The sequence below is a fragment of the Haliotis rufescens genome, unplaced genomic scaffold (assembly GCF_023055435.1).
Source record: "Haliotis rufescens isolate VD_foot unplaced genomic scaffold, xgHalRufe1.0.p SCAF_93, whole genome shotgun sequence".
Taxonomy (NCBI): Eukaryota; Metazoa; Mollusca; class Gastropoda; order Lepetellida; family Haliotidae; genus Haliotis; species Haliotis rufescens.
Genome location: NW_025964387.1, coordinates 1107612 through 1230850, shown reverse-complemented (window position 1 = coordinate 1230850; position 123239 = coordinate 1107612). Strand labels below are relative to the sequence as shown.

Sequence of the window (123239 nt, the reverse complement as noted above, 5' to 3'; positions counted from 1 at the left end):
CATACCATGTATGAATATCGTGACATAAATCCCAAATGCGTGAGTGAGTGAGTTGGGTTTAACGCCGCTTTTAACAGTATTCCAGTTATAACACGGCGTGTCAGCTTAATATTGGAAGAAAGCCCGAAGTGATGCCGGTCTCAGACGTTTACCACTTCGATGAAACCCACGAGTACGGGTATGGTGCTGACAAACCTAGAAACATAATCGGGGCGAACCGGGATTCGAACCCACAATCAGAGGTTTCTTGCGTGCCCAAGGGACGCAACTCTGCACAGCGAATCGCGGCGCCTTAGATGACTGGGCCACCCGTGCCCCCCAAATCCCATATGACGTGCAAAGTTATCTTTCAGGGCGAATGTGGAATTCGAACCCACCACCATCTCGGATTCTGGCACGCGTAAGGGATGCGACTCTTAACATTGCTCCTTCAATGTTTCAAGCGACAAACATAACAATCTTATACATTCTTAAATTCTCTTAATACATACCAACGGACATTCTGAAGGGTGACAACAGTTACAAGATAAATGTTTTAACCATATTGACCGATGTGAGATCTAAACTAATGTCCAAAAGAAACGATACCACACATTTTTCTAAATATTTTTTTATGAAGAGTTAATTTTCGTCTGAAAAGGTACTTTTGCGTATCCTACGTTCCAAACCAAACGTATTCGGTCGATAAAACCGGGAACATTTGATCAATTGAGGAAAAAGCGTGCAATTTGCCCAAATGACGTTCCGCCCCGTAACACGAAATGCACGTGCATATCTTCTGTATAAAACTGCTGACCCGACACGTTGGGATCACAGCAACAAAAAGCACACAAAAGAAATGCCACGTTTGACAGCGATTGAGAGAGAGAGAGCCGTAGGAATGCCCCAACAGGGAGCTACGCACCGCGACGTCGCCAGAAGGTTAGGATGCGCGCGCATAACCGTCACCAGGTTAATGCAGCGGTTGCGTCAAACAGGTCGGACAGCAGACAGGCCGAGACAGGCGGGAGACCCTGGGTGACCACGCCTATTGAAGACCGCCACATCCGGGTACTTCACCTTCGGAACCGCTTCGTAACGGCGACGTTTACGGCACGGACGGCAGTGGGACACGTGATAAGTCGACAAACCGTGTACAGGAGACTGCGGGCACATTGTATCCGAGCACGTCGCCCCTGCCGCGGAGCGTTCCTGAAACCTCAACACCGACTCAACAGACGGATATGGGCCAGGCGACTTCGACGGTGCCAACGGTGGAACTGGGCACGTGTCATGTTTTCTGACGAAAGCAGATTTTGCAGGAACGACGGCCGGCAGTGTGTGTACCGAAGAGTAGGTGAACGTTTGGCACCGAACTGCATCCATCAAGTCAGGCCATATGGAGGCGGAGGTTTAATGGTTTGGGGTGGAATCTGCGGTGACGTCAAAACGAGACACGTCGTGATGACATCTTACAACCAGTTATGGTGCCATTCATCCAACAACAGCCTAATGGTATCATGTCCCAGAACGATAATGCGAGGCCCCACATGGCAAGGCTGACCCAGAACTTCCTAGCAAACGCCAACATTCACGTTTTACCAATGGCCGGCATGTTCACCGGACATGAACCCAATCGAACACTTGTGGGGCATTCTCGGCCGCAAAGTCAGGAATCGCCCTGTGCCTCCAGTTAACCTCCAGGAATTGGAACATCCCCCCCGCATCAGCCCGTCGACGTGTACTAGCGTGTATTGACGCTCACGGTGGACATACCCGGTACTGACGTGACTTTGAGACGTGTGTTGTGACATTTTTCACACTTGACTCATCAACTGTGTTCAAATGAAATTCTCATTTTGGACCCCCCGCGTGTTTACATGTCTGTCCTCATGATTGTAAAGGATTGATTACAATGAATTTCTGTACACATACTGTGAAAACATTACTCACAAGTCATATACCAATTTGAAATGTCTGTATCGTTTAGTTTTTTTGTAATGTCCTTTCAAACACGTGGTATCGTTTCTTTTGGACATTAGTTTACAATCGCCTCCACGCTAAGTATATATGTGGAACATGCTTCCTGTTACAGAGTACATTGGATGCTATGCAAATGACGTCGACATCCGAATAATACCACCCGACGGGTATAAGTTTGATAACTACATGACCCTTGATAAGAGCTTCAGTTCGTGCAGGTCGCTCAGCTACAAATATGCTGGACTAGAGGTAAAGAAACGTGCGGTTGGTTGGTTGGTTGGTTTGTTGTCTAACGCCGCACTCAGCAATATTCCAGCAATATGACGTCGGTCTGTAAATAATCGAGTCTGGACCACAAACTCCAGTGATTGATATCATGAGCATCGACCCACGCAATTGGGATCGATGACATGCATCTACCAAGTCAGCGAGCCTGACCACCCGATCCCTTTAGTCGCCTCTTACGACAAGCATAGTCGTCTATAACGGCAAGTATGGGTTGCTGAAGACCTATTCTATCCCGGATCTTCCCGGGTCACAAGCATGGGTTGCTGAAGACCTATTCTACCCCGGATCTTCACGGGTCAGAGATAGTGAGGGATATAATGATGATTGAAACAATCTGTTAATATTGTGGTCAATCAATGAGACCTGCAATGAATTGCTTCCGCTTGAATGTACCAAAACCTTACGGACTAGTGGCACTGGTTGCCCAGGTTTTGTCACAAATCTCAATACGAAATGATGGGAACCAAAATATTTTGTCAAAGGCTGTTTACGTATTGTATCTTGTTTATCTAACTTAGGTGTCATATGTATTATCTCACTTGTATGTAACATAGACATATTGTATCGTATGCATAACTTTATGTATTGTATTGTTTCCACATAGCCATAGAGGTTTTGTTTTATCTTGTTAGTATCTAACTATGCAGGCGATAAATTGTCGTGTGTGTCTAACTCTGACAATTAATGTTTTGTTTTATCTTGTTAGTATCTAAGTATGCAGTCGATGAATTGTCTTGTGTGTCCAACTTTGACAGTTAATGTTTTGTGTTGTGTGTTTCTCACAGTTGATATATTGTCTTGTGTGTATCCCACATAGACAGTTGATGTTTTGTCTTGTGTGTATCCCACATAGACAGTTGATGTATTGTCTTGTGTGTATCCCACATAGACAGTTGATGTATTGTCTTGTGTGTATCCCACATAGACAGTTGATGTATTGTCTTGTGTGTATCCCACATAGACAGTTGATGTATTGTCTTGTGTGTATCCCACATAGACAGTTGATGTATTGTCTTGTGTGTATCCCACATAGACAGTTGATGTATTGTCTTGTGTGTATCCCACATAGACAGTTGATGTATTGTCTTGTGTGTATCCCACATAGACAGTTGATGTATTGTCTTGTGTGTATCCCACATAGACAGTTGATGTATTGTCTTGTGTGTATCCCACATAGACAGTTGATGTATTGTCTTGTGTGTATCCCACATAGACAGTTGATGTATTGTCTTGTGTGTATCCCACATAGACAGTTGATGTATTGTCTTGTGTGTATCCCACATAGACAGTTGATGTATTGTCTTGTGTGTATCCCACATAGACAGTTGATATATTGCCTTGTGTGTATCTCACATAGACAGTTGACGCATTGTCTTTGGTATATCCCACATAGACAGTTGATGTATTGTCTTGTGTGTATCTCACATAGACAGTTGATATATTGCCTTGTGTGTATCTCACATAGACAGTTGACGCATTGTCTTTGGTATATCCCACATAGACAGTTGATGTATTGTCTTGGGTGTATCTCACATTGACAGTTGACGCATTGTCTTTGGTATATCCCACATAGACAGTTTATGTATTGTCTTGTGTGTATCTCACATAGGCAGTTGACGCATTGTCTTGTTTGTATCTCACATAGACAGTTGACGCATTGTCTTGTGTGTATCTCACATAGGCAGTTGATGTATTGTCTTGTGTGTGTCACACATAGACAGTTGATGCATTGTCTTGTGTGTATCTCACATAGGCAGTTGATGTATTGTCTTGTGTGTCACACATAGACAGTTGATGTATTGTCTTGTGTGTATCTCACATAGGCAGTTGATGTATTGTCTTGTGTGTATCCCACATAGACAGTTGACGCATTGTCTTGGGGGTATCTCACATAGACAGTTGATGTATTGTCTTGTGTGTATCCCACATAGACAGTTGATGTATTGTCTTGTTTGTATCCCACATAGACAGTTGATGTATTGTCTTGTGTGTATCCCACATAGACCGTTGATGTATTGTCTTGTGTGTATCCCACATAGACAGTTGATGTATTGTCTTGTGTGTATCCCACATAGACAGTTGATGTATTGTCTTGTGTGTATCCCACATAGACAGTTGATGTTTTGTCTTGTGTGTATCCCACATAGACAGTTGATGTATTGTCTTGTGTGTATCCCACATAGACAGTTGATGTATTGTCTTGTGTGTATCCCACATAGACAGTTGATGTATTGTCTTGTGTGTATCCCACATAGACAGTTGATGTATTGTCTTGTGTGTATCCCACATAGACAGTTGATGTATTGTCTTGTGTGTATCCCACATAGACAGTTGATGTATTGTCTTGTGTGTATCCCACATAGACAGTTGATGTATTGTCTTGTGTGTATCCCACATAGACAGTTGATGTATTGTCTTGTGTGTATCCCACATAGACAGTTGATATATTGCCTTGTGCGTATCTCACATAGACAGTTGACGCATTGTCTTTGGTATATCCCACATAGACAGTTGATGTATTGTCTTGGGTGTATCTCACATAGACAGTTGACGCATTGTCTTTGGTATATCCCACATAGACAGTTGATGTATTGTCTTGTGTGTATCTCACATAGACAGTTGACGCATTGTCTTGTTTGTATCTCACATAGACAGTTGACGCATTGTCTTGTGTGTATCTCACATAGGCAGTTGATGTATTGTCTTGTGTGTGTCACACATAGACAGTTGATGTATTGTCTTGTGTGTCACACATAGACAGTTGATGTATTGTCTTGTGTGTATCTCACATAGGCAGTTCAAGTATTGTCTTGTGTGTATCCCACATAGACAGTTAACGCATTGTCTTGGGGGTATCTCACATAGACAGTTGATGTATTGTCTTGTGTGTATCCCACATAGAAAGTTGATGTATTGTCTTGTTTGTATCCCACATAGACAGTTGATGTATTGTCTTGTGTGTATCCCACATAGACAGTTGATGTATTGTCTTGTGTGTATCTCACAATGACAGTTGATGTATTGTCTTGTGTGTATCTCACATAGACAGTTGATGTATTGTCTTGTGTGTATCCCACATAGACAGTTGATGTATTGTCTTGTGTGTATCCCACATAGACAGTTGATGTATTATCTTGTGTGTATCCCACATAGACAGTTGATGTATTGTCTTGTGTGTATCCCACATAGACAGTTGATATATTGTCTTGTGTGTATCCCACATAGACAGTTGATGTTTTGTCTTGTTTGTATCCCACATAGACAGTTGATGTATTGTCTTGTGTGTATCCCACATAGACAGTTGATGTTTTGTCTTGTGTGTATCCAACATAGACAGTTGATGTATTGTCTTGTGTGTATCCCACATAGACAGTTGATGTATTGTCTTGTGTGTATCCCACATAGACAGTTGATGTATTGTCTTGTGTGTATCCCACATAGACAGTTGATGTATTGTCTTGTGTGTATCTCACATAGACAGTTGACGCATTGTCTTGTTTGTATCTCACATAGACAGTTGATGTATTGTCTTGTTTGTATCCGACATAGACAGTTGATGTATTGTCTTGTGTGTATCTCACATAGACAGTTGATATATTGTCTTGTGTTTATCCCACATAGACAGTTGATGTATTGTCTTGTGTGTATCCCACATAGACAGTTGACGCATTGTCTTGTGTGTATCTCACATAGACAGTTGATGTTTTGTCTTGTGTGTATCCCACATAGACAGTTGATATATTGTCTTGTGTGTATCCCACATAGACAGTTGACGCATTGTCTTGGGTGTATCAAACATAGACAGTTGATGTTTTGTCTTGTGTGTATCCCACATAGACAGTTGATGTATTGTCTTGTGTGTATCGAACATAGACAGTTGACGCATTGTCTTGGGTGTATCGAACATAGACAGTTGATGTTTTGTCTTGTGTGTATCCCACATAGACAGTTGATGTATTGTCTTGTGTGTATCCCACATAGACAGTTGATGTATTGTCTTGTGTGTATCCCACATAGACAGTTGACGCATTGTCTTGGGTGTATCCCACATAGACAGTTGATGTTTTGTCTTGTGTGTATCCCACATAGACAGTTGATGTATTGTCTTGTGTGTATCTCACATAGACAGTTGACGCATTGTCTTGGGTGTATCCCACATAGACAGTTGATGTTTTGTCTTGTGTGTATCCCACATAGACAGTTGATGTTATGTCTTGTTTGTATCCCACATAGACAGTTGATGTTTTGTCTTGTTTGTATCCCACATAGACAGTTGATGTTTTGTCTTGTGTGTATCCCACATAGACAGTTGATGTATTGTCTTGTGTGTATCTCACATAGACAGTTGACGTATTGTCTTGTGTGTATCCCACATAGACAGTTGATGTATTGTCTTGTGTCTATCCCACATAGACAGTTGACGCATTGTCTTGGGTGTTTCGAACATAGACAGTTGATGCATTGTCTTGTGTGTATCTCACATAGACAGTTGACTTATTGTCTTGGGTGTATCGAACATAGACAGTTGATGTATTGTCTTGTGTGTATCCCACATAGACAGTTGATGTATTGTCTTGTGTGTATCCCACATAGACAGTTGATGTATTGTCTTGTGTGTATCCCACATAGACAGTTGACGCATTGTCTTGGGGGTATCTCACATAGACAGTTGATGTATTGTCTTGTGTGTATCCCACATATATAGTTGATGTATTGTCTTGTGTGTATCCCACATAGACAGTTGATATTTTGTCTTGTGTGTATCCCACATAGACAGTTGATGTATTGTCTTGTGTGTATCCCACATAGACAGTTGATATATTGCCTTGTGTGTATCTCACATAGACAGTTGACGCATTGTCTTTGGTATATCCCACATAGACAGTTGATGTAATGTCTTGGGTGTATCTCACATTGACAGTTGACGCATTGTCTTTGGTATATCCCACATAGACAGTTTATGTATTGTCTTGTGTGTATCTCACATAGGCAGTTGACGCATTGTCTTGTTTGTATCTCACATAGACAGTTGACGCATTGTCTTGTGTGTATCTCACATAGGCAGTTGATGTATTGTCTTGTGTGTGTCACACATAGACAGTTGATGCATTGTCTTGTGTGTATCCCACATAGACAGTTGATATATTGTCTTGTGTGTATCCCACATAGACAGTTGATGTATTGTCTTGTGTGTATCCCACATAGACAGTTGACGCATTGTCTTGGGTGTATCCCACATAGACAGTTGATGTATTGTCTTGTGTGTATCCCACATAGACAGTTGATGTATTGTCTTGTGTGTATCCCACATAGACAGTTGATGTTTTGTCTTGTGTGTATCCCACATAGACAGTTGATGTATTGTCTTGTGTGTATCCCACATAGACAGTTGATGTATTGTCTTGTGTGTATCCAACATAGACAGTTGACGCATTGTCTTGGGGGTATCTCACATAGACAGTTGATGTATTGTCTTGTGTATCACACATAGACAGTTAATGTATTGTCTTGTGTGTATCTCACATAGACAGTTGATGTTATGTCTTGTTTGTATCCCACATAGACAGTTGATGTTTCGTCTTGTATGTATCCCACATAGACAGTTGATGTATTGTCTTGTGTGTATTCCACATAGACAGTTGATGTATTGTCTTGTGTGTATCCCACATAGACAGTTGATGTATTGTCTTGTGTGTATCCCACATAGACAGTTGATGTATTGTCTTGTGTGTATCCCACATAGACAGTTGATGTATTGTCTTGTGTGTATCCCACATAGACAGTTGATGTATTGTCTTGTGTGTATCCCACATAGACAGTTGATATATTGTCTTGTGTGTATCCCACATAGACAGTTGATCTATTGTCTTGTGTGTATCCCACATAGACAGTTGATGTATTGTCTTGTGTGTATCTCACATAGACAGTTGATATATTGTCTTGTGTGTATCCCACATAGACAGTTGATATATTGTCTTGTGTGTATCTCACATAGACAGTTGATGTATTGTCTTGTGTGTATCCCACATAGACAGTTGATGTATTGTCTTGTGTGTATCCCACATAGACAGTTGACGTATTGTCTTGTGTGTATCCCACATAGACAGTTGATGTATTGTCTTGTGTCTATCCCACATAGACAGTTGACGCATTGTCTTGGGTGTTTCGAACATAGACAGTTGATGCATTGTCTTGTGTGTATCTCACATAGACAGTTGACGCATTGTCCTGGGTGTATCGAACATAGACAGTTGATGTATTGTCTTGTGTGTATCCCACATAGACAGTTGATGTATTGTCTTGTGTGTATCCCACATAGACAGTTGATGTATTGTCTTGTGTGTATCCCACATAGACAGTTGACGCATTGTCTTGGGGGTATCTCACATAGACAGTTGATGTATTGTCTTGTGTGTATCCCACATATATAGTTGATGTATTGTCTTGTGTGTATCCCACATAGACAGTTGATATTTTGTCTTGTGTGTATCCCACATAGACAGTTGATGTATTGTCTTGTGTGTATCCCACATAGACAGTTGATATATTGCCTTGTGTGTATCTCACATAGACAGTTGACGCATTGTCTTTGGTATATCCCACATAGACAGTTGATGTAATGTCTTGGGTGTATCTCACATTGACAGTTGACGCATTGTCTTTGGTATATCACACATAGACAGTTGATGTATTGTCTTGTGTGTATCTCACATAGGCAGTTGACGCATTGTCTTGTTTGTATCTCACATAGACAGTTGACGCATTGTCTTGTGTGTATCTCACATAGGCAGTTGATGTATTGTCTTGTGTGTGTCACACATAGACAGTTGATGCATTGTCTTGTGTGTATCTCACATAGGCAGTTGATGTATTGTCTTGTGTGTCACACATAGACAGTTGATGTATTGTCTTGTGTGTATCTCACATAGGCAGTTGATGTATTGTCCTGTGTGTATCCCACATAGACAGTTGACGCATTGTCTTGGGTGTTTCGAACATAGACAGTTGATGTATTGTCTTGTGTGTATCCCACATAGACAGTTGATGTATTGTCTTGTGTGTATCCCACATAGACAGTTGACGCATTGTCTTGTGTGTATCTCACATAGACAGTTGATGTATTGTCTTGTGTGTATCCCACATAGACAGTTGATGTTTTGTCTTGTGTGTATCCCACATAGACAGTTGATGTATTGTCTTGTGTGTATCCCACATAGACAGTTGATATATTGTCTTGTGTGTATCCCACATAGACAGTTGATGTATTGTCTTGTGTGTATCCCACATAGACAGTTGACGCATTGTCTTGGGTGTATCGAACATAGAAAGTTGATGTATTGTCTTGTGTGTATCTCACATAGACAGTTGACGCATTGTCTTGGGTGTATCGAACATAGAAAGTTGATGTATTGTCTTGTGTGTATCCCACATAGACAGTTGATGTTTTGTCTTGTGTGTATCCCACATAGACAGTTGATGTATTGTCTTGTGTGTATCCCACATAGACAGTTGATATATTGTCTTGTGTGTATCCCACATAGACAGTTGATGTATTGTCTTGTGTGTATCCCACATAGACAGTTGACGCATTGTTTTGGGTGTATCCCACATAGACAGTTGATGTATTGTCTTGTGTGTATCCCACATAGACAGTTGATGTATTGTCTTGTGTGTATCCCACATAGACAGTTGATGTTTTGTCTTGTGTGTATCCCACATAGACAGTTGATGTATTGTCTTGTGTGTATCCCACATATACAGTTGATGTATTGTCTTGTGTGTATCCAACATAGACAGTTGACGCATTGTCTTGGGGGTATCTCACATAGACAGTTGATGTATTGTCTTGTGTATCACACATAGACAGTTAATGTATTGTCTTGTGTGTATCTCACATAGACAGTTGATGTTATGTCTTGTTTGTATCCCACATAGACAGTTGATGTTTCGTCTTGTATGTATCCCACATAGACAGTTGATGTATTGTCTTGTGTGTATTCCACATAGACAGTTGATGTATTGTCTTGTGTGTATCCCACATAGACAGTTGATGTATTGTCTTGTGTGTATCCCACATAGACAGTTGATGTATTGTCTTGTGTGTATCCCACATAGACAGTTGATGTATTGTCTTGTGTGTATCCCACATAGACAGTTGATGTATTGTCTTGTGTGTATCTCACATAGACAGTTGATATATTGTCTTGTGTGTATCCCACATAGACAGTTGATCTATTGTCTTGTGTGTATCCCACATAGACAGTTGATGTATTGTCTTGTGTGTATCTCACATAGACAGTTGATATATTGTCTTGTGTGTATCCCACATAGACAGTTGATATATTGTCTTGTGTGTATCTCACATAGACAGTTGATGTATTGTCTTGTGTGTATCCCACATAGACAGTTGATGTATTGTCTTGTGTGTATCCCACATAGACAGTTGATGTATTGTCTTGTGTGTATCCCACATAGTCAGTTGATGTATTGTCTTGGGTGTATCTCACATAGACAGTTGATGTATTGTCTTGTGTATCACACATAGACAGTTAATGTATTGTCTTGTGTGTATCTCACATAGACAGTTGATGTTATGTCTTGTTTGTATCCCACATAGACAGTTGATGTTTTGTCTTGTATGTATCCCACATAGACAGTTGATGTATTGTCTTGTGTGTATTCCACATAGACAGTTGATGTATTGTCTTGTGTGTATCCCACATAGACAGTTGATGTATTGTCTTGTGTGTATCCCACATAGACAGTTGATGTATTGTCTTGTGTGTATCCCACATAGACAGTTGATGTATTGTCTTGTGTGTATCCCACATAGACAGTTGATGTATTGTCTTGTGTGTATCTCACATAGACAGTTGATATATTGTCTTGTGTGTATCCCACATAGACAGTTGATCTATTGTCTTGTGTGTATCCCACATAGACAGTTGATGTATTGTCTTGTGTGTATCTCACATAGACAGTTGATATATTGTCTTGTGTGTATCCCACATAGACAGTTGATATATTGTCTTGTGTGTATCTCACATAGACAGTTGATGTATTGTCTTGTGTGTATCCCACATATACAGTTGATGTATTGTCTTGTGTGTATCCCACATAGACAGTTGATGTATTGTCTTGTGTGTATCCCACATACACAGTTGATGTATTGTCTTGTGTGTATTCCACATAGACAGTTAATATATTGTCTTGTGTGTATCCCACATAGACAGTTGATGTATTGTCTTGTGTGTATCCCACATAGACAGTTGATGTATTGTCTTGTGTGTATCCCACATAGACAGTTGATGTATTGTCTTGTGTGTATCTCACATAGACAGTTGATGTATTGTCTTGTGTGTATCCCACATAGACAGTTGATCTATTGTCTTGTGTGTATCCCACATAGACAGTTGATGTATTGTCTTGTGTGTATCTCACATAGACAGTTGATATATTGTCTTGTGTGTATCCCACATAGACAGTTGATGTATTGTCTTGTGTGTATCCCACATAGACAGTTGATGTATTGTCTTGTGTGTATCCCACATAGACAGTTGATGTATTGTCTTGTGTGTATCCCACATAGACAGTTGATGTATTGTCTTGTGTGTATCCCACATAGACAGTTGATGTATTGTCTTGTGTGTATCCCACATAGACAGTTGACGCATTGTCTTGTGTGTATCCCACATAGACAGTTGATGTATTGTCTTGTGTGTATCCCACATAGACAGTTGATGTATTGTCTTGGGTGTATCTCACATAGGCAGTTGATGTATTGTCTTGTGTGTATCCCACATAGACAGTTCACGTATTGTCTTGTGTGTATCCCACATAGACAGTTGATATATTGTCTTGTGTGTATCCCACATAGACAGTTGATGTATTGTCTTGTGTGTATCCCACATAGACAGTTGATGTATTGTCTTGTGTGCATCCCACATAGACAGTTGATGTATTGTCTTGTGTGTATCCCACATAGACAGTTGATGTATTGTCTTGTGTGTATCCCACATAGGCAGTTGACGCATTGTCTTGTGTGTATCCCACATAGACAGTTGATGTATTGTCTTGTGTGTATCCCACATAGACAGTTGATGTATTGTCTTGTGTGCATCCCACATAGACAGTTGATGTATTGTCTTGTGTGTATCCCACATAGACAGTTGATGTATTGTCTTGTGTGTATCTCACATAGGCAGTTGATGTATTGTCTTGTGTGTATCCCACATAGACAGTTGATGTATTGTCTTGTGTGTATCCCACATAGACAGTTGATGTATTGTCTTGTGTGCATCCCACATAGACAGTTGATGTATTGTCTTGTGTGTATCCCACATAGACAGTTGATGTATTGTCTTGTGTGTATCCCACATTGACAGTTGACGCATTGTCTTGTGTGTATCCCACATAGACAGTTGATGTATTGTCTTGTGTGTATCTCACATAGACAGTTGATGTATTGTCTTGTGTGCATCCCACATAGACAGTTGATGTATTGTCTTGTGTGTATCTCACATAGACAGTTGATGTATTGTCTTGTGTGTATCCCACATAGACAGTTGATGTAATGTCTTGTGTGTGTCCCACATAGACAGTTGATGTATTGTCTTGTGTGTATCCCACATAGACAGTTGATGTATTGTCTTGTGTGTATCCCACATAGACAGTTGACGCATTGTCTTATGTGTATCTCACATAGACAGTTGATGTATTGTCTTGTGTGTATCCCACATAGACAGTTGATGTAATGTCTTGTGTGTATCCCACATAGACAGTTGATGTATTGTCTTGTGTGTATCCCACATAGACAGTTGATGTATTGTCTTGTGTGTATCCCACATAGACAGTTGACGCATTGTCTTGTGTGTATCTCACATAGGCAGTTGATGTATTGTCTTGTGTGTATCCCACATAGACAGTTGATGTATTGTCATGTGTGTATCCTACATAGACCGTTGATGTATTGTCTTGTGTGTATCTCACATAGACAGTTGATGTATTGTCTTGTGTGTATCCCACATAGACAGCTGATGTATTGTCTTGTTTGTATCCCACATAGACAGTTGACGCATTGTCTTGTGTGTATCTCACATAGGCAGTTGATGTATTGTCTTGTGTGTATCTCACATAGGCAGTTGATGTATTGTCTTGTGTGTATCCCACAAAGACAGTTGATGTATTGTCTTGTGTGTATCCCACATAGACCGTTGATGTATTGTCTTGTGTGTATCTCACATAGGCAGTTGATGTATTGTCTTGTGTGTATCCCACATAGACAGTTGATGTATTGTCTTGTGTGTATTCCACATAGACAGTTGATGTATTGTCTTGTGTGTATCCCACATAGACAGTTGATGTATTGTCTTGTGTGTATCCCACATAGACAGTTGATGTATTGTCTTGTGTGTATCCCACATAGACAGTTGATGTATTGTCTTGTGTGTATCCCACATAGACAGTTGATATATTGTCTTGTGTGCATCCCACATAGACAGTTGATGTATTGTCTTGTGTGTATCCCACATAGACAGTTGATATATTGTCTTGTGTGTATCCCACATAGACAGTTGATGTATTGTCTTGTGTGTATCCCACATAGACAGTTGATGTATTGTCTTGTGTGTATCTCACATAGACAGTTGATGTATTGTCTTGTGTGCATCCCACATAGACAGTTGATGTATTGTCTTGTGTGTATCTCACATAGACAGTTGATGTATTGTCTTGTGTGTATCCCACATAGACAGTTGATGTAATGTCTTGTGTGTGTCCCACATAGACAGTTGATGTATTGTCTTGTGTGTATCCCACATAGACAGTTGATGTATTGTCTTGTGTGTATCCCACATAGACAGTTGACGCATTGTCTTATGTGTATCTCACATAGGCAGTTGATGTATTGTCTTGTGTGTATCCCACATAGACAGTTGATGTATTATCATGTGTGTATCCTACATAGACCGTTGATGTATTGTCTTGTGTGTATCTCACATAGACCGTTGATGTATTGTCTTGTGTGTATCCCACATAGACAGCTGATGTATTGTCTTGTGTGTATCCCACATAGACAGTTGACGCATTGTCTTGTGTGTATCTCACATAGGCAGTTGATGTATTGTCTTGTGTGTATCTCACATAGGCAGTTGATGTATTGTCTTGTGTGTATCCCACAAAGACAGTTGATGTATTGTCTTGTGTGTATCCCACATAGGCAGTTGATGTATTGTCTTGTGTGTATCCCACATAGACAGTTGATGTATTGTCTTGTGTGTATCCCACATAGACAGTTGATGTATTGTCTTGTGTGTATCCCACATAGACAGTTGATGTATTGTCTTGTGTGTATCCCACATAGACAGTTGATGTATTGTCTTGTGTGCATCCCACATAGACAGTTGATGTATTGTCTTGTGTGTATCCCACATAGACAGTTGATATATTGTCTTGTGTGTATCCCACATAGACAGTTGATGTATTGTCTTGTGTGTATCCCACATAGACAGTTGATGTATTGTCTTGTGTGAATCCCACATAGACAGTTGATGTATTGTCTTGTGTGTATCCCACATAGACAGTTGATGTATTTTTTTGTGTGTATCCCACATAGACAGTTGATGTATTGTCTTGTGTGTATCCCACATAGACAGTTGATGTATTGTCTTGTGTGTATCCCACATAGACAGTTGATGTATTGTCTTGTGTGTATCCCACATAGACAGTTGATGTATTGTCTTGTGTGTATCCCACATAGACAGTTGATGTATTGTCTTGTGTGTATCCCACATAGACAGTTGATGTATTGTCTTGTGTGTATCCCACATAGACAGTTGATGTATTGTCTTGTGTGTATCCCACATAGACAGTTGATGTATTGTCTTGTGTGTATCCCACATAGACAGTTGATGTATTGTCTTGTGTGTATCCCACATAGACAGTTGATGTCTTGTCTTGTGTGTATCCCACATATACAGTTGATGTATTGTCTTGTGTGTATCCCACATAGACAGTTGATGTATTGTCTTGTGTGTATCCCACATAGACAGTTGATATATTGTCTTGTGTGTATCCCACATAGACAGTTGATGTATTGTCTTGTGTGTATCCCACATAGACAGTTGATGTATTGTCTTGTGTGTATCCCACATAGACAGTTGATATATTGCCTTGTGTTTATCTCACATAGACAGTTGACGCATTGTCTTTGGTATATCCCACATAGACAGTTGATGTATTGTCTTGGGTGTATCTCACAGAGACAGTTGACGCATTGTCTTGGGTGTATCTCAAAGACAGTTGATGTATTGTCTTGGGTGTATCTCACATAGACGGTTGACGCATTGTCTTTGGTGTATCTCAAAGACAGTTGATATATTGTCTTGTGTGTATCTCACATAGACAGTTGACGTATTGTCTTGTTTGTATCTCACATAGACAGTTGACGCATTGTCTTGTGTGTATCTCACATAGGCAGTTGATGCATTGTCTTGGGTGTATCGAACATAGACAGTTGACGCATTGTCTTGGGGGTATCTCACATAGACAGTTGATGTATTGTATTGTGTGTATCTCACATAGACAGTTGATGTATTGTCTTGTGTGTATCTCATAGACAGTTGATGTATTGTCTTGTGTGTATCTCACATAGACAGTTGATGTATTGTCTTGTTTGTATCTCACATAGACAGTTAATGTATTGTTTTGTTTGTATCTCACATAGACAGTTGATGTATTGTCTTGTTTGTATCTCACATAGACAGTTAATGTATTGTTTTGTTTGTATCTCACATAGACAGTTGATGTATTGTCTTGTGTGTATCTCATATAGACAGTTGACACATTGTCTTTTGTGTAACTCACATAGACAGTTGATATATTGCCTTGTGTGTATCTCACATAGACAGTTGACGCATTGTCTTTGGTATATCCCACATAGACAGTTGATGTATTGTCTTGGGTGTATCTCACATAGACAGTTGACGCATTGTCTTGTTTGTATCTCACATAGACAGTTGACTTATTGTCTTGTGTGTATCCCACATAGACAGTTGATGTTTTGTCTTGTGTGTATCTCACATAGACAGTTGACGCATTGTCTTGTGTGTAACTCACATAGACAGTTGATGTATTGTCTTGTGAGTATCTCATAGACAATTGATGTATTGTTGTTTGTGTGTATCTCATAGACAGTTGATGTATTGTTGTTTGTGTGTATTTCATAGACAGTTGATGTATTTTTGTTTGTGTGTCCCACATAGAAAGTTGATGTATTGTTGTTTGTGTGTATCTCATAGACAGTTAACGTATTGTCTTGTTTGTATCTCACATAGACAGTTGATGTATTGTCTTGTGTGTATTTCATAGACAGTTAATGTATTGTCTTGTGTGTATCTCACATAGACAGTTGATGTATTGTCTTGTTTGTATCTCACATAGACAGTTGATGTATTGTCTTGTTTGTATCTCACATAGACAGTTGATGTATTGTCTTGTGTGTATCCCACATAGACAGTTGATGTATTGTCTTGTGTGTATCCCACATAGACAGTTGATGTATTGTCTTGTGTGTATCCCACATAGACTCTTGATGTATTGTCTTGTTTGTATCTCACATAGACAGTTGATGTATTGTCTTGTTTGTATCTCACATAGACAGTTGATGTATTGTCTTGTTTGTATCTCACATAGACAGTTGATGTATTGTCTTGTTTGTATCTCACATAGACAGTTGATGTATTGTCTTGTTTGTATCTCACATAGACAGTTGATGTATTGTCTTGTTTGTATCTCACATAGACAGTTGATGTATTGTCTTGTGTGTATCTCACATAGACAGTTGATGTATTGTCTTGTTTGTATCCCACATAGACAGTTGATGTATTGTCTTGTTTGTATCCCACATAGACAGTTGATGTTTTGTCTTGTGTGTATCTCACATAGACAGTTGACGCATTGTCTTGTGTGTAACTCTCATAGACAGTTGATGTATTGTCTCGTGTGTATCTCATAAACAGTTGTATTGTTGTTTGTGTGTATCTCATAGACAGTTGATGTATTGTTGTTTGTGTGTATCTCATAGACAGTTGATGTATTTTTGTTTCTGTGTCCCACATAGACAGTTGATGTATTGTTGTTTGTGTGTATCTCATAGACAGTTGATGTATTGCTGTTTGTGTGTATCTCATAGACAGTTAATGTATTGTCTTGTTTGTATCTCACATAGACAGTTGATGTATTGTCTTGTGTGTATCTCACATAGACAGTTGATGTATTGTCTTGTGTGTATCTCACATAGACAGTTGACGCATTGTCTTGTGTGTATCTCACATAGACAGTTGACGCATTGTCTTGTGTGTATCTCACATAGACAGTTGATGTATTGTCTTGGGTGTATCTCACATAGACAGTTGACGCATTGTCTTGTGTGTATCTCACATAGACAGTTGACGCATTGTCTTGTGTGTATCTCACATAGACAGATGACGCATTGTCTTGTGTGTATCTCACATAGACAGTTGATATATTGTCTTGTGTGTATCTCAAAGACTGTTGATGTATTGTTGTTTGTGTGTCCCACATAGACATTTGATATATTGTCTGTGAAATCTCAACTGTTACATAGACAGTTGATGTTATGTCGTGTCTGCATTTCACAAAGGCAGTAGATGAATTGTCTTCTATTTACCTCACATAGACAGTTGATTATTGTCTTGTGTGTATGTCACATAGACAGTTGATGTATTGTCTTGTGTGTATCTCACATAGACAGTTGATGCATTGTATTGTGTGCATTTCACATAGACAGTTGATTATTGTATTGATTACTTTTCACATAGACAGTTGACTTATTGTCTTGTGTGTATCTCACATGGACAGTTGATGTATTGTCTTGTGTGTTTCTCACTTAGACTGTTCACATATTGTCCTGTGTGTTTCGTACATAGACAATTGATTAATTGCATTGTGTGTATCTCACATAGATAGTTGATGTACTGTATTGTGTTTATGTCGCACAGACAGTTGATGTATTCTCTCGTGTGTACCTTACTTAGACCGTTTAGTATATTGTCTTGTGTTCCTCGAACTGTCCAGTTGGTGTATGTTTCGTGTCAGTTTGACTTAGAGAGTTGATGTATTTTCAGTTAATTTATTGTTTGGGTATTGTCTTGTTTGTTTTCAGGCTCGTTCTCACAATATCTGTCTTAACACAATTAACGTCGGAACCAACCCGTTAGTGGCAGAAGAGGAATGTAACACACACTGTGGTGGAAATGTGACCCAAGTATGTGGTGGACACTATAGGCTAAGTTTATACATCATGCATTATTGTCCGTAAATACGCTAAAAGTTCATGACTGAAATCCTGTGGCATGTTTGGCGTAACACTCGTTCAGAAGAAAAGGTGGACCGGAACCCCATCTACAATCGACAACAGACGGTTGCTAGCCAATTTACAATAAACATTTCAAAACATAATAAACATGTATAGTCACTAAATGGGGATACCCTTCAGGTATACGCACGGAGAAACATCATCGATGTACAAGGATGATCATTTTGTACAAAAAGTTATAACGTTTCAGATATTTTTCTGTGCCAAGGGGAAACACTTTATATGCTTCTATGTGTGTCAGCACCATACTCGAGCTCGTAGGTTTCACCAAAGTAGTAAAAATCAAGCTGACGCACGGTGATAGAGCTGGAATACACATCATAGTGTCGTTAAACCCAACTCACTCACTCATTGCAATAAACATTAGTTCATTTCTGGTTTCTTGAGCTTACATACAACGGTAATTGCCTCTTGTCTTTGTAATTATAATGGAACAATTCATGTGCTCTTTTCCTAACTCAAGCCACATACTACTTTTTGAGTATTGCTGACGTCTGAATTTGCACTGCTGATGGGCCGATTTACATTCATTCATGAGTGTGTGAATGAGTATGGTTTTACGTCGCCTTTAGCAATATCCCAGCAATATCACGGCGGGGGACACCAGAAATGGGCTTCACACATTGTACCCATGTCGAGAATCGAACCCGGGTCTTTGGCGTGACGAGTGAACGCTTTAACCACTAGGCTACCGGACCGCCCCCTAACATTCATGAGTCTCACAGTGCAGACTACACCGTCGAGAACGATGGTTGGTGCCTTCCCCGGACAAAGGTTCAGGAATACTAAAAACCTGTGTGAGTGCTTTCCAATATCATTGCATGCAATGCGTCCAGTTCCGCTGATTCTGTAGCTAAAGGTACGTCTTTCTGTTGTTGGACGTCTTGTAGTGTAGGGTTTCAAAATTGTAGTGTCGTGTAAGGTTTCAGGGAAACTAAATCCTTAGCAGCTGTGTACCAAATGGCATAGTTTGATGTTTCTGGTAATGGCGATATGTTTTGATTTATTTCAATCTTCTTACAAGTCTCTTCCCGAGAGTGAAATCTAAAACCCCACTAGGACATTTTCTGTAATACTCGCTTGGTCAAACCTGCCTTTGTATGAGGATGGCCAGAAAGATAATATGTCAAGATTATTTTTGCTCACAGTGTAAGTGAGTATGGTTTTAAGCCACTTTTAGCAATATCCCAGCAATATTACGGCAGGGGACACCAGAAATTGGCTTCACACATTGTACCCTTGTTAAGAATTGAACTCGGGTCTTCGGCGTGAGGAGCGAACGCTTTAACCACTAGGCTACCCAACCGCCCCCTTGTTCATAGAGTTTAAATGGACACTTTAGTGTGATTGAATGGATGTTGTCTATAGCCGCGTTATTCCTTATTCCAGCTATATAGTCGAGTGTGGACAAAGCAAATCAGTCCTTCAAACATCTTTAAAACGATTTGAGACCCGTGAAGATCTGGGTTAGAATAGGTCTTAAGCAACCCATGATTGCCGTAAAAGGCGAATATGCTTGTCGTGAGAAGCGACTAACGGGATCGGGTGGTCAGGCACGCTGACTTGATTGATGCATGTCATCGATCCCAATTGGTCGATGCTCATGATATCAATCACTGGATTGTGTGGTTCAGACTCGATAATTTACAGACCGCCGTCATATACTGGAATATTGCTGAGTGCGGCCTAAAACAACAAACTAACACTAATTACTTTGTTTACATCCATATTTGTGTACGAATGTGGTTCCAATATTGTATGGTGACCATGGTGAGTGACACATGCCCCACTGATCAGGGAATGAAGTGTTTCGTTTGTCGTGTGGGATAAGGGTTGTACAAAGTTTTAACAGAATTGAACTTGTCTTTTTTCTGAGATTGAAAAACAATCAACACATGTTATTGTCAACTTGTCTGAAAAACTTTGTGTGGATATAAAAAATGCCTTTCTTGATTGTGTTAAATACAGTGTTATGTGGTTAATCTTTGTGACAATGATTAGGTGGTACATTTGCTGGACCCAGTAAGTTAAGATTATTTTTAAAACAAATATGTTTTAAGAAAACTATGAATATGTTTATAGTAAGTATAGTATGTATTGTAGTTGATGTTTTTGCTAAATAAGTAAATTTTGTTTGTAGTATTAATTACATGTTTGATAGTTATCTGACTGTTTTACTGTTGATAAATATATAGTAAATATGTGAATAGAATATATACATATTATATTGAAGTTAATATGTTTATCTAAATATGTGTTTGTTTGTGCTAAACTGCCGGTCAAAAGAAAGTATACATTGACTTGGACTGCTTATGAATAGAAAACAAGAAAATTTGAAATGTATGTTGAAGTTCAATAATTGAAGTTCAATTATTGAAGTTCAATAATTTATGATAAAGCTAAATGACTAAGTCATGGCTTCCATAGCTTGACATAGGCTTACGACAGTGTTAGCGCTGAGATTGCTTTGTGTAAAGGGGCCCTGGACACTTTTATTGCACTTGGAAAATGACATCAATATATTGTGTGACCTTGGGCGTCCAGACAGGGATGGCCAGGCACCACATCGATGACGCAAAACTCCTGGTGACGTCCTTGCGTCCCACCACTAAAATAGACCGTTGTCTTATAATTATCTATCGCGCGAAATGAATTCAGAGATGTTCAATGGTGAGGGTCTGGTGAGCGTGACGGCCAGGCCAACACAGGTACGTTATTGATGTTGATAGCGTAATGGAATACTTTGGCAGTGCAGCCTTGCATGGTCGTGCTGGAACAGTATTCCTTGTGGCTGTCGTCAGGAGTTCTGAGACCTGAAGGACAGAATGCCATCCTTGTAACGTTGGACGTTCAAATTTCAAGGGATGAGGACAAGACGTGTCCTCATTTCACCACAAATCCCGCCCCTTAATCACGCTATCGCATCCAAAAGGGTTAACTATTCTTCACCTGTCGATATTTCCACATCCGACGGTCAGGATGTACATGTTGAACCAGCTCTCGTCGCCTTTTGTGCATTTTCATCCCGTGCTATCATCACAAAACCTGTTATATACTAATACAGTATTTCTGAAAAAGGCATCGACTTCAAACAGTCAGATGATCTGGGATGTGTTAGGGCAATCGTTTTCAACCTGAATTTAGTTTCCTTTAACCAAGGTATTAAAAACTATTCACAATCTAACAATGTATGCTTTCTTATGATCGGCAGTTTATATAAGAAGGCCTCGGGCGAAAACAGCGGCAACCCACAAATCAATACTATTTTAGATATTTATATTTTGTGGGTTGTCAGATACTGAAGTATGATCCTAAAGTTTGTTGTCTCCCCCACCTCTCGTACTTATTGCATTGCAATATCCGTATGGTTCTGATGAGCCACAGTCTTTGGTACCATTTCAGAAAGGTGCTAACACACAACAAGATGGCCGCTGACATGTTTACAGATAACTTCTTTGATAGGCATTTAGAAGTTGGAGTAGTAAGTAAGGATAAGAATTTATGAATGAACAACTTCTTTATTACAATTATGAGCGACGTTTCGGCGTAGGTTCTAACACTTGCTTGATAACGGTGTTAGAACCTACATCGAAACGTCGCTCTTTATTGTAATAAAGAAGTTGTTCATCCATAAATTCCTATCCTTACTTATGTTTACAGATGAAAACTATTTGTGGGAAATATCTTCACAAATTGATGATGATGACAGGACCCGACATGCGAAGATTTTCAAGAAGAATCAGAAGTTGATACTTCTGAGAATTGCGTTTAATAAAAATACCATTATTCAAAGCTAGTTAGTTTTCGTGGGTCATCATGTTATATCCCAACCCCATATTTCAGTGGTTGTGACGTCCCTCTGTCGCTATTACTGGCAGAATATCTTGCTTTACTGATTTTAATAACATATTTTTTAAAAACATAATTTGTAATGCAAAGTTGTCAAGACAAGAGCTTATCATGTCGTTGTTTTTTCTGCAAGCAAACTTGGAATGTATGTGGGATGTCATTAAAGGTCACGTTTCAAACTTCTCTTTATAGATTCAACTGTTACATCTACCAGAAGAATTATTAGTGACAATACTGAGATTTGTGACATTACAGGGATAGCTGCAAATCACAGTTCTTGTGTACCTTTTGTATTTACAGACCTGAATGGTGACGGTTTCTAGTAACTCTGTTGAATGTTATAATTTGAAATTAACCCAGACTGTTGTTGACAGTATTAACTGTTTTATTTCTGCAAATGAGATTTGTCATCATCTTGAGGTTGAAAAACGGTGGCAACCACATTTTAGGAAGACTGCGACAACCCATTTTGTTTTCTAATGCTGTCTGTTTGTAAACGTCTCAAATACATGATTTTTATAAACTTTATAAGAGTAAGAGAAAACACATGAAGTGACATGTAAACCATCTTCATTCTTTTCCAAACTAATTTCAATCTTTTTCAGGCAATCCCAAATTATCAAATGCGATTATCTAACAATCAGCCTTTTGTTAGTTGTGACTATCTACCACCGAGGCCTTCAATTTTAATTTATTATTAAGATCTTTGGTATTTGCCTTACATGTGTCGTGATAATAAGTAGTAAATGTGTGCATATAATATATTGTAATTGAAATGTTTTGTCTTATGTTACTTTTGTCTATTGATATTCACCTTACATTTGTACTAACACCGGTGGATTCTTAATGCTTGATATTTTATTCAGAAGAAATACAGACTATTTTCATTAACGTTGCTAAATATTTGTACAGTTTTACTTTGTAATTGAAATGTTTTGTCTTTTGTTACTTTTTTCTATTGATATTCACCTTACATTTGTTCTAACACAGTTGAATTCTTAATGCTTAATGTTTTATTCAGATGAAATACAGCCTATTAACTTTAACGTTGCTAAATATCATCTTATTTGTACAGTTTTACTCATCATTATGATCCACACAGACAACATAGGCGTTTCTGATTGTATTGCTGAAGAGATTCTTAGATTATGCAATTGGTCATGTGCATAATCATTTCTTTATGGAGGTAACAAATTTCGTTTCTTATGCTTGTTGAAATCAAACTCACTGAAATATTGAAACAGTTTCTGCATACAGAACATAACGTTTATTGCAATCAGACCGTATCACATGTCACATGACTTACAAAATGTATGTATACACAATAGTCAATAGATGCAATGGCAAACATAATATAGTGGCGATATGATATATATATCGGCGTAATTTTAAGGTCCTCCAAACAAGAGAAATCTAGGGGAGGGGTGCAGCGCTGAAACAATGATTGTTCCAGAATGTCCTTTTTTTAACTCAGGTTTGACAAGAAAATGAACTTGTTTGCTCGTCATTTCATGGTAAATGATAATAATGTGAAATTAATCCCCAATACATTTAGACTGACAAAAAGTACATTTACTTTCTATTAATGGAGTATTGTTCCATCGCTCGACTTCTATAGGAAGACAGTGCCTTGCAGTTCCATACTGTGTAAATTTGGACCCTTGTATAGGGAGCTGAGTAAGGTACTGTTCATAAGTGAATACTGTTTTATAGATTCTATAATTTTTAACTTTTGAGGAAAAAAAGAAACTCGATTGTCATTGTTTTAGAAATTGATCTTCAAGTATATTCTTTAGGCTATTTAACATAATTAACGTTTAGAATTGTCAATGAATGCCACGTGTATATTAGCCAACATTCTGTAAGATATTTGTTTAACATGATTTAACTATTTATTGAATTTGCCTAGTTCATAATGTCCATGAAGCAAAGGTTTGTATGTTTGATGTGATAATTTTGAAGTTTTACCAGTCATCATTTTCGCCCAAAACTTTAACAGCCGGAATTACATTTTAATGCATGGCGGCTGGCTGCCCAACTTATAGTGAACCTATATTTTTCATTGCCAACAGAGACACCTGTTTTTAAATTCTTTTAAAGGCGTATTTAGAGTCTTCTAAACAAGAGCAATGTGTGGCAAGAAATTTTGGCTGTTCAACGGGAGGGGTGAAGTTTGAAAAATATGTTTTCATGAAAATCCGTTTGAAAATGATTTTTGTTAATTTGACACGAAAATGAATTTGTTCCATTGGTATGCTATTACATTTTTTCAATTATTATATATACAACTTTGCATTGTAATTATTGTCAATAAAATTTTGGAATTAAGTTTCAAATGGTACTGCCATATTGTAAGCTAAATCTGATAAATATGTACCTTTTTCTAGATGCAAAATCTAAATGGCTACCAATAATAAACATTTACGTTGAACACGTTCAAGACATTTTTTAAATAAAGAAATAGGTTAACAATAACAACTTCACATGTTGTTTACTTAGTTATTAACACCAAAAACTTTAGACAGGAATACAAACTCGGCGACCCCATTCAGTGCAATAATGTGTGAGATGGATGGAAAACCCCTTTAACGCCCGTAGGCAGTCTGGGTCGTATACTCCCCAGGGGGTTGAGAATGATAACTGGCATACATGTGGATCCACTGTTCTGGGAACACAGAAACCGCATTTGAGCAAAGTGCGGTTTATAAAAATAGAAATACTAGACCTAAGTGAATTAAATATTGTTCTATTTTCATGTTCATAATTCCATGCCGTAGTCATCCGAATAATCACGACTGTAAGATAACATTTCTGTCAGTGAAAATGAGCTTCAGTCTTTACTCTGTAAATTCGTATCTATATTCTCATCAATCGCTTTCAACGCAGTTTCGCTACCTCATTGACATCTCTAGTCAAATATTTAGCAAAAATTAATTCTACCATGACATTAAAGAGTGATCTGACAGGATTGCTTTATTTGAAGTGGTTAATTAGGAGATACACACACGTAATGTTTTTCAATGCAGAGCTTTTGGTTACCTGTAGATTTAACCTGTGCAATATATATCCGCGTAAGACATTAAATCTCCCGGTAAAATTTTATCTTGATCTTACCGTACATACTCTTACACAATCATATCATGCTGATTATCATTGTTATTGTTGTTATCTGTCATGATTATCTAGAAGTGATGCGTTTAGAATGTAACGTTTATTGTTTATTGTTTATTGATGGCACTGGCGTGAATAATTATTGTTGTTATCTGTCATGAATATCTAGAAGAGATGCGTTTGGAATGTAATGTTTATTGTTTATTGTTTATTGATGGCACTGGTGTGAATAATTATTGTTGTTATCTGTCATGAATATCTAGAAGTGATGCGTTTGGAATGTAATGTTTATTGTTTATTGTTTATTGATGGCACTGGCGTGAATAATTATTGTTGTTATCTGTCATGAATATCTAGAAGAGATGCGTTTGGAATGTAATGTTTATTGTTTATTGTTTATTGATGGCACTGGCGTGAATAATTATTGTTGTTATCTGTCATGATTATCTAGAAGTGATGCGTTTGGAATGTAATGTTTATTGTTTATTGTTTATTGATGGCACTGGCGTGAATAATTATTGTTGTTATCTGTCATGAATATCTAGAAGAGATGCGTTTGGAATGTAATGTTTATTGTTTATTGTTTATTGATGGCACTGGCGTGAATAATTATTGTTGTTATCTGTCATGAATATCTAGAAGAGATGCGTTTGGAATGTAATGTTTATTGTTTATTGTTTATTGATGGCACTGGCGTGAATAATTATTGTTGTTATCTGTCATGAATATCTAGAAGAGATGCGTTTGGAATATAATGTTTATTGTTTATTGTTTATTGATGGCACTGGCGTGAATAATTATTGTTGTCATCTGTCATGAATATCTAGAAGAGATGCGTTTGGAATATAATGTTTATTGTTGATTTTTTATTGATGGAACTGGCGTGAATAAACCCACATAACCTATAGTTCCTTCCTTCCTTCCTTGTTCCAAAACTAGCCCTATGCAGCTTATCCCAAATATCGGGGCCTTACATTATAGATAAACCAGTGATTGATACACTGATCGACGATCCAAGCAGTGGGGAACGACGACGCGCTTTATTTGTTTTGTTTGTTGTTAAACGCCGCACTCAGCAATATTCCAGCTTTATGACCGCGGTCAGTAAACAATCATGTCTTGACCAGAAAATCAAGTAATTGATATCATGAACATCGAACCACGCAATTCGGATACGACACGCAATTAGCCAAGTCAATGAACCCGACCCACTGAGTCAAATCCGGTTTGGATCATCAGCTCAGGGCCTTTGCCCCTCTTCACGCAGGCCAGACAGCGGATGAAACGTCCAGGAAGCGCTGCCTAGTCGAACCCACCCAGAACATTTCGGAGAATGTGAAGACTCCCCAACAGCCTTCTGGATTACCCAGATTCTCAGAAGGGCTATATTCCTGGCAGCAAACCCGGTTACTCTTCCAATGTCACACAACAGTTTGGGAGATACCAAACCTGAGGCACTGAGAACAATGGGGAGTCGGACAACTTGGTACTTGGGATGCAAGCGTGACATTTGAAAAGCGAGGTCCGCATATTTGCTGTTTAAACACCGGATCGTGATCAAGTGAATATGGAATAGGAACTCCGCACAGCGAACTGCGGAACCTGTGTGTCACGGCGTATGGAGCTACAGAAGAACGCAAACTGTAATACATAAACAATACAATAGCTTTATTACAATCATAAAAAACATAAACTTTACAAACTTCCGAGTAACGTCCACCCTGACGGAGGACAACAATTGTAGGAATACAGTTCACTCCACCCCTATTTTTAGTGTAATAAAGCATAGTTCTGCCCTGAACAATAAAAAGTTAAAGCACGAGAACGATGACATGCATCAACCAAGTCAGCGAGCCAGACCACCCGATCCCGTTAGTCGCCTCTTACGACAAGCGTAGTGGCCTTTTACGGCAAGCATGGGTTGCTGAAGACCTATTCTACTGTGGTGTGAGTGAATAAATGTTGTTTTAAGACGCATCCGCTGATCTTCAGGTCTGCCATCACGTCCTCACAGTTTCAATCTATCAACATAAATTTTTTTTCTTGGATTCGTGATAAACGACTACACACACTCCCATACCATATATATGTATAAATACATGATCAATCATTAACCTCGAAATAACGTTACCGACTTCGAACGCAATACTTCTAAATGTTCCTCTTCATAATGATACATTTCCAAGTATCATTGTGCTTAAATGAATAGAGGTGACTCACTGGCAAAACGTCTACACATAAGTACGATGGATAGTGCCTTTTGGCTCTAATTGCTTTGAAAATGCATGCAACATATACATAAAAATATTTATCATACATCCATGTCAGAATGATGAGATCTGATTGGTCCACGTGATCTTGATAAAATACTGTGTAATCTCCTATACCCCGCCACGAGCAATGCAGGCTGCACGTGGATATCTGAGAGGCAGAATAAATACCTTTCACCCCGCTTCAATGTAAAAAGCCGCACGCTTTTCCCGAGGCAATAGAAGTCACGTGACATAGCACAAGTTAACCTCAGCTCAATCGAATAGCTGTTTTCTATCATTTTTAATTTAAGGAAGAGAATTTATTGATGTGAGCTTCTTTATTATGAGGAACACAACGTTTCGGAGTACATTTGTACATGCTAACTCCTTGAAATCCATAAATTCTCTTTCTTATGTGCATCACTTCTAATGCCTTTGAATTGGTGTTAATTCTTTCACAATGTCACATTAAAACATGTCAGTAAGATAAATTGGTTGTAGTAGGACCACGAGGGGTACATGGTATTTTATGCGTCCCTCGTTAGGTTTTATACCCCTCGACTCCGGCACGTGGTATAAGACAAAACGCTCGACGCATAAAACCCCATGTACCCCTCGTGATCCTGCTACAACTTATAATATGCATGCGGGGGCACGGTTGGCCCAGTCGTCTAAGGCGCCGCGATTCGCTGTGCAGAGTTGCGTCCCTTGGACAAGCCTGAAACCTATGATTGTGGGTTCGAATCCCGGTTCGCCCCGATTATGTTTCTAGGTTTGTCTGCACCATACCCGTGCTCGTGGGTTTCACCGATGTGGTAAACGTCTGAGACCTGCATCACTTCGGGCTTTCCTCTCACATAAGCTGACACGCCGTGATATAACTGGAATACTGTTAAAAGCGGCGTTAAAACCAACTCACTCACTCACTATAATATGCACGCTCATATGTAAATGTAAAAGACACAACCGTAACAGTAAACGCATATATCACAATATCTTGAAGTGGATGAAGCTGGAGTAACAACGTTAACAACAAACATGATAAAGGTACCACGATCTGTACCCAAAGTTGCTTTGAAATAACAAAGAGTTGATGCATATGGGACAGACCATGTGATATCAATTTTTAAAACGAATTTGATATTTTCTTAAATTTTCGCAAAAAAAGATATGGCTCTCCTGAAAACGTGTGTTGTGAAAATACATAATTTCGATATTTCCTTAAATTTTCGCAAAAAAAGATATGGCTCTCCTGAAAACGTGTGTTGTAAAAATACATAATTTCGATTTGTTTAAACAAACAAAAATGTATGGTTAGAAGCATTGAGCGACAATATAGCTTGTCTCTGACAAATACCCAAGTCTCCACCAACTCTACCTTCAGAATATTCAACGGTTCGTTCCTGATCAAATCCGCATGCATCCAACATATCACAGCTTACAGTAAGTATCAATGTCTTTTGTTATCAATATGAATATTGTTTTCGTCTTCACTGGGTAGCTGATACTGGACTGGCATCTCCAATTGTCTTGTGGTTACCGGGTAGCTTGCACTTTTTCTGAAAACAACGCATTAAAAATTAAATTGAAACACCTTTACATTTGTTGATTACAGACTTTGCAGGCCCTTAATAACGACGGGTACATTTTGCACCATAGTGTTTCCGGAGGGCGGAAGGCTGATGGTTTGATCCCCAAAAGATGTTATAAAGATTATATTTGCGGTTGCCCTTGGAGACCACCTGCCAGCTGGCTCGGAACTAGTATAAGGTTCTGAGCGGGGTATCCATGTTTAACTGCGGTATGGTATCTCTGTGGGCTAGCACTGTACAAGCAGACACAGAAAAGTACTGTGAGGGGAAATATAAGCGACAAAACCCTTCCACAGCCACAAGACTTCTCTGATAAAAGCAGAGTCGATTGTACGATTCCGACTGTGTCCTGATCATAAGTTTATGAATCACTATGAAATAGTGATGATACCCGGCTTTCACATGATTGTTTGACCATTATTGAATGATATCAGATCATCGATATACCTGAAGCTCACGTAAAACTTCGTTCGTGGCCAAATGACCTTGTTTTGACATTGCCAATCCGAGATCCATATGCATAAAGAAACAGATCACCAAGAAGTGGAACTCAATTGGTGCCCATGGGGATGCTAACTTCTTGCCTAAATGTCTCAACCCAAAGTGCTGCATAGATGTTACTAATGAGAAAGTACAGCATTTCACAATTGGTTTTCTCAGTAAACTTCAGATGGCATGTTACTAATTATTGTTTGGTTTGTTTGTTGTTTAACGCCGCACTCGGCAATATTCCAGCTATATGACGGCGGTCTGTAAATAATCGAGTCTGGACTAGACAATCCAGCGATTATTATCACGAGCATCGATCCACGCAATTGGGACCGATGACATGCATCAACCAAGTCAGCGAGCCTGACCACCCGATCCCGTTAGTCGCCTCCAAGGACAAGCATAGTCGCAAGCATGGGTTGCTGAACACCTATTCTACCCCGGATCTTCACGGGTATGTTACTTAAGAGAAAGTACAGCATTTCACAATTTGTTTTCTCAGTAAATTTCAGATGGCATTTGCTTTCATTATTGACAAATTGTCTTGACCCTCTGCAGATAGATATGTAACTGTGTCTGTGGTCACCACGTTTTGTAACAAAAGCCCCATGGATCAAGGAATGAAGTTTGTCCAAACGTTTGTCATGTGGGAAAGTGGTGCATAAAGAAAACCAAATGTTGTGACACAATTCAACTTGGTTCTTTTTTGAGATAGCAAAAAGTCAACAAACCTTTTTTTAGAATCAACATGAGATTAACATCGCCAATACATTCTGGAAATATAAAAAGGCCCTTTCTTGATTGTATTAAGGATTATGATCAATCTTTGAGGCAGGGATTTGGACCCAGCTATATATCTCTCACCAGAAGCGATGTCGGCTTCGGACTTTTACCCCGACTATTAATATGGCGGTGATAAATGTAGAAACATAATCAGGGTGAATCTTGAATTCGAACCCATGAACATAGATATCTGGCATGCCTAAGTGGCACAACGCAACTTCAACGATTGGGCCACCCATGCCCCCCTTCTCTCGAAGAAGACAAACTCGTTGCATAGCTGACCCGTGAAGATCTGGGGTAGAATAGGTCTTCAGCAACTCATGCTTCCTCAAAAGGCGACAATGCGTGACGTAAGAGGGGACAAACGATATCGGGTGGGCAAGCTCGCTGACTTTGCTGATGCATGCCATGGTATCCAATTTGAGTGGATCGATGCTCATGATGTCAATCACTAGATTGTCTTGTTCAGACTCGATATTTACAGACCGCCGTCATATAGCTGGAATATTGCTGATCGCGGCGTTAAACAACAAACAAACAAACCGTTGTGGAATTGGTGATTATACTTACTGGCCACCAGGGGAAATCCTGCTTGCACAAGCTTCTCCTGTAAGGTCTTTAAGTTTGAACCAGGGTACAGATTCAACCATTTCATCAACATAACAAAAAGCTTTTCGCTGTTGGTTCTTGCGGCTGCACAATCGATTTGAGTGATCTCTTCTTTTGGAAGGGCCAGCACTACAGCCAGACGACGCCAGGCGCTACACATGTCGTCGTGGCGAACGGCTGTGTGGAATGCTTTCACCATTTTAGTCCCTTGAAAAGAATATACAAACATAAACATCAATCATTCTTTTTCATGGCACAATACATGTTGTTAGATCAGGTAATGGATACAAGGAGCATGTGGCGCAGTCGTCAATTCGAATCCATGATTCGCTGAGATTATTATCCTTATTTAGTCTTCGAATTGGTAAAAGCCTACGACGTACAACGTGGCTACGTTCCTTCTTCGTCTATAAAAGCTGACGCGCCATGATATAACTGATATACTATTCCAGGCGTCGTTGAAGCCAAATTACTCACTCACTCTCACCGAACTTTGAGAGATCGGAATTGAGTTCGAAAATATTTCTGACCTGTCGTTTACCTTAAAAACAATACACAAGCCATACTAGTTATTTTGTCTGTTCAAAGTACATGTCGGTATTTAAATACCCGATTATTCAAGCAGGTTGCATAATTATATAAAGCTAAAAACAACCTTTCCTCATCCGATAGAAATCTCTGCATAAAGCAGAGTCGATTGTACGATTCCGATTGTATCATGAGGATGTGTTTATGAATCACTATGAAATAGTGATGATACTAGGTATTCGTAAAAAGGTACCCGTCTCAAACACATGCAAAGGCAAGTCAATTGCTTACCTCAACACACCTTGAACGATGTCCTCTACATGTCTACCATAAAACTTTAAGCATAGCGTCATCAGTGTGACAGAATAATAGGTACCTCTCACAGAGTCTGCCATTTCCGTTTTGTAGGCTACTTCCCGTGCCTCGAACCAGTCACTTATATCTGTTCGGCCCAGTGTCCTGATTGCCAGCTTCAAGGAGTGTGCCTGTAGTGAATGATGGGATGATGAATAACTCGCCCATTGTAGCGGGTGATCACGACATGAAATCTTCACACATTTTCTCATGTTTAAGCCACAACATTAAAGGCTTCACAAGCATTTCGGTGATATTCAAACGGATAAGATTCGCCACATATCAAAATTATTTATTAAACGTCCAAATAATAATAGTAAATAGTCTTTAGTCTTTTTCAGTAAAATTGAAGGTCCATACTGACGCCTACGACATTGGTCAAACATTGGTAGAAGAGATACATGATACAGTTACAGTAAACTACGTTTATAACGAACACGCTTATAACGAACTGACGGATATGACGAACTTATTTTTTAGTCCCGGACATTTGGTTTATATATGCTGTTTATATGCTTATAACGAACTACGGTTATTACGAACTAAAATTAGTGGTCCCTTTGAGTTCGTTATAACTGTTGTTTACTGTAATTCTCTTAAGCTATTAGCATAATACATGTGCATAGTAAGGTTTTAACAACATATCATATTCACTTGTACTTGCCATGGATATTTAAAATTTATGAGCAGAAGTAATTGAAATAAACTTCCTTGGTATATAATTAGAACAAATATATGTATGTTTATCACACACCATTAAAAATGATACTCATTTTCAACAAGATTGTTTTCACAGAGACAATATTGTCTTTCTTCCCTCAGATAATTGTAATGTCTGAGTTTTGGTTGTAGACAACGAAAAACAGTACATTGACCGACCACTTCAGTAAACACAAACACAAACCTTTGTCACAAGTCACAATGAAATCTATCTGTCTAACTGGCCCGATCTAATACAAAGGCGCCATGGTCAGGGATGACTGCATGGCGAGCAACATTCAAGGTGAATATCGAATCTTAACGTTGGCCTTATTGTCTATTTAAATATATTGGTCTCCTCGTGTCATCCTGCTTGAAGGCATGCATACAGGGCCATTGTATTTGTTTGTTGTTTGTTTAACGTCGCAGTCAGCAAATAATCGAGTCTGGACCACGCAATCCAGTGATTGACATCATGATCATCGATCCATGCATTTGGTATACGATGACATGCATCAACCAAGTCAGCAACCTGACCACCCGATCCCGTTAGTCGCCTCGTACGACAAGCATGAGATGCTGAAGACAGACCTAATGTAACACAAGTAACACGTAGTACAATAATCACATGAATGACAACAATAATCCGATCCATAAACGTTATTAATAAACAAATCTGCGATTGATCTCAACTTCTCGGCTTCAAAGCGTCAGACGCGATCAGCGAAAGCTGAAAGCAGGTGCTAACATGTATGTTCTTAGGTTTCCTGAAAGTTTAACCTTTTTATTGATGGTTTGAAGCAGTTGACGTACCAGACAGGTATCCTTCACATTATTGATTCATTTCATTAAGTCCCGCAGTCATATAGCTGGAATATTGCTGAGTGCGGCGTTAAACAGCAAACAAACCATTCCATTAAGTCGGTCGACGTTTTCTTTGCTAGATGCGTCAGATACGACTGTGTTACTTTTAGGCAAATGAAGCTAGAAAATGGCCCTTTGAAGCCATTTTGGCCTCTAGTTCATTTTACAAAAATCGTATATGTAAAAGGGGTAATTATTTTTAGGGTGTGTTTGTGAAATAAATTCAGTGATATTTGATTAATTTACATGTTCCTGGATAGCCATTTATTCATTCAGGGTCCAGTGCAAACTCCTGATATTTAACTGTAACTAAATAATATCCTTAAAACTACTTTGTGCTAATGCATGAGGAAGCACATTTTCAGGGAATTTTGTTTTTACAACAATAGAATAGACATGATCGGCCTTAATGAGGTCAGAAGTACACTTCCGGATGATGTGTGTGATGAGGGTTCCAGATTGGTTGTCTCGGGCATTGACTGATGTCCATCCAATTTTCAAATTTGGTAATGATTTAGAAGAATATCCTTCAAAAGTTGATAAAAATTATGAAATTGACCTACCGCGGTAATATCACAATTCTCTCAGTTGTTGGAAGCATCTTTGCTCCAGGTTGAATAATTTAACGTGCACAGTGCAATGAACATCGCCGATGTTTTTCTTTGACTTTGGATATTTTAAATATCTACTAATGATTATGACATGATCCCCTTATTGAGATATTACAATAGGAAATTTGAAATTGATAACAAATATCTACAGATCGAAATACAATAGAATACAAAAGTATTCGAGTTCATTATTGATGTACATAACTTAACGAAACATTTCCTCAGAAATTTATATATATTTCAAACTTGAAAAAAAAACCATTAAGTGTGCTTTCTATTTATTCTCAAAAGCAATTAATTCTGTATAATGTCAGAACTGTCACCGTATATTTGTGTATTATGTTTATGGTATTTACACAAGGATTACAACGTTAGAATTTTAAGCTGATATCAGTTGCTGTTCCCTGCTCTGAGGATACAAATTCATAAATAACGATCATTTTCATAATGTCAAACAATGAAATTATCTCCTGTGGACATTGTGAACGCAATTACATCGCAAATCTTCAGAATTTGTTATTAGCGAATGCGTAAATAATGAACAATGTCAAATTTGCGTCACGTCAGATTGACCGAGTGGGTGTGGCTTAAGCTGGAGGCGGAGCCTAGTGGATCGGTGTATTATAATTGGACGATACATTTTGACAGACAATATGAACATGCACATACATGTAGGTGCACCATATACTTATGTTCATAATATGTATACGAGGTTTTATAGATAAATGTGACACATGTGATAAGAAAAGTGACAAAAACAACAAATTTCCAAGTGCCAGTATAAACATCGTTGAACACACAAAATATAACGTTAACAAATGCTGAATAATTATAACAACAGTTAAAACATGTCAGGGTGTATTTCAAGCAGATTTACAACAGAGGGAACATACGATTCAATAACGAAACAAACAAACAAAACCTGTTGGACGGGAACCTCTTGAGATTTGACCTAATAATAGTGAAATATATCATAATGACTCTCAAGTGAAAAAAGTTATACTTCTATATGTTCAAAATCCATGTGCATCCAGTGATTGACATCATGAGCATCGATCCACGCAATTGGGACCGATGACATGCATCAACAATGTCAGCGAGCCTGACCACCCGACTAACAGGATAGGGTGTCAGACTCGCTGACTTGGTTGATGCATGTCATCGGTCCCAATTGCGTGGATCGATGCTCATGATGTCAGTCACTGGATGGTCTGGTCCAGACTCGCTTATTTACAGACCGCCGTCATATAGCTGGAATATTGCTGAGTGCGGCGTTAAACAACAAATAAACAAAAAAAACAAAATCCATATGATTGTTTTTTACATACTGTAAACATCATTTGACAGATTATGACGAGTAGGGTGACATTAATCAACTATGATGTCCCCATAGTTTTCTTTGAAATAGCAGGGTGAGATTTGAAATCTGAAGTCGGCAGATAACTTCTTTGGTAACAAAATCGAAAACTCAAAATTATGAATAACTGACCATTTATTCCACATTATTGATCCGGACAAAACTTAGTCTCTTGAGAGCTCACATACATTCAATGACAACTCACACGCTCAAAGTTATTCACAAGCCCTACCTTGTCAGCTGACACAGGTATCTGTTTAAACCACATTGACAGCATATAGCAACCCATTTCGCTCTGTGTTTTAACTTCGTGGTCAGATGCCATCTTGGTTATTTGAGCATATGAAAAGCCGAGGGATGACGCCAGCGCTGTCCAATCCCTATCAACCAGTTGTGAGAGTCGAACCAGGAAGTCATGGTTTATAAGTTCTGGGAATACATAGTGAAACATATTTTGCTGATGCACGTCAAAATGTAGCAATAAATACTCGACCAGAAGACACCAGTCTGTGTTTTCTTTACAGAAGGCATGTTTAATTACATAAATAGTCGGGAGTTAAGTGTCTTTTTCAACGCTTGGAAATACAGTAAACTACGATTATAACGAACTCAAAGGGACAACTAATTTTAGTTCGTTATAACCGTTATTCGTTATAAGCATATATACAGCATAACTACAGCATATAGTCGGGACTGAAAAGTTAGTTCGTTATATCCGTTAGTTCGTTATAACCGTATTCGTTATAACCGTAGTTTACTGTATACACTTTGGTTCCAGACATTGTGTTTACCCTAAACACATTGTCTTTCAGGCCATGTCAAGTGCATGTCTTTCAATTTGCAAAACCTTAGGATAAATTGTTATTTGAATACACAATGCCTTTTAGAAAGTGGTCAAATGTAACAAATGTTATAACTGGGATATCACTTTGTTAGAAAAGTACAAATTCAAGTACTTTTTGGTTGAGTCGCATCCAGGATTCGAACCCCCATTCTCGCCAGCACACTAAGTCAGTGCCTGTTGGCGATAAGGTGCCTCACTCTGCCTCGCTGTTCTTCACTCTGAGAGGGTGGGTCTGGAATCGCCCCATGGGCAAGATTACCCGAGAAGACCCAGGGTAGAATAGGTCTTCGGCAACCCATGCTTGTCGTAAGTCGACTAACGGGATCGGGTGGTCAGGTTCGCAGACTTGGTTGATGCATGTCCTCGTAGCCCAATTGCGTAGATCGATACTCATGATATCAATCACATGAGTGTCTGGTCCAGACTCTATTATTTACAGACCGCTGTCATATAGCTGGAATACTGCTATGTGCAGCGTTAAACAACAAACAAACAAACAAAACAAACTCCGACCAGATACTTCAGACAGCATAATGTAATCAACTCATCAAATCTCAATCATTGTTAAGGTTCCTAGATCACAAAATTTAACTCTCTATGTTCACATTATACAATTGATATAGTTATGATAACCATATGGTTTTATCTTCAAATGATTTGGAACAAAGTTGTCCTGTTTAATGTCACATGATCCGTGTTAAGACATTGATTGAAAAAGCACATATAAAATTTTGGTTTTGAGCAACTGACGACGTTGTGGACATAGGACCACTGACACACACTGTTAAAGGGACTTCCTAGCTATTTGGGTTGGATGAAAGTTACAATAATAATAGAAAATAATCCATCTGGTAAGAAAATGCAATAACATAAAGTTTGGCCAATGTGGACATATAAACATCTAGTTCTCGGGCGATATGGTCGGAATCGCACAATGTACCCTTGTTTTAGTATATTTTTCTGATGAACATGGAAAAGGTTTTGTCGCTTTTATTTGTATGCAGGACAAACTTACCTGACGGTTTTCCTCCGTGGACACGTTGTATCTGTAAAGAGATACATTGTTTATCGACATGTTTAGAGATACATTGAATGTCGACATGTTAAGAGATACATTGTGTGTCGACATGTTTAGAGATACATTGTATGTCGACATGTTTAGAGATATATTGTATGTTGACATGTTTTGCGATATATTGTATGTCGACATGTTTAGAGATATATTGTAAGTCGACATGTTTATAGATACATTGTATGTCGACATGTTTTAGAGTTACTTTGCATGTCGACATGTTAAGAGATACATTGTATGTCGACATGTTTAGAGATACATTTATGTCGACATGTTTAGAGATACATTGTATGTCGACATGTTTAGAAATGCATTGTATGTCGACTTGTTTAGAGATACATTGTATGTCGACATATTTAGAGATACATTGTATGTCGACATGTTTACAGTTACATTGTATGTCGACATGTTTACAGTTACATTGTAGGTCGACCTGTTTTAGAGATATATTGTAGGTCGACATGTTTAGAGGTATATTGTATGCCGACATGTTTACAGATACATTGTATGTCGACATGTTTAGAGACATATTGTATGTCGATAAGTTTACAGATACATTGTATGTCGTCATGTTTACAGATACATTGTATGTCGAAATACATATATATATTGTGTTACACAGAACATTGCATTGAGAACTGAAGTCACAGTACCCGATCTTGCCACCAGGCGCACTATTGTGCACCAGGTATTGTGACGTCATTTCGATAGCTGAATAATTCTTGACTTCTGTCGATATGACATTATAACGACAGCATAATAGTATGTACTTCACAACAAAACGCTGGCTTCATTGTATCATTTGGAGTTGTTTTTTAATGATCCTCACGTGGTACCGGCAATAGATAGCAACATTTCTTGTCGCTTATTGAATTGATTAAAGACTTGGGTTTAAAAAAATTGGAATAATATTAATTAAGACTCCGATGTCATGTCACCCATCAAAGAGTTAGGAATGGACACAAACCTACAATGTTCCTAACTGGATGATTCAAACCCGTATATCGCTCAAATTCTCTCACGCGTTGTGTTTGGAATGAATTGAGACCACAGCAGGCCTATCTGTAACCATCAGAACAATTCTCCATAAGTCGGATTGAATGGACCCGACATTTAGATAGAATAATTATCGAAAAATATTGGTTGCTTTAGGTCGGCATGTCAGTGTAGTGATGGCAGTGATAGCGTTTATTCCGACAAGTTAAACTGGGCGGGGTAACCTAGTGGTTAAAGCGTTCGCTCGTCACGCCGAAAACCCGGGTTCGATTACCGACATGGGTACAATGTGTGAAGCCCATTTCTGGTGTCCCCCGTCGTGATATTGCTGGATATTGCTAAAAGCGCGTAAAGCCATACTCACTCACTTTCTGAGTATCATGAAAGGGGTCAGCTGCTGCTACACTTGGAGCTATAGTGAGGTCATTGAATATTCATAACCCAATGTCCAGCGTCGGTTCAGCGGAACGTACGTCCATCACGTTTGACCTACTTTCGACATTAATGTTTAACCATGAACAGCTGCAGTTTCCGATCAGTTGGCCCTACTATAGACGAGGAATCAACTTACCCATTGAAGCTCAGACACCTTCGGGCAAAATGATATCCGTATGCTGGAAATGTATAGAAGGAATGCTTAAAATTAATGTATTCTGCATTGGCGCCATAAAAGAGAGAGAAGTGTAACTGTAAGCCTTCCAGGGTCATAAAGGCACTTTGGGTTGTATACTCCCCAGGGAGCTGAGATTGAAAGTCGAGTGCACACGTCTTTATTGACCAAGCTAATTATAGTGCGCTTTTAGCATGCTCTATATCATGGACTAATAAAAATATTATTATTAAATATTACGTGTCTTTGAGTGGCTATGTTTCCTATAAATTATTAAATAAATATTTAATTATAAGAATAGGTCCTATAGCTTCCATGAAAAAAAATGAATCTGACCAAATTTCAAACAGCATCTTAAAATATTATTATATTTAATAACTGAATCAGGATATCAGGATATATATATATATCAATTTTCTTGAAGTATGAACCACAGGGGCCCGTAACGCAAAAATAGCAACTGCAAGATATAATGTCAGTATACTGTATAAACGGTAAAAGATGTGACGAGGCCAACTGACTTAGTTCGTTCGAGGACGTATTCAACAATGCATCATACATATTCTGATTAATTTATTTAATAATACTATTTTATGATGCTGTTTGGTCAGCTTCGTTGGGTGCTATAGAAGCTAAAGGACCTTGGCCCACTTGCACAAAGCTATCTTAGCGCTAAGAGGATAGTAACTCCCATACTTTAACATAGGCTTACAATAGTTGTAGTGCCAAGATTACTTTGTGCAAGTGGGTCCTGTTCTTATAGACAGTTGGTACATCTGTGCACGGATGTGAATATTTCTCAGCCCCAATGCCCTGTTGGTTTTTTGTTCTGGCAAAAGAACGTATACCCCCGTGATTGATGGTGGCTAAAAATGAAACAAACAAGAAATGGTTATTCGAAGGTGACGTGTTTAACACTGTTGTCATAGTTGTGTTTTAGACCTTAGGTTTGCTGTGTTTCTGCTTCCGTTTGCAGCCTATACACTTTCTGATAATGTTTGTAATATTGTGTTCAAATCTGATTTTCAAGTGAATACTTTGTTCAGCCCCTCAGTTTAGTTTGACCTACCCTGCTGGACCAACATATGCCTGGAATATGACCATAGAGCGCTCCACCGCTATCTGTGTCGGGGCTTTCCACCACTGGTTGTCGGAAGTGCTGCTCAGAACAAGCCAGGCGGACTCAGGATCTGACGAGAAATATTTACGTTACCACAACTTATTAAAAGATATACAGTATCGCGTGAACATTCATCATTTACACTATGGTATTTCTGGTCAGTCGTCTAAGGCGCGCATTTCGCTGTGTAAAGTTGCGTCCCTTGGACACAACCGAGACCTAGTATCATGGGTTCGAATCCCGTTTCGCCCCGATTGTGTTTCAAGGTTTCTCAGCACAATACCCGGGCTCCTGGGTTTCACACCAAAGTGGTAAACGTCTGCATTTCTTCGGGCTTTCCTCCCACATTAGACGCGCCGTGATATAACTGCAATACTTATAAAACCAACTCACTCGCTCACTTACTCACTCACTCACCCAAACCCACCCACTCACTCACTCAGGTGAGAGTGGGCGAATGGAAATTACCCATTAACTGGAGGAGTACCCGAATTTTTCCAACTGTTCGATCATTATGATCAGGGCCTATTTGCACAAAGCGACCTTAGCGCTAAGATGATCGTAACATACTTTAACATAAGCTTACAATAGTGGTAGCGCTACGATCGCTTTGTGCAAGTGGGCACAGGACTTGGAAACATGGAAATGTACAGACAATGTTTCCATAACAATGTATTCCTCAGTAGTCGACATACCATTTTATTAGTTACCATAACTACTAACAGAGTAAATACTTACTGTATTCATAGTTGTCTGACAGAAATGGAGTCTCCACCTTGACAGGACACATGAGGTTCCCCCCGGGGATGATCTGAACAATCGGGACTGGAGGCCGTGGTATCAGCTGTGTGTGGTGAACAGGAAGGGGAACATGTCACGAACAACTACGGTAGAATTTGTTTGTTTGCTTGCTTTTCGTTCAACGCAACATTCCAACTATATGACGGCGGTCTGTAAATAATCGAGGCTGGACCAGACAATCCAGTGATCGGTATCATGAGCATCAATCTACGTATGTCGGATACGATGGCATGCATCGACGACAAGAATAATCGCCTTTTATGACAAGCATGGGACCTATTCTTTCTCGGATCTTCACGGGTTCGATTCCGGGGCACAGAATATCCCCAGTACATCTTACGTACAATGTACACAATTACTCGGGCTGCCTGTCCCTTTTTTTTTCATTTTGTTTACAGAATATATTCGAAACAATGACATGAGCTAATTAAATACACCAACATAAAATGAGATTGGTGTTTGGGGAAAATGTGCTGCTTCAATAAGCGTTGTGAGGTTCAATGCGGACGGGGGCAAAAAGGCAGTCCAACTTTCTATACTTCCCATATGGAGATTGTTCTTAAGGGACAAAAGAGGCAACAGGATCATCATCTTTCAGTGTTTCATTCATCAAGGCCAACATGTAGGTCGGCTTTTAGACATTTATTCATAATTAAACTGAGCACCTAACCTTATCATGATCTTGTTCAATTATAGCTCCTACAAATCTGTATTGATACAGAATCGGGCGGATAAATGCGTCGTGCCGAATTGCGTCCCTTAGCCGTGCCACGATCCTGTGACTGTGCATTCAAATCTCAGATTCTCCCTGCTCATGATTCTTGCTTTCTCAGCACCACAGTCGTGCTCCTGGGTCTCAACAATGTAGTAAACGTCAGTGATATGCTTTGTTTGTTTGTTTGTTGTTTAACGCCGCACTCAGCAATATCCCAGCTATGTGACTGCGGTCTGTAAATAATCAAGTCTGGACCAGACATTACAGTGATTAATATCATGAACATCGATCCACGCAATTGGGATACGATGACAGGCATCAACCAAGTCAGTTAGCCTGACCACTCGATCCCGTTAGTCGCCTCTTACGACAAGCATAGTCGCCTTTTACGGCAAGCATGGGTTGCGGAAGACCTATACTACCCCGGATCTTCACGGGTCCCACGATATACATCAGGATATTTTTTTCTCTCAGCTTCCTGGGTCTAGTGGTAGAGCGTCCGCCTCGACAGCGGAAGGTCCGAGGTTCGATTCCCGGCCGCTTCACACCAAAAGACGGTAAAAGATGGTACTTGTTGTTACTCTGCCTGGCGCTCGGCATTAATGGGCTAAACCTGATGAGCTCGGAATCAGTATATTGTGTCTGAGTGAGGTATTCATGTTACACTGCGGCATGGTATCTCAGTGAGCTAGCACTATAAATCGGCATCAGTCCGGACTAGTACAAGCAGCCACACAAACACAAACACGTACATGCAAGTCGCTATATAAGTGCAATAATCTTGGACGCGACGTTAAACCCAATTTCACCTCACCTCACCATGTTAAACTGCGGCATGGTATCTCAGTGAGCTAGCACTATAAATCACCATCAGTCCGGACTAGTACAAACAGACACACATACATGCATGCACGTCGCTATTTAAGTGCAATAATCTTGACGCAACGTTAAACTCCATTTCACCTCATCTTCTCACATCAAGCTGACATATCGTCATTTAACTGAAATATTGTTCAATGCGGCCTTCCAGTCAAGTCACTCCCATCCTGGTATCGCATCCCCTCTACAATAAAGATTATTTCAGATACCTTGGTGATTACTGTGTAAGAAACACTTACCTTAATCGTCACATCACAGGGTGCATTTACACATCCTCGCTCATAGAAGAACCTTGACCTTGGCTCAAACGGAAGTGAAAACTCGCCACCAGATGGCGTAACGGACTGAACGAAAGCTTTCGGCTCCGAGACACATGCAATGTAATCTGGAAGAGTGTCGCTTAAACAAGCAACCATGAGTCCTTCACCTCCATTTCCGGAATCCTGAAACTGAAATTCAAACTGCAACAAAGTATTCAAGCAAAGTAATTGATTTACATCCTCTCACTTGAACTCTTTCAGCGGTATAATGGCTTGATAATTTGAATCTAGTAAAATTTGAAACAAATGTTATATTTAGGATAACACTTCCTTAGTACAAATCTTAGTACTTTTTGGGGTTGAGTCCCATCTGGGATACGAACCCACGCTCTCAGAGTGAAGCACCAAATCACAACCACACAAAGTCAACAATCTAACCCACTCAGCCCCCCTTGGCTTCCATAACTGGTAGTTTAGATCACGTACTTTGCGTACTCTGACCAATGTACATTTGCGCGGCCCCCATATTACATTTGTAACGTTTGACCACTTTCTAAATGGCATTGTGTATTCATAGTTAAATCATTAATTGGAATATTTCATTGATGCTTAGTTGTGTTTCCAAACACAACACTTCATCATGCACGTGCCAATCACGTGTGCTGCATGTATTTATACGACCTTGAGTAGAAACACAGTAAACTACGGATATAACGAACTCAAAGGGACATTTTATTTTAGTTCGTTATAACCGTAGTTCGTTATAAGCATATGTAGAGCATAACTACGGCAAATAGTCGGGACAAAAAAGTAAGTTCGCTTTATCCATCAGTTCGTTATAAGCGTGTTCGTTATAAACGTAGTTTACTGTACATGAATACTTGGAAAAGGCATGTCGCAACTCAGTTGCATGGTTTCCATGGTTTCCATGGGATTGTTAATGTGTGTATGTATTGACAAGACAACCGAGGGAAAAAATCCCACGACTGACACAAAATGAACGCAAGTGGGCCTCTGGTTATACCACGTTTTAATGTTTCAATTCACACGATGACAGGAACCACCAATGAAGTTCCTCGGAAAGGTAGAACAAGGGAGACAACTGTTCAAGCCGTTACCGTTTCTCAAGTCCTGCCAGTTTGGCTCGACAGACTGATGTCTGTGACCAGACGATATAGAACAGACAACAAGCTCACAACATCAGAGCTCGAACTTCAGTGAGGCGACTCATTCTGTGACCCCGCCACAGACAAGTACGTTTCCTTTGGTCACGTCAACATCTGGACATATATTTATTATTCACCCGTGAAGAGATCACCCGCTTGATAACAATACGCCTTTATTAAACAGTGCTTTTATAACAACACGTGCGAAAGGGGATATTTGTGGCATCAGCTGGTCTTTCGAAGGTGGCGTTGTGAGCACTGAAGCAACTGCACTCTGCAATGTCATCTCCTAGACGGATAGATCCGTGAAGATCCGGGGTAGAATAGGTCTTCAGCAACCCATGCTTGCCATAAAAGGCGACTATGCTTGTCGTAAGAGGAGCCTAACGGGATCGGATGGTCCGGCACGCTGACTAGATCGATGCATGTCATCGATCCAGACTCGATTTTTTACATTGTATAAATATATAATATTGCTGAGTGGGGCGTTAATCAACAAACCAACAACCTAGACGGATAATCTATTCCCGTTTTCAAACAACACCTGAGACGCAAAGACACACAACGCATGCATTTCAAAAATGGATTATTGACCTATAGTTTACGCGAATATGTCAGGTCCGTTAGTTTTTGCAGATGCCTGTGATTTATGGTTGGACTACGTTTGAAATAGCGAGAGTATACGGACTCTCATTTTTGTATTGTTGTTGTGCAAGTATCGTGGCATTATAGTGAGTATAGATTTAGGGCGCTTTTAGCAATATCCCAGCAATATCACGGCGGGGGACACCAGAAATGGGCTTCACACATTGTACCCATGTGGGGAATCGAACCCGGGTATTCGGCATGACGAGCGAACGCTTTAACCACTAAGCTACCCGACCGCCCTCGTGGCATTATAACGGTTTTCAGCATAACTAAGAATCAAAACACTCCGTCGAAAGGTCATCACAACATTCATCGCAGCGTCTGCTTGCGACCTTGAACTTCGTGTTGTAAATGAGAGTAGCGCCCCTTGGAAGGAAGGACAGTCGTTAGAAATATCCTCATGGCCATCGATGCAATCTCATGTCGTGAACCATTCGTGCTCCGCTGGTGTAGATAAACGGTAATCACAACCCATTTCATAAAAGACATCTGCTGACTCGCATGAAAACACACAGTCATCGTGACATGCTTCGATGAGTCGATCGTCTCGCAGACTCCACTCATACACACTGAACCGAGATTGCCCACGTTATTTTGCCAAGTCGCATCTAAAGAGAACAATGGTGGGATCATCAGCTGCGAATGTTGTGTTCACACGCCACCCTCATACCCACAGACCCGTGAACATCCGGGTTAGAATTGGTCTTCAGCGACCCCGCTTGTCGTAAGAGGCGACTAACGGGATCGGGTTGTCGGGCTTACTGACTCGGTACGCATGATGTCAATCGCTGGGTTGTCAGGTCCAGACTTGATTATTTACAGACTGCCGTCATATAGGTAGAATAATGCAGAGTACGGCGTTAAACAACAAACAAAACAAACAAACACATCCATTTCCAACTCTAAATTTCGACTAAGCAAAGTTCAAGTGAGTAATATATAAATTACTACACTCATCGCTGTTAGTTACCGTGTGTATACAACTCGTGTATTTCCAAAGGTATCTAACAATTTCTCTGGAACATACTCTCGTTGATATAAAAAAACGGTATCTGATGTGGACTTGTTTAGTAGTCTCTATTTATGTGATCAATTTAATCTCTGCGTGATTGATGGTAACGTGGATGCATTTTGTTATGTAACTGGACAAGTTCAGAGGAGGAAGTATCCAGACAGCAGACATTTCAGGGCGTGCTGCTCGGACCCTCACGTTCTTGATGGTAACTTGTTAGATGTTCGGGGGCGGTGGGGTAGCCTAGTGGTTAAAGAGTTTGCTCGTCACGCTGAAGATCCGGGTTCGATTCCCAACATGGGAATGTACAATGTGTGAAGCTCATCTCTGGGGTCCCCTGCCGTGATATTGCTGGAATATTGCCAAAAGCTGCGTAAAACCATACTCACTCACTCACTCACTCACTGATTGATGTTTGGTACGGCGATACAATTTAGCCCCAACGGTTGTTCCATTCGTATCAGAGCTGTGTTTCTCGTATTAGAGCTGTGTTTCTCGTATCAGAGCTGTGTTTCTCGTATTAGAGCTGTGTTTCTCGTATCAGAGCTGTGTTTCTCGTATCAGAGCTGTGTTTCTCGTATTAGAGCTGTGTTTCTCGTATCAGAGCTGTGTTTCTCGCGTATTAGAGCTGTGTTTCTCGTATCAGAGCTGTGTTTCTCGTATCAGAGCTGTGTTTCTCGTATTAGAGCTGTGTTTCTCGTATTAGAGCTGTGTTTCTCGTATTAGAGCTGTGTTTCTCGTATCAGAGCTGTGTTTCTCGTATCAGAGCTGTGTTTCTCGTATCAGAGCTGTGTTTCTCGTATTAGAGCTGTGTTTCTCGTATTAGAGCTGTGTTTCTCGTATTAGAGCTGTGTTTCTCGTATCAGAGCTGTGTTTCTCGTATCAGAGCTGTGTTTCTCGTATCAGAGCTGTGTTTCTCGTATTAGAGCTGTGTTTCTCGTATCAGAGCTGTGTTTCTCGTATCAGAGCTGTGTTTCTCGTATCAGAGCTGTGTTTCTCGCGTATCAGAGCTGTGTTTCTCGTATTAGAGCTGTGTTTCTCGTATCAGAGCTGTGTTTCTCGTATCAGAGCTGTGTTTCTCGTATCAGAGCTGTGTTTCTCGCGTATCAGAGCTGTGTTTCTCGTATTAGAGCTGTGTTTCTCGTATCAGAGCTGTGTTTCTCGTATCAGAGCTGTGTTTCTCGCGTATCAGAGCTGTGTTTCTCGTATTAGAGCTGTGTTTCTCGTATCAGAGCTGTGTTTCTCGTATCAGAGCTGTGTTTCTCGTATTAGAGCTGTGTTTCTCGTATTAGAGCTGTGTTTCTCGCGTATCAGAGCTGTGTTTCTCGTATCAGAGCTGTGTTTCTCGTATTAGAGCTGTGTTTCTCGTATTAGAGCTGTGTTTCTCGTATCAGAGCTGTGTTTCTCGTATCAGAGCTGTGTTTCTCGCGTATCAGAGCTGTGTTTCTCGTATTAGAGCTGTGTTTCTCGTATCAGAGCTGTGTTTCTCGTATCAGAGCTGTGTTTCTCGCGTATCAGAGCTGTGTTTCTCGTATTAGAGCTGTGTTTCTCGTATCAGAGCTGTGTTTCTCGTATCAGAGCTGTGTTTCTCGTATCAGAGCTGTGTTTCTCGCGTATCAGAGCTGTGTTTCTCGTATCAGAGCTGTGTTTCTCGTATCAGAGCTGTGTTTCTCGCGTATCAGAGCTGTGTTTCTCGCGTATCAGAGCTGTGTTTCTCGTATCAGAGCTGTGTTTCTCGTATCAGAGCTGTGTTTCTCGTATCAGAGCTGCGTTTCTAGCTCAGAATAATTTCAACGTCACACCGTGGTCTGTGTGTTCACTGGTTTGAAAACCCATGGCGTGAGCGTGGTTGCCGTAAATAGTGACGTTCACAAACCGCCAACAAACCGCCAGCAATTGCAACTGGCTCCTGTTTAAGAACCTGATCTTAGTGTTATTTTCAAGCTAGTTTTAACATAAATAAGAGATACGCTTCTTGCATTTTTACTTTCCTTTGATGGCAGGCTTTAAGAAAACAAATACATTTCCTTGTCTGGTCACAAAAAGCTGAAACTCTATTTGATTTTGATCAGGATCTTTAATTGGGGACTGTTTATATCCCACCCGAAGGATCAAAGTATATTACAAACGATATGTTTAATGAAATTGAGCAATCAATAATTAATATTATGACAAAAAGTGAGTATGCCATTTTAATTGAGGACTTTAATGCCCGGAGAAATAATCTATGCGAGTACGAAAATCTTGACGAATACATAATTGAAGAAGTTAATTTGGATTTTGTTGAAATTAGATTAGAACTTAACCCTGAATCTGTGCTCGATGGACTTGGGTTGCCACGCGTGAGAGCAACACAGGACAAAACAAGAATAAATAACTTTAGCTTTAAACTTATTGAAATCTGTAAAAAAATTAATCAGTTCTGTTTATTGGTAATTGCAGGGTAGGAAATGATAAAATGATAGGTAAAACAACCTGTAAGGATAACAGTGTTATCGACTATGTTATTATATCGCAAATGTGCCTTCCGCTCTTTTCTGATTATAATATAATTGACTACTCACCCCTCTACTCAGACGTGCACTGCCCTCTCACCTTTACACTTAGCGCAGTCAAACCTCCTGTCAGTAATCCATGTAAAGGCCAACCATGCATCTATACAAATACCGCTAACAAACCCAAACATTACAAACTTGATAAATCGGATATATACGTAAAGAGTATACATGTTGAACAGATAAATAAAATGATGAAGACTGCACACGAAGCACGGACAGGTCACGGCGACCCGTCGAGACAAAACAGAATGAAATCGCGAATGAAATTGTTAACGCTGCAAATTCGGAGAAAGATAAACCTTGGTTCTGACGATCCCGTAAGAAATTCAATAAAGCAAAACGGCGTCTTAAAAAAAATGGTAAACAGAATTTAATAAATTGCCACATCACTAAGAATCAAAGGCTTACAAGAAATGTATGGATAAGTATATACGTAAATATCAAGACAATTGAAATAAGACTTTTCGCCAAAATCTTCACCACTCGCCTAAATAGTTTTGGAAGATCCTAACAAAATGTACGAAAGAAACAAATCCGAAAACTCCTGATATTAATTCCTTCCTTATTTGTTTATTAAAAGGTTATTGAAAACGAAATCAATGATTCTGAATTAGAAGAGTGTGCAACTTCAACATTGGTATATGATTGTAAAATCTTAAACGATAATGGAACGACTGAAGAAAGAATTAAGGCCTCCGAGCTAGATTTTGTCGAGGATGATCATATAATAAACTAGTGTCCAAAAGAAACGATACCACCTGTTTGCAACGACATAAAAGAAAAACTAAACAATGCAGAAGTTTAGGATTGGTGTTATGCTTTTGAGAAATCCTTTCACAACATCTGTACAAAAATTTCATTTCAATAAAATCTGTACAACCAATATGACAAGCCTTTAAAGATGGGTGGGGTCGAAAAATGAACATTTCGTTAGAGCACTGATCACAGAAACAACGGGAAATGTCACACCACACGTCTCAAAGTCAAGTCAGTAGCGGGTATGTCCACCGTGAGCATCAATACATGCCAGAACACGCCTATGGACTGATGACGTCAAACGTCTGATGACGTTGGGAGTGATGCGTTGCCATTCATCGAGGAGACATCGTTCCAAGTCCTGGACGTTGACTGGAGGCACACGGCGACGTCGGATTTGCCGATCGGGGTGGTCCCATAAGTGCTCGATGGGATTCATGTCCGGTGAACATGCGGGCCATGGCAAAACCTGTACGTTGGCGTTGGCAAGGAAGTTCTGTGTCAATCTTGCTGTGTGTGGCCTTGCATTGTCATGTTGGAAAAGGAGTCCACGAGGCTGTTGCTGAATAAAGGGCACCACAACAGGCCGTAGGATGTCATCAAGATAACGCTGTGCATTCAGGTTTCCACGAATTACGACAAGCATCGTTTTGACGTCACCACATATGCCACCCCAAACCATTAACCCTCCACCTCCAAACGGCCGGACCTGTTGGATACAGTTAGGCGCCAAACGTTCACCAAATCGTCGGTATACAAGCTGCCTTCCATCGTTTCTGAAGATGAGGAATCTGCTCTCATCAGAGAACATAACACGTGCCCACTCCCGCCGTTGCCAACGTCGAACTCGCCTGGCCCAGATCAGTCTGTTGTTCCGGTGTCGAGGCGTCAGGAGCGGTCCGCGGTAGGGATGACGTGGCCGGATACCATACTGCCGTAGTCTCCTGTAGACGGTCTGTCGACTGATCCTGTGTCCCAGTGCTGTAGCCGCCGTGGACGTCGCTGTTACGGTGCGGTTCCTCAGGTGTAATACCCGGATGTAACGATCTTCACGGGGCGTGGTTACTCGTGGTCTTCCACTCCTGGGCCTGCCTGACGTCTGACCTGTCTGACGTAACCGCTGCATCAACCTGGTGATAGTGATGCGTGCGCAGCCCAAACTTCTGGCGACGTCGACGTGTGACGCTCCTTGTTGGACCATTCCAACGGCTCTCTCTCTCTCGATGGCTGTCAAACGTGGCATATCTTGTGTTCTTTTTGTTGCTGTGATATCAACGTGTCTGATCAGCCGTTTTGTACAGTTTTTCTGCACGTGCAGAACATGCTAGAGAGGGAAATGTCACTTTCACGAAATTGACGTTTTTTCCCGGAAGTGATCACGTGTTCCCGGTATTTTTTATCGACTATGCTGTGTTTGGGATGTGCAATACGAATTGGCATGTTTTCATACTTGACAATTCACTTAGTAAAAAACAATTTTGAAAATAAGATGGTATCGTTTCTTTTGGACACTAGTTTAGATAGCACTTGAATACTTGGCCGACTATATTCAGAATTTTTCAATCTTATCCTCTCATGTGGTGTAATCCCTGAAACGTGGCTGTAGGGAATTATAAAACCCATCTTCAAAAATAAAGGCGATCCATTTGATTCAAACTTGTATAGACCTATTACGATATTAAACTGTTTCGGAAAACTATTCACCAGTATCCTAAACGAACGATTGACAAAATTTCTAGATGCCAATAATATCCTAACTCCAGCACAGTCGGGATTAAGGAAACAATTTCACACTGCGGATAATATATTCGTTATCCATTCGTTGATGCATATTTTGAAACTGTAAAAAAATACTTTATTGTTCGTGCATAGATTTTACAAAGGCATTCGAAACTGTTTGGAGAGTAGGACTGTGGTCCAAAATGCAAAACATTGGAATTGAGGGCCGATTTCTAACTTTAGTTAAAAATATGTACAGTAATATTAAATCAATGGTACAATCAAATAATGCAGAATCGGAGTATTTCCCTTGTCAATCAGGTGTCAGACAGGGCGAAAATCTATTACCACTACTGTTTTCAATTTTTTTAAATGATTTTGAACCGTATCTAACTAAGCAAGGATGCCAAGGGATCTAATTGACTGTATATCAGGAAATGACATCACAGTATGGTTACATATTTTAGTATTACTCTACGCAGACGATACAGTCATAAATAGCGAAACCCAATCTGGATTACAAAAATCATTAGATTCCTTTATTCAATATTGCTTAAAACGGAGCTAAATGTTAATATGTCAAAACAAAAATAATAATCTTAGAAGGGGGTCCAGCCAAATCAACTAATCAATATTATATATTGGGGAAAGATACTGGCACGTCATACCGACTATTTGTGTTACACAAGAAGTTGACTCTACTATTTGCAGTAACATGGTGTATCGGAATCTGAGGTCGATTTCAATGCCCGACGTTTTATCTGAAATACGATATGGTCCAATCTGAGTGTCTGTATTTTCATTTTTGCCTGAGTATAATTCCCAAACCAAGTCTTAGGATTATGGCCCTGAATTACAACCTTCAATTTAACAAAAGCAATAACTTGCAAGGAAACCCTACTATGAAGTCTATAAACACTAAATACCTCTGTAAAAGAAATAAACTATTATTGTAGGCTACCACTTGTGAGGATAAGTCATTTTAGTTCTTTTATGAGAGCTTCATTTAAGTTCTCTAATGTTTTGGTTTGTCCTGGTTAATCATCCGGGTTATAGTCAGTGCATGGACAAGCACGTGGACGTAAGTAGAATGACATGAACTTGTGTAGTGTGTAAATGGCCCATAAAATTTGTAAGTATTAACAATATATATAAGGAACAACATGTAAATCATAACTAGCAATGCTATAACAAATGTAAATGGTGTAAAAGGGTAAATTGCATGTTGAGAAGGTTGAAGTGTGTGTCACAGATGTTTCGTTTAAAATCCGGAAAATAATGTTGAAAATAACATAACATGTACTTACTACCTTAGTTACAAGTTGTAATATTTCCCATTTGTTTTTATTATAGCTTGTACCTGTCAACAATAGGCCTTACAATTAAAGGGCCAGTAAAAGAATTTGAAGGAAAGACATAATACAAAATATCAGTCAATATTTCAAAACTGAACCAAGAATGTATTCATCAATCTATGCTGAAGTTATAAAATAAACCATTCAAGACAGTGTACTGGATTATGTGTCAATGGCCAAAGCGTATCACCTACAATTATCGTTATTCGTAAAAAACACACGATTAAGTGATAACGATATTGATAGATATTTGAATAGGATAAAATGCGTATAACTTACACAGGGTTGTGCAGTAGTGGTTGTTGTCTTGATGAACTTCCACTTCTTGGAGTGTTCTGACCGAATGGCGATAATGGCGTCTTCATATGGATGGGGATCTTTGGCAATAAGGAACTGCAGATTTACGCGCTGCTTCTGTTGAAGAACAATGTCATGAAACGATGTAAAATCCTGTTTTGTCAGTTATTCAATATTGCAGTCGGAGAATCGCCTAACTTTGCCCAAAAGCTAAAGTTTTCAGATTTATTTCCTTGATTCACCCCAGAATCGACCAAGATTTGCCCAGAATGTTGTCGTTTTTGTGACAACGCCAAGTTTGCTGGTCAGCCCGGGTTCGTAGTTCGCACCACCTTGAACTGAACTAGTGCTGCTCGACATTAAATGTCCCGCGTCAAAGAAGTCGTAAAAGGTGACTATGCTTGTCGTAAAAGGAGACTAACGGGATCGGGTGGTCAGGCTCGCTGATTTGGTTGATGCATGTCATCGATCCAAATTGCGTGGATCGATGCTCATGATATTAATCACTGGATTGTCTGGTCCGGACTCGATTATTTACAGACCGCCGTCATATAGCTGGGATATTGCTGAGTGCGGCGTAAAACAACAAACCAACCAACAACCAACGTTACACTGTAGGAATACAGTGACCCTCTGTTAATCCTGATGGCCCTGTGCTCACAGAAATCGTCCCAATTCGTATATTTCATTATCAACGATCCAAACGTCCTTGTCTACCCATAGACATCCCATGAATTATGACATGCAGTCATTTCAATACGATCGGGTGGTGGGTAGCCTTGTAATTCAAGTGTTCGCCCGCCTCGTCCAAGGTCGGGTTCGAATCCCTAAATGGGTACAATATGTGAAGCTGATTTCTGTTGTCCCCGTTGTATTGCTGAAATATTGCCAAAAGCGGCGTTAAACCATACTCATTCGCTTAAATTGATATGCAAATAATAATGATTGTAATATCTGCCATACGTGACGGCTCGGAATATACAATGGTGCTTCAATATAGTGTCTAAGGCCATTCAACAGATTGTTCAAGCACTGCAAACGGTTGTAACCACACATTTCCTCACCTCAAGCCCCATTGAGGACTGACACTTGTAGACTTTCCCATAGAGAGTGCGCATGCCCATTATAAGAGCGCCCGTTTCCGTGTTTGTGACGTCACATAGTTCCACCTCCTCGGCTGTTGTGGGGGACGTTGATGTTATTTTAAACATAATGCATGCTCTGCCTGTCGTGTCATCGACGCTGCAATATAATGTATAATTGCAATTCATAGTACCAGAATCTGCTAATCGTGGGTTCAAAACAACAACTCGTTTTGAGTATGATCTAAAAGCAGAATACGTCTGAAGACGTCTGCCTCATTCCACTGTTCCATGCCACAAAACACCCGGCAGTCAAAAATGAAGACGTATTTCATGTTTCGATACAGAACAAATAAAACCACTATGCCTGTGTATGTATTTATCGTGCGTATGAAAGAAAAAAGTATTTTTTCAACAATGTTTAAAATGATTATTTTGCCATTACAATACCTGTAAACTGTTATTTGTACATGGGCCGCGCGACGACCTTCATATTGAATAAAGTATTGATTGATATTGTTTCAGTGAACCATTTATACAATTCTTATTTTCACCGCTAATTTGCCTCTTACGTCCAGTGGAATCTGTTTGGGAGGATAATCGAGACTGGTTATTCCCTGGCATTGACGTTCCGTATTTATAATTATGGGAAGGGTTTTGTCGCTCTTATTGTAACAACGTCGCTATATAAGTGCAATAATCTTGGACGCGACGTTAAACCCCATTTCACCTCACCGTCTTATTGTAACACTGCATGTGACACAAGTAATTCGATTGAAGTTGAATAGAAACAGTTCTTCCCATTTTCTGAAATTCGAAGACATATAACAAGGTGACAGGGGAGGCGGAATTCACCGGATACTTGATAGGAAGTTTCCAGGTTTCCTCGAATCTGCATTCCGAACGGCAACCAAGCATAGTTTGTAACACTTCAAATCACAATGCAATTTGCTTTGCAAAAATGCCTCCCAAAAGCCTGCCAGAAATGATCGTGGGTTCGAATACAAGATTCACCCTGATTTTGTTTCTAGGTTTGTCAGCACCATTCCGTGTTCGTGGGTTTCAAGAAAGTGGTTAACATCTTAGACCTGCATCTCTTCGGGCTTTCCTCCCACTTCAAGCTGAAAAGACGTTGTATAACTAAAAATATATCTCAAACCGGTGCTAGGGCAGGGGCGGTCCAGTCTTCTAAGGCGCCGAAATTGCGTCCCTTGGGCACTCCAGAAACCTATGATTGTGGTTCGAATCCCGCTTCGCCGCGAGTATGTTTCTAGGTTTGTCCGCACCATACCCGTGCTCGTGGGTTTCACCGAAGTAGTTAACGTCCTAGACCTGGATTACTTCGGGCTTTCCTCCCACATTAAGGCGACACCCACTCACTCACAATATACATAATTCACAGTATAAAAGGCGACTATACTTGTCGTAAGAGGTATTGCTACCGCGCGGTATGAGGCTACAACACACAATATATCATAGTCTTCAGTAACCCATGCTTGCTAACCATCCAACCATAATTCACAGTATTTACCTGAGCGTCACTTGGGCCTTCTCTGGACCCGTTGTCTTGTCCTCTTCAGAGGTCAGTCTACGGACGGTGTCCTGCAGGTGACTGAGCTCTTGTTTGACGATAAACACTTCCTCTTCCGTCTGCCTGATACGGGACTGTGCAGTGTTGAGCTCAACCATAGCTCTGTTCGCGATAGATCGGGCAAGAAGTATGTCAGCATCATTGCTGTTGGTAATCGTCATCATCATCTTGTCGAGCTGGTGTCAAAGAGGGTATATTATATTGTTAGTATATTATCCTCGAGAACAAACAAGATCCAAAATCAATGTATCGGGTTTGACATCATACTAAATTAAATGACTACTGAGACCGCATGGATAAAGATGTATTTTATTTCAAGTGTACCGCAGGGCACTCGTAAAGCTTTACCCATTGGGGTTTAAGTGGAATTTAAGGATGGGAGCGCGTTTTTGCCTTTTACGCCTAATGGAATCTCTTTTGTCGGGTAATCGATACTTGTTATTCTCTGGCGTTGACGTTGTTTGTTATTTGTTTGTTTGTTGTTTAACACCTATTCTACCCCGGATCTTCACAGGTAGTTATATTTGTATAAGACATTCATACATATTTCAAGTATATAGAGGTTATCACGCGAGTGTGTTTGGGGATGGTAAATATCCTGCATTAGGAATAAACATTGTATTTAGCGAGCCTTGGCGAGCTAAATACATAGTGTTTATTCCTAATACAGGATATTTACCATCCCCAAATACACAAGCGTGATAACCTCTTTATCATATAATGTCATTCTTTATTTCTGTGCTTCAAAATCGCTTTCCCTCTCTCATAAACATTACCGAAACATTGCGAGTTTTCCTGGAATGCGCGCATTAATATTTATTACGTCGTAGGGTAAGTGATGGGTCTGTCGGACAGTGACAGTAGCCAATATAGTTCCAACTGAAATCTGTTTCTTATACAGTGACGAAGCAACATATACGCAAAACAAACAATTGGTTTTTTTATTGCCTTTCACGGCAATCCATCTGTCTGTCCGCTAGAGTAACTGCCCTTTGTCAAAGGGAAGCTACTCTAAACCTAGTCTACGAGACGTCACGGCCACGGTCAGACGTTGTTGACAGTCGGTCTGTCCAGTCGTAACGTTAAGGAGTGAAGTCAGATGTACATGTACACACAGCGAGAAAACGAAACAAGGTCACAATTCAAACATATTTCGGCCAAATGCAACTATTTTAATTTGTGATGAAGGTTTCAAGCCGCAGAGGTCTACAAGCACAGATATGGCTACTGATCCCGCTTGGCTAGGCCTCGTGCCCTCGCAAAATTGTTTCTTCAAAGTTGCCAAAACTTATAAAATGCCTTCGTGACGTAACAGTTAGACACTGATTTATAGTATATTAGACCGTTCTTTTGATAATGATAGCAATTATCTCTGTAGTTTATCCAGATTCCCGATGGTTAGTTCTGACTCGATCGCCGAATGACGAGGGCGACGCCATGTTTGTTTATAAACAGTGAAAGTAGTCCCTACTTGACCTTTGATATTTGCATCTCTATCCGCATATGACCCCGACGGATATCGTTTTTATCAGTTGGCTTTATCCTGCCGAGAAACCTACCCATTATATGATAAATGTATATATGTATGCAACAGTGTAAAAATCTAAACGTATGCAATAAGGCGTGTGTATCGCCATTTGACCAACCAAATACATATGACTGTACCTTGCTGTTGATCTCGTATGTATTTTCACCCATGGATATACCATCCTCGACACACTGCCTTGATACTTTAGAACAGAAAATGAGACACAATAATATCCTATAACCATAGACAATAATACAATAATATCCTATAACCATAGACAATAATATTCATTCTTTAAACATGGTTGGAACAAAACCTACACAACATCCAATCACAACAATAATATATGTTCATGTTTTGTTTGTTTGTTTGTTTGTTTGTTTGTTTGTATAACGCCGCACTCAGCAATATTCCACCTATATGACGGCGGTCTGTAAATAATCGAGTCTGGACCAGGCAATCCAGTGATTGACATCATGAGCATCGATCTAAGCAATTGGGATATGATGACATGCATCAACCAAGTCAGGGAGCCTGACCAACCGATCCCGTTTGTCGCCTCTTACGACGAGCATAGTAGCCTTTCACAGCAAGCATGGGTTACTAAAGACCTATTCTACCCTAACCTTCACGGACAGATTATGTTTTGTAGCCTCATACCGCACAGTAGCAATAGCATGAATAATGACTCGACCAGTAATGGCGGCATGTGCCTGAACGTCTATATAAAAGTCAATACATTTTGATGTAATGGTTGCTGTTAAACGAAAATAATGGTGAGATAGTGAATGCCATTGCTCTTGTCGTGAGTACCATTACAACAATGCCATGGTAGTGGCATTCAGAAACCATATGACGAGCGATGATTGTCAAGTTAAATATGTACGACATACATTAGTCTATACTTATGCTTCACATGGCTATTCTTTCACGGGATTCTCATGGGACAGGGGCTGGGTAACCTAATGGATAAAGCGTTCGCTCGTCACGCTGATTTGGTTCACCTCATTGACACAATTTGTGAAGCCTATTTCTGGCCCCTACCGCGATATTGCTGGAATATTGCTAACAGTCGCGTAAATCCATACTCACTCACTGACTGTTTCACCCCACGGGACATATTGCATTCTGCAAAGCTTAACATGCATAAAGGATATGCAAGCAAATGTAAATCAGGCATTGAACCTCGCGGGGTATCCGGGTCAGAAGGGATATTGTCTAGCGAAGCTACCATACAGAATCATTCTCAAACGATTCTCTTCGTAGAATTCCTCTGTATATAACCATTGATTTGTCAGTACAATCCCGCGCTCGTTTTATGGATGCTTTATCGCTGCATCCATCTGGGCTTTCCTCCTACATTGAACTAGCACGCGGTGATCATGACTTAACTGAATTCTTTTCAAAGCCGCGGTTCACCCAACTGACACACGTACTCCAGCACAGAACCTTTCCCTGGTTAGAATTGGTCTTCAGCAACTCATGCAAGCCGTGAAAGATGACTAATGGGTTCGGGTGTTCAGACTCGGTAACTTGATTGATGCATGTCATCGTATCCCAATTGAGACCCGTGAAAATCCGGGGTAGAATAGGACTCCAGCAACCCATGCTTGACGTAAAAGGCGACTAACTGGATTTGGTGGTCAGGCTCGCTGACTTGGTTGAAGCATGTCATCGATCCCAATTGTGTGGATCGATGCTCAATCACCGGATTGTCTGGTCCAGACTCGATTGTTTACAGACCGCCGTCTTATAGCTGAGTGCAGCGTACAACAACAAACAAACCAATTGCGAGGTCGATGCACATGATGTTAATCACTGGGTTGTCGGGCCCACACCTCCGTCGTGGAACTGAAACTTTGCATGGCTCTGCGTTAACCAACAAACAAACATATCAACAAACAAACATATCAACAAACACAAAGAATGTTTACTCACACGGGTGGACGGTAGCATCAAATCCTTGTTGACCCCTTGGCGAGCACTTCTTCAACATTTCCTCCACAGCCTTCCAAAGGAATTCATTCAAATCGCGATCAAACTCGGGACCAACTTTAAAGTCCGTATGACCCTTAATCGACGACATATCAATGTTTAGGATGCTGACGCCAATATTCATGAGAATCATGGTGGCCGTGAAAGAGAAGCATATGAACATAGTCTGTTTGATATAAACCTCAATCCCCGACTCGGAAAACAGCAGCTGTCGAGATCGGACCAGCCCAAGGAGTGATTCCACCAGAGCCATGTAGGAATGGTACACTGTTCTTATGTCAAACGTGACTGGTCCTTCCAGAAGGTAGAAGAAGGATGCAAATGCTGTTACTACAATGGCGAGAATCAGTGAAAACGCAAACAGCTCCTTCTTGGAGGACAGAAGAGTCGCCCGCATGAGGAATAGGTTGTAGTTGAGAGACAGAGGCTGCAGAAGTAACAGTATCCGTATGAACAAGACCAGTCCGAGGCAGGATCTGTAGATTTCATCCAACAGATGAACTAAGTCAAACGATATGTAATTTTCTGAAAAAGTAAGAAAGCGTAATGAAAATGTTGTAAACACCCTGGACGTGTACCAAACGATGAATGTTAATGCAGACGTACCATTATACTTTTTTTTGCTTGTTTTAGATGTTACTTATAATTGGTAATAGTCTTCCGGGGCAAACAAGTTATAACTATAACCATCGTTTAAGTGAGTGAGTTTGGTTAAACGCAGCTTTTACAATATTCCAGGTACATAACGACGTGTCAGCTTAATGTGGGTTGATTGGTTGGTTGTTGTTTAACGCCGCACTCAGCAATATTCCAGCTATATGACGGCGGTCTGCAAATTATCGAGTCCGGACCAGACAATCCAGTGATTGACATCATGAGCATTGATCCACACAATTGGGATCGATGACATGCTTCAACCAAGTCAGCGAGCCTGACCACCCATTCCCGTTAGTCGCCTCCCAGACGATACTGTGGGAGGAGGGCTGGCAGTGATGCAGGCGTCAGGTGTTTGACGCCTCTGTGTAAGTGGTATTGAATGAGTGCATGAATATGGTCTGGTTTAACGCAGCTTTATACGTGTGTTTGTTGTTTAACGCAGCATCCAGCAATAGTCATGCTATTCGAGAGCGGCCTGTAAATACTCGTGTCCGGACCAGACATTACAGTGATTGATATTTTGAGCCACTATCCACGCCGTCGAGGTGAGATGGCAGGCAATCAACCAAGTCTTACGACAGGCACAGATTGTTGGGAACCCCCAGAATCCCCAATGTGATTACTCCGCTTTGAACAGAAATTCAGTAAACCAAGGGCGTTTCAGCACATTGTTGGTCACATACATTTCAGTGTATAGTATCTCAATTCTATTATTATCATATCCTGGATCCAATTGGTTTGATGGATGCTCCTCTGAATAAAAGATATAATGAAATAAGATGTCCAACAAAATTACATTTAATTATCTTTTTCATTCAAAGAAGCAGCCAAATCATCAGTACCCGTCTTGATGTTTGCATGCCGTCTCAAGTGCAATCAGAACGTGAAGTGGGAAAAGAACATCCCTCCCCCGTCTGAGTTCTCAGAAATTTGTTTTGCAGCTACAAAAGGTCATGCAATTCATTTAAATACAAGGCGATTTTGAATATACATCTAAGCCAAACTCTCATTCAGAAGAAGCATTTTCATTGGTTGTTGGTTTCAAGCACCAGAGGGAGATGTATCATGTACTAAGCTAGTGATAAGAGAGATGGATGTGGCGGCGCCATTTCTAACACGAAGCCAGCGTGGCTATGTTGTCATGTGTACTGAGGATATTCAAGTATGATCACAAAAGATCAAGGATTTATGTGCAATATCCACTGAGATGGCCACTGGTACGAGAGAACTAAAATGACAAGTCGAGAATCTTATTCGAAGCCGTTAATTCTGCACAGGACAATTAAGCCAATTATTATCGTAGACCGATTGTAAATTCATTAATCAGCTTACCTGGGTTGTTGTGAATTTCCTCCACGACGAAAATAGTCCGGTCAATCTTCACTCCATACACAATCATTCCACACGCTGACAGTAACATTTCAAAAACAAACACACACGTGCCTAAACTTAACATTCGTTCTCTGGAACAGCACGCTGAATGACAGAACTTGCACATTCGGATTAGCACAGTCAAGGCAAAAATGACTTGTAACAGAAGGATCAAATAGTCCCAGACGTTCACGTATGGATAGAGTCTTGCTGTCTTGGCATCAATGGCGAATTGTACGTCACCAAGTGTTGAAAACTCAAACAACACCTGAAGCCGGGTAAACAGACGGACGTTTGGGTTGTACAGGGAAGCTTCCACTATCAGAGCACGTGTTTGCGAATCTAACCATTTCTCTCTTTCCAAGAATATCTTCCTGCTTGATGCGTGTCTTCGATCTTGATTCCAGCTTTCGATGTAGCTGCCATCTCCATAGTAACCAAACGTTCCTTCAACGACAACTCCAGTACCACCTGTGTTTTTGGTCAGCAGGAAAGGTTTCTCCGTACAGCTGTCGGTGGCGTTGCACCTCTGCCATTCTAGTAAAGAAAACCGTCATTAAAATATACTAAATTTACAGACAATTTGTTTGTCCAGTCTTGACCAGACAATCTTATCATTGATATTAGCAACTATCCAAACCATAGGGCAACGATGACAGACTATCTACCAAGTCACCAAACATGACAACCAACCCGTTAGAAATCCAGGTTAGAATTGATCTTCAGCAACCCAGGCTTGTCGTAAGAGGCGACTAACGGGATCGGGTGGTGGGCTCGCTGACTTGGTTGATGCATGTCATTGTATCGAGATGGCGTAGATCAATCACTGGATTGTCTGGTTCAGACTCGATTATTTTCAGACCGCCGTCATATAACTGGAATATTGCTGAGTGTGGCGTTATACAAAAACAAACACACACAAAAAACAAAACAAAACAAAACATACTCCCATCTTATTGTTGTGACTGGATGTGGTGTAGGATTTATTCCAACCATGTTTTAAGAATTAATATTACTGGATTGTCTGGTTCAGACATGATTTTTTACAACCCGCCGTCATGTCGCTGGAACATTGCTGGGTGCGGAGTTAAACATAAATACAAACAATTAAAGCATATCAACTTGATCCGTTAAGTAGCCTCGCATGACAGGATTAAAGAGAACCAACTGAGGACAACTAAAAAGCATGTAAACGCACCCAGCTACAACTATGTTGCTGTTGCATAAGACTTAACCTCGGGACTCTTGACTATCCCTGGTCTATATTTGCACTGAGAAGATCCTCATCTGTAAAAACTATTGTCCAGTATGTTAGATACCAATGGGTCTCAATCTTGGCCTTCTGTAGAAAGCTTGATCCACTCCCACTGTGACATATTTCGGTCTATGTTTTAAGCACATTCGTACTTAGCAAAATGGTAACTTACCATTTGAATTTCTTGAACAACTAACAGCAAACAGGTCACAGATTGTAAGTCAGTACATTAATTTTTGTAAGAGATTTTTCAAAGGCTCTTATGGGCGATGTGAGCAATGGTTATTTTCAAAAATGTCACTCATTGTTGAATCAGAATCTAGAAAAGTCTTGGTGGAAACGCCATTAATATCCTCCTCAGGTTCTCCCAGCAAACATGCCAGGACACTTGTTTTACCATTTTGGGACATATTCTCATGATTGGGACCTTCAAGCTTCCCTTGCTTACAGATCCCCCATCACGCATGTGAATCAAGGGAGGAAGGAAATGTCCCACCTTTAAGAAATTAACTTTTTAACCTTATAAACTGGCCGTTTGATATGGCTCTAATGTTGATTTGTGATTGGGTAAAAGTCACAAAGTTAAAAGAATATTCCATGACGTGAAACCGGACCTGCAACCTCACAAAATCGTGTTTAATTTTGTAAACACTGCTTTCCGACTGAGCCGACGGGACAGGTAATGAAATGGTGTTCAATCTTATGTCATGACTTCACTTGTGTAAATGCTGCACGTGGTCTTTCTCTCGCATGCTTTCATTGAATGCCTTTATGGCGCGAAGCACTGTCTTCTTATTCTTTCTGGTATTTCTTGCATTTAGACGGCTTATAAGTTGGATTTAAAACCTCCTCCTCGGTCTTGACTGAGAATTAAGCCTGGAACATCGGGATATTTTGGAGGGCCTTCAAGAGCCGGATTGTATCCTTTACTTACACCCTTAAGCAAATAACTCCTCAACTCGACATTCCCAGTCACTAATACTCTCCCCTGATTGCTGTTTATTTCTGTAGAAGCTACCATTGAGAAAGCCTGTTCCTGCTCAGTACCAAACACGTTGTACATTATAGCCATCAACTTCGAGATAACAGCATTAGGACCTATACATGAGTGAAGGTGCTAGCCTTGACCTTTAAAGACCTCAAAATACCACTTCTGACTACTGGTGTGGAGACTTCACAGCTTACCAGACTTCATAGCTAACAGACCTCACCTCTACCAGTCTCACCCATGAAAGAAATACCCCATAGCTAGGAGGTAATTCTCACCGTAGGTGCTGATAGAGGGTAAGGGTGGAGGGGATGCTGCCATGGATGCTGACTTAGAAGATGAGTATTCTGCCACTCGGATCACTCGGGGTACATGTAGTTTTATGCGTCGCTCGTTAAGGTTCATGCCATTCAACCAACGCGGGACAGATAAACCCCATGTACCCCTTGTGATCCTCCTACAACTTATAATATGTTCTGTGTTTTTTTGTGGAAAATGTACCAGCAATTTGAACTAATTCCTTCACTCACCTTCCTTGAATATCCCAGTCTCAGCTGTTTGGGAAGTGTATTCGGGCAGGCATTGTAGATGTACACTGTACCACTTCGTAATCGCAAGGTGCTGACAGGGACCTGTTAATGAACTTAATACATGGGGTTCTATATTTACAACATGGAAGGGCTTTGAACACACAATGCCATTTAGAAAGTGGTCAAATGTAACCAATGTTATAGTTGGGATAACACTTTCTTTGTAAAGTACAGATTCTCGTACTTTTTTGGGTTGAGTCCCGTCCGGGATGTCTCACTCTGGCAGTGTGGGTTCGGACGGGACTTAACCAAAAAAACTACGAGAATATGTACTTTACAAAGAAAGTGTTATCCCAAATATAACATTTGTTACATGGAAAGGCTTGCCGTGTACACTGGCGGAAATCCACAGAGCATAATTATACCTGTACATGGCAAGTTACACCATATTTTCAAGTAATTTACATATACTCTTCAAAGAAAGTAGGGGATTCTGAGAAATAACCTATCAATTCCATGACTATAAGAGACTGTAGTTTCTAGTATTAGCTGCATGATAACAATGAACGAATTGAGAACGCATTACAGCCGGTATTGAAGTATGATAGTTGATGTTATGACCTCCAACGATCTTGAAGGATGAATGGGGTAAGATGGGAAATTTCAAAGTTGACGTGTTTGGATCAGTAGCGTGTAATACCGCCACAATTTGTCAATCATGCATTCACTGGGCGAGGCATACTGGGTATGAGTCTCCCAATGGCAAACTGAGGGAGTCTGTCCCACTCCTCTTGGTCAAGTTCAGACAACGTGGTCGGCGACCTTTGACGTTGACTCATACGTCTCCCTATCAGGTCCAAGACCAGTTCAATGGGTTAGAGCTCCGCTGATGGCTTGCCATGGCTTTCTATGGATATTGTGCTGTTGGGGGTGAACATTGACGATTCGTGCGCAATGTTCACGGGCGTTGTCTTCTGAAAGACAAATCGTCCACCCACACGCATTGCAAAGGGGACAACAAAGAGTGTCGTCCCGGTAGTACTATCCAGTGACCCGTCCTTGTAATAAGGAGTGGGGTTCGGTCAGTCATAGTTATGCCTCCCCATACCAGATGTCAAGCGGTTTCAGGTTGACACTTGCGAGACGTACATTTCGATTTCGCCTGACACGACCACACCTATCAAGGAAGTGAAAATTGAATCGGGTCTCATCCGAAAATATTACACGTGACCAGTGACGATTATCCCAGTTTCGACGTCGTGTACGCCATGGACGTCTGTTGGCAATATGACGACGTGTCAGGTGGCACAACAAGAGCCCTCGAGCATGGAGATGAGCTACCTGTTGACGATTTCTAATCGTCTGAACGTAACTTGTACTCCAGCAGCCTGATGAAGTTTGGGTAAGTTTGTACCCGTTCTATAGTCTGCTAATCACAGACTGTGTAACATTGAACGTATTGGCCACTGCACTGCTTATCACTGACCGTGAAACATTGAACGTATTGTTGGCCACTGCAGCATGCCAAATAGCCCGGAGACGCCCCGCGCCTTGTAGACGCCGCATCGATAATTCATACACAAACAATGAATGACATCAAGTAAATCCCAAACGTAATATTACGCAGAATTAATAAGATTGACAGAAATAAGGGTACAGAGAGATTAATCGACCTTCCTTAAAAGTGTCAAAATCAGGAATGATACCCCACGCACGTGCGTGGCGCTACTGCGTGCAGCATGTGCAAACTGAAGAGTGTGTTTAGGTGTTAACTTTTACAGACATCAACGTTCTGGCAGAGGACGTTTGGGCTCAATACTTATCTTTGTTCTAATATTTGATATTATCATTACTATTTCATGACCCCCAGTTTTTTAAAGAGTATATAAGACATACATATTGTTATTTGATATAATGTGATCAACACGTAACAATATATAGCAAATTGAACCGCATTTATTTTTCCGACACACATTCAAAATACTTTAGACCATTTGATAATTAAAGCATTAACAAAACAAACTGACACTCATGGATCGAGTATATAAGTTTGTTATTTAAACGCGTGTCTCGGAATGTCAATCAATGCATTTTGGTTTTCCTCGTAGGACGAACGTACATGTTGGATATGCTATATATTGTTGAATGTTTGCAATAATATGTGAATATTTACATGTGGGATATGTTATATATTGTTGAATGTTTGCAATAATATGTGAATATTTACATGTGGGATATGCTATATATTGTTGAACGTTTGCAATAATATGTGATTATTTACATGTGGGATATGCCATATATTGTTGAATGTTGGCAATAATATGTGAATATTTACATGTGGGATATGTTATATATTGTTGAATGTTTGCAATAATATGTGAATATTTACATGTGGGATATGCCATATATTGTTGAATGTTTGCAATAATATGTGAATATTTACATGCGGGATATGCTATATATTGTTGAATGTTGGCAAAATTATGTGAATATTTACATGTGAGATATGTTATATATTGTTGACTGTTTGCAATAATATGTGAATATTTACATGTGGGATATGCTATATAGTGTTGAATGTGAGCAAAAATATGTGAATTTTTACATGTGGGATATGCTATATATTGTTGAATGTTGGCAATAATATGTGAATATTTACATGTGGGATATGTTATATATTGTTGAATGTTTGCAATAATATGTGAATATTTACATGTGGGATATGTTATATATTGTTGAATGTTTGCAATAATATGTGAATATTTACATGTGGGATATGCTATATATTGTTGAACGTTTGCAATAATATGTGATTATTTACATGTGGGATATGCCATATATTGTTGAATGTTGGCAATAATATGTGAATATTTACATGTGGGATATGTTATATATTGTTGAATGTTTGCAATAATATGTGAATATTTACATGTGGGATATGCCATATATTGTTGAATGTTTGCAATAATATGTGAATATTTACATGCGGGATATGCTATATATTGTTGAATGTTGGCAAAATTATGTGAATATTTACATGTGAGATATGTTATATATTGTTGACTGTTTGCAATAATATGTGAATATTTACATGTGGGATATGCTATATAGTGTTGAATGTGAGCAAAAATATGTGAATTTTTACATGTGGGATATGCTATATATTGTTGAATGTTGGCAATAATATGTGAATATTTACATGTGGGATATGTTATATATTGTTGAATGTTTGCAATAATATGTGAATATTTACATGCGGGATATGCTATATATTGTTGAATGTTGGCAAAATTATGTGAATATTTACATGTGAGATATGTTATATATTGTTGACTGTTTGCAATAATATGTGAATATTTACATGCGGGATATGCCATATATTGTTGAATGTTTGCAATAATATGTGAATATTTACATGCGGGATATGCTATATATTGTTGAATGTTGGCAAAATTATGTGAATATTTACATGTGAGATATGTTATATATTGTTGACTGTTTGCAATAATATGTGAATATTTACATGTGGGATATGCTATATAGTGTTGAATGTGAGCAAAAATATGTGAATTTTTACATGTGGGATATGCTATATATTGTTGAATGTTGGCAATAATATGTGAATATTTACATGTGGGATATGTTATATATTGTTGAATGTTTGCAATAATATGTAAATATTTACATGTGGGATATGCCATATATTGTTGAATGTTTGCAATAATATGTGTGTATTTACATTTTGGATATGCCATATATTGTTGAATGTTTGCAATAATTTGTGAATATTTACATGTGGGATATGCTATATATTGTTGAATGTTTGCAATAATATGTGAATATTTACATGTGAGATATGTTATATATTGTTGAATGTTTGCAATAATATGTGAATATTTACATGTGGGATATGCCATATAGTGTTGAATGTTTGCAATAATATGTAAATATTTACATGTGAGATATGTTATATATTGTTGAATGTTTGCAATAATATGTGAATATTTACATGTGGGATATGCTATATAGTGTTGAATGTGAGCAATAATATGTGAATTTTGACATGTGGGATATGCTATATATTGTTGAATGTTTGCAATAATATGTGAATACTTACATGCGGAATACATGCCATATACTGAACGTGTGTTTTTTCCCTTTCCCGTGACTTAACGCATATGGGCTTTACTAGATACTGTTGAATATTAAACCTCACCTCTGACTCTGTACTGCCGCAAGCTGATCGCTCCAAGCCGATAGTTGACACCATCCACAGCAAATCTCTGATCATAAACGGACATAAGATCGCCATTAAACTGGTGTCTAGGTAGCAGTGACGGTATGAAATCGTGGTCAAACCAGGCCCAAACACCGGATACTTTGTTGACGCTCTGAAACAAAACAAATTCAGAGAACCAATGCTTTGGGGCAAAGTATACCGAGTTGGTTTTTTTATGTAATTGAACATTGAAATAACTCTTGTTAAATCTGATTATGTCTGTATAACTGTCACTCATTCCTGCAACAGTAGGTAATCTGTAAATCTGTGTACAAATACATTGGTTTAATGAAGACTTGGGTAAGATATGAATTTGCAACTAAATTTTACATGACCCCTACTACAATATTTTCAAATGAATATCAAACAAATGATAAAATCAACCAAGAGGCAAAGCTTCTTTTTCTCCTCAGTTTATGTAATTATATAAATTGCAAAAGATTCAAAGGCAAACAATAGCTTAAACGTTTACGTTTCCATAAACTGAAAAATAGGCCACGCCCACTAACGGACTTCTGTTTTCTGATTGGCTCTTAACAGAATGGGCGGGGCGTGTGTTGCATTATTGCGCTGAAGGATGTTACCGAGTTTTTGTCTGATATTAATTTAATAACAGTCTGTTAACTTGTTATTCTTGACGTATTCTTCATAAGAACTGACTACAATATGTTTTTTTCTTTTGTGGAATTTACAAAGTGTGCACAGCGGCTTTTATATTAACGCTTCCATGAGTTGACATTAATTGAAATCCTAAATCACTGGTACCCTTTTTAAAAAACTACATTGGAAGACTAATGACGATTTTTGAAGACAAATGAAGAAGCAGATATCCATTGGTCTACTTTGTCTTCATTGGTAGTACAGCTTCTCGATCGCCACGTACAAATAAATTGTAAAAGCCAAAAGACATAGATCCATGACATTTCATATCAATACATATGCATGTAGACGCATTAACCATTTAATGGGTTGTAGAGTGAGTGAGTGAGTTGTGTTAAACGCCGTTTTTAACAGTATTACAGTAATATCGCGGCGTGTCAGCCCGAAGGAAAGCCCGAAGTGATGCAGGTCACAGACGTTTACCACTTTACCACGAGCACGGGTATGGTGCTGACAAACCTAGAAACATAATCGGGGCGAACCGGGATTCGAACCCACAATCATAGGTTTCTAGCGTGCCCAAGGGACGCAACTCTGCACAGCGAATCGCGGCGCCTTAGACGACTGGGCCACCCGTGCCCCCAATGGGTTGTGGAAATCACTTCAATGTCCTACTTATAATGATAGTAATAAAACTAGTATTAATTTCATTTGTAATTCGCCTTTCCACGTGAATTTTCATGGTGCTACATTATTATTAGCCCAGTCATTGGATCAGTATGAGCTTAAATTACATTCTCAACTCCCTGAGGAGTTTACAACTCAAGTTATCTTCTGATGCAAAGAAGATTTGGTCCCATTACCGTTTCATTCTACCGGGTACCAATTCACTAATTGGTGAAGGGAAGTGTTTTTCCATTAACAGAAAAAAATGAGTTTGCAACGTACCCCTGAGAGGAAAGTCTTATTCGCGTATGTTTTCACCAAGGTGTTGAGGAGGTAGGATTCCCTGACATTGCCGTGAAAACAGATGAGGGCAAGGACGAATATAAAAGCCAGCTTGGCCCCGAGACTCTTGCTGACCAAGAACAGCCTGTGTTTCAGAACCAGCTGTTCCCGGCGCTTCTTTATCTCTTCCGTGTCTTCATCGGGCGGCTCTGTGATCGCTGATTGATGATGCAGGCTCGTGCGTACTAGAAACATGTAATAACGGATTGCTCTACAACCCGGCAATGCTTGAGACGTTTATGACACACACGATCTACGGTAAGTATTTACTTTTGATTTTCCTTAACACAGCTAAGATTAGTAACGTTCAGGAATTTGTAAGTAAGTTTAACGCTCGTTTTCCTCTTTGATGAAGCTGACGATCATGGGTATGGTGAGACAAACCTAACAACAAAATTAGGGGATCTAGGATTCGAAGCTACGATCATTCGTTATTGGCACGCCGACAGGAAGCAATTTAGTATTTTAACCATCTGTGCTCCCAGCAATGAATTTAATAATCACAAACGTAAAAAGGGAATTATCTGCCCATATTACGTCGGCCTGAACTGATCAAACATTTATGTTCATTTTGAGTTAGGAATCGCACTCAACTTGGCAAAGCGTAAGTCAGTTTTATTCATTTGCTCCGATGACATTTCTTACTGAAGTTTACATTACTGAACCTACTATTAAGAGGCAACGACCATTTGTTGGTCTTGGGGCCTGGATTCCTGTGGTACACTTCAAAGATTAGATTACAAAACAAAATTAAGGGGCATCCATATTAGATTATTTTTCGAACATTCACAGTGTCAAAGAAAATATCTATTTCTAGAAGAAAAACCTAATGAAAAATTATTTGTTCTAAGATTTTTGGAAACAGATCATTTTCTAAAGACAATGACTCCAGCCCCGTTGCTTGGCATCTTACCGAGGCAAAGGCGTTAACTGACTATAAAAGTCCAGTTTCCACCCGAAATGGGCTGGAATTCAGGAGTTACATTTCGGCTGAACTAACGAGTCTATGCATAGTCCAATCAAGCTCCCGTGACGAACAGGACATCCGGTTCGCAAACAACATGGATTTCAACGTGCAGATTTCGGTCGACTGCAGGATTTGCAAAGCATGTGTACCGCTGAATGGGCGTCGACTGATGTTTTGCAAAACTTTTCATGATTTTAATCGAGGTGCTCAAGTGATTTCATGCAAGACCCCTTTATTACACTATACATCTTGATTATCGATCAGATCGTCTTGACCTTGACAGGGCGCTGCCATTTTGTTTGAAGCAAATGCAAGTGATACGAGATTGGTTTGTTGGAGGGACATAGAAGGGGCATAACTGGTATTGGCCACTGGTGGCGCAACGACCGAACCTGGAAATTCCAGCCTATTTCGGCAAAGGTTGAAACTGGACAAGTCAGTTAACGCCCTTGCCATGGTAATATTGTTCCTTAGCATATGAAACAATTCTGCACCAACCTAAAGACATGACCCCCCTGGTGTTGACGTTCTTCACGGGGGCGACGTTCCCCATGTCCTCCTGGACTGTCCTCCTGAACACGGTGGAGAAGGCGACGGACAAGATCAGTATCTAGGGAGGCACGACAAATGACATCAGTATTTAAATGGACTAACACGTTTGATAAATTGGTGATCAACCTTTTCATGAAACTACACAGTCGTAGCATGTTTTCTCGGGCAAAAAGTATCTTCACCTTGTGGCCTGTTCACGAAGCTGTCTTAGGTAAGACAAGTCTTAGCAACGTAGAACGAAAAAGCAACTGCCTTAGGAACTATTTTTGACACTGTCTTATACCTATCAAAAAGTAATACACATATCAATCTCAAATGTTGTGTAGATATACATGTACATACATCTGCCACGTAAAAATATATATATTCTAAATCTGTTGAATGCGGCGGAACTAGTAAATATTCATTTTTAAAACATGTTGCATTTTCTGTTCAAACATAAGTATGCGCATATAAGTACAACAAACAATTGACAACTTAAACAGACACGTGTTATGTGGCAGTGCGCATGCGACTTTATTTCTGAATGGTTATTGGGGCAGCAATTTAATGAGGCTCTAAGATAGCTTCGGGAATAAATGTAACTAAGAGCAACATGTAAAGACCACTTATTAATGATAGCATATATCAGGCATACCAAAACTGATTTTCATAAACCAGCCTACAAAAGTACCTAATTAGCTGTCGTACTCTTAATTGAATGAATTGCTAGCACATGATCAACGACCCCTTGCAGACGGGTACACATGTTACTCATAAATGACAGCTCTGACGGAAATAATAGGGGTACTGCGGATCCCCTCAGATCCCCATATTACTAAGAACATTCAAGTCTGAAACAATGTATCCTACCTTGATCGGTTCTATAAGCACGGTACTTCCGGTTGTACAAAATACAAGTGACATGAGCCAGTTGATAGACGTAGCACCTCCCCATTCCAAGCTGTACAAAAAGGTGAAGAAGGCACTGGCTCCGATAGATACCACCACCACCATATAGCCAACAAATATGAACCACCAGGGAAGGAGCAGCTTTCCAGTGATGTACCCAATACATCGGCATCCTCTTCCTCTTCCGTTGCTCTCTTCCTCCACCATCTCTCCCTTCAACCCTCTTCTCCTGAAGGCCCAGGTCATCAGAACTCCCGGGATGACAATTATCACTGCAGATGCCACTCCAACATAAATTTGTCTGTAGTTCAGTCTAACAGGGCCTATTTCTATGCCTCTGCTTTTCTGGGTACCGCTGTCGTAGTCTTCATACCACATAGCGCTGGTCACCATGCCTAGGAACAGCATTGCAACTGCACAGAGGAATCTTTGGACTCGAGTGAAGCGGCTAAACATCGGCCGTTTAATGACAGATAGCCATAGATGATCGTCAAAAAGCTTCTGCTTCGAGACGATGTCAAACATGGCTATTTCTTGACCGTCTGGCGAGAATGCTTCAAACGTTCGACAGATTCTGCCGTCATCCTCATCAAGGGCAAGCCATTTGTGACATATGAATATGTACCTGCAAATAAATGTTAGAAGAAACTTGTTTAAATTTCTCACCGTTCTGTCGTGTGTCGCAGAAGCCGAGGTTGACTTTTACGTGTTCACAAATGTTGTACCAACATCTCAGTTAATATATACTTGAAACAGACGAAACTATTTTTTGTTATTTTGACAGTAAAGAGATCGTTTTCAAATTTTGTCGGAATTTTCAATTTTGTGTCGACAGTGGGACTCGAACCCATAATTTGTGGATGTGTACTAGTCAACTTCCACTACGGCGACACGTAACAGAACGGTGTGCATAAACTATTACCAATATTAACTATTCACTATCAACCAATATCTGTACATATTTTCAGATATTTGGATAATCATTAAAAGCTTACAAAATAATATATCTATTGTTGTGTTACATCATCTAACAAACAGCAATGTTCATGAAAAGGTAATAAGACACATTTTTTATGAGTATGTTTTCAAAATTTGCAAGCGAAATTGTTGAGAGCCGTGTACCGAGCACTGTAAAGATTAAAAGGGCAACGGAGCTTGACACGCGTGCATCGTGCGACTCACACGTAGAACAACAGACTACAAAGAGTTTTCTCAAGAAAAGGTTTTGTCAAAGTATAACAGCAGAAGTGTGTTTCAAAAAGTTGTAATTGTGTGCTTGATCAGAAAATAAGTCATCACAGATCATACAACTATCACTTCTAAGGAAACTATCATTTGTGTGGTATGCTGGCTTCAGGGTACACTCTTGTAGGTAACTAGGAGCCTTATGTATGAACAATTTATTAGACCAAGGGTTGACGTCGGCTGTTGAGCAGCTTATGGGACTATATTCGTCTCTGGCACATCCCTACTTACTTTTCACAGCGTCGTTACACTGCCTCGGTCACACTGACAATCACCATGGGAGGGGCAACGGACAGAGGTAACATTTTATATAATTAATGTTTTCTTGTTTTAGGGCTTATTATTTCTTTCAACATAAACTTCTGATGATATATTTCAATTATGTGTGACAAAACTTGTATACATGTTCGTAGGTTTGTTGTTTAACGCCGCACTCAGCAATATTCCAGCTATATGACGGTGGCCTCTAAATAATCGTGTCTGGACCAGACAATCCATTGATTGATATCATGAGCATCAATCTTCGCAATCTGGAGACATGCATCAACCAAGTCAGCTAGCCTGACTACCCGATCCCGTTATTTGCCTTTTACAGCATGTATGGGTTGCTGAAGACCAACTCTAACCCGGATCTTCACGAGGCTGTTCGTAGGTAGTAGGTGCGTTTGGAATAACACGACTTTGAACACATCAATTGTTTTACAGTTTGGGTGTTGTAGGCAAGAACGGGCATCCCCATGGACATCAACTGTGCTCCCCTTTTTGCTGTTTCTTGATACATATGAGTCGGCATTTCTGCTCGGATTCTGCTTGTCAAAACAAGGGAATGTGGCCAAGAAGTTTAACATGATCTGATATCGTTCAAAAACGGTAAAATAGGTATTCCCTTTCCCTTGATTTAACCACCTGAACTAGAGTGAGTGAGTGAGTGAGTATGGTTTTACGCCGCTTTTAGCAATATTCTAGCAATATCACGGCGGGGGACACCAGAAATGGGCTTCACACATTGTACCCATGTCGGGAATCGAACCCGGGTCTTCGGCGTGACGAGCGAACGCTTTAACCACTAGGCTACCCGACCGCCCCACCTGAACTAGAGATAAGAGACTAGTGAAGATTCAGAGTGACACACAACTCTCGATACGACTGTATGACAAGTGAGACATATAGAGAATCTCACCCAAGTGTCTTTTGATATCAAATATATCAACACGAGTTGATAAAAGTGGAAAAATTCCGAGGCTTGCCGAGGATTTTTGCCACTTTTATCAACGAGTGTAGTGTAGATATCGCTTGACACCGCTTGATCTCATCCAAGCGAAATCTCCTGTGGGAGCCAGTTTTGGATGATAAACAGTTCTATAGTCAACTTTCCCTTTGGGGCGAGTATTATTCCTCCAGCTCCAGCTCCAGCTCCAGCCCTACACTTCGTAGGTACCTTCCCGGCACAATCAAGCATGCCCTTCCCATGAAGATTTCAAAGAAAGTATTTGACCTCAGGAAAACTTTCAAAAATGTTTTTTGGGTAAGCATGTTGAGGACTTTTCCAGGTTAGACGCATCAGTGACAAACATGTTTTTCGTAGCAATTCCCTATTTTTACTTGTACCATATGTTCCCGTGTTATTTCCAAGTCTATGCTTGACGTGCCTTTGCGTGTGTTTGTGACGGTGCCACCGGTGGGAACGGACACATTGTATCATCACTATTTCATTGTGATTCAATAACACATGCTCATAATATAGTCTGTATCGTACAATCGACGTATTGAGGCTTTCGTTGCTTTTATTTACAAAATCGTTTTAGAACCTTGATGAGGTAGGAGTGCCCGAAGTTATAAGGACTGGTATGGTGTTGACAAACCAACAAACATATTCAAGGGAATCTGGTATTAGAACCATGAAATATGGGTTTCTGAAACGCTTCAAGGGTGCAGCTCCGCACAGCGAATTACAGCGACTTTGAGGGTAGGGTCAAATATGTTTTTTCATGGGGTGGCTCCCATGTTTTTTCATGTTCAATTAAACTATAGATGTATATTGATATGTCTGTGTTGAGTGTCCCACGTTGTGATTACATACCTGTCGTTTGTCTGCAGATCTATGACGACAATCCTGTCGATGTGCCACTTGGTTACGTCACCTTTGTCGTCATGCCACACCTTGAGGTGCGTCAGTGCACCAAGTCTGCTTTCCGTCGTCATGTAGAAGTTTGACACTGTTCCCGGCAAGAAGTTCTGTATGAAGGAGTGAGTTTGGTTTAACGCCACTTTTCATTTTTAGCATTCGCTTGTTAGTTTAATGTAACAGATGAGCCCGAATTGACGCTGATCTTAATGCTTAAAACTTCGACGAAACCCTAGGTGATGACAAACAGAAAAATATTTAGTGGGAATCTGGGATTCGAATCCACTATCATTGGTTTCTAGCACGCGTAAGGGGCGCAACTCTGAGAATGAATTGGGACCCCAGACGGCCTTGCCAACAGTGACCGCTTCAGCATATTATGTCAATTCGAGCTAACTATGTTATTGTGAACAGAAAACGCACGTCATTGTTGTATTAGAAAATGGTCAACCAACAAACATTCACACTGTACGTTAGCTGTACCTTTCGTTGTCCATCTGTCAGTATTCTGGATTTCGTTTTGCCATCTTTGCCATGGAGGATGAAACATGGCGTCGACGTCAAGTGGCGTGGCGATCTGAGTGACGTGTGTACACTTAGACTGTAGCAGTAGGTGGCGCCGTTGACGTTGTCAAGCAGGTGGAGATAACGCCACTGGGAACAGATGAAGGTACATGACGCACATTAGTGATGGAAACAAGAACAGGAGAGTTTCTCGGCAGGGTGACGGCGGCCTGTGAATAATCGAGTCTAGACCAGACAATCCAGTGATTGATATCATGTACATCGATCTACGCAATATGGAAATAATAACATGCATCAACCAGGTCAGCGAGCCTGACTACCCTATCCAGTTAGTAGCCTCGTAAGAGGCTGGGTTGCTGAATACCAATTCTAAGCTCGATCTTCACGGGTTCAGCGTTCTTACAATTTGGAATGTTTTACATTTTTTAGAACCTTGAGAAGGGGGGTTCGTCTTCATTGGCAGTAATTTCATTTGTGAGTGAGTCAGCCAGTATGTTTGGTTCAACGCCACTAACAGTATTTCAGTTATATCTGCTTGACGTGAAAACCTGAAGTATCTATGTCTCAGGCGGTTTGGTTAAACCGAAGAGCAGGGTTGTGGTCATGAAAAACCTAGAACTATAATCAAGACGAATTGGGATTCGAACCCTTGGTCACGGGCTTCTAACACGTTATAGCCATGCAATCACGCACATCTGAAATACCATTTTTGACAACTAGAGGTGATGACTTCAACAAGTAATTTATTTGTCGGGGCCTAAGATGTGTATACATTGCAGCAATAATTATTTAATTTCCAGCGTTTTATGTCTGATTTAATAAAACAATTTTGACATGGTATGAGGAAGCGAAGGGCTTAAAATTCACATGCTGATGAAGTGCCTCTGAAAGGACCTATACAGTTACAATGAGTGAATGACTGGACATACAGCGTTCCAACTACCTAAACGTTTACTAGTCATGTATATAACAATATGCATAACATATATGTATATGTACATATATATGCTCTCTGCCTCGTTGCATTCATTCACCTGATAAAGGAGTAAGCATATACTCCGAAACGTTGTGTTCCTCATAATAAAGAAGTTGACATCCATATATTCTCTTCCTTATTAATTCTATAATTGCTCTTCTGACCTACGTTTCGGAGTATGTACTTTCTCCTATAGCAGATGCATAATGTTTTCCTGATTATTCATCCGATGAAGGAGTAAGTGTATACTCCCAAACGTTGTGTTCCTCATAATGAAGAAGTTCACATCCATAAATTCTCTTCCTTATGTGCACCTCTAAATGCGGCACGCCGAAGACCCGGGTTCGAATCCCAACATGGGTACAATGTGTGAAGCCCATTTCTGGTGTTCCCCGCCGTGACATTGCTGGAAATATTGCTAAAAGCGGTGTAAAACCATACTCACTCACTCACTTCTAAATGCCTTTCAAAGACTTACCAGTTCCTTGTCAGTTTCGTCAATTCTTCGGAGGAAGATAGCTACCATTATTGTCATGGCAACGAGGAAACAGTTGACTGCAAGAACATATGGGCTGTCTCGGATGTAGGTCTCCATGTCCAGGAAGAGCCGGTTGAAGTCGATGGGGGTCGGAGCTATGACAACTTCATTAAGAGCGAACGTCCCGAAAAAGTTTGACGTAAACTTGACTTTCCCAGTTTTAGCTAAACCAGTAACCTGTTTGCACAAAGGTGAGAGGTGAGGTGAAATTGGGTTTGACGCCGCGTCCAAGATGTTGCACTTATAGCGACGTGTATGCACGTGTATGTATGTGTGGCTGCTTGTACTAGTCCGGACTGATGCCGATATATAGTGCTAGCTCACTAAGAAACTATGCCGCAATTTAACATGAATACCCGACTCAGACTGACTCCGAGCCTACCAGTCCTTGTTTTAGCCCCTTAATGCCGATAGCCAGACAGGGTAACAACAAGTACCACCTTTTACGTCATTTGGTATGACGCGATCGGGGATTCGCACAAAGATCAATGTGTTACAGCATGCACCAGGAACGTTTATTTGTATGTATGTTATTTAACGCCGCATCCAGGACTATTCCAGCTATATGACGGCGACCTCTTACGATCAGCTTAGGTTGCTAGGGATCAATTCTAACCCGGATCTCCACAGGGGCATTGAATAACTGAAGGTGTGCTATAATGCTTAAGCTTACATTCTAAATAAGTGTAATTCTTTAAACAGTTCATTTGTCATGAGACAAATCAATCAATAAACAGTATACAATCCATATATAGCATACCACAGCAGAAATAACACATGTACACAGAGATAGCGGAGTAGTTATTAATGAATAGTTGCGTGCCCTCTTTCACTAGACAACATGATACTACTACTGCTACTACTAATACTACTGCTACTACTACTACTACTACTACTACTACTACTACTACTACTACTGCTACTACTACTACAACTACTACTACTACTACTATAACTACTACTACTACTAATACCAGTATTACTACTACTACTACTACTACTACTATTACTACTACTACTATAACTACTACTACTACTACTACTACTTCCACTACTACTACTACTACTACTACTACTACTACTACTACTATTACTATAACTATAACTACTACTTTACAAATACTGATACTATTGTTGTTGCTGCTGCTACTAGTACTAGTACTACTACTACTACTACTACTACTACTACTACTACTACTACTACTATTACTATAACTATAACTACTACTTTACAAATACTGATACTATTGTTGTTGCTGCTGCTACTAGTACTAGTACTACTACTACTACTACTACTACTACTACTACTACTACTACTACTACTACTACTACCAGTAGTGTCCTACCAGAACGTTAGAGTTATCTTCCCATGCAATCTTTTGTGTGTTCCATACTTTTGGTGTCAGCGATCTCGTTCGCATTTTGGGCCTTGAGGCCGAGCGACGTTTTCTGCTGTTACTGCGTTCTGAAACAAAACAAACATGGTAATATTTCTTATGTGGCTTAAATATAATATAAGATAAGTATATAGGTGTCACGGACATGATACCAACTGGTGGGAAGCCCCGTATATGACTGAAACATGTTCGATGCAAGGATGTATTGTTCGGAATTTAGACTTACTAGGATGACTTGAAATACAAAACATGGTAGTGAAATATATTTGCGTAGGCCTTTGAAGCTTCAATATGAATGGGCTGCTGGTCTGGTTAGTTTACATGCTTTGCGTGGATCGATGCTCATGATGTCAATCACTGGATTATCTGGTCCAGACTCGATTATTTACAGACCGTCGTCACAAAGCTGGAATATTGCTGAGTGCGGCGTAAAACAACAAACAAACAAACAAGTTTACATCCTGCCGTTTACACCCAATGGATTCTGTGTCGTCGGATAATTGAGACTGGTTACTCTCTATCATTGACGTTATATATTTATGGCTTCAATTGGAGTAATCAGTAACTGTGGAATTGATATACCAAATTTTGGATGCTTGAACGACTTGATACAATCATGCTGGGACCGTTAATTTGTCGGAGCAGTCACTTAAGTCTTTGAAGGCAAAAAAGGTCGTACCATTCCGAGTGAAGAACCCAGTGCTTAATACTTGATTGATCACACATATTTTTAAAGAACATGAAGCAACTGTTTATTAAACTAAATGATGTTTAATTAGCCCCGTGGATGCTGATATTGATGGATACGTTTTCTGATGGGAGATCCTACATGGTTCATGAGTGTAGCCTCCACGATTGACTGAATCGCCTTCAAAATTGAATGGTTACAGCAAACTATAGTATCGGATATAAACTGGGGGGCAAAAGTAACTGTACCTGTTGATTGTATCATATGTTTGATTTGCAATTGAACATATCTTAAGTTAGCCATATAGCGGAAAGTTGCATCGTTAATTGGTTTATTTTAATGCATTATAGAGTGTGAACCACTGTTCTTTGCTTGCATAATCACACGGCAAGGTCTAGACTGTATTAGTCTCTGAATTCTGGCCTTTGGAGTCCTCCATTCCTCCAGTTTTCGAGCCAGTTTATCAAGTGTTGCAGGCTGTGGTTGACGCTGTCGTAGACATCGGGCGAGTACATCCCAAAGATGCTCATTTGTGTTCAAACCTGGCGATCTGGATGTACTCTGCTTCTACATAGTTTTATTGATTTAAGTATTATTTGGTTAGACATTTTAACATAAAATCTTCAAAAACAGAAACACAAAAGTAGTAAAATCGTAAATATCTGACACAGTATTGCCGACATCCATACACACTTAATACCAAAAATGAATTACTCATTTCTGCATGGATTGGGATTGATTTGTGTGGAAAGAATGAGGTAGCCAGGCTTTTCGACGTACCATCAAGCACCATTACAAGATTGTGGAAACGTTATCAGACACACGAGACAAACGTTTATGCGCTTATCGAGGTATCATTATGACGGTCTGCTATGGTGTCAAGGTCACAGAGTATGGCCACAACTGTGATAGAGACAAGTTTAGTTTAGTGACAAGGCGGTGGTAGTGTGATGATGTGGGCAGCCATCTCCTACACTGGTAGACCAGACTTGGTGCACGTTCTGGTGAATATAACAGTACAACGTTACATGGATGAGATTCTTCATTCTTCCTTCCCATCATGCAGCAAACGAGCGTAATTTTTCCAAGAAGACAACGCCCGACCTCACACGGAGAGACTGACAAAAGCTTTTTTCAGGAAATACAACATAGGTCCTATCATGGCCCTCCAGGTCTCCAGATTTAAACCCAATCAAACATGTATGGGGTGCACTGGATCAACGACTGCGAGCACGTCAGCAACAACCACAGAACCTACGACAGTTGGCACAAGGACTGCAGTCAAAGTTGGTGAATATTCCCCAGGCCACAATTCGGGATCTGATTGCTTCCATGGGACGACGATACCAGTCAGTGTACAACATGTCAAACATGGTGGGGGTCCAGTGGTGGCAAATTTATTTCTGAACCCAGTCTTCATTGAATCAATTTATTTTTACACAAAATACCCCAGCCCATTTTACTTTTTACAAATTCTTGCAGGAATGAGTGATAGTCAAATAGACATAATCAAATTAAACAACATATTTTTCAACTCTGTATACTTTCTTTTGCCCCTTAGTTTATATGCCTACTGGATTATGCGAGTAACTGAAGGTAGTATTATTACCTATTGCCTAATTAAAAAAGCCTACATGATTGGGGATTTTAGCCGAAGGTGTTGTCAATAGTAGCCTACGTAATTTGTTATAGCAGCCCACAAGATTGACTGTTGTGGTCGTGGAGTGAGTGAGTGAGTAAGGTTTTTACACCGCTTTTTATACTATTCCAGGAATATCACGGCTGGGTAACCAGAAATGGGCTTCAGACATTGTACACATGTCGGGAATCGAACCCGGGTCTTCGGCGTTGTGGACTTGGACATTGAGTGATTTGGTGAGTGATTTTCTACTATTTATACCTACTATATGGATGAATATAGCCTACGCGATTGATAAATAAAGCCTACGCGATTGATCACAGTAGTCTACATGATTGATAAAGGTAGCCTACATGATTGAGTAATATAGCCTACGTGATTGATAAATAAAGTCTACGCGATTGATAAAAGTAGCCTACATGATTGATAAAGGTAGCCTACATGATTTTGGGTAATATAGCCTACGTGATTAATAGATATAGCCTACATGTTTGATAAATAAAGCCTACGCGATTGATAAAGGTAGCCTACGTGATTGATAAAGGTACCCTACATGATTGAGTAATATAGCCAACGTGATTGACACACGGAGCCTACATGATTGATAAATATAGCCTACGTGATTGATAAAGGTAGCCTACATGATTGATAAAGGTAGCCCACATGATTAAGTAATACAGCCTACGTGATTGATAAAGATAGCCAACATGATTGATAAAGGTAGCTTACAGGATTGTTAAAGGTAACATATATGATTGATACAGGTAGCCAACATGTTTGATAAAGGTAGCCTACAGGATTGTTAAAGGTAACATATATGATTGATAAATGTAGGCTACATGATTTAGTGAGTGAATGTAATATTTATACGAGGGTAACATTCCGTGGTCTGAAATATATTCCTTAATGTAATGTTAGGTTTCATGTTTGTTTGTTTGTTTGTTTGTTTGTTTGTTTGTTGTTTAACGCCGCATTCAGCATTAGCTATATGATGTCAACCTGTGAGTCTGGACCAGACATTCTTCACTGTAGTGTTAGTGAGTGAGTTTGTTTTAACACCGCTTTGGACAGTATTCAGGTTATCACGGCGTGTCAGCTTAATGTCGGAGGAAAGTTCGAAGTGACACATGTCGCAAACGTTTACCACTTTGGTGAAACCCGCGAGTGCAGGTATAGTGCCGACAAACCCAGAAACTAACTGGGGGCGAACCGGGGCGCAACACTGCTCAGCGAAGTGCACAGCCCCCTTCTTCACTGAAAAACAGGTGCTTAGATCCTAAACACGAACCTAAACACATCCCTTGTCCTATCATGTTGACGCGTTTAGGGTCTAAACATGCTTTAGAATCGTGTTTAACAGCTAAACGTGTTGAAAGTCTATATTTGTGAAATACCCACATATGAACACATCTCGAAACTTTGTTTTGTAGGTGCATGATCACAAATCAGCAAAATTAGCAATTCAATCAAATAAATAAATAATCTGTGCCCCAATAGGATTGGACTCATCTCGCGTTCATCTGTCATGATCAGATGTCACTCGCGTCCTTATTTCAAATAGGCCATTTGTACACTGAGTGTAATGTACTCCCTATCAATAATTGACCAGTCACGCGGCAATCGTTTTAAAAGCCGGCTATATTGTAAGGGTTAAGTCAAACCACCCGTGTAGTGCATTTCATGGGACCCGCTTTGTGGGACCATTTCCTAGCATTGATCAATTAACAAATCCTCTGTAACAGACCGTGAATATTTAGCTCTGTAGTCCAACTGTCATCTCTCAAGAGATGCTTCATCCAAACGCAGTATTTATCATTAATGACACTCTGGTCGCAAATCCTTACAAATAATTCCCTCGTGTCCATTATTCTCTACTAGGAAAATAATTATATATCTATTCAACCCAGAAGGTCCCACTACAAAAACCCTTGTCGTGTACGATGATATATGCTGTAAAGTTAATGTTGATATTTTGGTCGTGAAAGAATTGAACCTGAATGGCATTGGGTACACATACATTGTACGTTTTAAATGTTGGGAACGATATGCTCTGAAGACAAGGGATGACAAATTCCAGTGACGTGCAGTATGGATAAACACAAACACATGCGCGCACATACATACACGGAAGCTTTTGTAATTGTCTTTGCATGATGTGATATTTTAGTTTAATTGTTTGGCGTGTGCTTCTAGGTGTGAGTACGTCCACATACACATTCCGCTGTCGAGGCCGAGCAGGTGCGTGTAAGCAGACACAGTAGTGCAGTGGGTTTTCTGTTGCAATTGCGATGACATAATTCTTTTTATTACTTGCCCGTGAAGAGATCACCCGTTTAATAAACATACAGCTGTATTACACATTGTGTAATACCAAAACGCGTGCTTATGTACTCTCGGAACACGTTTCACAAATTTTGAAAGCTCTCAACATCCCTTGGCTTATTCAACGACATTGCGTGTGGAGATGATAGATCACTGAGAGGAGCTTATGCACACTCGATGACCCCAGCAACCTTGTTGCTAGGTTGACGTCACATGGCATTGTTTCGCCTAAAGGATCTTGCAACAAAATTCCACAAATTACGTCATCGGTTATTGTGACGTGATTGTAAACTTTGAGGTGCAAGGCCCCGTTCCACAAGGCGATCGTACGGTAGCGCGACGACAGTCGTTGGTCTAAGTTAAAGTATATGAGTTGCGATAACCTTAACGCTACGATAATTTTGTGGAACGGACGCCTGAATTCTAAAGGTGGACTGTTGTCTGGTATTAAATTCATACGTTTCAACTTTTGACGTGTTTGAAGTATTACTGTGTAAAACTCAATTGGATTATGCCGTGGATCGTGTAGGTGTCAGCCTATTCACACTCAACAGTATAATTCTAAAAACGTTATAAATGGCCAGTAATAAATAAAATACTAAACTCGCTCCCGTGTAAAACCAATTTTATGAAACTCGTTAATAGTTATGGTATCTGACTCGCTTTCGCTCGTCAGATACCACAACTATTCACTCGTTTCATAAAATTGGTATTACACGGGAGCTCGTTTAGTATTCTATATTACTCTTACGAAGAGCAAGTCTATAAGGCAAGTCAAAGGCATTTAGAAGTGATACACATAAGGAAGAGAATATGTGGATGTCAACTTCTTTATTATGAGGAACACAACGTTTCGGAGTATATGCTTACTCCTTCATCAGGTGAATGAATGCCATGAGGCAGAGAGCATATATATGCACATGTAAGGAGGACACAATTTGCTAATCACCTATCAGCGCCAATCATCTGTTGGCTTCCCTTGTTAGTTTGTACCCTTTGTTATTTTCCACCTTTTGTAATTTTGTTGTCCTTTCATGTACATATATATGCTCTCTGCCTCATGGCGTTAATTCACCTGATGAAGGAGTAAGCATATACTCCGAAACATTGTGTTCCTCATAATAAAGAAGTTGACATCCATATATTCTCTTGCTTATTAATTCTATAATCTTCTGACCTATTGTTATAGGCTACTGTCAGCAATGTTTCCAACATAATAGAAGGTTAAGAACCACAAGGATAGCATACATATTATTGGTTTCACACTTTGTACTCCTGTGACGAATCCCAGTCTCTGGGATGATGAGCAAGCATTTTGGCAACTGAGATACCCGTAACGAAGCGACCTGCGCTGACAATATACTACAGTCCACTACAGACGGTCATCATTCATTCTACAGTTCCCAATAGTCAGACTACGGTCGTTCTATGCTCAGTCTATGGCCAGTCTACAATCAGTCTGTAGTCATGTTATCGTCAGTTTACAGTCAATCTATGGCCAGTCTACAGTCAGTCTACAATCAGTCTATGGTCAGTCTATGGCCAGTCTACAGTCAGTCTGTAGTCATGTTATCGTCAGTCTACAGTCAGTCTAAAGTCAGTTTATGCTCATTCGATGGCCAGTCTATGGTCAGGCTATGGTCAGTCTATAGTCAGTTTACAGTCAGTCTATACAGTCTATGCTCAGTCTATGGCCAGTCGTCAATCAGTCAATGGCCAGTCTAAGTCAGTCTGTGGCCAGCCTATGGGTCAGTCTATGGTCAGTCTACAGTCAGCCTGTGGTCAGTTTACAGTCAGTCTATGGTCAGTCTACAGTCACCCTGTGGTCAGTCTATTGCAAGTCTACAGTCAGTCTGTGGCCAGTCTATGGCCAGTCTATGGTCAACCAGTGGTCAGTCTATTGCAAGTCTACAGTCAGTCAATGGTCAGTCTACAGTCAACCAGTGGTCGGTCTATTGCAAGTCTACAGTCAGTCTATGGTCAGTCTACAGTCAACAAGTGGTCAGTTTACAGTCAGCCTATGGCCAGTCTATGGACAATCTATGGTCAGTCTATGGTCAGTCTATGGTCAGTCTATGGTCAGTCTATGACCAGTCTATGGTCAGTCTCAGGTCAGTCTATGGTCAGTCTATGGTCAGTCTATGGTCAGTCTATGACCAGTCTATGGTCAGTCTATGGTCAGTCTCAGGTCAGTCACTGGTCAGTCTATGGTCAGTCTATGGTCAGTCTATGGTCAGTCTATGGTCAGTCTATGGTCAGTCTACAGTCAGTCTATGGTCAGTCTATGACCAGTCTATGGTCAGTCTATGGTCAGTCTCAGGTCAGTTACTGGCCAGTCTATGGTCAGTCTATGGTCAGTCACTGGTCAGTCTATGACCAGTCTATGGTCAGTCACTGGCCAGTCTATGGTCAGCCTGTGGTCAGTCTGTGGCCAGTCTATTGCAAGTCTACAGTCAGTCTTTGGTCAGTCTCAGGTCAGTCACTGGCCAGTCTACAGTCAGTCACTGGCCAGTCTACAGTCAGTCACTGGCCAGTCTACAGTCACTCTTAGATCAGTCTCTGGTCAGTTTACGGTCATCCGGCATTCAGGCTACATCCAGTTTACGTTTGTCGGACCAGGGCTTTGTTACTCACCGCCATAGTGCAACACAAGGTAAACGGCGCTGGGAAGGGAGGCTGGATCCTTTATAAACAAAACCAGTTCTCCGTCGTAGAGTTGAAAGTTGACATGTTTGTGCTTTAGAATCTCCGTCACTCCATCGCTGGCAATCGCTTCAAAGTGCCTCTCATACGTCCTTGGTAGTTCCCCAAACCGTCCTCTGAGCACCACATTCATATCTGAAGGTAGTTCAAACTCAACAATGATCACTGGTGCTTGTCCATCTAGCGGAACACGCTGTACTGCTGCCAATGTGGATCCGTCTTGGTGAAGCTCCATCTGATTAAAAGGACCACTGGACTCCGCATCTATGGACAATGTGATTGGTCCATCAGGGTCCACACGTTGAACCGGGCTACCATCTTTTGTTGTCAAGGCAATGCGAACGACTGGACCTGACACTGATATCTGCTCCGTCGAATGATCGTATAGGTCTTTGTCGAGTTTCATTTTCTGTAGAAAAATGAGTAGTTATGAATAGAAGATGAATGATTTAAAAGGACGAACATATCAGTGAATAAACTATATGTGTACATGTTACTGCAAAAAACATCCTGTTTAAATCTTTACATTAATGGAATTGAATCAACTGTACTGTGTCAAAAGCGATAGTGGATGTGCATGTGCTTCCGGTATGATGACACCTAAAGAATCAGCTAAACCATGCGCACTTTGGTTAAGGCTCTCGCCAAGGGCTCGATTATGAAGCAGCCTGGATCATTTAAACCAGTGATCGATAGAATGAGCAACAACTCACGGCGACGCATGACAATGACTCAAAGCCGCCCGGATATGGTGGTCGCCGTCAAACAACTACATTTATTTATATTCAGCACCAATACAATCACCATCTTCCACCTCTTGCTGGCCATGTGTGTTGTCGGCGTGGACAAAGAAACGCTACCAGTAAGTTCTGTATACATGGCCTGTGTCAGCCTAATCGCGCAAAGTGAATTTCAAATAGAGGATGTCACAAATACTTAAATTGTTGAAGCTGACGCATTTCGCTATGCAGAGTGGAGTCCCTTGGGCGTGTCAGAAACTAATGATCGTGGGTTTGAATCCCTAATTTGCCCCGAAAAAGCACTAGGTTCGTCAGTTTTTTTGTTTCATTAAAATTGCGAACCTTGAAGATACGCATTACAATGAGCTCTCCTCTTGTCTTGCCTCCTTCTGCTTAATGCGTTTCTTTTTTGGGGGGAGATTATTTTAAAAAAACACATGCATTTTCCTGTCGCTTGGTCAGCATCCAAAGAATACTTCTGCATCTTTTGAAGTATAATTTGCATAAAAAATTAATATATCACACAAAAATCGCTCAATGCACAACTGCTGATAAAGATTAAAATTTGAGATTAAAACATCTTCGGCACTGAGTAACCTATGACTGTTTAGATATAATATATCCGCTAATTTATGACATCGATTTCCTTTCATAAACATATATATGGTTCATAGAAATACTTAATGAGTATCCGACCTCGATATTCAAGATAATCATACATCTACCTTATCCATTGATATATCACGATATATACTTGAACATCAAAAATGAAAATTATCATAAGGTCTACGAGTGCTGCCAGGTGTTTGTCACTCGACTGTCATGTGGACACTGACCTGAGGGGGCGGTCGGGTAGCCTAGTGGTTAAAGCGTTCGCTCGTCACGCCGAAGACCCGGGTTCGATTCCCGACATGGGTACAATGTGTGAAGCCCATTTCTGGTGTCCCCCGCCATGATATTGCTGGAATATTGCTAAAAGCGGCGTAAAACCATACTTACTCACTCACTGACCTAAGGGATACCCTGCTGGACAAACTCTCGGCGCCAAACCGTACCGTTAGGACGAGCTCATTGTTTCCTACAATGTCCACCAGACTTTCAGGAAGCTGAATCTCATCGTCTTCATCCTCCTTTGTCAACTCTTCCGCTGATGCTTTTGTATAGGACACGTTGACGGTGTCGGTGTTGAGGTCAAACCTCCCATCATCCTTGTCCTTCAGAACAACGCTGCCAAGGACGACGACGCTCTGGGCTACCTTCTCCAGTACTGCTTCTTTCTCGGGTAGAAGCTGTCATTATGCAATTAATGTCAATAATTAACTATGTCATGAAAATTTCCAAAGTGTAGAAATGTTATTGGTATTACTTACGGTGTTTAGTTCATAATTTTCACACGATACAGATGTAACTCAATTACACAATATTGCTCATATATAGTTCCCCATTTTCTCAGCGAACATGACATGACATGACATGGCATGACATGACATGGCATAGACACCAACACTGTTACATAGGGTAGTCTTCATTAAGTATGTCAGGAGTTGATAATGCCAATTTGTATCTGCTCCACTGTCATACGTTCAAAATGCATGTACTGTATCTTAAGCAAATGACTTCTTGAAACATTCCCCTGTTCTTCAAACAGAGAATGGGTACCCGGTAAGATGAGATGGTATTTTGAATGCAAATAAATATATGTAACAAAAACTTTTCCTTATTCATAAAAAATCACTTTCGAAAGAAGATATATTCTGACTATATGAGCATGTGGTATGAATCAAATAGTGATGATATCAGGTGTTCGCGAAAAGGTGAGCGTATCCTGCCCCACCAGTGGCACCCGTCACAAACACATGCAAAGGCAAGTTAAATGTTGACCTGAAAAAAACACACAGGAACATATATGGTACAAGTGAAAATAGAAAATTGCATCGGGCATCAAAGCCATGCCTTTAGGGTAACTTAGCATGGTGAGTCCCGAGGAAGAGCACGCTGATCCAATGACCAGGATAATAATTATGCTTCAGGGCATTTGTATACGAATTCGTATATTGGTTTATTCGCTGCTCACATGGCCCGTTCATTTGTTAACAAACTTAAAAAAGTGACGTTTACAAAGTATTCACTTTTGACGTTTACACGTTTTTTTAGCGGAGCTACGTTTCATGGGGAATCCCCGGATTGAACATCACTCTGCCGTCTCGTTTCCCTGCTTACCACGATCTGGAGGATAGGCATCAGTGGACAAGATAATAACATTCCTTTTTACACAATGTTTCAGTAAAACACCTGTTTACATATTCGCATTAACCCATGGACGCCAGAGGGACATATATGCCCATCCTTTTCAACCCTCCTGTAAACCAACACAATATGAAATTCACAATTTTATGGATAACAACTTCTTTAATACTGTGAAAAGTGACGTTTCGGTATAGATCCTCATACCGTTGTCAAGCAAGACTTGTCTTGTGTCTATCTTGTCATCCGTCAACTTCTAAGGAATGCCTATCAAACAATTTAATATGAAATTCATTTCTTAATTATGACATTTGCTGTGTCTATTATGAGATAAATACACGTCCTTATACAGTAAACTGAAACACTGAAACACTGAGTACTTGACATGCCAGTGTTTGTTTACCAGAATTGCCATGGCAACCGACATCAATCTGTCATGAGAGCGGAAGGTTGGTAGTTCGAATCCTTCTCACACCAAAAGACGCTTAAAGATGTATTTGTTGTTACCCTGTCTGGTGCTCGGCATTAAGGGGATACAACAAGGACTGGTAGGTCCGGAGCCAGTACACTATGTCTGAGTGGGCACCCATGTAACACTGCGGCATGGTACCCTGTCTGGTGCTCGGCATTGAGGGGATACAACAAGGACTGGTAGGCCCGGAGCCAGTATACTATGTCTGAGTGGGTATCCATGTAACACTGTGGCATGGTACCCTGCCTGGTGCTCGGCATTAAGGGGATACAACAAGGACTAGTCAGCCCAGAGCCAGTATACTATGTCTTAGTGGATATCCATGTAACACTGCGGCATGGTACCCTGTCTGGTGCTTGGCATTAAAGGGATACAACAAGGACTGGTAGGCCCGGAGCCAGTATACTATGTCTGAGTGGGTATCCATGTAACACTGTGGCATGGTACCCTGCCTGGTGCTCGGCATTAAGGGGATACAACAAGGACTAGTCAGCCCAGAGCCAGTATACTATGTCTTAGTGGATATCCATGTAACACTGCGGCATGGTACCCTGTCTGGTGCTCGGCATTAAGGGGATACAACAAGGACTGGTAGGCCAGGAGCCAGTATACTATGTCTGAGTGGGTATCCATGTAACACTGCGGCATGGTACCCTGTCTGGTGCTCGGCATTAAAGGGATACAACAAGGACTGGTCAGCCCAGAGCCAGTATACTATGTCTGAGTGGGTATCCATGTAACACTGCGGCATGGTATCTCATTGGGCCAGCACTGTGAACAGGTCCGACCCACTACACTCAGATACACACACACGAAGAACGAGAGAAATCTTGAAACTTTGAGAAAAATGATAATATTATTGAAATAACGAGACATATGCTCGACATTTCAATATAAAATCATAGAAAATAATGCCGCCAAAGTGGCAACTAGGGGTCTGTCATGAAAAAAAATGACAGTTCTATTTTTTATACTTTGTGATGAGAGTGGTCAATGTTAATCATTAATGAAAATCATTAATAAAATTAATGTTCATGACAGATTAAATGAAAATCATTAATAGAATTAATGTTCATGACAGATATAAATGAAAATCATTAATAAAATTAATGATTTTCATTTATATATGTACTTCTATACTTGCCATGCGGAATGGTCATTCACGCATTGAAGAACTTCCATAATAGAATGGCATCAGCAACACAGTATTCTTGCATTTGCGCTTTTTACAGCATAAGGCTGAGACTGAAGACCGAATGTAATTAAAACCGGAAGTGAACATAACATCGGCATTCAGAAATTATGTTCTTGGTCTTAGGACCGTACCATTTTTAGCTGCCAATCCCAACCCCACCCATACCCCCCACTACCACCACCATTTAATGTAACTCTGTTTCATGCCCTCACCCCCTACAAATACGTGTAACATTTTTTTAACATTGACCACTCTCATCACAAAGTATAAAAAATAGAACTGTCATTTTTGTTCATGACAGACCCCTATGTTGCCACTTTGGTAGCATAATTTTCTATGATTTTATTATATACATTGAGTGAGTTGGGTTTAACGCCGCTTTTAACAGTATCGCGGCGTGTCAGCTTAATGTGAGAGGAAAGCCCGAAGTGATGCAGGTCTTAGACGTTTACCACTTCGGTGAATAATTATATACAGGTTATGACATATCCGTTTTGACCATGAACTGCATCAGAGGTCGTCGATAATCAAATTAGGAAAATGTGTATGTTATAACTCCTATATTGTGTCCACAAGCTCTTTGGGAAGTCTAGTTCAAACTGAGACCTCTAAAAGGGGACCTCTGTAAGCAGACCGCTGAACAGAGACCACTGCAGGTAGACCACTGTAAGCAGAACTGTCAAGGGACCACTGTGAGTAGACCTTTGTCAAGAGACCACAGTACACAGTCCTTTGTCGGCAGACCTCTAAAAGCAGACCTCTGAAAGCAGAACTCTGAAAGCAGACCTCTAAAAGCAGACCTCTGAAAGCAGACCTCTGAAAGCAGACCTCTAAAAGCAGACCTCTGAAAGCAGACCTCTAAAAGCAGACCGTTGAAAGCAGACCTCTGAAAGCAGACCTCTGAAAGCAGACCTCTGAAAGGACACCACTGAAAGTAGACCTCTGAACAGATACCCTGAAAGAAGACCATTGTAAGCAGACATCTGAAAGGAGACTACTGTAAGGATACTTCTGAAAGGAGACCTCTGTAGGGGACGTCACTGAAAGTAGACCTCTGAACAGATACCCTGAAAGGAGACTATTGTAAGCAGACATCTCAAAGGAGACAAGTGTAAGGAGACCACTGTAAGCAGACCTCTGAAAGGAAATCCTCTGAAAGGACACCACTGAAGGTAGACCTCTGAACAGATACCCTGAAAGGAGACCTTTGTAAGCAGACCTCTGATAGGAGACCTCTATAGGGGACATCGCTAAAAGTAGACCTCTGAGCAGATACCCCTGAAAGGAGACCATTGTAAGTAGACCTCTGAAAGGAGACAAGTGTAAGGAGACCACTGTAAGCAGACCTCTGAAAGGAGATCCCATGAAGGAAACCCGTTTAAACAGAATCATGTCTAGATAAACCTGGAAGGACACCCATGTAAGTGTAGCAGGGCGTGGAGTCATCCCACAGATGACATCCTTACCTTGTCAGCTTGCTGACGGGGTTAACCTCTTTGGTCATGTGGACAAGGCGTCCAACCTCGGATCAGAATGTCCGTGGTTCGAATCCCATCACGGGACATTTTATGGCCGCTGCATGTCTTCTGGAAGGAGATTGTGTTGGCATATGCTGACTGATCAATATATTGATTGGGTGACGGAAAGTTGGTTGGATAGATGGATGGAAGGTTGGTTAGATAGATACATCTAAATGGATGGATGGATGGATGGTTGAATGGGAGGTTGGTTGGACAGATGGATAGAAGGTTGGTTGGATGGATGGAGGAATGGAGGAATGGATGGAGGGGATGGAGGGATGTTCGATTGGTTGATACAGGTGGGCCGAGGTTGGGATTTAAAATTCATTATTCCACCAAAACTACTCTCGTTACGTATTTGACAGTGAGGAAAATCCCATTGCCTGATGAGTAGAGATAACAAAGCTACGGGCAGTCATTAATGTGATGCCCTCAATAATCGAGCAGACATTTTGAAAAACCCATTATCTGATGGCTCTTAAGTTGCGTGGGCAATGAAAATTCCAAGCTCAGCTGTTGTTGTGGTCAGTCTTTTGTAAGCCATCGGTTCTTTAAAGGAGGTATTTCTAAGCATTTGTATTTTAATAATGTGGTCGTGAAATTCATGCTTCGAGAAGCACATCAAGCGTATGTATGTTTAATGTGTTGATCTGGTGTCTGTCACGTTCAGTTACCTCCACATTGAAGCGACCATTTATTTGTAGACATGACAAGAATATATTTACATGCATACGCGTTGATATTAAGAGGCGATTGTCTAGGCAATTAAAGTCAGCATAAAGTACAACTTATTAGCATTGAATATTCAATACAAATAAGTGGCGAAATCATTTCATAGTCATATGAATCTTTGTTTATCTCCTTATCAGTATGGGACGTATTTTCAGATGCAAGCTTGTTGTATTCTTGCAAACTGACGTTAGGTATACCTTACAATCACATTCAGTATAAGTTTAAATTAATCAATTCCGTATTTCCTTCAAATGTCTAAGGCCCCTTTTAGGCTTTTAATGGGAAACTTTACGACATTATGCGTGAACCTTTCTTCAGCGCCATCCTCATCACCATTGGCAAGACATGTACAAGACCTGTTTATTTAGTATTATAAAAAATAAAATAAACATCATGAATACTCCGTTCAGAGTTTTCGAAAACATTATAGGAGGCATGATTTAAAGTTCAAGCGATAAATACAATGTTGGTCTGATGAACAAATATTATACGTTTTCACGGTATTCTGAATAGTACTTACACAGGACGATTTCGCTAAGTGTAGAGCAAGAAACTTTCATGTATGCCGCATTATATCATTATAGTGGTCAAATGATATATTTCGTTCTTAATTGATGTACATGAAAATAACTTGGACTGAGAATTTTTTTTATCATCCAAAACTGCCACGGGAGATATCGCTTGGGGGAGATCACGCGATATCTACATTGTAGATATCGCTGCAATGAAATTGCATCACAATGCTCTGCTGACGATTGTGAAAAACTGAAAAAAAGTTGGAAGAATGCTGTTGGATAATATATAAAATCTCACCCTCAACACCTGTTGATATATTTGATCTCAAAAGACACGAGGGTGAGAATCTCTGTGTACAGTATGGACATACTAGGTGAGGTGAAATTGGGTTTAACTTCGCGTGCAAGATTATTGCACTTATATAGCGCGTGCGTGCGTTCGTGCGTGCGTGCGTGCGTGCGTGCGTGCGTGCGTGTGTGTGTGTGTGTGTGTGTGTGTGTGTGTGTGTGTGTGTGTGTGTGTGTGTGTGTGGATGCTTGTACTAATCCGGACTGATGCCGATTTATTGTGCTAGCACACTGGGATACCGCAGTTTAACATGAATACCCCACTCAGACACAGTACACTGACTCCGATCCGGCCAGTCCTTGTTTTAGCCCCTTAATGCCGGGCGCCAGACAGGGTAACAACAAGAACCGTCTTTTAACGTCTTTTGGTATGACGCGGCTCGGGATCGAACCCCGGAACTTCCGCAATCCGGGGGGACGCTCTACCACGGAGGCGGTCTGGACATACTAAAAGGAAGTGACATGCATTTTCAACTGCATCATAATTACGTTTGTTACATCAGGAATGTATTTCGTACATCAGGTGACCCAGTCGTCTAGGGCGCCGCGATTCGCTGTGCAGAGTTGCGTCTCTTGGGCACGCCAGAAAGCTATGATCGTGGGTTTGAATCCCGGTTCGCCCTGATTATGTTTCCAGGTTTGTCCGCACCGTACCAGTGCTCGTGGGTTTCACCAAAGTGGTAAACTTCTGAGACCTGCATCACTTCGTGCTTTCCTCCCACATTAAGCTGACACGTCGCGATATAACTGGAATACTGTTAAAAGCGGAGTTAAACCCAACTAATTCACTCGTACATATCAGCACGTTAATGCATCGCATTCACATTGGATCCTGTCTCTTAATAACTAATTCAACAAGAACAAATAACAATACATGAGTATCAATACCTCCGGTTCAGCAGGGCTATTTCCGTACCCCGGAGCAGATGATAGACTAGCTGTCTGCGTCTTAAGAGATGATAAGAGGGCGTTCGAGTTCTTCAAAACATCTGAAACATTAATGTTCTGTTTATATATATACATAACAACACATCTGATCACTTTCTAAATGGCATTGTGTGTGTGTTTTAGCTCTCTGTCATGGGAGCCGTGCCACGTGTCACAGTGTTACACAAGGTACGTGATCTAGACGACCAGTTGTCGGACTTTAATTTTTGTGGCTGAGTGGATAAGGTCGCTAACAATGTGTGCTTGCAATTAGGTTCCTCACTCAGGCAGTACAGGTTCGAATCCTGGATGGACTCAACCCCAAAAGGTACGAGAATCCGTACTTTACTCAAAAAAGTGTTATTCCAGTTATAACATATATCTAAATATATGTAGCTAGGTATATGTAAAATGAGGCAATACATATAATCACTGAAATCTTCTGGGATTATATGCAATGTCTGATTCACGCAGAGAATATATATTATGCATAACATTTTCACTTAATATACATATTCCCTGATAATTTCAGGGATTATACATATTTCCTGATGTTACATATTCCCTGTGACAATTTGTTTTAGTTATATTCCCTCGTGGTTGTCATTCGTGGTTGTCATAGGAATTATTCTCTCAAGTATCAATACAGCAATGTTAATGAGGTTATTAATAAGAAAAGATTTATTTGACAAATCGTAATATGTAGAAGACAATTTCACGAAGTGTGTGATTTTCAAAGAAAGAAAAACTTATTTTTGGGGGCAGTGATAATTGTTTTATTGGTAAAGTTGACATGTAAACTGTACTTGATAAATCGACAAAAGTGCAATCTTAGTCTTAATTAGGAATGATTTTAACCAGGGTTGTTATCTCCCATCCATGCAATTAACTTGTCCTTGATGTCATTGAAGAATTTCGAATTCCTTCAGAAGATAGTACTGGAAAGAGGTCTTATTGGAAGTGGTTGTGGCTTCTAATATCTCGCGTACCGTCAAGATCCGGGTTGATTAGGTCTTCAGTAACCCAAGCTTGTAAGAGACGACTAACGGGATCGGGTGGTCAGGCTCGCTGACTGGGTTAATGCGTGTCATTGTATCCCAATTGCGTCGATTGATGCTCATGATATCAATTACTGGATTGTCTGTCCAGACTTAGTTATCGTACAGACCGCCGTCATATAGCTGGTATATTGCTGAGTACGTTGTTAAAAAACAAACAATCGAACAAACACAATCTAATATTTCGCCTTTGTTGTAATGAAGTTGCTGTACACTTTAGGTATCAAGACACGGTTGCTCTCATCATAGTGGGTTCGAATCCCGGTTCGCCCCGATTATGTTTCTAGATTTGTCAGCACCATACCCGTGCTCGTGGGTTTCACCGAAGTGTTAAACGTTGACGACCTGCATCACTACGGGCTCTCCTCCCACATTAAGCTGACACGCCGTGATATGACTGGAATACAGTTAAAAAGCGGCGTTAAACACAACTCGCTCATTCACTCACTAACACTGATGGGAATATCACTAGTGATAAAACAGCTCACACTCATTATCTAAACTGCTTCTCCGATATGTCACAAATGCTGGTAAGTCTCCATTATTTTGGCAATTAGATTTGTTTTGAAAAAATCTAGATGTAATTCAATTAAATTTATTTCAGTTATAATGGACCCCTCAGTGGTGTCGTCAGGGTTAGGGTTGAGATAGAGAACGGGAGGTCGGTGTTCGATCTCCGGCTAGTCATACCAAAAACCTACCGCTCGGCTTTAAGGGAACCAAAGAAGGTCTGGTCGGCTAGGAGACAGTGCACTGAGTCTAAATAAGAGTATTCATGTTATACTGGCGGCATGGTACCTATCGCTCAAGGTCGTCAGGTTTCTATGACAATTGGTAAGCTCTGCCACTAACCTTCACCGGCCGTCTTTAGCTGTGTGTCCGTCCATTCGGCTTCTGCTGCCTTCTCCACAAGGAGGTTGATGACATCTGAAGTTCGGTTCTAGAGAAACAATGAAATCTTTTTATCGCACACTCAGTGGGAGAGTTCTGAGAAAAGCATCTCTATGTAACATCAACATAATATATAAATTGCCGATGTAGTAGAATAATTAGCCTAGTTTTTCAGCCGAAAGAGCGTAAAGAGCAAACGGCTATGGAAATTATATCAATGGACCACTGAAAATCAGTGATGACACCAGGTGTTCGCGTTAAGGGTAAGCATGTCCTGCCCTACTGGTAGAGCCTGCCATTCATACAATTTGTTTCGGCTACGTTATTAAAACATGTGTCGCAATACATTTGTGCAGAAATGGTAATAAACTAAGAAAGTGTATTTCATGTTTTAGATATATTTTAATTTGGCGCATTCCTTTGTCCGAGTAAAGGTACCATATATTTTGCGTCACAATATACCCGAGTAATGATAATTTGTTATTCTACCATGACTATGTGAAATATTTGAATTTGATTGGACAATCAATAAAATTACATATAATCAATTTTGATTGAAAAAATGCGTCTGATTTTATGAGAGCTCCACTGCGCACTTAAACAACACAGTTGCACCACTTCCGTTTGACCACAAACAGACGTGAAGGATTTCGAAATTTTTGAAATTTTTGAAATCGGCAATTTTTCCGAAGTATATGGTCGGGATTGGCAGAATTAAGTGATGATGAGTTTAACTCTATCCTAGCCAACCTAAACAGTTCAGTCGAATTAAGCCAAGGAACTTCAACATAATTTAATATTGTGAAAATAAATAAATCAAACAAAAATATCGTCTCCTTAATTGTTTAGGCATTCTAATAAACACATCGCTTTTTGAAATATCTTTGTAAACATTTCATTACAAGGTAACAAAAGTCCATCATCATTTTCACCTCATTTTATATCAGAAATCACAGAAAGTTCCATCCCCGAGAATGAACCACCCACATCTGGACCAACAATGCTGATGAAGATGAAAACAACATAATGTGCGTTGACAAATTGAACTTCGGTAGGGCCACTACAATTAATAAAAAAAGATAAACGTCTGGAATTATTGAAAAAGAAAAAACAACAATTTATTACCATGAGTACCCGAGTTTTGTTTACAATTTCATAATGAGGTCTGTCATTAAGCAGCTGATTAAATAGCCTACAGTCTAGATATATATTTTTTGAAATTATCCCGTGAAACAATATTTTCTCAAAAACAAATTAATCAATTATCTCGACAGAAACAAGAGATGCAAAACAAAGTACTTCTGAAAGGAAGCCGGTGCCGTTTCGCTGGATGTCAGACCCGTGAAGATTCCGGGGTAGAATAGGACTATGCTTGTCGTAAAAAGGCGACTAACGGGATCGGGTGGTCAGGTTCGCTGACTTGGTTGATACATGTCATCGATCCCAATTGCGTGGATCGATGATCATGATGTCAATCACTGGATTGTCTGGTCCAGACTCGATTATTTACAAAACGCTGTCATATAGCTGGAATATTGCTGAGTGCGTCATTAAACAACCAACCAACCAACCAACCCGCCAATCCTGGATGTCCGACCCAAATCAACCCTGCGGACAACACACATGGAGTTTGGGTTTTTCAACATGACAGAGTTATTAAAAATAAAACATTTAATAAAATGTCTCGAAAATACAACTATATGAATTTTTCCTCCCCATTTATCCGAAAATCTCTCTATCATATTAGCCTCTTCAAGAAAACTAAACATTATTTACAATGTAGCCTATTGTCCTAATCATAAATAAATCATAAAATTTAGAGACTATCAATTCGGTCTCACATTAATCTAATTATCAAACACAGTTTATCACCGAAATAACACAATAGTTGTGTGTTATTGAAAGTGTTTATCGTCGGGGGTTTTCTGAATTTCGATCGACAACCTACTCCAAACTTTGTATACAACCCATGCCGAGTTTACGTGTCACTTTGTCAGGGCTGAAAGGAGATAAAAAATCTGCAAGTTTAACGCCGTTTGGACTACGAGTAACCTAGCTCTACATTGGAAACGGAGTGTGTTTACATCCTAAATAAAAATCAAAACGCGATTCCGACAATAAACGTCACGCTAACGTTAAATCCAATCAAGAAGGCGACACCTCCTAGCGCCAGTATTGATTATCTTACGAGCATATGAAGATTTCCTTTAATTCGAAGTGCTTTTACACGTGTGTCACATAGGTCAATATAAGCGACCTTTCAGTCTGCAAGTATTCGTATGTTATACACCATGTACAACCAGTGACCCGTTCATAAACAATTCGACCCGTGAAGATCCGGGGTAAAAGGCGACGAGGCTTGTCGAAAGGGGCGACTAACGGTATCGGGTGGTCAGGCTCTCTGACTTGGTTGATTCATGTCATAGTATCGATGCTCATGATGTCAATCACTGGAATGTCTGGTCCTGGCTCGGTTACTAAGGGACCGCCGTCATATACCTGGAATATTGCTGAGCGCTGCGTTAAACAACAAACAAGCACCATAAACAATTCCCTCCCCCAGCGGCGATGACAACATTGCACTACATGTAATAACATGCATACAGAGGAAAGAATGTCTACCTTTACACTTGTAAATGTTTATACCCATAAACACTTTTAAATATTAAATTGAACTTTGAAAATGTCTAAATGTACAGTCAATTATATATATGGGATGTTTTCCCCGTGTGATACTATTGAAAGCGAACGTAATATACATGCAGGGGTAGATAGGTCTTCACCAACCCATGCTTGTCGTAAGAGGCGGCAATGCTTGTCGTAAGAGGCGACTAAAGAGATCGGGTGGTCAGGTTCGCTGACTTGGTTGATGCATGTCATCGATCCCAATTGCGTGGATTGATGTTCGTGATGTCAATCACTGGATTGTCTGGTCCAGACTCGATTATTTACGACCACAGTCATATAGCCGGAATATTGCTGAGCGAGGCGTTAAACAACAAACAAACACACAACCATACTGTATACAAGTATATACCAATGCATCGATACTGGTGGCACTATCAATGTCGGTCTTCACATCCTGCAACACAGCCTCAGTCTTCAGGAAGGAATTGGACGCAGAAGGATTAATGGCTTTGGCGTTTTGCTGACTTACGAACTGAAAAGAATTTAAATTTTAATTCCGTTAAATAGATTCCGATAAATGATAATGATATATCTGGCAAGATTCACGCCTAGCATTACACTCAACATAGCATTACTGGCACCTGCAAACTATGACAGGGGTATAGAAATGACTCCGTTCTAACGAATATGGCGGACATACTCGTGTCAAAATGCAGTTTTCTTTAAAATCGTCGTATTATAAAAACTGGGCCAGACCAATAAAAGTTCAACTAAGGAGGATGTAAATAAGTAGTCACATTAAGGAAGAGAATTTATGGATGTCAACTCCTTTATTATGAGGAACACAACGTTTCGGAGTATATACTTACTCCTTCATCAGGTGAATGAATGATATTAGGGAGAGAGTGAGTGAGTGAGTTTGGTTTTACGCCGCTTTTATCAATATTCCAGCAATATCACGGCGGGGGACACCAGAAATTGGCTTCACACATTCAAACATTCGAACTCGGATCTTCGGTGTGACGAGCGAACGCTTTAACCACTAGGCTACCCGACTGCCCCTATTAGGGAGAGAACATATATCTGTACATGTAAGAACAACAAAAGTGATAAGATTACAAAGGTGGATACCTAACAAGGGTTATGAGGAACACAGTGTATGGGAGTAGATGTTTACTGATAAAGGAGTAAGCATATACTCCGAAACGTTGTGATCCTCATAATAAATAAGTTGACATCCAAAAATGCTCTTCCTTATGCGTATCACTTCTAAATTCCTTTCAAAGACTAGTCACTCATAGAATTTATCATGTTTTTGGCTAACTATTTTATAGCAAGTGAGAGGGGCGGTCGGGTAGCCTAGTGGTTAACGCGTTCGCTCGTCACGCCGAAGACCCGGGTTCGATTCCCGACATGGGTACAATGTGTGAAGCCCATTTCTGGTGTCCCCCGCCGTGATATTGCTGGAATATTGCTAAAAGCGGCGTAAAACCATACTCACTCACTCACTCACTATAGCAAGTGAGACAGCCCCAGTCCGATAATTCACAAACCTCTTGACAGTTGAGTCCATTAAACCGTGACGTACAGATGCACGTGTAGCCCGGGAAACCTGGTATGCATATACCGTTATTTTGACACGGGGAGATTTGACACGGGTAATCTGAAACAACAACCCGTGGACCAATAAATCAGTAACATTTATTTCTAGACACAACATATTTAAACTGTTGACTAATTTTCAATTGAGCATTTTCTATGCCCAAGTTGAGTGAGTCTACTTTTGAGTCACATCGTCAATATTGCAGCCATATCGTGACTAAATGCTCAAGGAATTGATTGCTGAGGCATCTTGTATTCAATGATTCATATTGATAGGAAATTAATGAATGTCTCGTATATTCACATGTCTTTACAACATAGTAGAGACACAATCTTTATAACATTTCTTAACTAAAAACTAGACGAACCAATGGTGGATGTTGCTGGAGTAGATGTTGTCGGCTGTTCAGTTGTAGGAGAGACCGTTGTCGGCTGTTCAGTTGTAGGATAGTCCGTTGTCGGCTGTTCAGTTGTGGGATAGTCCGTTGTCGGCTGTTCAGTTGTAGGAGAGGCCGTTGTCGGTTGTTCAGTTGTAGGATAGTCTGTTGTCGGCTGTTGAGTTGTAGGATAGTCCGTTGTCGGCTGTTCAGTTGTAGGAGAGGCCGTTGTCGGCTGTTCAGTTGTGGGAAAGTCCGTTGTCGGCTGTTCAGTTGTGGGATAGTCCGTTGTCGGCTGTTCAGTTGTGGGATAGGCCGTTGTCGGCTGTTCAGTTGTGGGATAGTCCGTTGTCGGCTGTTCAGTTGTAGGAGAGGCCGTTGTAGGCTGTTCGGTTGTGGGATAGTCCGTTGTTGGCTGTTCAGTTGTAGGAGAGGCCGTTGTCGGTTGTTCAGTTGTAGGATAGTCCGTTGTCGGCTGTTCAGTTGTAGGAGAGGCCGTTGTCGGCTGTTCAGTTGTGGGATAGTCCGTTGTCGGCTGTTCAGTTGTAGGAGAGGCCGTTGTCGGTTGTTCTGTTGTAGGATAGTCTGTTGTCGGCTGTTGAGTTGTAGGATAGTCCGTTGTAGGCTGTTCAGTTGTAGGATAGGCCGTTGTCGGCTGTTCAGTTGTGGGATAGTCCGTTGTTGGCTGTTCAGTTGTAGGATAGTCTGTTGTTGGCAGCTCAGTTGTAGGAGAGGCCGTTGTCGGCTGTTCAGTTGAAGGAGAGGCCGTTGTCGGTTGTTCAGTTGTAGGATAGTCCGTTGTCGGCTGTTCAGTTGTAGGATAGGCCGTTGTCGGTTGTTCAGTTGTAGGATAGTCCGTTGTCGGCTGTTCAGTTGTAGGAGAGGCCGTTGTCGGTTGTTCAGTTGTAGGAGAGGCCGTTGTAGGCTGTTCGGTTGAGGGATAGTCCGTTGTCGGCTGTCCAGTTGTGGGATTGTCTGTTGTTGGCTGTTCAGTTGAAGGAGAGGCCGTTGTCGGCTGTTCAGTTGTAGGAGAGGCCGTTGTCGGTTGTTCAGTTGTAGGAGAGGCCGTTGTAGGCTGTTCGGTTGAGGGATAGTCCGTTGTCGGCTGTCCAGTTGTGGGATTGTCTGTTGTTGGCTGTTCAGTTGTTGGATAGTCCGTTGTCGGCTGTTCAGTTGTAGGATAGTCCGTTGTCGGATCTTCAGTTGTGGGAGAGTCCGTTGCCGGCTGTTCAGCTGTCGGGACGTCCGTTGTCGGATCTTCAGTTGAAAGGTTTTCTGTATACGATGTATAAACCTCAGTCACTGTGTATATTGATGTATATTCTGTTGTAATAACCGTCGAGCCATCATCTGTATAGGCAGTGGTAGGAATCTGAGTTGTAGGAGTTTGTGTAGAGGTCAGAGTCATATTTGACTGAGTTGAATTGCCTTGTACAAGCACTGAAAATGTGATTGAAATGTTCATGGAGATAGCTGATAGCGGACTTCCACATTCAGGCTAACATTTATTCCCACAAATAAAGGCATGATACACACACGCACGCACGCACGCACGCACGCACGCAAGCACACCAACACGCACACAAACACGCGCGCACGCACGCACGCACGCACGCACACAAGACAATGACTAATTTCAGGTCTGGAGCTGAAGCAATCTAGACTTGCCAAATGATTCTAGACTTGAGTAAATATGTGGCGTTTGAGACAACAGAGCTACCGGTAGTCCCCCATTATATTTAATAATGCTTTGTATCATACAGCAGCAACATATCAGGTTTACCTTCCATTGCAGTCAGGGCCAGCAACAGAACAACCTGAAAATTAAAGCAATATCATTAACAAAAGGACGATTCAGAGTGATAATGAATGAGTCTTTCATTCTGAGTGATCCCCAAAAAGTCAATTCTTCAATGGTATTACATTCGGATCAGAGGCAGAAGGATATCATATATACTCGGTGACGTTTTGGTTGTTTATAAACAAAAGTGAAAGTACTGGCCTTAGAAGACGCCATATGCATGTGTGAGACTACCGATAGAGACATTTAGGGGTGGACCAAATGATTTCAGCCTAGATCTGCTTGAATAATAATAACTCAGCCTCAATAAAAAGTCTCGACCACATTATGGCCGTCCTCTTCAATACAGAAATTTCGTGTGTCTGTAACCATTATTAACGTCCAAAACTGGCCCCCAGTGTAGATAACGCATGGGGGAGATCAAGCGTTATCTACATTGTAGATATCACTGCAAAGAAAGCCATGGCTTTCACTTAAGTCACTGATTATTACTGTCTAAAGAAACTAAAAAAGTTGGAAGAATGATGTCGGATGATAAATAAGATATTTGAGATCAAAAGACAATCAGGTGTGATTCTCTATTTATTAATAATAATTTCAGATCTTCCATTTCAGGAGGCCATAACAGTTGTTTACTGTGATATTTACCCTCACTTGGAAACTGACGAGCAAAAGAAATGTTACCGATCATCTTTGTTTGTTCCTGAGAAGAGAACAGGAAAATACTTGGATTGTCACAAAATATGAATTAACAACACCTTTAAAAAATACACCAGGAGAATAAAATTGGCCTAAAATGTACCCTATTGCAGTTTGAGATGCATCAGTTGTGAAGATGAAGGGTCTGTTTTGGTTGGGATATGCAAGGATGGGGGCTGTTGTAAGGGCTTGTTGGAAATTGTTGGACGATTCGAAAGACTGAAGAGGCGATGCCAGAATACTGCCTTGAGGAGATTCAAATGTTCCAAAACCGTTTTAGAAAACATCTACCTATATTAATATGTAACGCCAATTCACTTCTTTATTGCCTGTGAAATGGTTTGCAGAAATGCCAACGGAGCATTTTTGTAGGTCAAAAGGGAGGCAATTCCATCCAACTTGTTTTTTGCATCTGGGTGGAGTGGTATTTGCCAAAAGCCACTTGCGGAATCAAGCACACTAAAAATATTGGCAGAGGTGGTAGAGGGAAAATATAGGCTTGGTCACTGCACTGAAGCGTCTATAATCTACGGCAAGCGGTAAGAGCTATCCCGTTTTTTAACCATGACAATGGGAGAGTGCCATTCAGAAGAACTGGTTTGAATGATATTGGCTTCTAACATTTCTTGCACCTGTCTTGAACATTGCTTCCTAATGAGTGCATTTTGCTTATTAAGAGGGAGACAACCATTGTGATTAGAGAAATGCATTTTACTGTTTACTTTGACTTTGAAGTGTCGCCTGTCTCCCGTCCATGCAGTATCCCTAGACGGACCTTCAGCCAGGTGACTGTCATTCGGCTATAGCCAAAACGTCTTGCAACGTCGTCATGCGTTGCTTCGATGAAAAAATCATAACAATGGAGCGTTCACTACTGTTAATCTTAACATGCTATTTATCACTGTTCAACAGTTTGGGTTAGAATAAACAGTACACTGTTCCTTTTATGTCCATATCTGTATAGGCTGGCATGCTGCAAGTGCAGCAAATGTTGCACTTCACACCTTACTTCATGTTCCACTAATCTGGGTAATGTTACTCAGGAAACTGTTGTGGCTGTGTTAAGGCGATTGATTCTCAACCATATTGGGGACGGTCGGGTAGCGTAGTGGTTCAAGCATTCGCTCATCACGCCGAAGACACGGGTTGATTCCCGACATGGGTACAATGTGTGAAGCCCATTTCTGGTGTCCCCCGCCGTGATATTGCTGGAATATTGCCAAAAGCGGCCTAAAACCAAACACACTCACTCACGTTCAGTTTGGGAACGTTTCTTTTTTTCGTCTGTGTACATTAAACGTTTTCCAATTATGTCCATCATCCACAATCGTAGTAACTAAAAGGTACATTCCTCCAGTAGATGTGAGTACCAACATGTCAAGTTGACTGTGTTGTCTATTATCTAATATTATATTAAATGCTTTAATATGCTGCTATTTTCATGTTTCTGTTTCAAAATCACCTACATCTGTACAGTTAAGTTTTACTGAACAGTTAGATTTCTAACTTTCTTTCCACAGTTTGAATTTGAAATGTGACGTAATGTAAAATCTCAGCTCTCTTTATCTGAAAAAAATCTCAGCTCCTCAAAATGAAGAAGAAAAAAACATGAAACCAGAAATGATTGAACAATGTTTTAGCGGGAAATAAACCACTCTTTGTTCTTCATTGTTATGTGCGATTTGTCGCGTAGCTATCGTGTATATAACCATAACAAATAAAATAGGGAATAAACAATGGGCTTTGGGTGTCCCGAGGGATTGAACGGTGTCAAGAATGCCGAGCGAAATGACAACCCTACAGAGAAACTTCACTGAAGGCACCCCATTGACCTATTTCGCGCTACTTCCGGTTAGGAAGCGAGGCTTGGGGTGCAGAAGGTGAAGGCTGGATGACACTTGATACATATGGCGATGTAAACAAAGCACGCAATCGGGACAAACTGACAATTTGACCTTTCCGATACTGTCACGGCAAGTATTGAACATAATTCTTATTCTTATCATTGACAATGTATTCTACTGTTATCTTGTCTCTTTTCTGATATACATTTAGCAAGTGAGTCTGGCCGTTCTGTTGTGATTTCAATTTAAAATATCCATGACCACCAAGTAACACTCAGTGCAGTTTATAGTAGCAGAACTCAGACTCATACAAATCCTACTGGCATCGTGTGAAGAATAGTTCATTGTTTACTCATCATTAACCCAAACTATTTCTTTATTACCAGTCAGCTGGTCTTTGGCGAGTAGTAAATATTGACTTTTGACCATATCTAGATAGATGTCAGAAACTAACTAATTTGACATGGCGATTTTATTTATCTTATTGTAACCTATTAGAAATAGTTTAATAGAATCATAAAAAATCGGAAGTTTGCATCAGTTGTGATTTGATGTAAATTGTAATGGACTCAAATACATTCCAATAAACTATAAGACCTCTGGATCTACTAGTGCTTCTGTGTCCGCCGTCATATAGCTGGAATATTGTTGAGTGCGTCGTTAAACAACAAACAAACAAAGTGCTTCTGTGACTGTGAACAGCAGTTATTTTGGTTGCCAATTTTGACAGATTAGATAGCATGAGCTACAATATTTCTACTGGATTATTCCATAAAAATGTGTGGATATAATTAAAGTGAAATAAAGTGAAATACAGTTGTTTTGTAAACAATATTTTAACCAAAATGATATTTACTTCTCTGTAACAAAGTAATCATGTCATGAAATGAAATGAACAAAAGCCCAACAACTTCATGACCAGTATATGTTCAATCTCCAGGTGATCTGTATGTTACAGATATAGAGGATTCATCACGGGTGTTTTTTAATATGGGATAAATCAACCGAGTCTTAGTTAATCGGTTATTGCCAAGCCGTTGGTGTATTTGCATTTGGCGAGGCAAATACCGATTAACAGGACGAGGTTTATCTAACCCATGTATAAAAACACGAGTGATGAATTTTATTTATTATTTTCACATTATTGTTTCCCCTTTCAAGAATTACCGTCAGTAACTTGTCAAAATCTTACGTATAGATCGTCCGTAATGATACTTGTTTTCTATTGACGTGTAAAGTTACTGTGAACCAAAACAGACAAACTCTTAACTCCTTCATGGCATATTCCTTCGCTGAGAAACATGTTACGCGGATTATTTTAAACAAAATATTTGAACAGAGTTTTGCAGAATAATTATTCCTTTAATAACGGTAACAACATCGATTTTGAGTCATTTGATTATATATCTGATTGAATCTCACTGATATATAGGTTTCGAATCAAACCGCGCTCTCACTTTGAGAATGTCTCGTGAGGGAGAGGTCAGAGTGTGCTTAAAGACGGTGTCACTGTCACTTTCAATGACAATCCGGTCTTTTGACTGGCTTGGAGGTTTAACGAGATTAATCGTAATGTTTCCACCAGTAATGTTGTCTGCAAACATATTGTTGACACCACCAGAAACCAGAAACAAGACCACTGACTGTGTTGTCTACTGGCGATTTGGACATTATGCGCGGGGACGCTTTGCATGATGGGAGTTTCACCACCAAACTGGAATGTCTCGTATGGGAAGGAGTGTTCCGCAAATTAATGTTGATATTTGCTTGTGCTGGTCAGGATAAATATGGCAGAAATTGTTCTCAGAATGGATGTTTTTGTGACCAGTTGTCTGCATTATTTGATTTGGCGAAACATTATTTCGATCCTCCGATCTATTAAAACAGTTGCCCCAACATCAAATGTATCCATGTTGTTTGTAAACACCTGCCCACGAGCATGACGGGAATTTCACCACCAAACTGGAATGTCTCGTGTGGGAAGGTGAGGTGAGGTGAAATTGGGTTTAACGTCGCGTCCAAGATTATTGCACTTATATAGCGACGTTCGTGTGGGAAGGAGTGTTCCGCGAATTAATGTTGGATATTTGCTTGTGCTGGTCAGAATAAATATGGCACTAATTGTTCTCAGAATGGATGTTGTTTGTAAACAGCTGCTCACGAGCACCGACGAAAAAAGTCCCACTTCCGGTTATCTTATTTGCATACTTATGTCATTTGGATATGAGATTCATGTTTTTATGTGGTAAGCTTATGTCATGGATAAAAGCTTCAGTTAAATGATAAAACTCTTTGACAGTCTATAAAGATATTTCAAATTCAAAAATAAAGATTATGATTACTGTAAATAGCGAGACATTGTGAATGTTGTATAATTCTCATGGGTATTACAATCATAACGACCCGTGAAGTTCCCGTATAATGCGACTATGCTTGTCGTGAGAGGAGACTAACTGGGTCGGGTAGTCAGGCTCGCTGACTTGGTTGGTGCATGTCATCGTATCCCAATTGCGTCGATCGATGCTCATCGTGTCAATCACTGGATTGTCTGATCCAGATTCGATTATTTACAGATCGCCGTCATATAGCTGGAATAATGATGAACTGAAGAACAGGAGAACCGTATATATAGACTGGTTCAATGATCTTTTGTACCTTTGCCCCTTCAACCGCCAGCATGTTCTCAGAAGCATTAATAAAGTACTCGTTTAGGATCCTACTGAATTTTAAGGAGCCCTGTCTCGTGCATTTACATGTCAACTCTTGATGAACATTGCCACGCGTTCATCAGCTGTAACGAATATTTTCCAATAGAACCACTTTGAAAAATTAAGTTTTTTGGTTTTTTTGTCATATGTGTTCAACAAAAGAATGTCTTCTCAAAGAGTAAAAGTGCCGATGTGTTTGAGTGAGAGAAGATACTCGTAACTATCGGCTCGTATGAATGAATGGCCAGAGGGAATCTGTGATTTTCGCCAAGGAAAAGACGGTTGCTCGTGTGTTCTCCTTCACACCAAATGTGTACATGATGTTTGACATCATAACTGGTGACATTCGTTTGGCAGATACTCGAGTCTGATTATTCTCTGGGGTTTGTGTTTTGTATTTACTTTTATTTTTGGTGGACTGAGTGAGTGAGTGAGTGAGTGAGTTTAGTTTTACGCCGCTTTTAGCAATATTCCAGCAATATCACGGCGGGGGGCACCAGAAATGGGCTTCACACATTGTACCCATGTCGGGAATCGAACCCGGGTCTTCAGCGTGACGAGCGAACGCTTTAACCACTAGGCTACCCGACCACCCCCTGGTGGACTGAGGTCCCCGCGTTTCATAATAAGCTCAGGAGCATTTATCAATTATCGAGTCAACTACAAAATAAATGTTTGGGCCGAGACATTAAAACTGCTCCCAACAATGTTGCAAAACGAATATTTCTTAAGTGTTACACTACTTGTAAGAACCAGCATATCTGCACTCCTACACATCAGACGTAGTTCAAAATAAGTATGTGGCGTTATGTGTTTTATGAGACTTGTGTGAGGTGTGGGCGCTAATTGTAAAGCATGCTTACCCTTTTCACGAAAACCTGGTGTCATCATTGACTTTCAGTGATCCATTCGTTAACTTTTCATCACTGTTTTGCATTTTACACCCAATCTGGTTCAGCTGAGACTAAATATGTTCTTGCGTTCTCTGTTCACAACTCCACACCGATATGTTATGCTTGTGTAGTTCACTGCAAACATTCATACATTTCTCACCAGTCGACTTTGTAATATATACCAACCTTCACGATGTAACAAAGACATGTGACGGTACAACAGTTTTACAATGTCCATAGTTTCTTTCATTGACATGACGACCATAGACTGGTATACAAAGACGTTGTTAATGTTTCAGGCGTAACCGTCGGTCATTATTAGGCTCATCACTAAACCAGCACTGCCGTTTTATGAGTCTGGGGGGAGTGCATAGCAGATACAAAGGTGTTTACAACCTTGTGAGGATTTTCATGCATGGTAGATTTACGATAAGTGGGTTTGTGATGAAGCTGTGTATGAGTCCCCATGGGATTGGAGCAAGGTTGTTACTAAAAGTACAAGATTGCAAGATTTGAAAAGTGTATTGAAAGCACAATTTCATATATGCCAGGACATTATTTTGCGTCAGTAATCCATTCTCATGATGCACAGATAAAACCCTTTCCATAATCACAAGGACTATCTACAGAGTCCTTTGTAAGATCATTGACTACATCATTGTACTTCAAGAATAGGGATTCTTAACATATGTGTTGAACAGAGTGTGACATCTGTCAATAGAGACTTGCACGGATTTTTACGCGTTGAATGGATTTTTTTCACGAATCTTCACCTCGTTAAATCCCGTAAACCGTGCTGCTAACATTAACTCATTCATTATTACAAGTTCACATAATCCACAGAACGATATTCGGTGGCATATTTGTGTGTGGCAATGATGTGTTTTGACACTCAGTGGCAACTCGAAGTGTGACGTAACAAGCCAGTGACGTCACATTCTACATGAAATTAGAAAACATTCGATTCTGATTGGTCAGAGGTTTCACATTACAACTACCCCGAGCTCCCCTGATTGAACCAGCTGATCTGACGGCCAAATCGCCTCTTAAGCTTCTACATAAAGTATGTGTTTCAAAATCATTGTCGACAGTCACTTTGAAATTACGATATGAACACTTTTAGTATATAAAATGTACAGTTGCGGTTATAACAATATTCAAAGTATTTGTGGAAATAATTTTTGGGCAGAAAACTCGATATTTCAACACCTTGCAAGAGCGTTTCTATATCCAATCCTGACGTCACATCTTTGCGTCACAGTGAGCAGTGTCACGTCATAACAGTATCGTGCAGAGTAGAGCGAAACCTTGCAAGTAAAAGCGACGGAACCCATTCCATATTATACGAAATCTATGTTAAGAGCAGAGTCTATTGTACGTTTCCGACTATATCTTGAAATCATCACAGAACAAGCTTGTTCGATTGTACTTCAAAAGTACCTCAAAATGTAAACAACAAAGGCTTGGCGCTGCTGGAATATTGCTCGACAGAAAGCAATTGGACTATTGGAAAGTTGAAGTCGTCTCTCTTGTCATACAGTCTCGTGGGGAGTATTTTATCACTCTGAATCTTTATGCATAGTTCTATATATGAAACGGATGACCCATTTTCACGGGACTCCTTTATTCAAATTCAGCAGGTAAATCAGAACTGAGTTTTCTCTGGGGTGTTTTACGCTTTCGGTGACCACATAGTGTATGCGAGTTAAGTATTACGATGCAAAACTGTTTAATCTAATCAAGAATGCGATTCTGTATATGAGCGCTAGAAAAAGGGGCTAGTATTCATTTTTGAAAATAGTATATTTTGGATAACACTTCCTTTGCAAAGTACAGATTCTCATACTTTTTGGGGACCGAGATCTTGAAAACATCTGAAACATTACTGTTCTTTATATATATATATATATATAAAACTTTCTAAATTACATTAATGAAGGCTCCGCGATTCGCTGTGCAGAGTTGCGTCCCTTGGGCACGCCAGAAACCTAGTATGATTGTGGGTTTGAATCCCGGTTCGCCCCGATTATGTTTCTAGGTTTGTCAGCACCATACCCGTGCTCGTGGGTTTCACCGAGGTGGTAAACGTCTAAGACCTGCATCACTTCGGGCTTTCCTCCCACATTAAGGGAGTAACTGGATTACTGTTAAAATCGGCGTTAAACCCAACTCACTCACTCACTCGTAATCTAACATAAGGATCGTGATTGGTCAAAATCAAGCACATGACCTAAGACAGCCAGTCAAATTACAACAATTTATACCGTCTTTGTGTATGATATATTTCAGAATTAGACGAAAGATCTTGTTATTTTAAACGTTTAAAGCAGGAAATAGGGACCTGTGTTTAGGTTACGACCAGTGACAAAGATTTCTCATGCATTTATTTTGGCATTAAACATCGTGTTGAGGCGACAAATGCCGAGAAGTCATTGGACTCACATTACACGATCGCGCGAAAAGATGGGAATACTAACGTAGATGTAAGTTGGATAGTTTTAGAAATATGTTTGTTGATTTTGTTTAACACTTTATTCAATTTATTTACGATTTGCTTGAAACTTTATATTGCTCTTTGAGATGTTCGATGTCGGTTTGACATGATCGGTTGTCCCAGCGTATTTGCTCTTCAAATCTTTTGATTAATTGACATGAAATAAGTATTTTCTGACTTTGTGAAAAGAGATAGATATAAATGAATGATATGACGGGTAGGTAGGCAATTTAAACTATTTTTTTTTTGAAGTGGCTACCGTGTGGCCGGTGCAGGAGGCTCAAATGACTCCCTAGGCTCAGACGACGCTAAAGTCATTTGAGCCTAGGCCTTTATCTTTACAAATCAGTATAGAGAACAAATCTGTCGGATTCGAATGTAATACCAACACTGCCGCCGAGACAAGGCAACATGGTCTTCGATAGTGTACATGTAGTGTGTACATAGTGCAGTACTGACGGCAATCTACGCTTCTGCGAGCGTAATAATCGATCATGCATACGTCTGTTATTTGTAGCTGAATGGATTACCGATGTTTTAGTAACAAAGCTGTTTGTCATTGGCAGCTGTGAATACATGTACATGTGTGTGGTGCATGGGGGAGACAAGTAAAACACATTGATCAATACAGCCATAGCATAAAGCTATTCACAGGGGAGTCGCTTTAATCTGAATATCAAATTGACTGGATTTAATTCATTCAAATTCGTCAAATACCAACTGCTTTCCATCAAATCCGTGTCATATCACTCGTCAACCGCTTCCACAATTAGAGGCAGATCCGTCACGGGTTGGGCACTTGATGACCCTAGAACCGCAACAATACGCTATCTGACATAATTTTAGGATTTCCAGGGTACCCGCAGCTACCTTACCCCAGATTAAACATTTGCCATGTGTTCAAGTTTCATATTGTTCCCAGTTTTGGGTGTCAGCGTTGGATTGAGACTCGTGGGTTGTCCGAGCATCATGCTGTGGGGTGGAGTTGGGCTTGCACGGAGGGTCAGCCCTGTGGTCTTCCAGAATATCGGTCCAGGGAGAGGCAATGGTGTCACAGCAGCTAGGTACATTGATCAAGTCTTGAGACCACACGCCATACCTCATTTGGCACGTCGCCGCAACCACGAGTTTCAGCGTGATAACGCCCGTGCCCACACTGCAAGAGCAAGAAGAGACTTCCTCCTGCAGAATCGCATCAGAACCTTCCCTCAGTCGCGATTGAAATCCCATTGAGCACCTGTGGGACGAGATTCAAAGACGGCTGAATGACGTCCGACCAAGGCCGAAACTGCAGCTGAACTGCGTCAGGCGTTCCTCAGAGTGTGGGCTCAAGTGCCTATGGCCTTCATCAACCGCCTCACCCATTCCATGTATCGACGTTGATCAGGTTCGGGTTCGATCCCCAGCATGTGGGAAGCCAATTCTGTTAACATCCGCCTTAATATTGCAAGAGTGTTGCTGACAGCAGCGTGCTACCATTTAGTCAGGCCATTGGCTGCTTCATCACTCCCACATTGTTAATTGTAGACTGTATCCGCCAGTTACACCAAAACTGAAAATCTAATCAGCAGAATGGATCATGCTTTCCAACAAATGACATATTGATAACGTTGCAGTGTTAAAAGGTCGTCAAATAGATGGACATCGCATGTGGCGATTAACGGAGAAATTTGAAGCACGTTGAGTTTTATAATGGTAAACATGATAATGCGGATGTATCATCGTAAACTCCTCAACGGTAAACAATTGAACATGATCTTTGAGAGTAATAGGCGACTAACGGGCTCGGGTGGTCAGGCTCGCTGACTTGGTTGATGCATGTCATCCTATTCCAATTGCGTGGATCGATGCTCTTGTTGTCAATCATTGGATTGTCTTGTCCAGACTCGCTTATTGACATACCGCCGTCATATAGCTGGAATATTGCTGAGTGCGGCGTTAAACAACATACAAACAAATGTTTAGGGAATGTTTCCACGGCAACGTCCTGTCAGTTTTCATGTTCATATTGGCCGAATATTTGTTGTGGTGGAGGCGAAGGGGAGACGGTTTGACAAACTATCTGTATCTAATCTACATGTATATCAAGGAAGCGCCGACTGAAAAATGTGTCTCCAAAAATATCCCATAATATTAAAGTGTCGATCGGCAGCTTATCACAAATCTGAATATTCCTTTGACAATCAATCAACCAACCAACCAACCAACCAACCATGTGTTTCAGTCTCATTTGTTTACATGTATAAAGTATGCATACTTTCATCGTATTTGCATAAGATAACGTGAAAATAACCATTCGCTCTGCGATTTAGGATAGACACTAATTCCATAGAGCTAGGCTTTATAAATATTTATAAACCTATCATGGTGTTGTAACCATCTCCCAGACGATCTTTCTTTTGTAGAAAGACAACTCAGCGAGACACGCTGTTTTGGTGACCCTTTGTCAGGTTTTACAATTGCTCCCCAGGTTTTACAATTGCAATTGTAAAACCTGGGGAGCAATTGTAAAACCTGAGGAGCAATTGTAAAACCTGACAAAGGGTCACCAAAACGGAAACAAAAGTCATCCTCATCCTTTTCTGCAGAATGTTCATCAATTAACTTACTTTGAGTAAGGAAAATATCGTCATCGTCAGACATCCTCTCTTGTGAACAGTCAACGACAAAATGCCATGTGGAAAGACGCACGCGGTTTTTTCTGCACGTACGGCCCTCTTCTGCACGTGCAGTCCGCGCAGCGGCCCACGATAACAACTGTTTTAAAGCGTGTCTCGTTATACCGCGCTTATTTGCGACCCGTATACCGCGTAAATATAAGCTCCAAAAATGACATAGATTAATGGATATCGGTTTATAAGTTGGACAAACCATTCCACCTCAGGAATGGTATGATTGTATAACCGGGTAGGCACAGAAAAGCCGCGTCCTCGGCTTTGTATAACCGGGTAGGCACAGAAAAGCCGCGTCCTCGGCTTTTCTGTGCCTACCCGGTTATACAATCATACCATTCCTGAGGTGGAATGGTTTCTCCATTACATACAACATAAAATATGTACTTACATAGTCAAATTAGCCGTAACTAAATTCCCTTCATTTGGGTAAAATGGCATAGCAGGTTCTGGCAGTGTAAATATGAGAACTAGGTATATGTGCGTTCAGTTCGTTTCATATTGCTCACACGCATAAGTTGATACATTAAAGTAGGGTTTAATGGACACTGTACGAGTTGCATGTGAGTCAGCTGAGTTGCAGAGATCGTCGCGGCAGCGTTGGGAAATTCGCTGTTAGGTCAGTGCGTTGACCCTAAAACGAACGTGCCATGTACATGATATGTCAGGTCCTACTATGCTGAACCGCAAATGAAACGTCACGCCAAGTAACATTGCATGACAGGTTGTCATTTAAATATCTGGGTAATTTTTGTCAAAGTTTTATAAAAATATATATATCCACCCAGATCGGATAATTTTCATTCGTTATTGAATTGCTACCACATGCCAAGATTGACAAGAGACACCAAGCCTTTGGACGATTGCAAGCTGGACAAAGCGCCCGCAAGAAGCCAGTGCATTTCAAGTCCACGTAAGGACCACAAACTGGCTCCAGCAACGTTACCAGACCACCAACACTAAAGATGACTGACCACGTAGTGGAAGACCAAGGGTCACCACCCGACGTCAGATTGTGCGACAGCATCTTCAAGATCGCTTCATGACTGCATGACAGACCATGGGGACACACCAGCGACACATTAGTGCGGACACCGTGAGTCGACGATTGACGAGCAGACACCCCCTCTGTCACAGGCCACACCGATGACCCATTCTGACATCACGTCATCACCGGGGCCGTCTTCAGTCAACAACAACACCAGCATTGGCAACAACAGCAGTGGAGAAGAGTCCTCGTCTCAGGCGAGAGCCGTTACTGCATCTCAACAGCAGATAAAAGAGAGAGAGAGCCTGCGACCCGTTGGGAACGTTAGTCGGGTGCTTGTGTTGTTGAGAGAGACTCGTAGGGTGGTCCGAGCATCATGCTGTGGGGTGGAATTGGGCTTGCACAGAGGGTCGGCCCTTTAGTCTTCCTGAACATCGGTCCAGGGAGAGGCAATGGTGTCAAAGCAGCTCGGTACATTGATCAAGTCTTGAGACCACATGCCATACCTCATTTGGCACGTCGCCGCAACCGCGAGTTTCAGCATGATAACGCCCGTGCCTAAACTGCGAGAGCAACAAGAGACTTCCTCCAGCAGAATGGCAACAGAACCATGCAGTGGCCTTCCCTCAGTCGCGATTTAAATCCCATTGAGCACCTGTGGGACCAGATTCAAAGACGGCTGAATGACGTCCGACCAAGGCCGAAGAGTGTGTGGTTATGGCCTTCAACAACCGCCTCATCCATTCCATGTATCGACGTTGCACGGCAGTCATCAATGCACATGGCGGACACAATAGATATTGACTTGTGATGCCATTTTCGCAGAGACTAGTGTTGTGTTTCACTTTAAGAACATTTGACACTTTAATTTTAACCTTGAAGATCAGTTTTGCCATGTTTCATCTTTTTAATATGTCTCAAAGTATGTTTAGCGTGTTGGACAAATAAGGTTTCTCATATATCTATCCAAGGTGATGTTTCTTTTTCGGTTCAGTATATATCGTGTGCACTAGTGTATGAATCCCTATAAAATAGTGATGATACCAGGCGTTCCGGAAAAGGTGAATCGCGTGATGCTCTTTGAAGTCTTAATAAAATGGCTTGCTCAAAAGTACCTCAAACGTACCCCCAAGAGACACCAAAGGCTGGAGCTGCTGGAATATTGGTCGACATGAAGGGAAAGTTGACAATTGGAAAGTTGAAGTCATCCGTCTTCTTATGCAGTCTTTTTTTAAATATATTTGTCATTCTGAATCTTTAAGCATATATCTAAGTATGAAACAGATGAGGCGGTTTCGCTGTTCTCAATTAGCTCAGGAGCGTGGATGTTTGGAGAGTTTAAAGAATCCAGTACAAAAGAGGATTGAATGTTTTGGAGTTGATAGTGCAATAAATTATGCATGGTTTTGACAGAAACGTAGATATTTTGGATTTTTGTGTATTTGATATAATTCCATATACATGTATATTATATATTAATATCAAGTATGTTATAATGATCCGATGCTGATGGAAATTGTCAGCAAGTCAAGAAACATGGTGGAGAATCTGCACCAGGTTCTGCAGTCGTCACATATATAAATAAATAGCCTGAACATGTATGAGGCAATACTTGTCTAAAGTTAATGTTCCATGTCAGAGTGGGAGAGAGAGACACGACGCACCATTTCGATCAGCCGGCGACGTCAATACTTCATGAGTTCGGATACACTAGGTTTTCGATATCTGCCGATTCAATTGGACGTAACAGGCAAACTATTAGTGACAATTATATGAATGGATCACTATAATCAGTGATGACACCAGGTGTTATCGAATCAAGCCACTGTTCAAGCGAGAGGGGAGTGGAGAGCGCTGAGATCAGTGAGCGTTTAGGCGGCAACGAATGAAACGACAATATTTCTAGCTTGACAACGTGTGCAACGCATGCGACAACCTTGCTGCCATTAAACTTATCCTTATCCTTAAAGGGGAAGGGTACACGCAAAAATCACTTTCTTTCTTTTTCTAAACAAAACGCAATTTTAGAATTAGTTAATATCTGTGTTTGAAAATGTAATCTCATTTTTTTCACAGTGAAAGTAGGAAGCTCACAATAGTGTGAAAATGATATGCCGATATGAGGCCTTCGTTTTTCGAGCTAAACAGGCCTGAGTTATCCCCCTTAGATTATGACGTAATTGGTGCCAGTTCAACTGGATCCCTGTCTATTGCCCAACGCAAAAGATATCAAGTACCAGTTTTCGGTAAAACAACATGGCCTACGACACACTCCGGCGCAGTGGTGACTCAGCATAACACTATGCTGGCTGGCATCCGAGACGCTAGAATCACACAGCTGTACCTACACCACGTGAAGCGGCTCTAACATAGCATGATGACGTCATAATGTTTATCAATTGGCACCAATGACGTCATGTTGCAAGGGGCATAAGCCATGGTGTTTTTGTTATGGAAATAGAACACTTGGTAAATGTTAAAAATATAAATCGTTTTAATGAAAAAAATATGTTAATTAATTGTGATATTTTTATATTTTTGTCTATGACACGACTAGGTTAACACTTTTAATGTGGAAAAAGTACAAGAAAAATAGGTTCATTTCCATGTGAACTTGCCCTTTAAGGCACACACAATAATTTATGCCCTAGTTGGCTCATTTCCCTTGCATGAGTTCCACACGAACTCACATTTCATTGTTTGATTTAGTATAAACACGAGTCATCGGTTGTCAAGGGAATACATCGTAAAGACAGCCTCTATTCTGTTTTTCAGGAATCATATATTTCATTCTCTGTTGGTGTTGGCACAACAACACAAGCTTCAAATAAATAATACAAAACTCTTAAGACTCGATTTGTCAAGGGGAAAATTGGATGGAAGATCTTCAATAAAACAATGCCTTAGGCAGTGGTGGTACCATGTCTTGATCAGATGTTTAAGTCAGTGATTATGGAAACAATACACTGGGTATAGAAGATATTACCCAAGTGTGTTTCCGTCCCTTAGATGTCGCATTTAGGATGAATAAAATACATGTTTTTCCTAATGTATGGTACGTGTATTTACTATACGGAAACACCTAGGGGTCATAATCCCTTTATCATTTTCTGTTATTCTTAAATAAAGGCGGTCAACGTCTTCATTATCCTACGAAACAGATTCAATTGGGCGTAAAAAGCAAACTAGCTGTGAAAATGGAAGGCTGAAAATCAGTGACGAGAGTTCGCGAAAATTGTAAGCATACCGTGTATGAATGAACAGAAATTTGATGATGGAGCGCCAACTGTGTACAACCCAGCTGTTTGACAGAAACCAACACACATAGGGGAACTAAATTTATTTGGGACATTTTGGGGGGTTGTTGTATAGACTTGTTTCAGTTACTGCTGCAAAACCAGATATTTTGTTAATTGAAATTATCAGGCTAAATAATAAAAGAAAACAGCTTGCAACAATGTATATTTTGTGACACAATTTCTCTTTTTCAAATGCCTGAAGCATAATTATTTTTATCAAGCATTTTCTGAGACAATCTATTTTTTTTTATTTAACCAACCAATAAACATTAATTGTATAGTTACGAAACCAATGGTGATAAAACAATTACGAATTTATGTGGAAAACAATTGCCAAAACACTATCTAGAAATTTCAATTTATGTGGAAAACAATCGAGATAAAACAATTATTCAGAATCCGAATTTATGTGGAAAACAATGGTACCAAAACAATCACTAGAAATCCGAATCCATGTAGAAAACTATGATGCTAAAACAATTACTGGAAATCCGAATTTATGTGAAAAACAATGGTACCAAAACAATCACTAGAAATCCGAATCCATGTGGAAAACTATGATGCTAAAACAATTACTGGAAATCCGAATTTATGTGAAAAACAATGATACCAAAACAAGCACTAGAAATCCGAATCCATGAGGAAAAATGTGATGCTAAAACAATTACTAGAAATCCAGTTTTATGTGGAAAACAATGATACCAAAACACTTACTAGAAATCCATAATTCATTTTGGAAACAAATTTATTACTTGCCCGTGAAAAGATCACCTCTTTAATAAACATACATTGTGTAATGTAGCGCGTTCAACTGTACTGCCGGAACAAGTTCCATTAAAAAACATTGCAAGCCCTCAGCATCTCTTGGCTTACTCAACGGCATTGCGTGAGGACATAATAGATCACTGAGGGGAGCTTATGCACACTCAATAACCCCCGCAACCCCGTTGCTCGGCTGACGTAACATGGCATTGTTGCGCCGGTGGATGTTGCAAGAAAATTCCACAAATCACGTCATAGAGTATTGCGACGTTATTGTAAACTTTGTGGTGCAGGTCCCGTTGCACAAGGCGATCGTATTGTCGAAACGACAGTCATAAGTTTCTGTTAAAGTGTGAGTTACGATAACCCTAGAGCTACGATAACTTTGTGGAATTTGTATGGTATTAAATTAAATTAAACATTTTGGATCGTGTAGGTGTCTGCCTATTCATAACTGACAGTGACATTCTAAAAAAGTTATAAATGGCAAGTAATAAATAAAATACTAAACTCGCTCCCCTGTAATACCAATTTCACGAAACTCATGAATAATTCTGGTATCTGACTCGCGTTCGCTCGTCAAATACCAGAACTATTCACTCGTTTCATAAAATTGGTATTACACGGGAGCTCGTTTAGTATTCTATTTAAAAGAAAACAAACGTGATCTAGCGAGGTAACAAAGCGGTTATAGGATGACGTTTTACGAGATATCACCGCCCGCCCGATTTGAGGGAATCATCACTAACGCAGTTGTTCTTAACTCTTTTTGAAAGTACAAGTACATGTCGTACCACTCTTGCTCAAAAGTCTGTTTGTAAAGATGTTTAGAATTTTTATCGTAGGCATGTGCAACAGGGGGTTTCCGTGTTTGTTCAGGTAAACAATTGACTTCCACGTGTTTGTGATGGGTGCAACTAGGGGGCAATGTACGCTCATCTTTTCGAAAAAAAACTTCACTATCTAAAGTGTTTCATAAACACATGCTCATGATACAGTCGAAATAGTACAATTGACTCTGCTTTTAGCTGATATTTCTTATACATATGGAAAGGGGTTTGTCGCTTTTATTTATCAAAAGCTTTTTTTAACAATGACATTTGTTTACATTTAATTAAATAGAAGCGACGTAACCCTTTCCTTAATCATAAAAAAATATCTGCATAGAGCAAGGTAGGATTCCGATATTATCATAAGCACGTTAATAAAAGCGAAAAAACACTTTCCACATTCATAAGAAGTCTCCAAGCCTCTGCCAAAAGCAGAGTCGACTCTACCATTCCAAGTGTTCGCGAAAAGTGCTTATGCTGCTCCACCGGTAGCAACCGTCACAAACACATGCAGAAGCAAGTCAATTGTTCATTTGAAAATGCACGGACACATATCTTTCAAGTCTAAATTGTGAATTGCGTCGGGCATATTTTTTTGTCACAATGCGTCGAATTTGGAAATATCATGCACATGTCTACCATAAACGTTTTGAAAGCTTATCTGGGAACACATGAAACACGGGGGGAAAATTATACGGAAAATTTTACAACATCCTTTTCATTGTCGTGTTGTATGCCAACTGTAGTTTAAATAGTTTCTTTACATAATGCAGCGTTTACTTACCAGAATCATTCCGTCTCTCATGTTCATATACAAAACCTCACGGTGATCTGAATGAAGGGGCTTCGATCAATCGACATATATGACACTTGACAGGGCTATAACATTACAGCTACCGGCCCATGCGAATTATTGGTCGCGTGGAGCTGTTTCAAAGGTATCCATCGATAATGACGTCCCGACAGCCGACGGTGTCTATTTCACTTGTGTGACAATTAATAATTCACAGCTTAACTTCGATGCTGACAAAGGAGTCGGACATCATCACTCTATTGACACCGTATTTGAAATTCACGAAAACAACTCATTCCAAAATGTATTTGGGACGTGTACATACGGCTTGGGAGATACAGCACGGAACAATGGTCATACCGTACCAATGCAAATAGCGTACACCCAGTGGATTGCCAGGAATCACGTTGTGATTGCAAAACAAGAATTACAAGTTGTTAGGAAAATCACAGATATCGTGTTACACAGTGTATTGTGCTTAGCTTCCAATATTCAGTTGAAACGATAGGCAGGTAATCCCGACGGTAGGTCCTAAGTCATGTTCTGTTTGCCGTAGCTAGTGTAACCATCGAAACATGAGACGTTACTGCATTCTGCGCAGTGGCACACTGATTAATCCGTTTAATATTTTAATTGCCTTTTATCGAATGGAATAAGTGTGAGCAAGTGCGAAAGGTTTCCCATAACAAATAGGGGTTGAGAAACAAAAAAAATAAATTGATTAAACATCCAATGTATTGTGTTTCAGTTCGAAACTGATTATACCTGATGATCGTCAGTATGCAGCGAGTGACAGGAGCAATTATAAGAATGTCATGTAATATTATGTTCACGCAAACTGCTGTTACACTTAGGCTGTAGAGGGTCAGTAGCTTGTGTCGCCACCCCTGTTGCTGATCTCATCGGTGAGTCAGGGCAAGTAACAATGCGGTCCACTACAGGTTACACACAACCAAATGTTTTCCCATAGACTTCTGTAGTAACGTTATATTTTTTTTTTAAATAACTAGGCATTCAACAGCTATTACCTGTACGTGTGTGCAGTTTGGCCTTAGAGCAGCAATAAAAAAATTTAAAATGACTTGCTAAGCCAGCTCCTTTTCCGAGTACCGGAAGCTAAACACACCACCCCCAGTTTTGCACCAAATGTCACCTTCTTGAAAATAGCTGTGGTCACATTCAGCATAAGTCATCATGTTGAAAAAAACAGTACTAAATAAAGAAAAACATGGTCAGTTTTTAATAACTGGATGGATGTACATTTGAAAGACAGAATATCCTCCAATCACAGCCTGCAGAAATCTCTCGATCTGCACTGAAAACCGCACTGTCCAAACTGGTACTGATTTGGTGTAGTAGAACCTCGAGGATGCACAGTCCCAATATCACGTGGCATAGAATTCCGTCTGTAAACAGGTAAAATAGGTATTAGGTCAACATGCAGACCAATCTATCCTGCAAATGTATTCATCAGAGAATTGAGCCCTGGTTCTTTTTCGTGGCAACTCTCAAATTTAACCACAAGGCTGTGCCATCATATCTTGTATTACTGACGTAATATGGAGACTTGCTGTTCATGACGGAAGTTGCAAACATTGTTTAGTCACTAACATGTCCTTAGGAAAGGAAAAGAACATTTAGCATCATGTTATTCCAGTAATACAGTGACACCGGTGGCCAAGATGTCTAAGTCGCTGAGTTGCGTCCTTTGGGCACGTCAGAACCTAAAATCGTGGGTTCGAATCCCGGTTCCCCTGATTATGTTTCTAGTTACTTCTGCTCATGGCATTCCTTAGTGCTTTCCTCCCACATTAGGGGCGGTCGGGTAGCCTAGTGGTTAAAGCGTTCGCTCGTCACGCCGAAGACCCGGGTTCGTTTCTGACATGGGTACAATGTGTGAAGCCCATTTCTGGTGTCCCCCGCCGTGATATTGCTGGAATATTGCTAAAAGCGGCGTAAAACCATACTCACTCACTCCTCCCACATTAGGTTGACAGGCTTTGACGTAACTGGAATACTGTTCAAACCTCACTCACTCAACAATAATACAACACGAAATGTTGACAATATTTACAAGACAATATAATCGTTTAACGTTGCACCTTTATCACCTGATGAATTGATATTTATATTTTCCGGGTAACTCTTGTTTTGCCTTTTAAATTACTATGTTTATTTCCAGTTAGAGCCTGTTTGTTGGTTT

The 123239-nt window shown here is 40.3% G+C and overlaps 1 protein-coding gene across 1 annotated transcript; it reads right to left on the bottom strand.

Moving 5' to 3' along the window:
- Nucleotides 1–28718: 28718 nt before the first annotated feature.
- On the bottom strand, nucleotides 28719–121285 carry LOC124131979 (location of vulva defective 1-like). Its single transcript, XM_046495533.2, has 34 exons — nucleotides 121028–121285; nucleotides 103037–103070; nucleotides 101245–102693; nucleotides 100828–100937; nucleotides 99684–99806; nucleotides 96608–96695; nucleotides 94659–94759; nucleotides 87800–88033; nucleotides 85936–86413; nucleotides 78602–78720; nucleotides 77196–77432; nucleotides 75700–75870; nucleotides 75172–75326; nucleotides 71808–72471; nucleotides 70902–71013; nucleotides 69377–69621; nucleotides 67766–67940; nucleotides 63550–63651; nucleotides 60738–61313; nucleotides 58692–59273; nucleotides 56891–56955; nucleotides 55166–55401; nucleotides 53617–53794; nucleotides 52535–52669; nucleotides 43021–43230; nucleotides 41125–41230; nucleotides 40336–40456; nucleotides 39228–39270; nucleotides 37604–37634; nucleotides 35977–36173; nucleotides 35310–35339; nucleotides 32236–32344; nucleotides 31293–31538; nucleotides 28719–29417 (listed from the first exon to the last, which is right to left on the bottom strand). The coding sequence occupies exons 1-34, from the start codon at nucleotides 121052–121054 to the stop codon at nucleotides 29395–29397; spliced, it is 7512 nt and encodes a 2503-aa protein (XP_046351489.2). The 5' UTR covers nucleotides 121055–121285; the 3' UTR covers nucleotides 28719–29394.
- Between the last annotated feature and the right edge of the window lie 1954 nt (nucleotides 121286–123239).

Bases quoted from the DNA above. Each gene is read 5' to 3' on its own strand.
- LOC124131979 (XM_046495533.2), bottom strand. From the start codon at position 121,054: ATGAACATGAGAGACGGAATGATTCTG. The intron at 88,034-94,658 runs GTATTGATACTC...GCATAATGACAG, and splicing joins ATAGCCCTGCTGAACCGGAG to CTTCTACCCGAGAAAGAAGC. The intron at 53,795-55,165 runs GTAAATACTGTG...ATTATATTGCAG, and splicing joins AAGGCCCAAGTGACGCTCAG to CGTCGATGACACGACAGGCA.